General features: G+C 42.7%; 2 protein-coding genes and 1 long non-coding RNA gene across 15 annotated transcripts; 2 read left to right on the top strand and 1 right to left on the bottom strand.

Moving 5' to 3' along the window:
• Positions 1-6273: 6273 nt before the first annotated feature.
• On the top strand, positions 6274-67733 carry KIDINS220 (kinase D interacting substrate 220). 12 transcript variants are annotated; one of them, XM_083606957.1, is made up of 31 exons: positions 6348-6592; positions 17180-17316; positions 18743-18841; positions 19273-19371; positions 20009-20107; positions 22391-22492; positions 23955-24053; positions 24758-24955; positions 25323-25421; positions 27244-27342; positions 29088-29186; positions 29581-29758; positions 30756-30920; positions 31248-31427; positions 32125-32290; positions 33183-33334; positions 34110-34399; positions 34748-34888; positions 35797-36040; positions 36191-36279; positions 37084-37228; positions 38460-38622; positions 44861-45039; positions 48389-48615; positions 50417-50527; positions 52062-52118; positions 55311-55340; positions 58478-58606; positions 60753-60851; positions 62806-63051; positions 63976-66440. In XM_083606957.1, the coding sequence occupies exons 2-31, from the start codon at positions 17209-17211 to the stop codon at positions 65248-65250; spliced, it is 5367 nt and encodes a 1788-aa protein (XP_083463083.1). In that variant the 5' UTR covers positions 6348-6592; positions 17180-17208; the 3' UTR covers positions 65251-66440. The 12 variants fall into 12 exon arrangements, 11 of the variants coding, with proteins under 11 accessions (XP_083463080.1, XP_083463081.1, XP_083463086.1 ...); XM_083606953.1 differs by having other exon boundaries at positions 55308-55340; XM_083606956.1 differs by lacking the exon at positions 6348-6592 and adding an exon at positions 6699-6828 and having other exon boundaries at positions 55308-55340.
• Positions 67734-77947: 10214 nt separating this feature from the next.
• On the bottom strand, positions 77948-80694 carry ID2 (inhibitor of DNA binding 2). 2 transcript variants are annotated; one of them, XM_083607496.1, is made up of 3 exons: positions 80191-80694; positions 79225-79289; positions 77948-78591 (listed from the first exon to the last, which is right to left on the bottom strand). In XM_083607496.1, the coding sequence occupies exons 1-2, from the start codon at positions 80536-80538 to the stop codon at positions 79233-79235; spliced, it is 405 nt and encodes a 134-aa protein (XP_083463622.1). In that variant the 5' UTR covers positions 80539-80694; the 3' UTR covers positions 77948-78591; positions 79225-79232. The 2 variants fall into 2 exon arrangements, with proteins under 2 accessions (XP_083463622.1, XP_083463621.1); XM_083607495.1 differs by lacking the exon at positions 77948-78591 and having other exon boundaries at positions 79193-79289; positions 80191-80688.
• Positions 80695-80807: 113 nt separating this feature from the next.
• On the top strand, positions 80808-104005 carry LOC310759873. The gene is made up of 3 exons (XR_014546596.1): positions 80808-81169; positions 101715-101797; positions 103796-104005. It is a non-coding gene; the product is annotated as an uncharacterized lncRNA (long non-coding RNA).
• The last annotated feature ends 5121 nt before the right edge of the window (positions 104006-109126 follow it).

The raw sequence follows: 109126 nt of genomic DNA, 5'->3' as shown, positions 1-109126 counted from the left end.
CATTAAAACAAGCATTTCTGTTTGCCTGGAGGAATGATTCCCCTCTGCCTGCCATGTGGTTTTCTGGGGATTCTCCAGACCCTTCCCCACCCTGAGGAGAATCCAACTCACTTTCATGGGTGAGTGGAAACCAGACAGCACCCAATCAGAGGTGGAGCTAGCTGCTCTGGCACCCGGGGGCGGGGCCATGGGGTGGGGCGAGCGACCCAGGGGTGGGGCAAGCACCCAAGGGGGTGGAGCGAGCTGTCCATGTGCTGCTTCCTGGCCAGGGGCAGGGAGGAAGCCGCACCGCTTTGCCAGCAGCCTTCCTCCCTTCCCTCTTCCTTTCGACAACTTGGGGGAGGTTCCCGCCCCCAGGAAGCAGCCCGGGACCGGGGGGGGGGGGGCGCAATGGCGCGTCACCTGCCCCAAGCCTCTTCAAGCTGTCAAAATGAAGGGGTGAAGGGCGGCAGCAAGGTGGTGCAGCTCTGCCCCTTCCCCCGACGGCTTGGAGTAGGCTTGGGAGTCGCAGGCAGGCGGCGCGCCAAGTGTCACACCCCTCCGTAATGACACCCAGGGTGGGCCGCCCCCACCGGCTCCCCTTCCTCCGCTCCTGCACCCAATACTGGCCCAATGTGGCTGATATTGGGAGAGGTATTGTTTTAGGTGGGATGCGGGTGGCGCTGTGGGTTAAACCACAGAGCCCAGAGCTTGCCAATCAGAAGGTCAGCGGTTCGAATCCCCACGACGGGGTGAACTCCCGTTGCTCGGTCCCTGCTCCTGCCAACCTAGCAGTTTGAAAGCACGTCAAAGTGCAAGTAGATAAATAGGTACCGCTCCGGCGGGAAGGTAAACGGCGTTTCTGTGCACTGCTCTGGTTCGCCAGAAGCGGCTTAGTCATGCTGGCCACATGACCCGGAAGCTGTCTGCGGACAAATGCCGGCTCTCTTGGCCAGTAAAGCGAGATGAGCGCCGCAACCCCAGAGTCGGTCACGACTGGACCTAATGGTCAGGGGTCCCTTTACCTTTACCTACTGTTTTAGGTGCTATTCTATTTCCCAAGGTACTTAAAGTGTTATGAAAGTGTTGGGAGCCATCACCCTGGGATTTTTGTTATGGATTCCTCTCTTGCCACTAAACCTGATAAAAGAAAGAAAAAGTGTATACCTTTTAGATATATGAGCGATTTCTTTTAACATTCAAACTGGAACCTTCATCCGTTTCCTGCTCTTTAGTTCCATTCCTGACAAAGTAAGACTGCAGTCTGCAAAAACACTTGTTCTGAAAAACCAAGTTAGTGTTTTAAAGCACTGATAAAATCCAGTCTGTCTGTGTTAAACAAACAAGAGGCTAACCATAGCCCTGAACCTCTAATGAAAGGTGGGAAAGGAAAATTTGAAACAATGCAGCGTTTTCACAAAACACGGCACTCCAGAAATTTCACTGCAAAAGAAGCTGTCTTATATTAAGTCACACCACTAGCCCATCTAACTGATTGATACTGACAGGCAGCAGCCAGGGATTGAACCTGGAGCTTTGTGCCTGCAAAGCAGGTTACCCACTACGGAGCTACAGTCTTCCTCCCTAAGTCCCAACACATCTTCCTCGAGGTTTGTCAAACAGAACTACAAAACAAGAAACTAAGAACAAGGTCACATGTTACAAAATGAGACTGTAGTGCTTGCTTCTCAGTTGTCATAGAAACCTAGCAGTTCTCCCAGTAATTTGGGACTGAAAATGCTTGGAGAGTAGCAACTGGCCTACTTGGCTTTTTCGTATTAGGATTAGAGCAAATGGCAGAAAGTTTTAATAGCTGGCATGATTATTCTCTGAAGCCAGTGCTTTTGCCTTCACAAATTATGTACACGGAAGCAGCGTGATATCTGGAGGGAGTTCATTGGGCCAAGGAATACAGTATGAGGACCTCCTGGATTTTCAGTGGAAAACGAACCAGATGCTAATTCTGTGTGGTTCCAGCAGAGCTGTGTCAGACTCTGTTTGTAGTTTACTTTGCTTAGCTTAAACGAAGGATGAGGATTCTGTGGCCCTTGGGTAAACACTACAAGAAGAAGAAGAAGAAGAAGAGTTTGGATTTGATATCCCGCCTTTCACTCCCTTTAAGGAGTCTCAAAGCGGCTAACATTCTCCTTTCCCTTCCTCCCCCACAACAAACACTCTGTGAGGTGAGTGAGGCTGAGAGACTTCAAAGAAGTGTGACTGGCCCAAGGTCACCCAGCAGCTGCAGGTGGAGGAGCGGGGAATCGAACCTGGTTCCCCAGATTACGAGACTACCGCTCTTAACCACTACACCACACTGGCTCTCTACAACTGGACTACAACACTCATTATGCTTGACCACTGACAGCGTGGCCTGGGGCTGATTGGTGTTGTAGTCCAGCAATAGCTGGCGGGCCACAGGTTCCCCCACTTCTGGTGTATGGGGAGCTTGGAGCTACACATTAGTGATATTTACTTGTCCTTTGTCTTGTTGTGGACCAAAAGGAGGAAAAAAAGAGCTGTGTGAGCAATGCTGAGAGAAACTAGGCACAGAAGGGCTTAATGAAGGAAGTTATCCTTATTCTCTCTCCCCCCCCCCCATTTCTACTGCCAACAAAGCAACAAGTGCTCTGGACTGTTTATAAAAAGCACAAAATATAAAAACCCCATGACACACACAAAAGTAACACAAAAGAAAGGGAGAAACTAGGAAGAACCAACACTACAGCAGAAATAAAATGCTATGCTGAAAGGTTTTTTTTGCGGGGGGGAGTGTTATGGTGATGGAGCATCAGTGGTAAATAGGGAGACCAATGAATTGCTAGGGGCAGGGATTTCTGTACCATAGATTCCACACAGTGCTGGCTGGTGCTCATTGGGACTGGTAGGGCAGAAGACAGAAAGCCCACAGTAGGTAGAGGCAGAGCCCACTAAACCTTGTTTTGCCTCCTATCTTCTCTCTGCTGAGTTCTCCAACAGGCAACATGGAGAAGAAGAAAGAGGAAACTGACAGTCAATGACACTCCCTGAGCTGGATATGAGTAAGAAGCCAGGCAAGTCGGGGATGGCGGAAGGCAGACTGAAGTTGGTGGGATAGTGCCCCATTTACCCTACAGCCTCTGTTGGTGCCACAACCAAAATTACCTCTTGCTGTATCCCCACAAGCCAAACCTCAGGTGAGAAACATAATGAGGCATGAAGACCTCTTTAGATGACCTCATGAGGTATCTGTATGTCATTGTCTCAAAGGTTTATGGGAATCGTGATATACATGCACGGTCAGTTCAGCATCTTAAGGCATTTAAATATGCCTATAATAAGGCCTTGTCTGCATAAACTTGCTATCCTGACCTGATGGAAAGTTTAATCTGTCCTTGCCCCCACCACACCCCGCTGGTAACTCTATGTTCCTGTCATAGAAGGATCATGGTGCAAATCCCACACCCATTTTCCTTGGTATAAATCTCACTGGATTCAGTAGGATTTCCTTCTCGGTAGATATAGATGTCTATAGGAGTGGGTTGTTAACTGGCTGTAAGAATAATCCATCTCAGTCTAAACTTTCCTGCAACTGTAGGACCAAAAGGGGCGATGCTTGCAAGCCAATCCTTAGGAAGCCCAATTCAACACTGGATTGAGCCGTGACCAGTGCACTGCAAGGGTTAGGATGTGAAGAGCACTTGGCAGCTAGCTTGTGTTCATCAGTGAACCAAATGCCCCATGAATTCAGGTTCCTTAGGAGTTTAAGAAGTGCATCTCCAATTGTGAAATCTGAATGGCAGGCTTTAGAGAATATGTCAGGTTTCTAAGTTTTCTGCTGATCGCGTTAATCCTAATACATGAAAAGCCAAGCAAGCCAATTAGTCTTGAAGCATTTTCAGTCTATTCCTGGAAAAGAGCCGACAATATAGTTGCTAGGTTTCTATGACAATTTAACAATGCTTAGATTCAGGCTCATCTTGAAATGAGTGCTAGGAAAGTCACATGACCTTAATCAACACCCTCTTTTATATTTGGCTGTTTGCCAGGTTGGAAGTCTTCCATTTCATGACATTTCCAGAATTCCATGCTTAGTAAAACAGCGACAAAAACCTTCTTGACCAAACTGGGCATCTATGCAGATGTGTGTAAAATTATCCCAATGTTCCCTACCTTTTTTTGGGAGGGGGAGCCGTTTCCTTAAAGGATGCCCATTTATTCTTTTCCTCCCTTTAACCCACCCTTAAAGGCATTCTCTCCAGGGAGAGTTTAAAATAAACATCTGAAAATGCTTGCTACTATGCTGGAAAGGGAGAGTGCAGTTACAATTTCAAATTACTCACAGGAACTATTATTAGAGTTGTATATACCCTGCAGTCAGGCTCTTCCTACAACTTCTGATGGCAGCAATTAACTTTACTCTTCTCTTAACTTGTTCATAAACAGAGGACACTCCCTTCTGTAACTGTTTTATAATGTTTATGGGCTAGATTACTAGTTCCACAGGGCAGGGCAGGGTTAGTAAACCGTATTTTTAAAAATAGACTAACCCTAACCACATTTACTGGCAAACAAGTGCCCCAGTGCAGAGCATAGGATGGTTTGATTTCAAAAGGCTTAGGCATCCAAAGGTGTATGCCTCTCCTCGCTAAATTCTATACACATAGACTCCAGGTTTAATCACATTTACTCGAGAGCAAATCCCCCCATCAAACTTAAAGGGATTTCAGAATAAACCCGATGAACATGATTGCACTTCTAACCCCTTGTTGAGTGTGCCTACAGGAAGGGCCGTCCTTCCAGAGGGCCTTCTTGGTAGTGGCTCCAACCCTGTAGATGTCAAGAAGAGTAACTATATAACTTTTAGAAGACATCTGAAGGCAGCCCTGTATAGGGAAGCTTTTTAAGGTTTAATGTTTTATTGTGTTTTTTATATGTGCTGGAAGCTGCCCAGAGTGGGCTGGGGCAACCCAGTCAGTTGGAAGGGGTACAAATAATAAATTATTATTATTGTTATTATTCCATGAAGCGAAATGGGAATCAGCCCCTCCTGCCCCAACCACTTCCATGGGCGGAGTGCCCTGGATCTCGCCGAACTTAGCGGCAGCCAGGGTGGCACCTCAAAGCATCGCCGCTCGGCTTCTGTGTGTGCTGGAGAACCTCCGCCCAGTGCTGGATTAAACCCTGTGGAGGTCCCTAGGCATTCGAAATCTTGGGGGTCCCCCCACACCTCCCTGCAAATTATCTCCTAATACTTGGTTGCAATTTTCTTTCAAGACCAAATCAATATTATTTTGATCCATTGCCTCACAGAGTGGGACAGCACTGCATACAGTCATATGGCATAAATGTGTTATATGGGATATAGCTCTTAATGATAAATTAACATGTGCCATTAACGTAAGACGAGGAATATGCAGGAGAAATGATTTCGAGGAGATTTGGAAGGTGTTTGCAGAACTTAACACTGTTATAACAGGAAAGGGGTCAAACCATCGCATGAGGTGCTGAAATTTTGGGAGGTTGGCTAGTTACAATGGAATGGTCTCAGTCAGGGCCGGATTTAAGTTCAATGAAGCCCTAAGCTACTGAAGGTAATGGGGCCCTTTATATGTCCAGCTGTCCTTTGTCAACAAATTGTCGTGGTTTTTTGTGTTGAATATATGGTAATTTATGGACCTAATAGGTATCTAAAGCCATTTGCATGTAACAAAATATGTATTTTATCAAAGTAATTGTTGACCTTATCTTATATTTTGGAAATGTACATCCAGTTTCTCCCCCGTTTAAATTTTTTGGCAGCCCCCAAGAGAGTGGGGCCCTAAGCTATAGCTTGTTTAGCTTATATGTAAATCCGGCACTGGTCTCAGTGGTGGGGTGCACATTTTTTATTCTTATTTATTTATGATTATTACTTGGTCAAAATAAAATAATAAAAGAGGAGAAATAGATTTTGTTTCCTTTTTAACTCCCTCTTCACAACCAAGAGGTGTATAATATCAACGTGATAAAATTAAATAAGGAAGGAAGGTGCATAGCTGTCAACTTTTCCCTTTTCTTGCGAGGAATCCTATTTGGAATAAGGGAATTTCCATTAAAAAAAGGGAAACGTTGACAGCTATGGGGAGGTGCCACAGGGCTCTTTGTTGCACAGTAAACGGAGAGGTCGGGTCCCCCCCCCCCATTCTGTGGAGCTCTTGACATGGGCGTAGCCTGGATTTTCGTTGGGGGGTAGGCGACAGAAACTCAGATTTATATTGATTTGTATTGATTTACAGTGGGGGGGGGGGCTTGGCAACCCAGACCCAGCCAGTCAAGCAGACCCAACCCAGCAGCGCTCAACCCCGAGCAGAGCGCGCCTCCTGCGCCCCCCCCCCGGCGTTCAATCTCGCTGCTCTCAGGCTCGCCCGCCTCAGCCCGAGAAGGAGGAGGAGGAGGAGGCCAGCCGCGCCCACGTGACCGCGCCGAGAACGGAGCGAGGGGCGGAGAAGGCAAGATGGCTGCCGCCGCTACTTGCGGGGAGTGGTGAAGGAGGAGGAGAAGCTCCAGACCCTCGCCGGGCTCTGAGGCGGCCCTGACGCTGCCACGACGACCCCCTTCGCCCTCTTCCTTCATCCAGGGTGTCCCGTTCTTGCTGGTAAGGGGCGTTTGATGGGCGAGGGGTCTCCGGGGGAAGGTGGTCGTGTGAACCTGTCAAAACAAAGGGAAGTGGAGCCGGCACCGCCCAGCATCCTCTTCCTCCTTCCCCAAACCCCACCACCTCGCAGTCAGGCGGAGGAGCCATGGTGGAAGGCACAGAATAGCGGCGGTGGGGCTGGTTGTCTCTGCCCAGTTACTTTTGGAAGAGGACAGGTTGCTGCTTTAGCCTCTTCAGTGTGTATTTCTTCCGCCCTCCCCCCCTTCCTCGATGACTTCCCCGAACGTGTGAATGTTTTGGACGCGCGTCTGGGTGGGTTCTTCTCTTCAGTCCCCGCTTGTTTGCGGTGTCAGTCAAAACCCCGCGAGTTGGCGTTGTCTTGGGGGTGAGAAATTGTAGGACAAGGGGGTCGCTGTGTTAGGCTGAAATCCTACACTCGTTTACCTGTACTCAGTGGGGTTTATTTCTTTACCTTTTCACCCTTTTATTTCTTAGTAGATGGGCGTGTGGGTTGTGCTGTGTCACAGAAAACACACCCGTCTTTTGTGTGCCTGAAAGTCTAACCAGTGTATTTTGGTGTATAAATCTCCCCGTTTAGCCTTTAAGGAGCCACTGTTTTTTCCTAGTGGGAATGAGTAATTGGTTTTCCCCTAAGGAAACAAAACAGACAAGTAATCCCATCTACCATGGGATATCTTGTAAACCTGTGTAAAAGCAACAGTCTCAGATTTAACTCTGTGTGTGTGTGTGTGTGTGTGTGTGTGTGTGTCCTTGCATGCATACTCATAAGCAATACCTATTGACTTAAATGAGCCTTACTTCCAGGTAAGTTTATTTCATTGCTGCTTTATTGTAGCCTTGTCAGCCTTACAGATTTTGGTGCAGTACGTGAAGGACATATTGAAGCTTATTGTCAAAGGAGACGCTGTCTAAGCATGGTTGATGGCTGAATTTTCTTAGCATTGTTATCTTAACATTTTTTTAAAAATCAGAGAATAGAATTCATACTATTGGAGGTGTGCTAGGTGCTGTGCAAACACAGTGTCTAGTTGATTTGTAGTTTAAGAAATGCAAGAATGAAAGTGAATGAAGAAATGGCTGGAAGTCTTCCAGGTTTTATATGTGCCCTAAGAACAGAATGGCCTTTTTTTTAGAACATGAAAAAGTGGAATTTCAAAAACAGCACATGGTAAAGTATGAGCAATAATGGTTGCCAGCTCCAGTTAAGTATGTGGTGTCTGAATGGTATTACATTATTCGTGTGAGTGGGTGGAAGGATATATTGTGATCAAAAATATTATCACTGATTGTGATTATAGTAATTCCTTTATTTTTAACTTTTATTTTCATTCAGTTAGCTATTTATTTCATTTTCTTGTAACAGGAGAATAACTGGAGAATATTTACTGAATTACAGTTGTAGAGGAATTAATGTGTTGAGGGGTGGGGAATCCAAGAAAAGGGAAGCAACAGTGTTCTTTAAGAATTTGTGAAAACAAATGATTAAGAATGAAAAGAGTAGCATTAATTATTTTGAAAGCGGTGAACCTGCTTATTATTTCTATATTTGACTGGGGAATCATTGTATAGGGTTTTCTGAGATGAATACATCCAGTGTTTAAAAATCTAAATGTTCCTGAGGTTATTAATAATTATGCAGTGTTTTTGACTGTCTGGTGTTGGCCTCTGCATATTCACTTATTTATACAGTGGTACCTTGGGTTACATATGCTTCAGGTTACAGATTCCACTAACCCAGAAATAGTACCTCGGGTTAAGAACTTGCTTCAGGATGAGAACAGAAATCGCGTGGCGGGGGCGTGGCAGCAGCAGGAGGCCCCATTAGTTAAAGTGGTGCTTCAGGTTAAGAACAGTTTCAGGTTAAGAACAGTTTCAGGTTAAGAATGGACCTCCGGAACGAATTAAGTACGTAACCAGAGGTACCACTGTACATATTTGAAGAATTTTTATCCTTCTCTGACCAAAAAAGATCCCCAGAGTAGCTGTTCGCTAATGAGATGTGCCTGGTGCTAAAATTAATATTTTTTTGGCTTTAGGCGAAGACTTTTCTCTCCTCCTAGGCATTTGACACTTAACCTGCTGGGTGTTTAAATTGGTCTGGCTTCTGCTAGTTATGAGATGTTGCTTTTAGAGTTGTGTTGACAAAGTGGTTGGTTGTTGTTGCGTCTGTTTTTAATTCTTGTATATTGGGTTTTTTATATCAGGTGGCTATAAAATAGTATAAATGATAAATAATAATTAGAGATCAAAAGGGAGACAGTCCTTGTCCTCAGACTTACAGTCCAAAACGGGAGGGCTGGAGGGGAGGAGGAAAAAGTCAACCCAGGCCCTAGGTATTAGTTACAAACTCATAGAACGAACAGCTCGGATTGGAACTATTTTAGAGAGATGATGAGCCAAAGGTTCTGCGCTCTGAGTTGGGCTAATAGTGCCCCTGCTTTCACTCCCTCTCCTATAGTCCGATGAAATAGCTTTTGCCAGGTAACAATTCATGGAGGGAGGAATATAACTGAATGCATTACAAATGATTGTGTTGTACCTGTATAGTGTTCTTACTAATGGCACCTGTTGTGTGTCTGTGCTAGGTCTGTTTGTAGCCTTGCAGATCAGTGAGTGATTGTGTACATCATGGGTAGGCAAACTAAGGGCCGGGGGCCGGATCTAGCCCAATCACCTTCTAAATTCGACCCACGCACGGTCCAGGAATCAATGTGCATTTACATGAGTAGAATGTGTGCTTTTATTTAAAATGCATCTCTGGGTTATTTGTGGTATTTATTTTAAATATTTCTAAACCACCCAATAACAGTTTCTCCGGGCCAGTGGTGTCACTTAGTTAGTAGATAGTCAAGTAGTGTATAAATGAATTTCATGGAAGATGGAAATGGGCATGGCACATGCTGGCCCACCCCACCTCCTTGTGTAGATCAGATTTTTGAACATGGAGAGAAAAGGCTTAACCTCTCTCCCCACTCTTGCATATAGGGCCTGAATGTGGAAATACTCAAGTTATGGTAAGTGTGTGGCCTCTCCTGTGTTTCCTACAGTGTTTGACTAACTGCCCAGGTCATCTAAGGCAGTTTTAATATGTTCGTATTGGGTAGTCTGAATATACTACTGCTGGGTGAAGCTGCCATCGTGGTCTTGATATTGATATATCACCCAAGCCTAGTACTATATATCCTAATGAATAAAGAAATTAACACCTTAGAAATGTGTTTCATAGAGTGCATTTCCCCTTTTTGAGCTATGTACAAGTGTTGCTAACACAGGAGAAGAATTGAAATGGGGGGCAAATGAGTGTTCCAGCCATTACAGGTTTGGGATTTCTGTTGAGGGAGGCGCTGATTTAAGCTTTGGGTGTGAAAACTGTATCTGATGCTGCTCCAAACCATCCTAGATGGGACAAAATCAGATGATGCTTTGACCTATGGTAAGACTTTGTCATCAAGCAATGATAGGAAAATTATGAGCTTTCTCCTAGTCAGAAGCAGAAATCCTAAAATAGCACTTCCTTTTGAACTATCACACGCGCGCGCGCACACACACACACACACACACTGACCCATCATCCGGCAAATCCTAATGAAGAGCATGTTCTTTGTGAACCCCACTAAAACGTCCTTAGCATTCCTGAAGCTTCTTGGGTGGTGTGATGGCACTAATGGTTTGAAAATTGGAGATAAGTATCCATTCTGCATATTGCAGAGAGATGACTGCAGAATCTGCAGTTGGATCTGATAGATTGTAAATGGATCTGAACAGCAGGTATCACCCAGGCCTAACTGGTATTGTCTGCCTCTGTCCTAGACCTAGTTTTTAGTTGTGTTTCTGCAGGAACAGCTCTTTCTGTCTCATCCCTTGGCTGTGTCTGTAGTTGTTGGTATAACACTTATCCCTGTTTTCAGTCCATATATAGTTACTGGTTTCTAATATTTTTGTACTTGGACGTTTCAGTTGCTCTTTCAAAAAGTTTCTCTTAGTCTTTAAGGTGCAACAATACTGATTTTTGTTTTTGCTGCAATAGTTTAACATGGCTACCCTTCTCGAAATGGTTAGAAATGAGTTTGTGTGGCCATGGTAGATGTTCATGTGTAGCATATGACTTGCAGTAATTGACAGATGGAAACACAACAGACCATAGTGCAGAAACTTCCTTTGATGTGCAACAGTATGTAACTGTTTTAAGAGTTTTCTAGGAAGTTGCATAGTAGACTGTTTACATGGCAATTTTTAGAAACTGTTAATTATGAATAAGGCAAGCAGAATATGGCAATTACTTGGAATAGCATGGTTAAGAAGTAAGTGTTACTGTTGAGAGCTATTATCTTTCAAGCTTTTCCATCTGTCTTACGGCAAGTTAGATTACAGTGGTACCTCGGGTTACATACGCTTCAGGTTACATACGCTTCAGGTTACAGACTCTGCTAACCCAGAAATAGTGCTTCAGGTTAAGAACTTTGCTTCAGGATGAGAACAGAAATCGTGCTCTGGCGGCGCGGCAGCAGCTGGAGGCCCCATTAGCTAAAGTGGTGCTTCAGGTTAAGAACAGTTTCAGGTTAAGAATAGACCTCCGGAACGAATTAAGTACTTAACCCAAAGTATCACTGTACTGTGAAATTCTCCTGTAAAGGGAGTGCAGTATGTAGCTATGCCAAAATCTGTTCCATATTCTATTATTCCAAGCTTATAACAGACAGTATTAATATTTCACAGCTAATACTAAGAGTCATTGTAAATTTCAAAGGAAATCTAGAATAACTGAAAGTGCAATCCTGTGTATATCTACTTGGAAGTCAGTCCCATTCATTTTAGTGGGACTTGCTTCCAGCCAGATAAATGGGTATAGGACTGCAGTGTGAAACTATGACTTTCAAAAGCTTCCTCCATCTGTGTTATTGGAGGTGGGAAAATCCTGGTATTTAAGTTGGCTGATAAGTTTGGAAATATCTACAGTAGTACAAAAAACATTATAAAGTGCAGTATGGTCAAATCTGTATCCATATATGCATTCTTTTTATGTGAAAATGTGTCAAAAATACCGCCCCCCCCTGCAACAAGTCCATAAAAGTAAGAGTGTAAAATTAACTTACTTCACCATTGCATATAGGTGGCTGAGGGCAACATATGTTGATGACACTTCCTGGACTTATATGTGGGTTGCTTTTATGTGGAACTGTTTGCGCACAAATGCTGGCTCCCTTGGCCTATAAAGCAAGATGAGCGCCGCAACCCCAGAGTCGTCTGCAACTGGACTTAACTGTCAGGGATCCTTTACCTTTACCTTTTTAAGGCAACATAAACATGCTGTAAATAGTTTTTTCAAAAGCATTTTACTTCCCCCTTTTTATTTAAAGGAAATTGGTACAGTTCTCTTGATATTACATAGGTTCAGCCTGTCTTGCAATTTATATTGAATCTCAGGCAGTTGTGAATGTTGCCATTTCAAAACATACATGCTGTGTGATATCACATATGTGTGATTCTTTCAGGAATTTGTTTTTGGCTTCACTGATGTGTTTGTGTTTTAATGGTGATTGTTTGCTTCCAGTTGCTTAGAACATTAACTTCATCACCATTGCCTTGTTACATTTTGTTTATTCTAGCAAGCCCCCACTACCACGGTACAACATTTTTATTGCGTATAATAGTGACTGGCCGCATGCCTCAGTGTCTGCAGCTGGAGAGGAGAAAGGTGCTAAGAGTAGTTGCCAAGACTAAATTACATGGTATGGAAGTAGAGAAAGAAAGCATCCTTGAAAGTCATTAATTTACTGCATGTTTACTCACCTGTTTGTTTCTTGTTCACCTCTTCCGTCTGTTGATTTGGGCTGCCCCTTTCTCCATTCTGTCACTTTATTGGCTCTAGTCATTAGAACTAGCTTGGCTATCTCCTTGCTGCTGTTTGCAGAATCCCTGTTAGGGATAGGCACAGAAGGTATGATAATGGCATATGAGGGTTTGTTACATATCTCTGGTAACTGGGCCTATTCAAGTGGCTTTGCTTATCCTTAAAAGTCAGAAAGGGTTAGAGGGTGGATTTTGATCTAATTCTTGTACAGTTGGGTTGTACCTTGAAAGTCAAGCGGAATCTGTTCCAAAAGACTGTTTGACTTCCAAAACGTTTGGAAATGAAAGCATGGCTTCTGATTGGCTGCAGGAAGCTCCTGCAGCCAATCGGAAGCCACGGAAGCCCCACCAGACATTTGGCTTCCAAAAATAGTTCGTGAACCGGAACAGTCACTTCTGGGTTTGCAGTGTTCGGGAGCCAAAACGTTCAAGAACTAAGCTGTTCAAAAACCAAAGTACGACTGTATTATGAAAATAATTTATATTAATAATAATGTTTTGGAGAGCATCTGGGATAGCCTCACAGATGGTGGGGAGCAGAAAGATAGATGGCATGAGGAATGAGATGAGAGTTTGTTTTCCACTTTGAGTTACTGCTTGAGGTGTGCTACTGCTTGCCTTGGTCGACCAGGTGAGCAGCAAACTGCAGGGCTGATAAAGATATTATGTGCTCCACTGGTTCACTTCAGTTGACCATTTAACCACAGGTAGTAACAGGTCAAAGGTAATATTTTACCTTAACATGGCTAATTTACTGAGAATAGACTAGAGACCAAATATGACTACCTGAACATGCTAACACGCAATAGGTGGGTTGTTGTTTTTCCATTCCGTTTGAAGTTGGAGACCTATGGGGAGTGTTAAGAGCACACAAAGGCTCAAAGCTTTTATGACTGAAGAATCTGTTAAGGCCATCTCTAGGGCTCAGGCTTATCCCACAAAGCAGTGAGACTTCTCTGTCTTAGACAGGAAGTGCAAAGTTACAAACACCAGCTTACCTCAAATGCTGCCTCAGCAGCTGGACTTTCTGCCCTTCAGGCTTCTGTTTTCATTCACCTGTACCATGTTGCCTTTTAGGGTCAGCAATCCAAAGATTGGGTCACCTCTAATGCATCACCGAATGCTTTTACTCACATGTATAAAATCAGTTACAGATAGGTAGCCGTGTTGGTCTGCCATAGTCAAAACAAAAAAATTTTTTTCCTTCCAGTAGCACCTTAAAGACCAACTAAGTTAGTTCTTGGTATGAGCTTTCGTGTGCAGTGTATCTGAAGAAGTGTATCTGAAGAAGTGTGCATGCACACGAAAGCTCATACCAAGAACTAACTTAATTGGTCTTTAAGGTGCTACTGGAAGGAAAAATTTTTTATGTATAAAATCAGTAAGATGTGTTGTCAACCTTAGCTCCTTGTTTCTTTACAGATGGCAACATGTATGGCTGATAAAACCCCACAGGGTGCACACATCAGTCTCTTACATATGCACCACATTTGATGTGCCCTTAAGCGACTTTTTTTTTCCGGGGGGGGGGGGGGGAACGGGACTATCTATCCTAACAGACTGTTGAATGAAACATTATTTCCACATTACTGTAGCATCAGTCGCTTGCAGTTTATATTGAAGTCACAGAGTAAAGCAAGTGACATTAAAGAGAGTTCTTTGCCGACTCAGCAGCTAAGTTATCACAGGAGTTTGAAATGTGCAAAATGCATTTATAGCAAAGCAGCAATTGCGTCTTACTTTTAAGCACTGTATATGCTGGAAGCGTAGGTAGCAAGCTTCCAGAAACCACATTCAAATCAAGGCTTGGTAGTGTAATTAGGGGAAAGTTGACCCAGGTATCCAATCTGAACAGGAGTGCAAAATTGGTGAAATTACGTGATGTTTTCTGCTCTGTTTAGGATAGCTAGAAATGTTTTCAAAGCAGTAGGTAGCAGCTTTGTAAGAAGGAGCCAGTGCTTTTCAAGGGCTGTGAATCCAGTTTTTACTGACAATTTCAGATGAAATATATGATTTATCTCTCAAATTGTTGTGTAAAAATTTGTATGGTGCCTGGTTGTGCTTGGGTGTGGTAAAGGTAAAGGTACCCCTGCCCATACGGGCCAGTCGTGTCCGACTCTAGGGTTGTGTGCCCATCTCACTTAAGAGGCCGGGGGCCAGCGCTGTCCGGAGACACTTCCGGGTCACGTGGCCAGCGTGATGAAGCTGCTCTCGCGAGCCAGCACCAGCGCAGCACACGGAAACGCCGTTTACCTTCCCGCTAGAAAGCGGTACCTATTTATCTACTTGCACTTAGGGGTGCTTTCGAACTGCTAGGTGGGCAGGAGCTGGGACCGAACGATGGGAGCTCACCCCTCCGCGGGGATTCGAGCCGCCGACCATACGATTGGCAAGTCCTAGGCACTGAGGTTTTACCCACAGCGCCACCCGCGTCCCCTGCTTGGGTGTGGTAGGACACAGAATAGAGGGACCTGACCTAGTTGTGGAAGTTAGTTATTGCTGCTCATCTCAACTGTTATGTGCATACTGGATAACTGAGAATATATGACCCGATAGATGTCATGTAGGAAGATCCATTGTATTCTGGGGAAGGTGTGTTAATTTTTTTATAGTTGTTGTAAGTTACGTGCATGACAGAAATTGCAGATGGAATAAATTATTTTACAAACCAAGTTACTAATCAAAAATTTACCTCAAAATAATTTGTAATATAAATTATAGTTCTTTTCAGCAAATTTCCTACTTTTATGATTATGTCTCTAATGCACTGCCAATTTTATTAGACAAATTACCTCCATAGCTCCAAACGGCCATTCTCTCCTAGGTTTCTACTTTGCTTGCAAATGTGAGGCTTGCAACCATGAATAAATAAATACAGAACAGGCTCATATAAGTTTACAGCAATTAGTAATCTTAAACAGGTAAGATGGCAGGTCAGAGATCCTGGGTTTATATTAACTTCAGTCAGCAGTGGTTTTGATGCTGCTTTTAAAGTAGGAAAACTAAGAAAGTAACATACCTCTGTAATCTGTATGGTGTAATATGCATAGTTCAACATTGCCCTGAAAACTGGTTATTTCAGTTTGTTATAAAAATCAGTTTCTCCCCAAATTTGATCATCTGTGCTTTTCCTTCTGTAGTTGTAGAATGTTAGCAGAATTGTAGTCCATGTATTATTTTTTTTACTTTGCTAATAATGGTACAGTTGGAGACATTCATTTGATTTCAGGTAGCTCACTTAAGCTTGTCTTCTAGAATAGTTTATTTTAAATATCCCAGAGTAGCCAAGAGAGTAGTATAATGTTTCAGTGCAGTTCATTATTATACCCTTATTGCAGCCTTGTTGACAGTAGTTTACAGAAACTCTGCAGTGTGGTCCATAGTTAATATTGCCGATGATGTAGGGCTGAGACTGGTTTAGATTCCTGTTCATATGCACATGCCATGCATGAACACACACACTTCTCAGGTTGCAGTAAATTGCCCCCTGTGACCTCCTTCCAGGCTAAATCAAGCAACTCAGCTGCATGCGGAAAAGTTTGATTCCTTTAACTTGAATGCAGACCAGTTTCACTTTAAAATATTCAAAAAATGGGAGTGGGAAATATATATGAAGTAGGACCCAGGTAAGAGCAGAGATTGCTGCATTTGGTGCTAGCTTTTGTTTTTTCAGCCTCCTGAGCTACAACGGGAGGTTACTGATTCACGCCATGGATAGGCTGCATCATTGTTTTGCAGGTCCTCGCTTGGAACTCATTCTGGGTACTGATCCCAGTGTAGCTGAAACATGCAAAAGAGGGAGGTATTGGAAGGCTTGGGAGAACTACAGGATTATTTACAGGAATATAAAAGATATTGGTGGGAAAAGTGTAAGGTGGGGAACCATTGAGGACTCAGTGGGTACAGAATCCAGACTGAGCAGAAGGAGAGGGGGGAAAGGAAAACAGGGTGGGGAGGTGGCAAAGAGAGGATGTAGAGTCCAGGGAAACCTGAATAGGAATGTTTTGCACTGCAACATTTTATGGTAGGTCCCATTGACTAAGTTCCATTTTAAGGTGATTTCCCAATTTAAATCAGTACTGCCCTGGATAAGGTTTAAGCAGCCCAGCTCATCTGCCCTGATGGCAGTTGGAGCTCCCAGTGGTTGCTTTGAACTTGAAGTCTCTCGCATCAGATGTTCTTTGGCTCCTAGCTGTAAAGCTTGTACCAAATAGATGACTAAACATTTAGTAATTCAGTTAAACAACAGCTACCAATCTATTTTCTGTTGAAATCTTTCTGCATTAAAAATGCATTTTAAATGTTTTATTTCAAGCGGAATAAGTGCCAGACAGAACACCCAGAAGCCAACTCTACAATGGTAGGCTAATAATTAAGTATTAAGTTTAGCAAAGCTTTTCACAAACCACCACAGCCTCTGTTTTTCTGCTTTTTCATGGACAATCTTCTGTGCCACCCTTCTGCTCTCTATTAGTTCATGCCCATGTTTCTCCGTCTCTTCAGGATGACATGGCTACTCCTTACCACCCCATATGTACACAAAAACTTTAAAAATCTTCTGGGTGAGGACTGTATTGCCTCTGTTGTTTGGAGCACCCGGAACAATTTTGGCACAATAGAAATTGTTTATTGCAGTAGGTTTTCAGTCATTGTTTTGTTCCACTCAGTGCAGAAACCTCATGTGATACATTAAAATTGTTTTTCTTTTTAACATAGATAACTAGCATTGTGGAGTTTGGCTAAAGATGGCGAGTCTCGTGTCTCAGAGTTTGGTGACATATGTAGAAGAAGAAAATGTTCCTGCTTTGAAGGCACTTCTTGAGAAGTGCAAAGATGTGGATGAGAGGAATGAGGTAAGATAAATTTGTAATAAATATTTTAATAAATATTGTAGACATACATTTTTATAATCGATAAACATATGCTGCTTTGTCGTTCCACAATGTGGAGGTATGAATTGGGGGGGGGGGAGAGAAATAATTTTATTTGATAAAAATAAATTGATGTTTCTTTACTTTTTTCCTAGTTGTATAACTTGGAGAAAAGACATCTTTCCCCCCACTCTCTGATAGTTTCTGTGATGCATATGTATAGCTGCCTGCTAAGTCAGAAAGGAATTGCTTTCACTTGTTTTCCAGCATAGTAACTGTAGAGATCTGTTCTATAAAGAAATAATAATAAAAAAACTCTCTGTAATCTTATTTGAGAGAAACCACATCAAGCCCAGTGGACTTAACTTCTGAGTAGACCTGCAGAGGATTGGGTATTTTAATACGAGATATCCATGGTGAAATTGAAGCAGGGCTTTCATTATTCTGGATTAATTAATTAAGGACACCTTTTTGTTTCTGGCTTCCCCCATAATTGGCTCTGGTTTCACATAACTACCACCATGCAGCCCCTGGCAGATTATCCTTGGGGAAGTGTAGCCCTTGACAGGAAAAAAAAAGATTCCTGCCGTTGATGGGTTTTAGCCTTAGCCATTTCCCTCTCTTCAATGCTGTTCGCTTTAACAGCATAATTAGGGCTAAACACGCATCCATTTTATTTCCCATTCCATTTGTTTTCAGAAAGTACACTTTTGTACCAAAATTTATTTCCTGTAGGAAATTCAAAATCCATGTAGAATGGTTTTATTTATTTAAAGCAATCATGCTGCTCAATAGTCCATACTCTATAATCATCAACTGTGAGGACTTGGATATGCGAAACAAACATCACATAAATGCTACTTTTAAGTAGAGGTACTTCACAGTGTTCAGCTGATTGTCAGTGGGTGGAAAGATACCAAGTGATGCATATGAATTTGTCAATAATCCATCAGGTGCCCACATGGAAAAGTAGATTTAAAAACCTATCAGAACACCATAATTTCAAGGCGGGGTGGTGTTCTATTGCAGTATAGCAACAACAACGAAAATCCTTTATGAAAATGAATGTTTGATCAGAAATTCTTTTTGGATGAAACAGACATTTACAGTATAATATGGGGGGGGGACACACACAAGAAAATAATTAGTGCAGGATGCTTATTAAGCAGCAGTAAACAGTGCCCCTTCAGTTTGCTAAAACTTGTAACAATGGACCCATCTTTCTAATAATGTTTTCAGGAGTTGTTCTACAATTTCTGTTTGTTTCTTTAAAAATTACACTTTGTGTGCCATTGTGAAGCAACGTATAAAACATTACCAGCATTCTTGTATAAGAATCTACCTGTAAGACCACCTGTACAATTTATTAGTTTCTGACAATGTAATTGCATGTTTCGCTTAATTTCAGAATGGTCAGACTCCGTTAATGCTAGCGGCTGAGCAAGGCAACTTAGAAATTGTCCAAGAATTGATAAAGAAAGGTGCCAACTGCAACTTGGAAGATGCAGTAAGTATTGAATGGGTGATCTAATTCCTTGCTGTATTATTCTCTCCTCCTGCTGCATGTCCTATTTTGACCACACAATTCTCTTGTTAATCCCTCTCATGTGCTAGACTTGGGAGTCTTGTAAGCACGACAGGTCCAGACAAGAGTGTGTGTTTTATCACTTGCCGCACCCCACATGAATCGGGTACCCAAATGGTACCCTCCAGATGTTCCTGAACTATAGTTCCCATCAATCTCAGCCAGCATAGCCATGTTCTGAGATGATGGGAGTTGTAGTCTATATTACAACATCTCAAGGGCATCACATTGTCCTTCCCTGTCCTGGGATAAGAAGTCTATTGCTTCAAGGTATAGTCACTTCACTTCAACTGGCATAATCTCTGGTTTTAGTTGGCTATTGGACTGTTAATTTTTCCTTTTTCTCACTTTAGGATAACTGGACAGCTCTTATCTCAGCTGCTAAAGAGGGACATGCTGCCATTGTGTCAGAGCTACTTAATTGCAATGTGAACATGGAACATCGAGACATGGTATGGCATATGGGACCTTAGGGTGAAGGGCGTGTAATAAACAAATAACATTTTAGTCCTTCAAAATGGTGTAGACCCTTTTTTTTTATTAAGCTGCAGCACAGATAGATCTGTACTTCTAGTAGCCGACAGCATGCTGGGGTTGTGCCACTCGCCAGACCTCCCTCTGGCTGGTGTGGTGTAAACATGCCAACAAGTACAGCAGATTGGCATTTGCACTGTGCTGACCATGCTGCCAGCTCCCCCTCCCAATATGCAGAAGCAACTCATCCTGAGAGAGGTCAGGTGAGCAGCATAGCTCCATCCTACCAGGTGCTTCAGAGTTTGTTCTTTTGAAAATTTATCAAAATTCTGGTAACCTTTGAAATTCTTATGGATGATGGGAGTTGTAATCCAACAATGTCTGGAGTGCTGCTGAGAGTCTAGCCACATCTGGAGGGCCACCGTTTCCACACCCCTGAACTAGAGCAAATTTTCAGCTAAAAGTAGTTTAGATGGATTAATACTCCTTGATTTCATTGCTCAGTAGCAAGTTGTTTGCACCAGAGAACTGGGCTAACAACTGTGAAACATAGTCTTTTATGCAAATGCTGAAAATAGATTTTAAAATGGTCCATGTATTGATTTCCTGTGTTAGGGTGGATGGAACGCCCTTATGTGGGCATGCTACAAAGGCCGTACTGAAGCAGCTGAACTGCTTCTTGAAAGGGGAGCAAACCCCAACATCACTGGCCTGGTAAGTTTTTCCCATCTTTGTTTCTATTTGCAGTGGGGATAGTAGGGGAAGAATTCTGCGGTAGAGTAATTTGCCATTATTAGCTTGTGGTTTGGATGCATATTGAGCAAATAGAAGTTGAATTTAAAGTTCTCCTTTTAGTTTTTTGGCCTAGGACTACTCACTGATAATTTGTATAAACTTAACATTTTGCATGGAGCACCTTTAAACCACCTGAAATACTTTGAAAAAAATAAAACATTGACCCTGATTTATCTCTATTGATGTATGTATGCAACAAATGGCATGGGATGTACATAACAACTGTACCAAAATATGTATTCAGCTAGTTCTGTGGTGCCTTGATTTTTATCCTAATACAGATTAAGTACTGACTGCACAAGCAAAATCCCGTGTCTTATTTTAAAGCAGGATGCAGTAGTGTGTAAGGATCTTTTCAGAGTCCCAAGTCTATTCAGATTTTTTGGAGGAGACCTGCTGAGATTCTGAATCCTTTGGTAGATGCATTCTGAGTCTCTTCTCAATATACAGCCTCTTTTGAGGCTCAGTATTACAGTTTTAATTTCTACACTGTGTTTTACATACACATTTCTCTCCACTCAGAGACACTCAAGTGTCCAGGGCTATGCTGCTACTTTACATACATTCCTCCTTTTTATCAGTTTCTATATTAAGTCTGATAAAAACCAGATAAAAATCAGTTCCTATATTAAGTCTATGGAATGCGGGTGGCGCTGTGGGTTAAACCACAGAGCCTAGGGCTTGCCGATCAGAAGGTTGGCGGTTCGAATCCCCGCGACGGGGTGAGCTCCCGTTGCTCAGTCCCTGCTCCTGCCCACCTAGCAGTTCGAAAGCACGTCAGAGTGCAAGTAGATAAATAGGTACCGCTCCAGCGGGAAGGTAAATGGCGTTTCCATGCGCTGCTCTGGATTGCCAGAAGCAGCTTAGTCATGCTGGTCACATGACCCAGAAGCTGTCTGCAGACAAACGCCGGCTCCCTCGGCCAGTAAAGCGAGATGAACGCCACAACCCCAGAGTCATCCACGACTGGAGCTCATGGTCAGGGGTCCCTTTACCTTTATATTAAGTCTACCTTGCCTAAGCTTTCTCTGCTGCCTCTGAGGTTGGTGGTGCTAGTACTCAAAGCTCCTTTTGTTCCTGCCGCTGCCTGTCCTGCTATCTCTGCGGATGTTTCCTCCCCTGTCCCAGCTGTTGGATGCAGTAGGCAGGGGAGTCAGCACCTTCAGGCCAAGCCTCATCCTCTCTGGCATGGCTGGGTGTAAACACAGCTGTGTCAGAGCTAGTGGAGTGTGGGAATTGGAGCTGTTTCCAGCTGTTTCTCCACAGCCTGCTTCCATGCATCAGTCTCCTGGTTCAATCAAGGCTCTTGGGTATATATCACAGTCAGGCTTGAAATTGGTCTTACTGTTTGTCCTTCCAAAAGAAGAATAACTTTATTTTTTCAGTTGTTTTATCCGCCGAGTTATAATGCTATATGCTTTCTTGAGCTTTCACTATTAACATTTAGGTAGTACAGTGGTACCTCGGGTTAAGTACTTAATTCGTTCTGGAGGTCCGTTCTTAACCTGAAACTGTTCTTAACCTGAAGCACCACTTTAGCTAATGGGGCCTCCTGCTGCCGCCGTCGCACGATTTCTGTTCTCATCCTGAAGCAAAGTTCTTAACCCAAGGTACTATTTCTGGAGTCTGTAACCTGAAGCGTATGTAACCTGAGGTACCACTGTATTGCAGTATAGAATTTTTGTAATTCTTGTCAGAAGTTTGTACAGTGGTACCTCGAATTACAAACGCCTCAGGTTACAAATGCTTCAGGTTACAAACTCTGCTAACCTGGAAGAGTTACCTCAAGTTGAGAACTTTGCCCCAGGATGAGAACGGAAATCATGTGCTGGCGGCGCAACGGCAGCAAGAGGCCCCATTAGCGAAAGCACGCCTTTAGTTAAGAACAGTTTCAGGTTAAGAATGGGCCTCCAGAACAAATTAAATTTGTAACTAGAGGTACCACTCTATAGGAATCAGGTATCTGGGGTGAAATCCAGCTTTGCCTGAACATACTTCCATTCATACAGTGGGACTTCCCCTACCTCTCTCTTCACCCTCCCAATCTATTCTGAGAGGTCCTCCATCCCTCCATTGCAGATTGCAGGGAGCTGTGTTGGGTGTGGGGAGGAGAAGGGGAAGGAGAAGTCAAATTGGGCGCTGCTTGATGTTGCCCTTTAAATCTTGGGATTCTTACAACTTTCAAACCTTTTCTCCTCAAAGCAATACAGTGTCTATCCAATAATCTGGGCAGCAGGACGAGGCCACTCTCGTATAGTACAACTTTTACTGCATCATGGAGCCAAGGTCAACTGCTCTGACAAGGTAGGAGTTTTCTTTCTTTCCGGTAAAAGCTTACCTCGTTACCATAATAAGTTAAAATTGTTAAGAATGTTAAGACAGTATCCTAAGCTCTGTTTCACTTCATGGGATTTGAGAGGAATTTATGTTTAGACTTCATCTTAATTCACGAGGATGTTCTTAGTTAGAAGTTTTTTAAGTTAGTTAGTTAGTACCACACTTAGTTAGAAGTGTGGTACACTGGTTTGACATCAACTGATAGGAAGTGCCTACAGAGGGTGGTGAATACAGCACAAGATATTATGGGCTGTCCCCTGAATCCGCTGGATGAAATAGCGGAAGAACGTTGCCTCAGGAGAGTGAGGAAAATTCTCAGGGATGATTCACACCCTGGCCGGCACTTACTTGATCGCCTGCGCTCGGGCAGAAGATATAGAAGCATGATTAGTCGCACCAACAGGGTAAAGAGCAGCTTCTATCTGTGGGCTGTTAGGCTGCTGAATGAAAAGATAACAACAGGGCAACTGACTTTCGGGTTTGGTGGGTGTGCGTCAGTAAACGAGGGGAATTAAGACTAAGAGAGCTGCGTGGGGGGTGTTTGTGCAATCTCACTGTATACAAGTTGTACAAGTGACAATAAAGTATTTCAATTTCAATTAAACCGACTTTGCCAGAAGTCCTATGCATGCTTACCTATGCACATTTCCATTGGGGTGCTCTGAGCAATCATTCAACAGTATTCCAGCTCTAGTGCAGGCTTCTCCAGTCTGGTGCCCTCCATAGGTTTTAGGCTACAACTTGTCTTGTCCCTGACCATTGGTCATGGTGTCTGGGACTGATGAGAGTTGGAATCTAGTAAGAACTTGAAGGCACCAGGTTGGGGAATACTGTTCTAGTCACTAAAATGAAATAATTTTTCTAGTCACTAAAATGAAATAATTTTTAAGACTCTTTACAAGAGCTCACAGGCTGTATGTTGTCCAAACTCTGCCCAATGATAGTACGTAAACTGTTATTAGAGTGAGACAGTTGGTTATGGCCTCCTAAGGACTAGTAGATGCTGACCTCTAGGTGTACTATATAATCTTCATGATATTCCCACCATCTCTTTGACCACGTATGATTATTGAATTAGCTGTGATTTTACCTCACTCTTGAGTCCACAATATATGCCAATAGCACTTCTCAGCTCTACCATACCTATACTTTGCCTTTCCCCCCTTACCATTGATCTGTCTCCCTGCATCACTTTGGGAATGTTGCCAACTTAGTAACTCTTTTACCTTCCTTTTCACATTTCTGTATTAGCGAGGTCTTCTGTTATGTTCTGGCATTATCCTAAAATGTTATTTTCATGTCTTCCGCTTGAAATTCTACCTACTTACTTGACGCCTTTCTTCTCCTGCCCACTCACAAACTGAGGGAGTTGTTCTGCTTTCAAAACAAAGCTGGAATGTGTCTCATATGTTCAAAATATATTCTACAGTATGGTACTACTCCGCTGATCTGGGCTGCAAGAAAAGGTCATCTGGAATGTGTGAAGTATTTGCTGCATATGGGAGCGGATGTTGATCAAGAAGGAGCTGTGAGTACTTAAAAAAAAATGGGATCTGATTAGTCTAAATATTATTCTAATAATAAAGCAGTAGATAGTGTTTAAAGAAGATGGGATCATGGTGTTTGTTAGTCCAGATGGTTTAGTGCTGGAGTTGCCAGCCTGGAATCCGAACACACACATGTGCCCACTGAGGACTACCCTGATGACCATACCATCCTTCTCCTGCCCAACTGAGGGCTTTCTTCAGGCTTAATTGTGATGTGGAGACATTTTCCTCTACAGCTCTGACAATCACAGTAAATTCTCAAACCATACAGTTAGGATTTTAAAAAGACTTTCATTAGCTATTATTTTGCAATTTCAGGAAGGAGTCATAGTTGAGGAGAAAATAATTAACCATTATCTCCTGAGCTGTGTTGCCCATGCCAGAAACCCATTTGTTGTGCTGCTATTGGGCTTGAAAGAAACCTATTGTATTGGATTCTAAGGTCTGTGAATATAAAATCTGGGGTGCAGATTTTCTGGGGGATTTTCCCTTGTTGCTGTTACCTGAAAATGTAGAATTGCTTTTGGCGTAAAAGTAATAGTGGAATGTAATGGTGTGTTTGAAGTTAATGCTACTGAAATAAGATGAACTTCAGAAGCGGAGAAAAAAATCTCCTCCTGTATTGACCAGTTAGTCTCAACTGCCACTAATATATTGTGTGTTTTCTATCTCTTCCCCTCTCCAGAATTCCATGACTGCACTTATAGTAGCAGTAAAAGGTGGTTTCACAGATTCAGTAAAAGAAATCCTGAAAAGGAATCCAAATGTCAACTTAACAGATAAAGATGGAAACACAGCTTTGATGATTGCCGCAAAGGAGGGACATACTGAAATTGTGCAGGACCTCTTAGATGCAGGAACCTACGTGAATATTCCTGACAGGGTAAGTAAGGGTTTGATAATGTGTCTATATACATTCATTATGTTTTTTAATGCTTATAACAAAGTATAAAAAGCTAGTGTGGTGTAGTGGTTAAGAGCGGTAGTCTCGTAATCTGGGGAACCGGGTTCGGGTCTCCGCTCCTCCACATGCAGCTGCTGGGTGACCTTGGGCCAGTCACACTTCTTTGAAGTCTCTCAGCCCCACTCACCTCACAGAGTGTTTGTTGTGGGGGAGGAAGGGAAAGGAGAATGTTAGCCACTTTGAGACTCCTTAAAGGGAGTGAAAGGCAGGATATCAAATCCAAACTCCTCTTCTTCTATTTTGGAAGTGCTTTAAGACATTTGACTGTGTTCTGTCCTCATTGCAGAGTGGAGATACTGTGCTGATTGGGGCTGTCCGAGGTGGTCATGTTGAAATTGTGAGAGCCTTGCTTCATAAGTATGCAGATATAGACATTAGAGGGCAGGTAAGTAATTCTGTGTGAGTTCAGGATTTTGAAAATGCTCTTGTAATATATCATTTCCAAAAGCATTCCTCAGAGACAGAAAGCACATTTCTAGATGGCATCTTGAAAAACACTTGATTTCCTACTGTATTTGCAACTGGAAAGAACTGTGCACTTTAACACGACACATAAAGACAAACATTTTGTTCCTTGGCATTCTATACTTACTGTCTCTTAAGTTATGTATAAAGTAGGTATATTTGTTTTGATCATAAAGAACATCCATGCCCTATTCTGCTCCTTGGGAGCATTGCATCCAGCTTAGTTTTAGGCACTTAGAATCATAGAGTTGGAAGAGACCACAAGGGCCATCGAGTCCAACCCCCTGCCAAGCAGGAAACACCATCAGAGCACTCCTGACGTATGGTTGTCAAGCCTCTGCTTAAAGACCTCCAAAGAAGGAGACTCCACCACACTCCTTGGCAGCAAATTCCACTGTCGAACAGCTCTTACTGTCAGGAAGTTCTTCCTAATGTTTAGGTGGAATCTTCTTTCTTGTAGTTTGGAACCATTGCTCCGTGTCCGCTTCTCTGGAGCAGCAGAAAACAACCTTTCTCCCTCCTCTATGTGACATTCTTTTATATATTTGAACATGGCTATCATATCACCCCTTAACCTCCTCTTCTCCAGGCTAAACATGCCCAGCTCCCTTAGCCGTTCCTCATAAGGCATCGTTTCCAGGCCTTTGACCATTTTGGTTGCCCTCCTCTGGACACGTTCCAGTTTGTCAGTGTCCTTCTTGAACTGTGGTGCCCAGAACTGGACACAGTACTCCAGGTGAGGTCTGACCAGAGCAGAATACAGTGGCGCTATTACTTCCTTGATCTAGATGCTATACTCCTGTTGATGCAGCCCAGAATTGCATTGGCTTTTTTAGCTGCCGCATCACACTGTTGGCTCATGTCAAGTTTGTGGTCAACCAGGACTCCTAGATCCTTTTCACATGTACTGCTCTCAAGCCACTTGCTAGTGAGTCTAATTCAGTGAGTCACGAAGCACTTGCCTAGCATCTTTATATAAACAGGTTAACCAAAAATCTGCTGTTGCTTTTAGTCATGGAAAGGGGATCGAATCGAGAGCTCGGAAGCCTGCAAAATGACAGGTGCTCAGGACAGCTTCTGACAGTAGCTGCTATTTGTCGGTGGATCAGAACAGCAGCTGATGCTGAGTACATAATTAACTGTCAGGCTGGACTGTGAAATCAGAATATTTCAGCTTTTCACTATAGTAAAAGTATTTCTTAAGTATATCTGTTGCAAGGAGTTTCCTGAAGCTACAGTTCAGAGGTGATGCAGTACACATTGTAGTTGCTTTGTTGATATGATGACGCTGAGCTACTTTTTGAAAAAATAAATAAATACGGAAATCTCATGCAATTCATTATACATCCAGTACCATTCCTAAAAGCAAATACCAGCAGAAGATTCTTCTTCTTTCCAAGGCACACCCTAGATTTCTAGATTTGGTTGTAATATAGTGTTTAGAGAAGATTCTCCATCCCTTTCAATTAAATATATTGTGTATGCCAGCTTTTTGTGAAGTGGTTTCTGAATGCCATGTGTTGAAGAACTTTTTTGAAATACTATAATCCTAATTTTAGCCAAACACTGATATGTAACTTACATTACATTTTTTTAAAAAACACCCAATGTCAGTTTCCTTTTTCCATTCTGAATTTTATCACTTTGCTATATAGTGTTGAATATAACCTGCATAATACGTGGTTTGTGAAGTTAGTTTGACTGCATTTAAAGTGCTTTTCAAATATGTTGTTTATTTGTAGGATAATAAAACTGCTTTATACTGGGCTGTTGAAAAAGGAAATGCTACCATGGTTAGAGATATCTTGCAGTGCAACCCAGACACTGAAATATGTACAAAGGTAAATATATCATGTAATGACTTTGATCTTCGAGATATGGTTTATTTTGCAACAATGCTTTTTCGCTCTTCTCTGTGTTGCTGAATATGGCATTTTTGTTAAAAATGTTGTCTACACCAAATGTGAGGAGAGAATAGTTGAGTACAATTCTAGTTTGTTCATATTTGCTCTTCTGTGCTTTTAAAACTATATTCAGAAAGCCTGAGGAGCACATTAAAAAATATATCACCAGCATTTCCCATCGCCTTTAAAAAAATAGAAAATCAATATCTTAACTGAAATGCATTTTGAGTGGAGGCTATATGCACATACTTAAGCTAATTTTCCTTCTGAGATGCTTTCCTCCCATAAATAAGTTTAATGAGAAACGCTTTACTTTGTATTAATTAGCAATAACTACCATTGCAAATTAGAACGTCAACAAAGGAAATACATTGGTACCTCGGGTTACAGACGCTTCAGGTTACAGACGCTTCAGGTTACAGACTCTACTAACCCAGAAATAGTACCTCGGGTTAAGAACTTTGCTTCAGGATGAGAACAGAAATTGTGCAGCGGTGGCATGGCGGCAGTGGGAGGCCCCATTAGCTAAAGTGGTGCTTCAGGTTAAGAACGGACCTCCAGAATGAATTAAGTTCTTAACCCGAGGTACCACTGTAATTCATAGCATGGGGAAAATACCACACCAAATTTGTGTTCAAGGGAATGCTTAACAGCACAATCCAAATCCAATATCTGCTGGGATAAGATAGCTTGGAGTTAGAGGATCTTGGGCTTTCTTGGATCACCAGAGGCTCAGCCAGAGCTATGCTGGAATAAATCCCTCATCCCAGCTTGGCCAGGGCTCAGCCAGCAGAATTTAAGCCTGCATTACTTACACCAGCATAATCTCTCCCAAAAGGGGTGGGACTGGACCCAGCAAAGGAGAGACTTAAACCTATTCCAAGTTCTGTTCAGATTGGTCATGCAACTTAGGGCCCAGTCCTCACAACCTGGGGCCTAGACCCTTGCAGAGACTTCCAAACAGCATTTAGAATAGTTGTAATGTATGATGCGGGTGGCGCTGTGGGTTAAACCACAGAGCCTAGGGCTTGCCGATCAGAAGGTTGGCGGTTCGAATCCCCGCGACGGGGTGTGCTCCTGTTGCTCAGTCCCTGCTCCTGCCAACCTAGCAGTTCGAAAGCACGTCAAAGTGCAAGTAGATAAATAGGTACCGCTCCGGCGGGAAGGTAAAAGGCGTTTCCATGTTCTGCTCTGGTTCGCCAGAAGCGGCTTAGTCATGCTGGCCACGTGACCCTGAAGCTGTCTGCCAGCTCCCTTGGCCAATAAAGCGAGATGAGCGCCGCAACCCCAGAATCGGTCATGACTGGACCTAATGGTCAGGGGTCCCTTTACCTTTACCTTTATGCTGGTATAAGTTATGCCAAGCCAAGTTACACCAGTTTCCTCTAGTTAAGATTGCTCTGTAAATGTATTGAGGAATAACTGAACTTCATTATGTAATACTGAGTATCTGCCTTGAAAAACAACAACCTGGGCTACCAGTTTTGACTCCAAGGGCAAACAAAAAATTGTGTTACAGTTAAAATTACCTCAAACTTCTAGGCTGGAGGTGGGTACTTAATTTTTTTTTGCCATAAAATATGCAGGTGTTCCAGAATTCAAAATTCATTGCTGCCAGAAGGCCTGTTGTGCCTGTCTATTTTGAAGGCATTCACAAAATACCATTTTACTTTTGCTTTTAGGATGGAGAAACACCTCTTATAAAGGCCACCAAGATGAGAAATATTGAAATAGTTGAGCTTCTGCTTGACAAAGGAGCTAAAGTTTCTGCTGTAGACAAGGTAAACTCCAGTTGATAACCACTGTATTTATTTTAATTTATTGTCCTTAATGCTTTAACCAAACTGTTTAGGGCACATTGTCCTCTATTAAATGAAGGCAGTTGAAAATGATATTGAGGTAGATACCTGATTTTACACATGTTTGTAAAGAAGAAGGACCTGTCAGAATGATTCAGTAAAATAAACCCTAACCCTGGATTTTTCTTTTACAGAAACAAAATTTGCAAAGTGAAGAGACGGGTTATTTAGAGAGAGAGAAAACTAAGGGAAGGTCCTATTCTAGGGGGATAAGGGATGGCAGTGAAGGGAACTTGTCAGGGCAGCTTTTGAGTAAGTAGGTGATCTACTCCACAATAGCTACGTCTTCACCCATTCTCTTTTGCTATTCTTACAGAAAGGAGACACCCCACTTCATATTGCTATTCGTGGGAGAAGCCGTAGGCTTGCAGAACTGCTTTTAAGAAATCCTAAAGACGGTAGACTGCTTTACAGGCCCAATAAAGCTGGAGAGACGCCTTACAACATTGACTGTAGCCACCAGAAAAGCATTTTAACTCAGATATTTGGAGCTCGTAAGTATTGTGCATTTTCTTCTTAATCTGCCAGCTTCCAAGCTGCAAGGAGGTGACCAAGGCGTCAAGTGAGGACCGTTGCTCGCAAGCAGAGGGGGGTCTCTCTGACTCTACCCCTAACATAGCCGGCCTTCTCCACCCGTTCACCTATCCCTCCTCAGCACAGCCTCCCCTTTAGCTCCACAAGCCTATGAAGAGAAGACAGCTGCTCCTGGAGCAAAGAAGAAACCTTCCGCCCCCCCTCCGGTCACCTTTCCCGACCAAGCAACTTAATTCAGCCAACACTCAGGAGAGAGGGTAGCCTGGAATGAAGAAAATTAGAAGTTACATAAAGACAGGCCACACTGAAAAGATATTGAAGTTCTTTTCATGTTTGTCTAAGGGAGGCTTGTTTTGACTGTTGTTCTAGCAGCCTGCTTGCTCATTTTTTGGGGGGACCCTTCCCCTTATCTGTGGTACCTTGCAGTGGGTGCTCCCCTGTTCTCTCTCTCTCTCTCTCTCTCTCTGTGTTTTGTTTTCCTGGGACAATCTGTATGCAAATAGTGTGTCTTCCAGAACCACCGCTTCTTCCTTAATGTGTGTGTAGCTTGCTGTGGCAATCTTTTCTTATCGCACTGCTCCTCTCTTCTGTGTGCATGTGCATTTTCTGCAGTTATTTTGGCACACACACAGCAAAAGAGGGGTGTGATGTGTGTGCCTTTTTCTGTGACAATATACTCTTGTTTGACCGCTCTGCAACTTGTGTGTGTGTGTTTGGACATTCCTGCAGTGCTGCTCTCACTGCATCAAAATCATCTCTCAGGTAACAGCATGCAAAAAGAAAATAAATGTGTTAATTTTATGTGGGACTATGAAAAGAAGCGAGGGTTTCTTTTCAAGAGTGAGTGGTTTATTTTAAGTTGCTTTAAGCATGCTGGTCATGATTTGCCAATGTATGAAAAGCTAAATACTTACGTGCATAACTAATTTACTCTATGAAGCCTGTTTGGTTTTGCAGGACACTTATCTCCGACAGAATCTGATGGAGATATGCTGGGTTATGATCTTTATAGCAGTGCACTAGCCGACATTCTTAGTGAGCCAACTATGCAGCCTCCCATCTGTGTTGGGCTGTATGCCCAATGGGGGAGTGGGAAATCTTTTCTGCTCAAGAAACTTGAAGGTAAGAATTACTCCAGTTTATGCTTTTTTATACGAAAGATCTACACTGCGAAATTTGGAGAGGTTAGAATGGTTAAGGATGGCTATGTTTCAGTTATTGTCTTGTTGCAGGATGTGTATTGGGTAGGCTTGCCTCAAAGTGCAAACGGAATCTAATCCCCCCCATCCCTTCCTCTTAGTTACCCCTTCCTTATCATGCTTTCTAATGGAAAAGTAATTTATTTATTTAAAAATGGTAGATTGTTCTGCAAGGGAGCAATTGTAGCCATACAGAGAACCGCCTCTGGAATTACCTTTTGATTAATTATTTTCTTTTCTCTTTTTTTAGATGAAATGAAAACTTTTGCTGGGCAGCAGATTGAACCTTTGTTCCAATTTTCCTGGCTGATTGTTGTCCTTACACTTTTGTTGTGTGGTGGTGTTGGTTTACTGCTTTCATTCACTTTGGATGCAAAACTTGGAATAGCAGTGGCATTGAGCTTGCTGGCACTGCTATATGTATTTTTTAGTAAGTCTTAAATTGAATTACCGGTAATTACAACCTATTATGTGCCCAGAATTAAGCTGAAATTTAGTCCACGAAATGAAACTGTTTGGATGTTGAACTAAATTGTGAAACGTGGATTTTCAATATATGATGTATTCAAGTACACTATCACAAAAATAAGGGTAGCTAAATATTTACAATTCTCAGGTTTCAAATATTTGTTAAATTGAGAAGGAGGCCAGTACCTGTCTTTTGGCTCCAGAAATGCAATGTTCCATTAATTTTGAAGATTATTAATTACTGTTCCACGACGTTATCAATGACAATGATTTAAAGAAATATGCATGCACCAAAATTTGCATGTCCCAAATTTTCACCCCACCTGTGAAAAGTTGGGTGTTATTGCTTCTAGCTTTTAAATGGGAAATAACATTGGGGTCTGCAGCATCATATTCTTCAGAAGAAGCTCAGGAAAAAAAATGGGTGTTTACATAACTTAAGAATTAGGATTTTCTTATGACTGCTTTTGTCATGCTTTATCCAGAAATACGCTGTGGAACTAAATGAAAATAGTTGATAACTATCATATAAATAAAATATATAGCAATGACAAAAGTTAAAATGTGATTGGTGTCAAAAGGGTTTGTGGTTTGGTTTCCTGTTTAAAGCCCATAACTGCTATTAACATTGAGGGTATTTGTAAAACGTCTTCTTCTAGCTGTGATATACTTTGGGAGCCGAAGAGAAGGAGAGAACTGGAATTGGGCATGGGTGTTAAGTACAAGGTTGGCAAGACATATTGGCTACATGGAGTTGCTTCTTAAACTTATGTTTGTGAACCCACCTGAGCTGCCAGAGCAAACAACTAAAGCCTTACCTGTAAGGTTAGTATAATCTCACATCTTGTTCTTCTAGTTGTGAATCACATCAGAGAGCATCTGCTTTAAAAAAGACAAAAGTCTGATAGTCGAATGCTCATCTGAGACCAAGTTTCATGGAGATCAACTGAGCTGGGATCTTTAGCCGATACTCTAATTAGATTGACTGTGCAGCCACTTACCTGTGTAGGACTGTCCACACAGCATAGAAATAGGAAACATTCTCTTTTCAACATTCTATTGCGCTACAATCTCTTGGAACTGAATTTTGAATTTTCCTCAGGTGGCAACGCTGTGTAGATGTTGTCATCCTGTGTGTGTCTGCCTGCCTGTATTTGGATTTTTAAATGTCTAACTGGGTTGGTTCCTTGAGATCTTGTCTTGCAGCAACAGAGAGAAATATTGTTGGGATCACTGGCAAACTCGCCAGTAAAACTGCAGAATATTTTCCTATGCGTGCTAGGAAGCTCTTCATCAAAATACAGCTACTAACACTTTGTTGGGTTTTCTCTAAGGCTGCAATTCTGCATGGAGTGACATGCCTTTGTGACATATCTGGGGTTGCAGCCAGCAGTAGACCTACTCATTGTAAACCAATTTAATGTAATGAACATGACTAATCTAGGCCCATTAATTTTAGTGAGTCTACTCTAAACCCCGGAGTCCTGATTAAGCACTTGGTTGAAATAATTCCCGTATTACATTGTTAGAAGTGTGTAGGAGTTAAGAACTATCATTGCATGTTTTTTAAAAGCAGGGGAGGAGTGGCAAATAAAAATGCAGAAGTTTACTGTATTAAAAGCAGCCCAGCAGTTTAAAGATGTGTATCTTAATGACAGAAAAAAAGCTTATTCTATCAGCCAGTAGCAATCAAACTGTTTCATGTATTTGTGTTCAGATTTTTATTTACAGATTACAATAGGCTATCCAGTGTTGGCGGAGAAACTTCAATGGCTGAAATGATTGCCACACTCTCAGATGCCTGCGAGAGGGAATTTGGTTTCTTAGCAACACGTCTTTTCCGAGTATTCAAGACTGAAGATACTCAAGGTATTATTATTATTATTATTATTATTATTATTATTATTATTATACCAAATCACTGCTTTTCTCCATTTCTGTTGTAACAATGGAAAAATGCATCTGCTTTGCAAATATATTTTCCCTGAAACATTTAGGAAGCGTATAATAAATGGAAGAAGCTAGATATCCTCATGGTATAAAAATGTTTGAAACTTAGCAGTTGTGGAAAGAATAACACATAATGGGGAGCTCTCCAAAGATCTGTAAAATCCTGAGGATCTTCTTTGGATCTGTATTTTTTCTTGGGAGAGAGGTATTACTTTTGCTCTTTTATCCTGGCCTCATAACGATCCTCTGTGTGTAGTTTATATAACAGCTGAGATAGAAGTGTTGTTGGATGCTAGCTAGCTCCCACCAGCCCTAGCTAGCATGGCTAGTAGATCGGGACGATGGGAGGTGTTGGCCAAAAACATCTGGAGGGCCACAAGTTCTTCACCTGTGGACAAGGATTTCTGAAACTTGTGCACCTAACTCATTTTGAAGCCATGGGGGAAAGTAAAGGGACCTCATGTTAATATTTTTCAAGAATATCATGGAATCATAGAGTTGGGATCCTCGCCCTGCGATGCAGGAATCTCAACTAAAGCCTCGATGACAGGTTCTGCTTAAAAACCTCCTATAGCTGCTGTTCTTCTAATTTCATCTCAGTTTTAAAATATCAGACTGTTAAATTTTGGTGGTGGTACTTGAGTTTCCTGCTGAACGTAGAAAAGTGCTTAGCAGTTGTTGGTTTGTTTCATAGGTAAAAAGAAATGGAAGAAAACTTGTTGCCTCCCATCCTTCGTTATTTTCCTTTTCATTCTGAGCTGCATTGTTGCCGGGATCATTCTTCTAGCTTATTTTAAAGTGAATCCTGAAAACATGACAGTGAATGCTATTCTGATATCATTTCTATGTGTTGTGGGTTTGGGCTTCATCTTGAACTGTCGCACGTGGTGGCGAGTGATGGACTCAGTCTTGAACTCACAGAGAAAACGGCTTCATAGTGCTGCTTCAAAGCTACACAAGCTGAAAAGTGAGGGGTTTATGAAAGTAAGTATTATTATATTGTCATAAAAACTGTGGCAGGTGCTTTGAATTGTATGATGCTTGTTTAACTTGAAATTTAAAAGGTGGGGAGTCATGAGAATAAAGCACTTTATCAGTTATATCATTGAACATTTCTGTCTTTTTTATTCAATAGAATTTGTACACTACTTAATTGTAAATAAAACCTCTAAGCAGCCTTGATTTATATTTAATTCCCAGTGAACCTAAGGAATACATTTGTGCAAAAGGGGTTCACTGTTTTAAACAGTGAAAGCAAAATGTGTCATTTCAATGAGATTCGTGTTGGAGGATGGTAACACTGCCGTTTTAACACTACTTTTATTTTGATAGGTTCTTAAATGTGAAGTGGAACTGATGGCAAAGATGGCAAAAACCATTGATAGCTTTACTCAGAATCAAACCAGGCTTGCGGTAATTATTGATGGATTGGATGCATGCGAGCAGGACAAAGTTTTACAGATGCTTGACACAGTAAGTAACTACTATTTTACCTTTGAGTGCTCTTGGGCAATCAAACACTTTGAGTGTTCTGAAATCAGTCAAGTATATGAGAATAAGATTTCCTTTATATTTGGTTTCAATCCAGACTGAGTAGTTGTGACTAAATCTTACCAAAACCAGTGGAATAATTTAGCTGTTTTGAGTTGACTTGCTTTCAGTGGAACTCACAGCCCAAGCCTGTGTTCCACTTATATCGGGGGCTTGCTCCTAAGTTAAGATCTTTGCCTGAAGAGATTGTGTGAATTGTTTTGGAACTATAACATTGAAAAGTGATTTCATTCCCCCCGCCCTTTGTGAGCTAACCTGAAGAAACTACAGCAACAAGCTCCAGAGAATCCCTTGCATGAGTGGAAGGCACTGTTTCAACAGTCCCTCCTCTTGATTTCTGTCATTTCTACCCCCTTCAGCAGTTCCATTAGTCACATCCCAAAATATCCCGGAAGGCAACTTCTTGTAGAGTGTGAAGGGCTGAAGTGACAAGATGAAAGTGGGAGAGCCCTGTTGTGCAAGTACTTCTCTGGATCCAACCCAATCTGTGTTCCATAAACATAGCCTGTTGAACTTTGTGTCTCAGCAGAATCTTTTGCTTCCTGTGGTGGCAATATATGAGTGTGCTGTTCACAATCCACAGCCCAGTACATATTTGCAGCCCCCTTCCACATTTTACCTCCTGCTGAACTGGGAGTGGGCAGTACAGAAGAGATGGGCAGTGGCGGGGGGCGGGGTGAGCCTTAGCGGTCTTCCAACTTCTGTCTAGGAGTGTCATGAAAGCCTTGCTACCTGAGCCACTTGTGCCATCTTTGCCATCTGTGACTAGACCACCCGTGGGATACAGATTTTGAATGATTTCATTCATTTTTCTTTTCTTCTTTTCACAGGTTAGAGTCCTGTTTTCAAAAGGCCCATTTATTGCAATTTTTGCTAGTGACCCACACATCATCATAAAGGCAATTAATCAGAACCTGAACAGTGTGCTCCGTGACTCAAATATAAATGGGCATGATTACATGAGAAATATCGTACACTTACCTGTCTTTCTTAACAGCCGTGGACTCAGTAGTGCTAAAAAGATGATGGTAGCTGCAACCACAAATGGAGATGTCCCATACTCAGATGGTGCAGGTATAGTGTATTATAAATAATCAGGCATCAAATGCCAATAGTGGTGTTTTTTTAAAAAGATAGCATAAATATTTGAACGATTACCACTTAGTAAAAATCATCTGTTGTATGGTAAAATGAAAATGTGTTTTAATGAGAGACATTTCCTAGGATTCCATGAAGATGTTGATCGAAGGGTTTCACAGAATAGCCTGGGAGATGTGACCAAGTTTGGAAGCAAAACAGCTCTCAACAGGCGGGTAAGAAATGGCCAGTTGGAAATCTTTTACACATAATTTACACACGTAAATTATTGTTATGCATTTTAGCAAACAGCTGTTTAGGTCATGTATTCTGGGTTCATATTCATAAACTGGCTTCAGATGTAGCAGAAGTCTTTAAGCTCATTGGCTTTGTGGACCCTGGACTGGGTCCACAAACTGCTGCTAGAAAGTGGTGCTTGGCAAGATCAGATCAACCATGTTGATCATTTAATGTCCTGTCTTTAAGATAAACCCTCATAAGGCATCTTACAAAAATATATACATCAAAAGCAAACATAGTAAGAGTGGAACAAATCTAATAATAAAAATATCTGCATAGAAACCTTAAAATAGGACATATTTATTCAATATTATGTTTGGGAAGTTGTTTTTTGATACAGCTTTTACTAACAAGTAGGCTTAGTATGTTCAGAAGAAACATACAAGTACATTTCTGATTTGTTTCTTACATTGAGATCTTTAAGCTCCATAGGTGCACACTTTTGATAGCTACACGTCTCATAAGCATTTGAATCTATGATATAGAAATAGTATATTGTGGACAGCAACATCACTAACTTTGTTTAAAAGTGTCACTGAAATGAAAATTATTGCAAGAAATACCTACCTACTTTTTCTTGGTGAGACATTTTGAAGTACGTTAGTGACTCCTGGTCTTTGTCCAACTCTGTTCACCTCTAAATGCACTAGTATAACATCTTGCCTTTGGGGTAGATAGTAAAACATGAAAACAGTTCATACAAATAATACCTGCGTTCTCTCTCCACCCCCCAAAATTAGGACACTTACAGAAGAAGACAAATTCAGCGTACCATTACACGTCAAATGTCTTTTGATCTGACTAAACTTTTGGTTACAGAAGACTGGTTCAGTGATATTAGCCCGCAGACTATGAGGCGATTGCTAAATATTGTTTCTGTGACAGGTGTGTTTCCTTATTATAATTTACATATCAAAGTGAGGCATTTAAAACCTACAGTTTCCATGCTATGTGTACATGTCAGCCATGTATCATAGTCCATTAGGTGCCTTAGGAAAGAAAAACTGTTTACCTGTTCATGGAGGTCAAGTCCACAGTTCCTCCCTAGAGTGAGCCATGGAAATGAGACTTTGGGTGATGAGAAATCAAATAATTTACACCATATTCATTACACACTGTTTTCACGATAAACATGAAAACTGCGTAAAAGTCAAATTATCCAGAGAAAATTTGGGCAGTGTCAGGTGAGCCAAACTATGGCTGCTGGAGTTGCATGATTTTCTGTTTACGGTTGGTGATCAGCCTGTGGTGCAGGGGCGCCATCTATTTGGGGCTGTGAGGGCCAAGGCCTCAAATTTTCATTGAAGGGGCCGGGTCCACACAAAGTTCTGTGGTGGCCGCACACCCTGTGATGTGCAAAAGTGATGTCAGCATGGTGCAGGGCGTGCTGATGTCATGTGCGCACACCGCATTGATGTCATGCAGCCCCGGGCCTTCGAAGTTGGGGGGACAAGGCGTCATGCCTTCTGTGATATAATGGCTTTTGGGTTCAATCAAGAGCTTTTTATCACCCTTCAATAGTGAAGTTGGCTGAAAAATTACAGAACGATCAGGTTTTTCAACAAATTGCCTCTGATATGATCAGAGAAGCTAACTTGAGAAAAGCAAAGCATTGATAGTATAAAGTACATGGGGGCATATTTATCTGTGCATGAACAGAACGAGCTTCTACTCACGCAGTGGGGCTTCCATTTCTTCCCCTCCCTCCCATAGCCTTCCATGCACCCCCAGAATCAGATGTTGAGAGGCTGGTGGGGTGGGAAAGAAAGGGGAAACCTATTGCGGAAGAGAAATGAAATGTGGTTTCATATTATGAAGGCAAGGTTTATTCTTGATTTCCTAACTGGTTTGTTTTGGGGAAAACAAACCATGAGCGCTGGCCTAGATACAATGCTGAGTCAGTTGCTGTATGCTTTGTTGCCCCACTTGAAGGATTTATGCACAGTACGGCTAAACCAACTTGTGACTTCGCGTCACGTCCATATGTGGCCATTAAGTTCCTTCCTGTGAACTCAGAACTTGCTTGGTTGTTGGTGACATTTTGGTTGGTCCAAATAAAGGTATGGCTCAGCTGTGGATTTTGAAAATTACCTACACAGCGTTTCATATTTTAAAGGTCGTTTACTGAGAGCTAATCAGATCACTTTCAACTGGGATAGACTGGCTAGCTGGATCAACTTGACAGAACAGTGGCCATACAGGACCTCTTGGCTCATATTGTATCTGGAAGAAACAGAAGGTGTTCCAGATCAGCTAACATTAAAAACTATCTATGAGAGGTAGGCGTGATTTTGAAATTTCCATTTGTTGGTGGGTGTTCAAAAGTCAGGATTTAACTATCTTTGTTTCCTGGGTGAGAGAAAGTAAATGTCCACAGCAGATGGGAGTAAATTATTTTGGGGTTCGGGTACTTACAAATTACCATATGTCTGAATGCTTTGCTTTGTTGGGCAAATGCTTCAAACTCACAAAATAAGATGTGAGTATTTGTGATATGCTATTACTATTTTTGATTACTATAACTTGTGATTCTTAAGTACTATGCTAAAAGATACAGCCATGGCCAAACTTGGCCGTCCATCTGTTTGGGGACTACAACTCCCATCATCCCTAGCTAACAGGACCAGTGGTCAGGGATGATGGAATTGTAGGCCCCCATCAGATGAACGGCCAAGTTTGGCCATGCCTGAATTAGGCGCTATGATTCGTTAACAGAATGGGGTATAATTATATCTGTTAAATGAAGAGAGTAAGGCATTAATGGCTGTCGCTGTCTTCTAGTTTTTTCTTTTGTCCGTCATTGGAAAAGCAACAGGGACACAGTATAACATAATCTAATGGTCTATCCATCCAAATCTTCTTGGGAACATAAATGTAAGGAATAGTTGTAGTATAGTAACTAGTTGTTGTATAGTAACTCGTTTTAATCTCTACTCTGCCATGAACTGAATACGCTTTGGGCAGTTGTCCACCTCTGCCATGGGGTGTGGGATAATGACATTGATTCACCCCATAAAATAGATATAAGGATTATGACTAGGTAATGCACGTTAAGGTCTTCAAAAACTTGTTACGTGTTACACATCACACAAATACTAAGTACGGGATTAAACACATTTACCACCTTCTGTGTGTCCTTGTTCCCTTTTGGGATACTCCTTTGATACATTCGTTCATCATTTTATTTGTGTTCCACCTTTCCATAGTTGCAAGCCACCTTGAGCATGGTTTGGACATGAAGAAATCTACATAATTACACGCATAAGAAAATTAGCCATAAACAATAAATAAAACACATCAACAGGTTCACAGCCAAACCAAACAATTTCAACATAAATCATAGTATGATCTAAAAATAAAGATGCAAAAAAAAATAAATCCATAACAGCAGCAGCCCTTCCCCCAACAAAAAAACCTGAAATAGCACCCCCAGTGCAAGAGTCTGTTCAGCAAGCCTCAGCTTCTGGAGCTGGAGTCAGTCAGGGCCCTGCGTTCCCAGGCCAGGTGGAAAAAGGCCTGTAGATCTTCCAGGACTCACAGCCAAGATGGTATCAAGGAATTAGAAAACCTCAAATTGCCATGAGAGCAGGCTAATAGGTCCAGGAAAGAACAACAGTAGCCGGGGCTTCTGCCTGCTTGCTTGCTCCAGCAGGGTTGGCAGTACTTGGGCCAAGGTCGGATATGCCCGAGCTACAGAACTGTTAGTTATAGGGTCTCCATTTGGATTGAATAGCTTTGCCCTTCTAATGTAGTATGTCGTAACGGTAGGTTAACGTTCATTGTTAGTACCAGTTAGATAAACTGCCGGAAAATGTCTGCAGTACAATTCAGATGAAAGCCCTGTTGAGTTCGGTGGAACTTCCAGATAAATGTGTATAGAGTTGGAAAGCCTCTTTTTCATTAGTAACTGCCTTTAATCTTCCAGCAGATGGCACTAACATACCAATGATATTGGTGAAGAGGTCTGTCATTCAGCGTTTTAACATTAAATCTAGAATTCATATTTGTCTTCCTGCTTGTTTCCTGTTCGTTTCAGTAGCTTCTCTGTAACTTTTAAACACTGAAATAGGTGAGGGATACTCTGTGTGGCTTGCAGGTTATGCATAGCTACAAACACGAATTCATCTACCTGTAAATGAGCGTCTGTTCTTACAATTCCAAGGCCCAGTGCAGGTATATTGCTTGGTACTCAGCAAACCATGGTTTCCAAATAGAAGCCAAATTCTTGAATGTGAGCTCTTCTTCTGCTTTCCAAGTTTCACTCCACTTCCTGTTTTTTGCATATAATTACACATGCAGTGATGTAAATCCTTCTTGAAACTAACCAATTCCACTCCTGGTTTGCAAACTATGGCGTGCATAATCTTCAGACAGCAAGAATGTGAGAGAGGTTTTTAGTTGCTTCCCACTAGCTACCTCACTGAAGTCTAATCAGCAGGAACACTATAAAATACGTCTGAAAAAGCTTGGGGGGGGGTCTCAGGTGGGCTTGTGCTCCATGGAAGCTCTATTCTGACAGTGAAAATGTTCTCATGTGATATAGCCCTAAGTGCCCCTGGGGTATATATAGAGTGTCTTAAGTTCTGCAGATAAATGTGCATTGCTCAGTATTTTTACCAGTTCTAATGATAAAATTTGGTGTGTTCTATTAAACAGCATTTTTCTGGGGTAAATAATATAACTTCTGCGTTATAACTTTGCTTTTAGCAAATGGAACATATTTCTGTCTCTCTAGGTTGTTAGTAGGGTTTGAAAAAGTATTTACAGTGTGTTAATAGGAGAAGGCATAAATGATACATGTTTTATTAAAGAAATCTGAGCTGATAAAAAATCAGAATAAGAAATCTTTAGCACCAGTAGTAAAGTTTAAATCCCCCCTCCCATAAAAAGGCTCATTTATTTTTATAGCAATTTGATGACACATCTGCTTGCTTTATTCAGCTGGGAAAAAAATGTTGGTTCTTGATGTTTGGTAAAGTTGCTTTTGTTAAATTATTTTCCAAATCGTTCAACTTTTAACAAATGACATTTGATACTAACACTGGAAAGCAATTTCAGCTAATTAAGTAGATCCTTCTATAAACCATCAGAACATTAAGATGACAAACTGTTCATTCAGGATTATTTTAATTGGGACAATTATTGTAATTTTGTTGCAATTATGTGTTGAGCTAAAAGCCTTTGTCTAAATCATTTGAGATTTTTTTTTGTTAACATATACATAACTGAGAAAAGAGAAATGAAAACTCGAGCATTTTCTGTCTACTTTTCCAGTACCACATTTAGACAAATGATAATTACTCATTCTATAAACTGTATTTGAGATTTGTAGGGTGCTTTTTAAAAATGAGAACATTTGTACAAGGTAATTCTTTTTTTAAAAAAAGGTTTCTTCACCAGTAGGTGGTAGCGGGTTTCTATTTTAGGACAGTTTTAACCAGTTTTGTTTAAGGGAGAGAGGGAGAAATATATGAGGTTCTATTGAGTCTGTATGGAGGTGGTGCTTTTTGAAGTTGCACTTTCTTGTTAAAATTTATATAGCTGGCTTAGCATTGCATCCAAAAGCAGCCACTTTGATGCAGTCCTGACAAGAGTTAGGTACTTTGATTTCAATGGGAAATTTGGGTCTTCTTGCAAGGGCACTGCATTAGATACAACCTACGTGTTAGCGTGTGCTTACAATTACTTTTCTAATATGTAACATTTCCCCCTCCCATAGCTTATCCTGACATTTTCTTGCCCCACCTCCCAGTGGCTCATCCAGTCCAGCATCCTTTTCTCAAAGTGGGATGGCTATGGGAAGGTCCTGAGAGCAACAGCACTCTTCTCACTTGTGATTCCAAGCAGCTGGCATTCCCAGGCATACTGCCTGTAAAGTAGATCATAACCAACATGGCTAGTGGCCACTTACAGCCTCACCCTCCATTAGAGATCATAGAGGTCACAGAATTAATTTGTCTAATCCTCTTTTAAAGCCGTCTGAGTTGGTGGCCGTCGCTGGCTCGTGTGGGAGCGGATTTCAGAGTTTAGCTACGCGCATAAACATAACAGTTGGTGGGATAGACACTTTCTGCTGTTGATTGCACCCATCTGCCGAAGAGGAGTCTGCCTCCAAGGGTCCACATGGACAGAAACAGTGGTCAAAGCTTTAGAAAGGAGGACAGTCCATTGCTCCTTTTTTACCATTTGCCTAGCCAGCTGTACTTCCCACCCCATCCCATGGCCTGTTACCGTTAAAAAGGAAATAAACCAGCAGCACACATGATGTGCCATCTCCTCTGCAAAATTATATGCCGTGTCTATATTCTGGCACTACCCAGATATTGTTATTTGGATGTGCCTTGTTTTTGTTAGCAAATTCCTTCTTGTGTTCATTGCATTCTCCCCTTCAGCTTGCCTTAAAATATACCCAATTATCTAATTTCCCCTAATTACTTAGTTTGGCTGCCAGAAATGATATGCATATGTTTAGTACACCATTTTACTTTGTCCTTATTTTACATTCTTAGTGTTCTTATACATATCTCAGTGGTACGACAAGCCTGATATCAACTGTCTATTTCTGATTTTTTACTTGATTGCTAATTTGCCTCGTCTCTTTTTTAACAAGCTGTAATAGTTGAATTTGCAAATTTTGTTTCAAGATGAGCAGCCTACACTTCCAAACAACCCATAGCATGAACACACATAAACACACCCACACACACCAGTCCTCTTTATTGGAGAATACCCATACTCTCAGACTCTTTACCTTTCTCCCTGTCACTTTACACCCAGCCTCTCATACTGACCATCTCTTAACTAGCATTCTCAGTACAACCATGCATTTAATCCCTTTCTATTTATTATATTCCCATTATTTCCACCATCTGATTGATCTTTCTATTTTGACCATCTCAACTGTCTATGTAGTAGACAAAAGGTTCGTATTTATGGAAGGTCTTTCAAACCATCACTGAAGCCTTGTAATAGATGAACTTACATCCACCATTTGATACTATCTTTATTTATCCGCGCTTCTAAAAATATACACACGTGATTTTCTGATTCCGAAACATTCAGAAATTCCTGCTGTTTACTCTTACTCTTGCTAACTTCCTTGTAGCCTTAAAATTCAACTCCCTGAGTAACCTGTCTCCTTAATACAAGGCAAAGATTATTGATGCAAAAAAAAGAAAGAACGAACAAAACATTCTGTTAATTACCTTGTATAACTGATAAGTGTAGTTTGCTCTGCCTGGCTTCATCCTAATCTTGTGTTGAAGGAGCCGAGGTAGGGTGAATTGTAAAATTTGGAGATAAGAAGAGCAGAAGTTCAAAAGGCAACAATCCCCAGGAAAAAGTGAGTTGGAAAAAATGGAAATGAACAACCCAAATTTGTGTATGCATTGGAAACAAGTTCCACTTGTGTTCAGTGAGGCTTACTGTTGATAGAATTGCTACTGTTGATAAACAGAAGACAAATAAAAAGGAGTTTAGCAAGAAGCAATTCAGGCTTCCAAATTCTGTAGTGTGCATGTGAGTGCCTTACCTCACAGTGTTAATCCCTAACTGAAACAATCTTCATAGTGCATGAGAGTTTGAGCGGTCAACAAAACATAAAAGAGCACCAACAAACCATCGTTAACTCTGTGGCAACTTCCCATCTTCCTGTTCTCAGTTTTGGCACAAAATAATGTGCACATATTGGCCTGGTTGGGTCACTAAAGTTTGGCTTAGTGTGAACATGTGTTTCTGGAGAGCGAATCATGGTCACTTTGTTCCTCCATGGTCCTTTCTACTAATGCATTGAGAGAAACTAAGGTTTATTAGCAGCAGATGTTCCAAAACAAGAATACTGCTGCCTCCATCGCATAATGTGTAGTCTTTGAACTAACTTGGGTTTTAAGGGCATGTAACTTTGCAAAAATTTGTGGGTGAGCGTTTTCCTTTTTTTTAAGTTGAGAAGCACAGACACATAGATTTGTGGCCCTTCACCAAAAGATTATCATTTACATAAATATCTCTTTCAACATAATAGTTTAATGTATTGAGCTCAGAAGGTTAGAATAGAGATTTCAATCTATAAAACAGCAGTAGGCTATTAGCCTCTGAACAGGAGTATTGTTCATCATATGCAGAACACTGTTCACATTCAGACTTAAGCAGAGCTGGCATTAAAATTCAGCTAATTTGCTTCATGTGACTTCTCAGCTGTGGTTTTTCATCTAAGTCTTCAGCTCCTTTTCTTTCGGAATCTTGTTTTGAAAAAAATCCAAACCAAAAAACTTTAACTCTTTGTTCTCGTTCTTAACTTTGTTTTGCGGCAATCTCAACCATGAATGTGTGAAAAGCTACATTTGTTTACAAGTTGTTTGTGAATTATCTGAGGGAAGATTTGGATAGGAACATGTTTAAGTTAGTAATGATAGATCTGTTACTAGGTTTGTGATCCTTAGCTAGACAGAAATGCCTGATAAACCTTCTGTCTGAATTTACTCAGGACTTTATAATGTGGAGTTTCTTTGCTTTCTGTAGAATTTCAAAGAATATTCCAACAACTAAAGATGTCGAACCTCTGCTTGAAATTGATGGGGATATTCGCAACTTTGAAGTATTTTTGTCTTCACGAACTCCAGTCCTTACAGCACGTGATGTAAAAACCTTTCTTCCATGTACAGTGAACCTCGATCCAAAACTCCGAGAAATTATTGCAGGTAAACTGCCATTTGACTATCCAACAGGAAAGCTTTTAATACCAACATCAGTGTAATGAAATGAATAAATAAAATAAATTACTTTTCTAAGAAAGAGATATTTGTGTTATCAGAACGAATAACATACACAAGGACAGTAACAGAAACACGGCAGCACAAATCCCAAGTACATGATCACTATTCAGAATTGAGTATGTTTTACCCTTCTAGTAATGAATGAATAAAGGACTGGCAATTCTTTATAAAAAGCATTGCCCACCTTCTTTGGTCCATATGTAATGTGTCAATTTGACAAGAACTGCATATTATTATTGTAGTTAAATCTCCCATTGTTAGTGTTCAAACTACTAGTCTCTAGAATTTAGCATATAAAATCCTAGCAGTGCTTATAATGCAGAAGATACACTGTCACAGAGGAATTAAGAGATATTTTATGTAGGTATTTCCTGTTGAGAAAACCAGAATACACATATGTATTCTGTAGTGCTGAATATTGTTTCTGTAAGGGCTGCTTTACAAGCTCTCGTATGTTGTCCTTTCAGGCAGCTAGAGAAACAGACTGGAAATGGTTGGGTTTCCCCCTTCCAGTGTAACATAATTTTTGTATTTGAAACAAAATAAAAAAAATTCATTCCAGTAGCACCTTAGAGACCAACTAAGTTTGTTATTGGTATGAGCTTTCGTGTGCATGCACACTTCTTCAGATACGTGTGCATGCACACGAAAGCTCATACCAATAACAAACGTAGTTGGTCTCTAAGGTGCTACTGGAAGGAATCTTTTCATTTTGTTTCGACTACGGCAGACCAACATGGCTACCTACCTGTAACTATAATTTTTGTATGTTAGCATATAACACATGCATATGTACAGTGTTTTTTTCTGGGGGTACACAGGGATACGCATACCCATACACATTTTGTGAATCTTCGTAGTTTTGTCCATTTACTGTATTTATTTCCCCCGATTTGAACTATAAAATAGTGATTTTCTTGAGTCAAAATGAGAGTACCCCTAAACATATATTATTTTTTTAGAAAAAAGCATTGCATACATATACAGTATGTACATAATGTATAACATCTTGAAAGGCAGCTCTCCCTTTGGAGGCAGTGTATTCTGCATCAATATAAACCTTTCCTCTTGACCCAGATAGGCAAGAATAAACATGGAAGTCTGGAGAGAGGAGGCTCATTCCCAGTTTCTTTTGAGGGAGGTCTTTTGTGCCTCTCCTTCCAAAGCCACACTCACTTTTATTTCTCCAGGGCGTTGGGAATATTACTATTTTTTAAGTGAGAGCCAGGAGGACATCGGGTACTCTTATATCCTACTGGACTTGGGGATAGGACTACCATATAGGTGATTCCTGAAAAGGCCTGCTCTAACTCTGACTTGTTAACCCATGGCCTTGCAGAGCTGTTCTGATGAGAAGTGCTCTTTGAGAATGACTAGTATCTCCCGAGAGCCAGCGCAGGAAGCATGAAAGCAACTGTGTACTTAGCAGCCCAGCATGAATGGTTTTGTGTCCTTTTCTATTTGGTTGGAAGGGTTCTTCAAGAATAAGTTGGTTTTCTTTGTGACGAGACAGGAGACAAACCTGTGCCACAGTACCTCACTGTAGTGAGGTCAGTTTTTCTCCCTCTCTGCTCCACTGAAGGCCCAATTCTTTCCACTGAAGCATTTTTAATGTTCCCAGGATGAATTCCGCCTTTCACAAGCCTCAAGAATTCATTCGTCTCTTAATGCCTTCAACTTCCATGCTCTAAGTAGACAAAGTGACAAGCCTTAGATATGTGTAGGACCCTAAAGAATAGGACAGAATACAGTCATACCTTGGAAGCCGAACGCCTTTAAACTCGAACGTTTTGACTCCCAAACGATTGAAAACTGGAAGTGATTGTTATGTTTTTCGGAAGCCAAATGTCCGTCGCGGCTTCCGATTGGCTGCAGGAAGGTCCTGCAGCCAATTGGAAGCTGTGACTTGGTTCTCGAACCATTTTGGGTGTTGAGTCCCAGAACGGATTAAATTCGAGAAGCAAGATATGACTGTCCATCATGCAAAGCAATCCATCATGGGGTGGGAAGTGTTTGTTGCAATGGTCGTTTCCGTTCCAGCAATCTTTTCCTCTTAATGAGTCTGTGCACCAGAAGAAATTGAACCCATCTGGTGTGATGGGCAGCAGGTTTTGTGGACATCTTCCCATTGTTGTTAACATTCAGGAGTTTTTCAGGACATGGCAATTGGCACCGTGGTATGGTGGTCTTAATCAGTGTCTCCAACCAATTCATTTGCTGCATTTTCCAGTTTTTGTCTTCTGTCCCTTCAGAATATGAGGAAAAGAGGAAAAGGCTAGAAGGCTGTCACTTGCCTTTATATTTATAATATCATTTAAGAGCCTTGGCTGTGTGTGTGTGTGTGTGTGTGTGTGTGTGTGTGTGTGACAGACAGTAACAGACAGAAAGACAGAGAGAGAGGGAACTTGGAGTGGAGGTGGAATGAAGCCAAGCATCAGGAAAAAAACATCTCAGTGAGTGAGTCTATTTATTATTATTATTATTTATAATAGAGGACAATGCAGTGGGTGAAGGGAGCTGAGGGGAGGGGGTGCTTAGCATCACCAGCGTCTCCCCTTAGCATTTTCCCTTCTTCCATACGTTTGTTAGCTGCAGCAGCAAAAATAGGGAGCAAGAGGTAATATGAAACTGCCCCTTTAGTCTGCTTCCTGTTGGGACGGGGTGGGGGGATTTGACAAATGTCTTATCCACCCCCCCCTACTTTCCTTACTCTTTTTTGAGGTTTGGTTGCCCCTCTCCTTATAGAAGTAATGTGGAGACACACCACTTTCTTGAAGGTCCTTCATTCATAATTCTCGCAAGGTAATTTGAAAGGAGCAGAACCAGTAGAATGGGGCGTGTCTACCACTGCCTTTATCTACCATTTGCTGCCCTGTCTTCTGCCAGGACCAATAAGGACCAGCTGCCACTGATCCTTGCTGTTTTCATTGCTCTCCATAATGGAGCAGTACTCGTATATAACAGGGGTTTGAGGAAGCAGGGGTCAGCTCTTAAATTTATTTATTTTGAGATTCTGCGTTCTCAGTGTTGAACTAAGAGGTCTGGAGAAAGAAAGGAAAGCCCTTGTTCTGCCAAGACCTTCCAAGTTTTTGTTCTTCCTCTGGTTCTGGGAGAGAGAGACTGATCTTAATGCTGAATCCACTTCTGTCTCCAGAGAGAGAACAGAACGTGCAACAATTTGCCAGGAAGCTCTAATTGTGTCCTTTGTTTTGATTTTTAGATTATATGTTATTGGCAATGCTTGCTGATTACTTTTGCAAATTAAATATTTCAGATGTCCGTGCTGCAAGAGACCAAATTAACATTGGAGCAATCCCATATCCCACGTTACCTTTGCAAGAGGCAGCTCCTAGAGCATCGTCGGTGTTTAGCCAGCCTTCCTCAGCCTGCTCTTCGACACACTCCTTTAATGGGCCTTTTAATGCAGGAGTTGTATCTCCACAGCCTCACAGCAGCTACTACAGCGGCATGACCGGACCTCAGCATCCATTCTATAATAGAGTAAGAAAGAAAGCTGCTTTTGAAAATTGACGCATGATGATGATGATGATGATTTTCCTGGTGTAATAAATACTTTGTTTAAAATGCCACACTTCTTCAGCAGAAAACTGATGAAAACCATAGCATTTTTATTCATAAGTACACAGCAAATCTCAACCATGGGGCTAAGTTTGTGAAGAAATGCACTTTTGGTTCGAATGATGCAACAGTGATGAAATATTTTGGAATATGCTCAGAATTTTTTAAAAAAGATTTTGTCTCTTTTAGTGTGCTGGTTTTGAACATGCACGTTTGAGCAAGACTATCGGTAGCCATAAATCTTTACATAATTGCAGGAAGTAGACAAATGGAAGAAAGATTAGGCTCCATGGTTTTGGTAACTGCATAGAAGGAAGGTTGTTTATAGGGTCGCTCATAGGTTAAAGCGGCTTCCCCAACCTGGTGCCCTCCAGATGTTGTTGGACTCGCAACTCCCATCATCCCTGACCATGGGCCATACTGGTTTTGATTGGAATTGGATTCCAACAGCAGGTAAAGGGCGTAATGTTGGCTGCTTAGAATGTGCAAAGCCCACTTACAAGTATGGAGTTACGGCACGTGTTGAACTAGTCTTCTCAATGGTTTACCAGGTTGCCAAGTGCTACACAAACCAATCTCTGAAAAGTGTGTTCAACCAGGGTGCTGTTTTGCAATCTGGATGCATGTAGAATAGTTCATCAACCTAGTATGGGTGACCATATTTTGGCTTGAAATGAGATGCAAATGAGCCTTTTGCCTGCACACACAGCCTTTTTGTTCCTCTCAGACCATGAATCATGTAGCTCAAACCAGGAAACTGTGCTTGCTAGCTTAGCTTTGGAAAAAGCCATTATAGTAAACCAGCCTCAAACACTGGTGAATAGTCTGGGAACTTTGGCTAACTAGAGGGCACTTTTTTTAAAGAGTGAAAGGTTTGTATGTGCAAGCAAAATATTTGTTCTTATCTCTGCTTATTAAGGATGTGATCATCCAAAGATGGTGATTATGTGTAAACCCTGCAGAAACCTGTGTGTGTTGACTTCATCACACAAACTGGATTAAGACTGCAACCCTATAGCCAATTATCTCTGCAAGTAAGTCTCATTGAACTCATTGGGACTCACATATGTGTAGACATGTATATGATTGTTCTGTAAATGTTGGGCTTGGACCCTTCAGATGTAGACCCGGATACATACATAGTCATGAATTGGCCAGTCACTAAGTTTTTTAATATTAGAGGTCTCCATCACACAGTATTTTTCAAGTTACACCTGACAAGGTTTGAGAAGCAGTCTGAATTCTAAAATTGATGAAAATTGAATAACACAAATTGCCTCTTGAATTCACCCGTTTTACACTTCCTAGATACTTAAGCCATAGTCCTCAAGTCACATTTATTCCCGTGAGATTATTCTAGTATTAGAATGGAATTAAACTGTCTGATTTTAGCATTTGCTCTAAATGCTTCATTTAATTGCTTTTGGAAGGTGTATAGATGTTTTCATAATTCATTATAAAAATGTTCCATTGTCCTACTGTTTGTGTCTCGTTGAACTAAATTGGAAATCTCTCATTGGCTTCAAGTTGGGTATGTAACTACCTAATTATTTCACCTTTGATAATCAAAATAGGATTGTTAAAATTTCCTCAAGAAGTAAATTGTGTGTTTGTGTGTGTTTTACTTTTATGTTTTACATTCTTAAATAAGTTGTATTTGTTAAATTAAGTTTTCTTTTGATTTTTGTAATGGTCCCTTTTTGTTGCATGTTTTTTTCCATAGCCATTCTTTGCCCCATATGTTTACATGCCAAGGTATTATCCTGGCAGTTCTCATCTCATCTCACGTCCATCACTAAAAACGAGTATGTCCAGGGAACAGAGCAGTGGTCTAGTAAGTATCTCAAACAGTACGTGAACATGCTAACTTACAAAATAAGATTAGTCAATAATTCAGCAATAGATGTTTAATGTGAGCACATAAATGCACAAGCAATTTTTAAAAATATCTTTTATAAAAATTAAAGCCAAGGTTAACTAAGATTGAAAAATGTGTTGTTTTTTTTTCAAACTTTTTAACAAGTTTATATACATAGAAATTTTGGACTCTAGTATTAAGAGTAATACGTAAGAGTCTTACAGAATATTTTTATAGAGTGAAAATATAGAGGTTCTGTTTATAGTATGTAATAAGTGTAGTTAACTTATTGTGAATTTAGGTGTCGTTTGCTAGAATAAAATGATTAATGTTAAGCCATTTATAGACTACAGAAAGATAATGGTTGTACCCAACACTGCTGTTCTGCTTGCACAACAGAATTTTATTTCCCCTCCCTTCCCTCTGCAGCTGCCTACACACTCTCAGAATTTGCTCCAGAGGGTTGGGGGACCCCCAAAAGCAGATTTGGGGGAGAAGGAGAGGAAGGGGAAGTCATGTTCTGGGAGCAGGCCTCCTTTTGTACAGTGTTGGATACAACCTAAAGGTTCTTTTTTGTTTAGATTTAAGAAAATAGCAAACCATAATGACAAAGGGGAAGCTGTGGATTAAAAATGTGTATGTTAACATTCAGATATAAAACAAAATATGTTTTGTTTTTAGTTTGGGCAAGTTCTAGAATTTGAATTTTCCTTCCGCATATAAATTGAACTTTTAACCACATTTGTGAAATGGTGCCATAATTCCATAAATTAAAAACTTCTTAACAGGAAATCACATTGTACTATGTTCTTTAAATAGGAAGTATTAAGAAAACTATTAGGCTACTTCAGCTGTGGAATATAGGTGCCTTTCGGGTAAAGCTGTGCAGTATTTATAAAAATGTTATTGTAAACATCTTCAAAACCTAGTAGTAGGCAGTTATAGCCTGTGGACCACTATTGACCTGCAAAGACTTCTAATCTGAAAGGGCGTTTCTTCCCAGTTCCCGGGAATGACTGATCTACTGCAGAGTACAGGCACTCAGTTCGGATGTAATGCTTGGCCAGAACATGAATGAGCCTTGCGTTCACATGCCTCTTCCTCTTTTGCTTCATTTCAAGTTCTGATTTGTGGACAAACGATGCTCCACACAAGTCATTGTTTGCCTAGCAGTGATGTGTAATGGCAAACAATGGCTTCCTGCTAACCTGGAAGTAATGTAGGGAACTGAAGCATGCAAAGGGAAGAGAAGAGGGGTGCAAACTGTTCCTGATTGAGTGCTGGGAACCAACTCACAGTGGCCACGCACGGTTCTTTTTCACAGGTCCGGGGAAAAAAGCCTTGTCGAGCCACATCATGTTCTTGCAAGTCTTAACGTTCCTCACCCCTTAAAAACCGAAAACCCGTTCTTTTGCAGAATGATATATTCTTTTCATCCATTGTTCCTTCATACTTTTGTTGCATGCTTAACCGTTTTGTCCAAATCGTAATAATTTGTTGTTGTTGTTAGGATGTTATCAAGGAGGATGCTGCTGAGTGGCTTCCTTCACCCACAGACCCCTCAATGGTAAATGAGTAGTCATGTGGTGTGGATCCTTAGCATCTCATTGCTTCTTCAACAGTAATGAGTCTGCTTGAATGACCATGGCAGTTCACTAACACTGCATTGGTGGCTTGATGAGCAAATAGAATAGATGAAGACTAATGAACATAGTTTGTGAATGAGTACAAGAGTACGAGCTAATACTCTACTTATAATGCATATTGTATTTGTCTTTCCCTTGCTAGCCTTCTGTAGTCTGTGGAGTACAGTGTTTTCAGTAGAGTACAGTGTGTTCTCTCTTCATTAGCAGTATTGCCCTGGCTAGTAGAAGGGAATTAGGCTATTAGCTATTCACTTACATAAAAGTGACTGGTTGATGCCTTCTCTAAGTGTTTTAGCCGAATAATTCATACCTGCCCTTTCTTGGTTATGTCAGGGCATAAAGCTGCTGCAGTCGACAAGACATAAAGCTGGTCATAAGACAGTTGTCATGAGAATGGAAGGTGCCTGTCTTGAGCCTTAGGAATAGGCAGGCTTTGCATTGTGCATTCTATCATAGTTGTTCCTGCCATACAAATATCTCCATAGATTAGCATTAATCTCGGATCTTACTTCCAAAACCTCTAATTCTTAACTCTATTTTAAAGTTGTTGATTTGAACTTGGATGGTAACCCATCTCTCAATGGCTTTATCCTGTTTTTCTGCAACAGCTTTTGGTTGTATGATTTTAGTTTTCTGATCATAGTCTAAATACTCATGCAGGATAAACTCAGTCTCTCCCACCTTCTTCCAAATATTTTAGAGAATAAGAGGAGGATTCCATCAAAATTCACCCCTCACCCTGCATCACTTCCACCTTGTTTATAGCTTGTGGTAGTGCAGACTTAGTGTTTCTCAACCTTGGGTCTCCAGCTGTTTTTGGACTACAACTCCCATCATCCCTTGCTAGCAAGACCAGTGGTCAGGGATGATGGCAATTGTAGTCCAAAAATAGCTGGAGACCCAAGGTTGGGAAACACTGGTGTAGATGAATCACCTGCATAATGGGTATGGTCCAGCAAAATGACCTAGCCTGCCTCTTCTCCCTTCACAACTGTTGTTCAGTGACAGCAGACTCCTTCCTTCCCTTGTTGCCACCACATTGGCCATTACTGGTGCAAGTCTTGAGTGAGACAAGTCCATGGATAATTTAATAACAAAGATAAAAGCTGGAATGATTATGTTATGTTACGGATTTGGGAATCCAGCCTAACATATGTTTGAGTACAATGATAATTATTCACAGGGAAGGGTATATATAGAAGCATTCATATAAACAGATAGGAGAAACTTTTGAGTAGTTGCACAGAGCCTGTTTTTCTCCTGTTCAATCTGATATAAGATGGTTTACCCCCCATAGATAGTAGGTTCCCTTTTTATAACAGCTTTATGATACCGATAAAATATACTTTCTTTCCCTTGCTATCTTTCTTTTTATTCACAAGTGCATTTGAATTAATTAAAAGGTGCTTACCTGATTGTATAGTAAGATTTTAATTATTTCCTAGTGATTATTTGAGAAAGTATGAGTGACCTCAACCTCACAGTTTTCTGAAGTTTGAAGAAGGTGTCAGTTTTGCTCAAATGTTTTAAAATGTTTGTCTCATCAAAATTCTAAGTTCTTTTTTACATTCTCCCAGGCAGTCTCTACAATAAGTGTTATAAAAACTTGATAGATTACAAGGTGATTGTACCAGTAGAATGGACAAAATTGGTTTTATTAAACATAATACCTTTACATTTTGCTATTTAGAAAAGACCAAAACAAGGTAGAAGGAAAGCATTACCAAAAGAAGCTAGCATTAATAAATGATGTGAAAATGAGGGATTTAGTTTGCATTAAAAATTGAGCGTCGTACATGTTGAAGCATGGTACAGGCATGATTCTAGTATTTCACCCCAATGGCACTATGCATGTAATAATAATAAATCCTGCTATGGGTTCTGCAGAACTGTTTAACATAACGGGCTAAGTCACACTGAAGTAACTGCTTTCAGTGGGACTCTTGCTGGATTCCTCTCAGTGAAAGAGATTGGTACTATTCCCATGGCCCTGAACTGAGTATACAACTAGGTCTTGTTATCAGCAGTAAAAGCAAGGAACCTCCAGCACTGGCCATTGCAATAAGAGTAAAAACCTAGCTACACCTGGAGGAAACGTTTGCTGGATTACAATCCCTGTTTGCAATAAATCAGGTATTTTATTTGTATAAATATGAAGGGTGGAATTGAACTCACGTTTTGCTCAGAATAGACCTGTTGAAAACAATGGCCTTAACTTTGTGGTGTTTGTTAATCTAAGTGGGTTTACTCTTGAGTAAAACACAGTTGAACAAGGACAGTACTCACTTGTGCACAGTGGGTCTTCACCTTACTTTCCTTCTCTCTCCAAACCTCAGAATGCTCTCAAAATCTGTTCCAGAGAGCTGGGGTACCTTCCAGAGCAGATTTTTCAGGCACATGAAGGATGTAGAGGGGAGGAGGGGAAGGCGAGTCCTGCTGTGCGAACGGAAGTCTGCGCAGGCAGAATTGGATACCATTTTGAACTTGGAAGCCCTGAGTTTTCATGATATTTTTTACACAGACTTCTGTGCCTTAATAGCCCTCCGTAGCAGGGGTGGCAAAGCTGTGACCCTGCAGATGTTGTTGGTCTCCCATCTCCCGTCAGCCCCAGCCAGCAAGGAATGATGGGAGTTGGAGTCCAACAGCAATGGGAGAGCCAAAGTTTGGCTGCCCTTGCTTTGCAGGAATTTCACCGCAGATCAAGAGTGTAACGAGCTGCAGAGGTGCATAAAAAGTTCTCCAGTGCATACTGTGTTGTCAAACAATTGCTCTAAGTGTCTCTGAGGGCCTGAGACTGCACTGTGGGGTTATGATCAGTGATGCCATATCAGAAACTGATCTAGAAAGCCCAACATCGGTTTGCAATGCAACATGGAATTATTGGAGAAACACAGGCACAGAATCCCCTTGGATGTGTAGAACAGTTCTTTGGATCTTGTCTAGCATGTGTTAAGTATAAAAGTATTCCACTTTTAAAAGAAATCCCAGCTGTTTATCCTCCATCACTTTGACGAAGAAATCTTGGTAACCATACTAGGTCATTCTTTAATGGCATTTTTTTCATGTTTCATGTTAAGCTGTGTCACTTTTTTTTGTCCTTTTTCTTAAAGCAGTGTAAAACTGGGTTAAACAGACAGAGACAGGTACAGCAACTTTCTGCAAACTGTTCACTTATTTTTATATTCTCATTGTAGATTGTCCATACTAGCACTTCATGCTGGCTGTCTTATGCACTAATGCACTTTTCAAGTCTTGAGGATTGCTTTGACATCCTGCTTTTTGGATTTTGCATGGCAGATATTTAGTAGAATTAATGTTCTTTCCACATCTATAATGAAAGAGACTACCACTGGGGGGGGAAATATGTCGGTTTTAAGTACAGTTCCAATTCACTTATGGCAAATATCACTAAAAGCACCTGCACTGCTTATTATTTAAATACTGCTTTTTTAATAGGGAGCATTCCAGATTAAACTGAATCTCTGTCATATGATTCATGCATTGACATCAGTAATCTATGTATTTTTGTAAGAAAAGTCTTCCCTAAAATAGCTTACAATGCATGCTGAAATGACTATTTGCCACTGAAATACAGCATCAGTAATTACTACATTTTGCATTTTAGCAATTTTCTGCTTTCCTTCCTGCTTCATACATAGTTCAGATACTGAGTTTGGTAACTGGATAGTTGGAATCGTAACTGAATTCTAAACATGTTAGGAAAGCCCACTAAAACTGTATATAGAATTCATATAATACAGATAAAACTAATGCATTTAGGCATTATTTTTAATATGGTTTGAATTACTGAGTTGAGTAAGAAGTGATCTATAACATTCTGCTTCAGTTTTTATGGACTATTTCATTCATTATCTTTATGCCTTATTAAAATTGTGACTTCTGTTAAGAAAACGTTATCAGAGCCACTTGTCGAATGTGAATATGGGCTACACAATGAGACTTATGACTACCACTGCTACATATTGACCAAGGAAGATGGAAAGCCCTAGTTATCCATCTCCATGCAGCCATAGTCTTTGTGTATGTGTATGTATGTCTGTATATGTACACACACACACACACACACACACACACGCCTGTCCCATGCAATGCTGGGGTGGGTGGGAAGGGAGGAATTTCCCTGTTCAAGCAAACTTTTTTGTGTTGCGTGCACCCTGAAAACTGGCACACCGCCCCCCCATAATAGCAGGCACACACTCTTCCCCCTGCATCTGATCACAATAGAATAGATCCTAAGAAATGCATAGTCTTATTGACCATTTTGGGATCACTTAAAGAAAAATAATTACTACTTTGTCAATGTTATATTGATTAGTAATGTGTGTTAAGCTGTGAAGCCAGTCTTGTGAAGGAATATTTCAAAAAACTTGTACAGAGGATTTTTTTTCTTCCAAATTACATCCATCTCTTAGTGGCCACACTCATGTGTAATGATAACCTAAAGAACCTTGGTTTAATAAACCGCATAGTGCCTGGCGATGCCCACTTTGTTCTTCCCTTTGCATGAATGGATATACGAACCATAGAGAGGATTAGAATGGCATCCAAACATGGGACCATTGTTTTCTTTCTTTCTCCCTAGCAAGTCAGGATTTAGAAGCAGACAACCAACCTTGGTTTAAGACTGTCGATCAATCCTGGCACCAACATGCCGGTTGTGCACTGTGTGGTTTATTAAGCCAACGTCTTTGCTCATTTTAACATGCAACACAGCCACTGATCACTTTTTTTTTTACACCAACTGTCTTTTAAGATTACAGTTTTGGGCGGTATCCTGGTATAGAGGTTATACAGAAATGAGGCATAGATTTAGCATCTGAGAATTTTTGCTTTGTAGCACATTTTTTGTTAGTAGTGGGCCTGACTCAAGCACTCAAGGAAACCTTTTCAAGACTGCATTAAACAAACAGAAATAATAATAATAATAATAATAATAATAATAATAATAATATGCTTAATTTTATTTCCACCTTGCACCAGACAGGTTGCAGTCTGCTTTCCAGACATTTTCTGAATACTGTAATGTATCGGTTGTCACAGTTTGGCTTTCAGTTGCTTTGACAGGTCCTTAGTTGAATCTGCTACCTGTGAGCTGAGCTGAGTGCAAACACCCCACAATGGCATTAAAATACTTTTTTGCTGCCCTTCCTGAAGCAGCTTGTTGTTCTGGGGCTTTTAGTGCCAAAATACTTTGGAGAAGTTATGTTACTCAATTGCATCCTTTCTTGCAAATATGTTTATTTAGCACCTTGATTATGGTCCTTTAGACAGTGAGCTTTCCTGGCTTTTGAATGTGAAAAAAGAGAATTTATGAGTTTCTCAGAGCAGTGGAATGTTTCTGTGTCGATGAGGTAGCTCCTTATTATACAAGTTGAGTGAGGATTCTACAGTTCTTTAAAGAAGCCTTCATTTTTTTAAAAAAGACATGCTTCCATTAGCAGGGAACCTTAGTGGTTTTAAAGCACCAATTTTTCAAAATGTACATTTATTTCCCTTGCACGTAACACACACAAACACATAGAGGGCTATCGTGGCACAACTGCCTCTTGGATTCCTCCCTAAGACAAAATGTCTAAAACGGGGGACATACCTTTATGTCCCCCTCTTTATTGGCTCAGGCAATTCAAAAAGCATCGGGTTGCAGCCAGTGTTAGTCCTACTCAGAGTAGACCCATTGAAATAAATTGACCTAAATTAGTCAGGTTTATTAATTTCATTGGGTCTGCTCTGATTAGAACTAGCATTAGCTAAGATCTGGTTCAAGGACACTATGCTATTGTGCCAGGAATCCTTGGGACAGATTTATATAATGAGTGATATTTTGAGCGTCTTCCTTGGTTCTTAGACCTTGCTCTCATAAGAACCAAGCACTGAAAGTATATGTGAAGAATAAGTACACTGCAGAGGTCATCAAGTTTCCTTGGTCTTTATGTCAGAAGTTATTTAACTTTTAAATCCATGAACACCTTGAGCAAATTTCTAATGGGTCTCCTTGCTTATAATGACACAATGCAATTATTATTAATTTTTAAACACTTTTTAAAAACTGGAGTATTAATCTGGAAAGGACAGTGTCTCAACTTGGGTGGGGTGGGGGCACCAGACAGTATACCAATATTCCCAGTTCTTGGGGGGGGGGCGTTGCCTTTCCATTGTGACTCAGGTGCGTGTTACGTTTTGCTTCTGCAAAGAAAAGCAATGTGCAGTAGGCATAATGACCTCTGAACGTATTGCATGTATGTACTTCTCCCTTGCGCAGGGAACAGGCTCAGGAGCACCCCAAGTGCCTTTGAGCTCGATGACGGTTGACGCTGTGTGCGAGAAGCTGAAACAGATCGAAGGACTCGACCAGAATATGCTGGCTCAGTACTCTGCAACTATAAAGAAGGTGAGTCCCTTCGTTTAAAAATGGCACATCGTTTTTCATTTTAAAATGGCACCTTCATTTGGGCTCTACATTCTCCAGCAATCGTATATTGAGTGTCCCTTCCTTTTTCTGCAAAACTCATTGCCAATTGAATACCAGCATGTGATGCAGAAAGCACAGCAAACTAAAAGAAAGATGGTGAAAGAAGAGAACATAGTTTGTTTTGCTCTAAACAAACTGTGATAGGACAAGTTGCGTTCTTGGCTTACTGAGTACGGTTGGTGAGAGAGAGAGAGAGAGAGAGAGAGAGAGAGAGAGAGAGAGAGAGAGAGAAGCCACAGTCCTTGGTTCATAAGTAAGCTGAGGACTATGGTTTGTTTTCTGTTCATTTGCATGAAGGAACAAAGCAGCCTAGATAGGCACGTTCATGACAAACCATCACTATGAAGTTAATCTTGTTAGTAACTTCTTTTTTGTGTTGCTGTATATTTTAAGTGGTATTATCACTGTTAGGCACCTTGGGTGTTATTTGTAGAAAGGCAGTATATATATTGTAGTAATGATGATGATGATGATATCATCCATCAAGGGTGCTACCCTAAGAACACCTGGTTGTGGCACTGACTTCCCTTTCCCACCCTACATCTTTTAATCCCAGTCCTATTCAGTGTGATACAGCAACACTGATCCACTACATTGCATAGAGCTGAAATTAAGAGGTTTATAAAGTTTTTTTGGCTGCTAAAGAATCAGTGCACTGAATGTTCTCTTAGCACGCTGGATCTTTGTTTGCAATAATTCCCTAGTTGGCACAGGGTTAGCTCAGCCTGATGGAAATCTCCAAGGCTGTTAAGGCTCACTTCTGCTTTCGAAGAGGGAATTTATGTACCCCTGAGCTTGGCTTGAGAACTTAGCTGGCATCTCAACAGGAAACTGCTGGCAGAAAGCTGGACAAGGAGCCTCTAAAGCTCTGTTGTACCATGGATGTTCTGAACAGGTGTCTGAAAACTGGGATGGATGAGGGCAAACAGGTTGACACTTAATCTAGAAAAGATTGAATGGCTGCTAGTTGGGAAATTCTACTGATACGAACAAAGAAATGTAACCATCTTCCTCCATAATACCTATGTACTCATGTCTCACTTCCTCTGAAGGATCAAATTTGCAGCTGGGGGAATTTTCCTGGACCTAGCACTAACCTTAGAGGCTCAGATGGCATCAGCGTTTCAGATTATCTTTTTTCTATTTTGGCTGATTTTGCCAACTGTGTCCCTGTTTGAGGAAAACAGACCTGGTTTAAATTATTCATGTGCTGGTACATCCAGATTTTTGCAATGCTTTCTACATGAGGCTGCCATAAAAGACAGCTTGGAAACTTAATTGGTTGAAAATGTAGCCGCCAAAATACTGATATTAGCATGCTGGTTGGATCAGGCGATACCTATCCTACACCAGTTACACTGGTTTACTGATATATATTTTTTGGCTCAATTTAAGGTGCTGGTTTTGACTTTTAAAGCCCTCAGTGCCTTGGACTCCCAGGACTGCTTTTGCCAGTATGAACTTATCAGACATTTAAGATAGTCATCTCATGCTTGTTTTATGTGAACCAGAGATGGAGCCTTTTCTGCAGCACCACCTTGCTTGTGGGCTTCTGTCCCTGGGGAAATTTGCCCTCTTACACTTTTAAGCGCTTAATATTTTTTTTTAAGGCATTTTGTTTAAAGTTTCTAAATCTACATTTGCTGACTTGCTTTTTGAAATATTTTCAGATGGACTGTTTTTGTTATGTTGATTTATCCATTCTTTTTTGTTGTTGTTTGAATATATTTTCGTAAACTGCCTTGTGAGAAGGCTTTCTGAAAGGCCAGATTTAAATCCAGAAAATGCAAATTCCCTATACGTAATTAAGGAATATGATGCATTTGATTTGTTTTCTTGACATTACAAATTTACAATTTGTTTTATGCCATAGTGGAAATTATAAGTTTGCATATTTTATCAAAGTGTTTAATTTCTTCTTGCAAAAGGTACAGTTATTCTATCCCACTCGTATTAACCGTGTACTTTCACGTGAAATTCAATTTCAGGGGGGTTTTTAGCTTACGAAATATTTACAGATGGCAAGGGTGTGTTTATCTGTTTTGTGTTTTTAAAATTTGTTTAGGCCAATATAAACGGTCGCGTTTTAGCACAGTGCAACATTGATGAACTGAAGAGAGAGATGAACATGAATTTTGGCGACTGGCATCTCTTCAGAAGTGCAGTAAGAGCATTTTAAGTTTTATGTAAATACAAATGCCTTGTTGACGTGTGGCTAGATGCTAGTCATGTTAGCTTGGAAGTAACTCCCACTGTCCTTAGTAGGAGTTAGCACAGGGGCTGGGAATTGCTGGCTCACAGTCTGGATGCTCCCCACCCTGCCTGCACCATCAACTCCCAACCCCTTCACCTACCAGTACCACATTTAGGCTTCACAAAATCCTCTTATTGATCCCATTGGTGGGTTATTGAAGCCTAAATGTGGCACAGTGGGGCAGTGAAAAGCTAGCCTTTCCTCTCAGGCTGCAACCCCACCCTCTGCTTTAAAATCCTTCCTCTTGTCCAGGAAGATGGTTTTTTGGAGGAGCCTAAATATCGAGACTGAAAAGGTTATTTTGAGAGAGATTGCATGTGAGAGAGTGAATGGATGTGTTGCATGTGTGAGCAAGTTGCAAGGGGGAGATGTTCTTCCTTTGACCACATTCGTTTTGGGCTTGTGGTCCCCAGTCGGGCTGGGTGATATCTGGGTTTCAACATTGTGATATATCAGCAACTAAACATTGTAATATACCTATATATCACGATGTCTGAAGTAAGGATGGAGCTATGTCAGCTGGCTTCACATATTTTCCTGCATCGTGATTTTTGCTGGCTCCTGCTCTTGTGATTTGCTGCTCCCTCCAGGTGGCAGGGGAGAGTTGAGGCGGCAGAGTTAGCAGGGACTGCAGGAATCGAGAGAAGCGTTGGCTGGTTTCATGGTTTTTGCACATTGTGATTTTTGGGTAGCGCACACACAAACCATGATTCGTGATACATGGTCAGGTCAGAAATTATGAAACCCATATCATGATACCAGCTTCAAACCGGTTTTGCACAATATATCGCCCATCCCTGTTCCCCATAGGGTTTGCCATGAAACTTTGTAGATCTCAGCCAAAGAAAGGTTTCTCACTCTTGGTTTAGCACCAGGTACTATACATGGAAATGCAGCCTTTGCATGCTTTGATTTGTCTAACTCTAAGGCCTTGCTCCTGCAAAATAATGTCTGACATCGTATCTGGCATAGTGTTTTTATATAAAGTGGCAGCACTGTGCCAGGAATGTTTGCTTTTTACAAGGCTTTGCGGCCTTGAACAGTTGTCTGTTTCAGCCCTGTCAGTGCACTCATAGAAAGCCTGGGTGAGTATTTATAGGAGGCATTGGGGAAAGAAAGGAGTTATTTATTAAAGCAGGGTTGGCCAGCCTTTTTTCTGTTGAGGGCTGCATTCCTTTGGGGGTGATCTGTCAGAGCTGCATGCCGAGCTGATGGGCCGAAGCCTGTGATTGGGTGGGCAGAGCCAAAAGTGGCTTTTACTTACCCCTTTTACTTTTTCTCTTTTGCCTTCCCACCCCGCGGGCTGCCAGGAAAGGGATGGATCAGTCTTGCCGTAGGCTTGAACTGATCACTTGCAGAGAGCTTTTGGAATTAAGTGGAGTGCCACAGGTTGCCCAACCCCATACTAAAGTGATGCTCTTATCCCACTTACTAGAAACGGTCCATTGTTTCACACACAATTATATAAGATTGGTGTTTTGGAGCAAACATCTTGATACCGTGTACTTGCATAAATGTGTATGTCTTAGCTTGTTTGTGAAAAGTGTTCACAAACACAGTACAGGTTCCAAAGAGTCCTTTGTGCACATGTCTTCATATACACGCAGTGAGAGTTTTCAGGTTTCCCCTTCTCATTATGTTACAGTAGGACCTGCTCTGCTGGGTCTCCCAATTTTCCAGAATAGCTTTTCAGTGATTTCAAAGAACTTTTTCAAGGGTTTTCACAAATCCTGGTTTTCTCACAGAAGTGTGCTTCGCAGCTTTATACTCTTTGACTTGTTTATCCAGTGTATAATCACCTCAACCAGATTATCTTTTCAGAGCTTTTCATGCTGCATCCTAATTGCTGCATTTTCTGTGTTAGGTACTTGACTTGAGAAATGTTGAGAGTCAGGCTGCCCATGAAGATTCCCGGGCAGCAAATGAACACGCCAGTACCATACCTCATAATGATCTTGCTCGTCGTCCTGCACTGAACACTGAATTGCCTCATACTGAACTGACTGGTCTTCCGGGTCAAGCCCCCTACGCTCTCAACTTCAGCTTTGAAGAGTTGAACACCATTGGTTTAGAAGAAGCCCCTCCACGTCATAGTAACCTGAGTTGGCAGGTACTCTCTTCGACATAGACTTAATCTCAGCCCATTCTCTCTCTCTTAACATTAGCAATTTTACAGAGCAAATAGCTTCCTCCCTCACCCAAATCAGCAGGCAGTGGTGGCATGAAGAGGAAATGCCACATTTTATGTTCATTAAATGTATTTTCTGGAGTTACAAATATAAACCCCATTTCAGGTCCTGTTGTTGTTGTTGTTGTTGTTTCAGTTTAGTTCCTTGATATGCAAAGTGACTTACAAAACACCAGATGGAGACATAGAAATCTCCTATTTGGCACTGTTTCCCCCTTTCACTTCAATGGAGAGGCAACTCTGAATGCATAAATAGGGTGTGTGTGTGTGTGTGTGTGTGTGTGTGTGTGTGTGTGTATAAGACCAGCTTTCTGCAACAGACACCTTGCATGTGTGCACTTGCATAAATGCAGGTGTGTGTGTGTATATGCAAGATTTTTATGGTTGCCTCCTCCATTGAAGCGAACTTTTTCATGCAGCACTGTAGAAAGGGACAAAAATATGTTGCATTATAGATGTCTCTGTGTTCCTGTATACCTGGCAGGAATCATACATTCTCTCACCCTTTTATTCTAAGCATCAGGTAAATAAGATGCTTGAAATAAGAGATGCAGAAATGCATGCATCTCAAGTTGTCCGTAAAAATATTTATATAGTAAGTGAACATACTGCTCAAAGTTCTGTGCACAGGTAATAGTTGGTATGCCCACAACACTGAGTATTCCCACCGTATGCAAGGCGTACTCTATACCACTGAGCTGTTGGTACTCTTTGGTTATGAAGGAGCCAAGTGTTACGCTGCTCTGTTCACAACTGTGTTCTTGGGGTGAATGTCTTTTCTGTTTTGAAGGACTGGTGTCAACTCTGCTGACTTTGTATTAATGTGTTTTCTTTCTATTTGTACAGTCACAGGCCCGTCGGACGCCAAGTCTTTCAAGCCTGAATTCTCAAGATTCTAGTATTGAAATTTCAAAGCTTACCGATAAGGTACAGGCAGAATATAGAGATGCATATAGAGAATATATTGCTCAAATGTCACAATTAGAAGGGGGTGCCAGTTCTAGCACGGTGAGTGGTAGATCTTCCCCTCACAGTTCAGCAGCCTTCTATATGGGCCAGAGCACATCAACAGGCTCCCTTCATTCCAGTGTGGAACAAGATAAGGGAAAGGATGCTGAGCAAAAGCAAGATGATGGAAGGAAGTCCTTCTTGATTAAACGGAATGATGTTGTAGATTATAGTACATCAGGTGTGTCTACTAGCGATGCGTCTCCATTGGATCCCATCACGGAAGAAGATGAAAAATCAGATCAGTCTGGCTCCAAACTTCTCTCAGGGAAGAAATCTTCTGAAAGAACCAGCATCTTCCAAGCTGCAGACCTGAAGCTGAAGGGTGTAGCTCTGCGCTACCAGAAACTTCCAAGTGATGAAGATGAGTCTGGAACAGAAGAGTCTGATAACACTCCCCTCCTCAAGGAAGGTAAAGACAGAAAAGTCGAAGGGAAAGCAGAGAAGCAGCCCAAATCTCCAGAACATGGATCTGAGCCCATTCGAACCCTGATTAAAGCAAAAGAGTACTTGACGGATGCTCTTCTCGACAAAAAGGACTCCTCTGACTCTGGGGTAAGATCCAGTGAAAGTTCTCCAAACCACTCTCTCCACAACGATACAGATGACTCCCAGCTCGAAAAAGCAAATCTCATTGAGCTTGAAGACGATGGCCGCAGTGGGAAACGGGGAATCCCCCTCAGCTTGAGCGGCCTCCAAGACGCAACCATGGCACGTATGTCAATCTGCTCGGAAGACAAGAAAAGCCCTTCGGACAGCAGCTTAATAGCCAGCAGCCCTGAAGAGAACTGGCCAGCATGCCAGAAAGCCTACAACCTAAACCGAACACCCAGCACAGTCACGCTGAATAACAACAGCGCCAACCAGCCAACCAACCGAGCTAATCAGAATTTTGAGGAGATTGAGAGCATGAGAGAGCACTCTCAGATCATTTTGTGCCCCGGACCGAGTCCTAATTCTGTTCCGGTACAAAATGATAACATCAAAGGTGTGGCCCATAAGCGTAGCCAGCGCTCGAGTTATGCCAGGCTTTCGAAAGATTCTTCTGAGCTCCTTACTGTTACTGGCTCTGATGGTGCAGGCTTTGGAGAAGAGAGGGAAAGTATTCTTTAAAAGAGAGCCAAGCTAAAACATACGCTGCTTCAACACTTTTTAAACATGCTGCCTCTTGCTGGCTCTCGACCAGGCCTATAGATCTTCTCTTAACAAGGCTTGGTTCCCTGCCCTTTTTTCACCTGTGAATTTCCATAGCAAGTGAAGGACAGAATCCTGCTGAAGTTCAGCATGTTTGAGTCCCATAGATTTCAATGGGAGAGATTCAACCACTTGCTTAAAATTAGGCAAAATAAAACCAGCGTTTCCTTCTTAAATAAAAGCTTAACTTTTCCAGTGCAAGTACAAATTCCTTAGTCCACATGCTGAAAAGGGAAATGCCTTAAACATTTGGATGATCTCACAAAGGCAAAAAAGGATAGTTTATCTGTGTATCATAAGGTTCAGTACTACTTATTTGTTTAGAAATAGGAGGAAGGAATGTCTCACATTCAACGAAGCGGAAGGGTCAGACTGTTAAGAACCTGAAACTACGGAAACAACTGTTAATTTGCATTTTCCAATTCTGTTTGTGACACTTTTAAAAGTCTTGATGGTTTAAGTATTGATATAGAGTGGTCAAAGTACAACTGTTGTTTGTTCCTTCTAAGCAGTGCAGTCTTTGGGAATGTGCCATGTGTGTGACTGTAGTTTTAATGGATTACTGCATGTTGGACATGTTAGCTGTGGCTGAGATTTGGATGTAATTGATGAACAGCACAATCCTTCACATGTCTACTCAGAAGTAGGCCCCATTGATTTCAGTGGGACTTACTTCTAGGCAATTTTGTATAGGATTTCAGGCTGAATTCTCTGTTTGTTGTAGATGGTGCCCAGAGTAGTATTGAAGTAATTGAACAAAGTAGTCGTGGTCATGGTGTTAGGTGAAGCCAGTTTGGGTGTAGTCTTTGGAGCTATTATGAATATTTACAGTTTTCAGAAATCATGGCCTTTGATTAATAGGTTTGATCGGATTGTAGAAAGTCTGAGGAATGAGAAATTGTCATTACCTCAAGAGTAAGTAAAAAAAATAATCTAACATTTGGCAATGTGCAACAAAACGGTACATAATTTCCCCCCTTCTGTTTCTAGTATTGTGCCTGTAATGTCAGTAATTTGTTCTGCAGATGAAATATGCAGGAATTTGAATACGATCAGTGAACCATGTGTATTCCGCTAGCATTGAGAGGACAATAAAATAATAAGCATGATGCTCTTTGTGTCAGACTTTTTTTATTTGTGTCTTCAGGTGATTAGAAGCATTAAGGCGACTGGTTCTAAAAAAATATTATCTGGATAACGAGAGAATTGATGAAGAAAAATGTAGGTTATCCTTAGAAGTATGAAGCATCTGCATCTCCATTTATCCAGAGTTTGATAGATGTTAACTGTTGGGTGCTCTGTGAAGAGTTCTAATTCTCAACCATTTGTTTGACCCAACAGCCTGATTGAAAATTGCTTGGCTCCTTTCTGCATAGCAAGATGCAGGTGATTTGTTCAATGAGGAATGCCATTTGCTTGAACGATGAAAGATCTGTACATGCAACGACTGTGTTCAGAGGTCACAATAAACCCTGGTTTATCATGATGGAAACTAGCCTAACTTGCACCCTAATGCAGCATCAATGCCACAGGGCATTGATAAGAAGCTTTTGCTTTAAATATAAATTAATCTCAGTTGAATGTTAATGTCTGAATCCTAATCTGTGATTCATCTTAACTTTGGTTTATTTAAGCAAGCCAGTTCCATACAGATAGTTTGAAGTCGGCTTGTTTCAAACCAACAATAGTCAGCAACATATTATTGAGCTATAACAGCCTATCAAGCTGTGGTTGATGAAATACAGAAGCAAAAGCTTTGGAACTCCTTGCTTCTGTGTTGAAGAAAGAGCCCAGCAGAATATGAAACTTGTTCCTGTCATCATAAGCAATGGATTGTTGTGACATCCAGTGATGGAAGGAGAAAGGAAAGAGCTTTTCCTTTCTTAATGGGACACCATCTACTTTGGAGCTCTATGCATGTCAGAGCCTTTCTGCGATGTGGATTAGGGAACAGACATGGAAGGAAAATTCAATGATTTTAGTGGAACTTGTACATAAAAGGCACAATCAAAGAAATAATTGGGCATAAGTTAGGTCTCTTCGTTTAAATAGTTGGATTCACTTGGATATACACTGATTTGTAACTGTGATATATAAAAGCTGCTGCTGTGTTTTCAGAATGACTGAACTTTGAGTTGAGCACTGTACATCTTTATTGGTATTTACAGGACGAACATTTACAAAAATAGAGAGGGGTCGTTATCCCCATAATGAGGAAGGGGAAAACTAAGGAAGATAATGACTGAAGAGAGAAAGAGAGATTCTAAAAACACAGGAGAAAGGAAGCCAGGTCTGAGTTAGCACACAATTGATATTTAACATTGATGTTTTGCCAATGTTTGCTAAATGATTAATATAATATGTACAATATTTTGTAAAATACTAAAATATTACGTTTCCTATTCCTGGAATATTGTTGCTTTGAATCACCACTAGCTATATTATATGGCCCAGATTTTCAGTTCACAGAACAAATACTTCTTATGAAAGATTTTAGCCCTATGCCAAACTTTATTTCTTCCTTTATGAAAAGTTCATAATATAAAGATGGCTATATGGTCAGAACAGCATACTTGCCTCCCCAAATTGTGTTCCCTCCAGTATCATTGACAGGTATTGATTAAATTCAGAAAGGAACTAACATTTTTACAACGTGAGAACTTTAAGTAATGTTACTAGGGATCATAAACTGGCTGCCCAAACTTGGGTCTCCTGAGAAGTACCAGCTGCTTCCCCCCCCCCTCCAAATTAACAAGCCTGATGCAACTGAAGGTTGTGGAGGAGTGTGGCTGTTGCAACTTGCTAGCATCAGCTGTCCCGAATCCCATCTTCAAACCGGCCTTCCAAAAACTAGTTGCTGACATTGGATGTACAATGTACTTGGTGTATCGACAGTAGTTGGGGTTTTTTTACTCTCCTAGATGGATTCCATTTTATTTTGCCCTTCCTGCATACAAGGAACACAAATCCTCTGTAGCCTTTCCCCTAGAGTTATCCTTCCAACAGTCCTGTGAAGTAGGTTAAACTGAAAGATTTTATTTATTAATATTTCATTCGAAGAATTCAATTTATAAAAAGAGTGATAAAAAAGAGAAAGGAAAAAGCAAGTGAGAATGAAAACATTTGTCTTAGAGGTTTATAATTTAGAGGAGGAGGAGAATTGCTTAGAATTTGCAAGTATTTAAGACTTTAAGGACTAATATGAGCACAGCTTGTGTATTAATTCTGAGCAATATGTCCTTAGAACTGTAGGAAGGAACAAATCCCAATATCTGCTAGCCATGCGGAAGCTCCCTCCTTCCCAGAGGTTCCTGGTCTGACAATTCAGTCTGGTATTAAATATTTCCAGGTTGACGGCTATCTGTTCCTTTGCTGTATCCCTCAGTTAGGAAAGATGGAGTCTCAGGATTTTCCTGCAGCTGCTTCTCTTAACTAGTTGTGAAAAGGAATCCCAATTATTGTTCTGGCCCACTGTTCTTTCAGTACTACGTGCGCTCACAGTATTTATTCATGTTCAGTGGGACTCCTCAGAAGCATAAAAAACCAGGCAATAGGTTTTCCTTCCCCGGTTCTGAAGGTACCCATCTGCCCACGTTGAGCACGGAATGAAAGAGATTGGCTTTCCTGTACATAGCAGCTGTGACTAATCTCTTCCCAAGCAATGGGGGCGGGGGGGCAGAGGGCGGAAAGGGAATTCAGGTCAAATCATCCTGTCTTTCTTTTCCATCTTATTCATGGGCACCTGCTATCTCCGGGGGGGGGGGGAGGGGGGGATCTATGGACATAGGAAGTCATCTTGCTGATGATGGTGTAAGAGCCCCTTGTTGCTTATGTCTTTCAAACTTCTTCAACAAGAAAAGAATCGGTCTTTTGTCACATTCTGGGAGTGGAGTGGTGGAATGGACACAGGATATGATCCTCTGTGTGCAGTACTGGTCAAAGACTTGAAGATTGACATCAGCCTAACCTCAAGAAAGTTTTGGCAACCAGAGCCCTTTCTAAGTCCCAAATACGTTTTTCAAAAGAAGGTCACATTCCTAAAAACCCTGTTTTAGGTTGGGAGCATCATTAAAGCGAGATATCCTATTCTATATGCATACAGACATACGGTTGGGGTTATAGCTGATCCAGAGAATTGTCATCACTCTAGGTTCTCAGCTTTCCAAAATTACATTGGGATTTTTGCCCTGATAAATAACTGGTGAGGTCAGGCAACTTTTCTACACTGCTAGTCCAGAATGCTGCCTGAATCAGAGTACTGCATTGCATCTCTTCTGCCCCTCGTACACCCCCTGCCTCAGCCAGTGCTAGGGCTAGATGTTTTTAAACTGGCTTTATTGCCTTCATTCCACCACTATCTTCGTTTGTAGGACAGTGATTTCTATGGGGCAGGGTGTCTTAGGAGAAAGCACGTTCACTTTGCTGCCTGAAACAGCTCAGGCCATCTTCCATGGTCAGATTAACCCTGTTTTTCCTTCCACATGCAGTTGTGGAGGATCCAGATATCTTTGCCCAAAGAAGAGCTTTTGTTTCTGGGGTATTGCATTTCGCTGGCATCCTGACTGCCATATTTTGTCACTGAGAAAATGCAGTCTTTCCCCCAGTATAGCTTACCGAACATTCCAATTACAGGCAACTGAAATATACTAGAACGCACGAGAGAATTATGCTGGCACAAATTACAGTGCAATCCACATTTCAGGCATATACTGTGCTCGTCACACAGCTGCCCTTGGACGGCAGTCTGAAAGCTTTGACTTGTGCAGAGAGCGCAGGAGTACTTAACAGCGTTTCAGAGCCTGCGTTGACTTCCCAACATTGTACAGGATCAGTTCCAAGTTCTGCTTAGAACCTCTGGTGCTCCAGATAGTCTGCGCCCTGCACAACAAAGACACATTTCCTATTCCTTCGCCGCACTGTGTGGAATCTGAGAATGTTTGAACAATGGTCTCTTAAATTTTCTAGTATACCTCAAGATGGGGCTGCAAGAACAAGTAATGGAAGTGTTATTAGAGGCTGCTCCTCTGCTGTGAAATTAATTTTCCTTGGAAATCTGCTGAAGTACAAGTTCGGGTGCCTCTTCACTGTTAAAAAGAGATGGTCACATCCCCCACCCCCTTTATGAATCTGTCCGATTCAGAGTGCTTTGGCATTTAGCTGGAGGTTAGAGATGAAGGAGGAGGGCAGCTCTACCTTCTCTTGGGGCAACATCCAAGGATGTCCTGCCTGCCTGCACAATGAAAATCTGGTTTCTCTGTTCCCGTTTCCTGGGTGCCCCCAAAATACGGCCCAAAGGGCCCCAACCCTCTGAAACAGATTTTTGGGGTTCTGCGGAGGGAAGAGAGGAGGGGGAAGACCTGTTGCATGAGCAGATTCCCACTGGTGCCACTTTGCATCTCACCCATGGTCTCCTTTAATAAGAAAGGTGGTGTTTCCTTAGGGGCAGCCTTAAAATCATACATTTCTCTGCTGTTATGAAGACTCTAAATTAGTCAAAACCTTCGTCAAGTTGAACACAAGGCTCCTGATGTTGCACCTGTATAAGTCTCCCATACAAGATGAATCCCATCTGGTTTCAGGTAAGTGTGGCAAATGTCTCATTTGGTTATGACTCCAATCTTTTTAGTGAGCATCTAGAAGATTTTCTGTACAGTTGAAGGGGCGTATGTTGTGATATCTTGGAATTACTATAAGTTAATAATGCCCAGATATAGAATCTACATAGGGACGGAGTCTGTTGTAACAGCGTTTGTGCTTTATATGCCAGAGGTTCTTGAACGCAATAGATTAGAAGCCTCTGAATAGAATCACTGTGGGAGAAAATCTTGAAAAACAAAAAATAATGTAGTAAGGCTATGCTGCTGTATACGTGGGTCTGCGCTTTCACATATATTACATGCCAAACTAAACTTCTGGTCAGTCTTCCATTATTCCCAAAGTGATTTAGTGAATGTATGCCTCATTTATGATGAGCACCCATCTTAAAACATGGATCTTGAGAATTTTAGATCAGTGTCCATCCCCCCCCCAATAATTTTTGTCTTGCCTTTGTTTTGCTTGTAGCTGCCATGCAACATAAAGTGATACATTTAAAAATAAAAAGCTGAGCTAAGGAAAAAAGACCCATCTCGTAAAATATATGCCACAGCTAGTAACTATGCTAACCTGCCCAAAGGCTTGTCTAAATAGCTAGGTTGGGGTTATATGCCAGAAGCTGGGCTTTCCAGAGCTGAGGTGCAGTGACTGAAGAATCCCTAGTATCTACAGAATTTCAGGCCTCAGAGAGTAACTGAGCGTGGCTTCTGAAACATGAGTACACTCGTAAGTACATATGGGAGGAGGCATTAATCCTATGCCAGTTACATGCAAAAGAACAAGCCTTGGCGATGTTGCATCACATGGCCTCTGCAAAGAGAAGTTTTTCCCTTATCAACCTTTCAGAATTCTTTTGAGAGTGTCAACAAGCATATTGATGGTGTGATTCAATAGACAATTGGGCTTTTGACACCCAAGACTCCTGAGCAAACTTCGCCGTCACACAGGATATGAATCATGGGGCAGCAGCTGTAGCTGGTTAAAGAGCAGAAAGCTGCAGGAGTGGACCATTTTCACAATACAGGAGCTGTGTGGGGACTGTTTGCATTAACATTCAGAACTGATCTGAAGCCAGGGCGGAGTAGCAAGAGCAGAGGTTTTCAGAGGGCATCCAGTTAGTACAGTGAAGTTAAAAGCATACCATGAAGAGCTCTAGGAAGATCTCTCAAAATGAGTACCCTCTGCAGCAGAATGGCAAATGGGGCAAAAATGGTATCCAGTTGCTGAGTGGGGTCTCAATGACTGTGACTGTCCAGGAAAGAGATATTGAGTCAGTTTTTGCCTGTCCCCCCTCTTCCCTTCACCCTCAGCATCGCCAGAAATTCAGCTTCAGGGAACAACAGGAAAGGCAGAATCTGCCTCTTCCATTATCAGACACCTCTAGTGTGTCATTCTGCGGGTACAATGGCACCAATTTCAGTCCACTTGCTATGGTCAAAGACTGTATTCTGTATACTAATAAAGCATTCGTTCTCTGACAATCCTTATGTAGCAGAAATTGGGAAACTCCCAATATTTGCGGAAGTACTTTTAGAGAAACAACCTAAGGAGGAACCCCCAAACAGCAAAATGAGAACTCTGAATGCTCAGTGGCTGCAGAAAGCAGAGTGTTGTGTGAGGGGGAAAGATGGAAATTCTTCCGTCCTGAAAGATGGCGTGGCTGGCTGTAGCTGCTGCACGCTGTCATTTCACATTCTGACATTCTGTTGCTAGTCTCTGAATAGCAAGCACCTAAGTTGCTGAATACCAAATACTTTGTATTAGAAGGCTTTTGACTTCATTCCTGCCTCCTACCTTCCTGAAGGCATTCAGTTAGCCACCGAACCATGCCATTGGTTGTTTCATATATACAGTATAGTAGTTGCATCGTTGTTCTTCTGCTGACTGGAATGGCTGCTGTTGGAAATGCATTCTGGGAGAAATGGGATGCTGAATCCTCAAAAGACAGAGGTGTTCTGAGTTCTTGAGTCTGGGGGGAGGGGTGAGACTGCCTGTTCTGAACAGGACTGCACCCCCTAGGAAAAATCAGGTCCCTGTCCTGAACCCCTTGCCTGTCTGGCAACAAGTCAGTATGTCAAGTTCCCAGTCTGGGGTCAATCCACGTTTCCAAAGTCCAAACCGAAGCACTCAAGTTGAGAGCCATCAACGTGGTCAGGTGAGCAGACTCGGGACCTCTGCTCTGCTGATTGCAGCATCTGGGCTTGATGAGGCAGATGACCCTCACCTGTTCCAAACCTGCTGCTGCTGAGGAATCACACACTTCCTCCCAGAGCTAGCGAGCCCCACCTGGCCAGCTAGGGAGCTGGGCTGTGGGCTCTTGCCTGCCTCAGCCTCATGGAGCACCCTGCCCACTGCTCCCTAGGCCTCAGAGCCCGCTGCATTTGTGAAGACAGGGGCCACCCTGGTGATGGGCCCTGCTGCTCTGGTTCCTGTGCACTGACCCTCATCTTGTCATCCTCCGTCACCCTGTGAGTACTTTCAACACCAATCTTTCCTTCCCCAGCCCAAGCTTGCCCCAGTGTGTCCTAGTCCCAGCTACACCCCTCACAGGGATCCTTTCCCTCCTCTTCCTCCTGTTGTCCTGCCAGTTCATAGCTTAGGGGTGCTCCTGGATCTAGGCTGGGAGTGCCTTCATTTCTAGCTATGGCTCCTCATGGACAGAGACAATGTGGCCACTGTACTCCATGTTCAGGAAACTGCCATATTGGACTACTACAATGCGCTCTACATGGAGACTCCAGAAATCCAGCTGTTCCAAAATGCAACAGCCAGCTTACTGGCCGGGATTTCATTTAGAGCTCATATAAGCCCTGTTTTAAAAGCACTGGTTGCTGGTTGGTTTCCAGGCCCAGTTCAAGGTGTTCCTATTGGGGTGGAAAGCCCGAAACAACTTAGTGCCCAGATATCTGAAAAACTGCCTCCATCCCTACCAACCCTCTTGGGTGTTATGAGCAAAGAGGGCCCTTTTGATATTCTACCACCCTCAAGTACACTGGTCCAGAAAAGATCACAGAAGTGCCTCTAGCATATTCATTGTATAGCTTCCATGTCATGCTGAAGATGCACCCCCTTTTAGCCTACCCTTTGATGAGTTATGGTATTGTGGGACCCAACTTTTCTGTTTTGGTTAATTTATGCTCTGCTGTTTTTGCTTGAATTAGTTCTGCTTGGTTTTTTTGTATAAACAGCTGGACTTTCATTTGCTTTTTGTTGTATCAAAGTATTGCTACAGCCCGCCCTGGGACCTTGCAGTGGGCACTGGAAAAATCTTACAATTAAAGAAATAAATGAAAGGAGCCAGTCCCAGCCCGAATTGTGGTGTGGTGTGGGGGGTTTTTGTGTCTGATCTCTCAGGTGCAGTTGGATGGAATGCTAAGCAGGGCTACTTAAATGTTGTGGAGAACTTGAATTAGAATATCTTGTCCTATAGAATGCAATGGGCGTCCCATATTTCATTGGACTCTCTGGCCCTTTCTGACAGGAAAGAGTTTGTTTATTTGGCAGCCGAATTGAGTTATAACAGAATCACAAGCCAGCTTTTTGAGAAAATGCCCAAGGACATTTGTTTCCCTTGAATCATTAAAATGGGCTTATTTTGGAGGAAAGGTGGGATATAAACTTAATAAAGCAAATAAGTTCAGACTTCAAAATTTACTTCTATCAATATCTCTTTCAAATAGATAGTTTTGATCTATTTGTAAATACAGCAGGAAGCCTTTTTTTTTAAAAAAAGTGGAAGTTGTCATCTTTGTCTAGGCCGCAAGGTGGTGCTCACTGTCCACAGACAGAAACAGTAATGTTTGGCACGAATGGAATGCTTCTCAAAAATAGGAATATTCAATATTTGCATGCATTTCCTCACAGTTACATTTCAGAATGGCAGGCTTCTTTAGGTAAGAGAGAGAGAGAGAGGGGATTTGTAAAGCACTTTGGTAAATTCTTAGCAACCCAAAATTGTGATTGGACAGTTCCCTTAACTTTTTTTGACGTTCTTGTAATTTGAACTTGACAGTGATGCATCTTACAAGGCTGGCTTACACTGTGTGAATGTTGCCACATGGAATCATTTTTGTCAGCTATCCTTAGCTGACACACCTCTGACCATAGATTGTCCTGCTCTGTATTGACCACCTTTTTGCTCAGTGCTGTATCTGCAAATGTGCTATTTCAGTCCTGTTTTGCATTAGATTAGGCCCCCAAAGAGAGAACTATTGGCATACTGATGTTTGTTCCTTAGGAAACTTTTGCCAAACAGTTCAGTTAATCCTTACTGCATTTCTTTTTCTGCACAGCAGGACGAAATGCAGTATTTTTACCCCTCTTGCAAAAGGCTTTTAAATTACCATACTCTTGGTGAATTGAGTCAGATGTACATTACACACATTGGAATTGTTCACTAGTGAGTCAACAGGGTATTCTACCTTTTCATCAAGCTGTTTATATAAGCAGAAGTATGATCATATTGAATACAGTCATACCTCAGGTTACAGATGCTTCGGCTTGTGCAATTTTGGGTTGCGCACAGCGCCCTGAACCTGGAAGTACTGGAACGGGTTACTTCTGGGTTTTGGCACTTGCGCATGCACAGAAGCACTAAATCGTGCTTTGCGCATGTGAAGCGCCAAATCGCAACCCGTGCGTGTGCATATGCAGCGCTGTGGGTTGCGGGCGCTGTGGGTTGCAAACGTGCTTCCCGCATGGATCACGTTCGCAACGCGAGCGTCTACTGTATAGTGAAGAGCTTTTCAGAAGCTTGCTCTGGGAGTTGTTCTATATCAGTGACTGAGAGCAAGCCCCACAGATCAGTTAATCTGGAAAATAAAATATTGAGACTGGCTGTTCCCTCAAATTCACTTCCATCTAAATTGTATTTATGAACCATGTTAATGATAGATTATTCCTGATCCATTCTCACAATCTGATACAGGCTTGAGAGTATGTTGCCATCTTTATAACACTTGTACCTTCTTGTAAAGTGTTGGGTTTGTCACACTACAGTGGAATCCGTCTTAACAGCAAAACTAAATTTGATGTAAAATCTGTTGTTTCCGTTGAAATGCTGAGGAATTGTTTGACAGAATCATGCAACTAACGAAGCCCATAATACAAAAAGGGGTAGATACACAATTTGTGTGACAGTTATTGCAGTTTAAGGCAATTATTTGTCATTTAGGTTTAATTAATTCTCTACCGTTCCCTCATTTGTTACGTGCAAACACTAAAACTGACTGGTAGGGAGGAGGCAGCTATGGGTTTAGATTCTGTAGTGTCCGCTGATGCCCAAGCGTTCAAAATTGAAGTTGAAAGTAACTGTGGAAAGTTTTCAGTGTTGTTATGACTTTACTCCTGGGGAGGAGTCAAATACATTAGTGGCATGAATGACACATTGTTCTGCCTATGCCAAAGAGCCCGAATTTGAATATTAAGATGAAATGCCTTGAAAGAAAGAGGAAGTAGGATAGTGAGTCATATGGGTTGCTCTTGGGAGCAGCCAAAATACTCTACAGAATAAAACCCTCTGCAAATTAAATTCCAGTTTGCAGATATGCATCCCAGAGCACGTGGAAAGTTCAGATATGCGACTCTAAACTCCTAGCGTTCTGCTGTCGACAGAACTTTGCCTGTTTGGTGAAAGATAAAATCATATTTATCGTATATTTAAGGCTTGAGGCCCTCATTAATTTGACGGAAATAGTGACGGAACACAGGAGGCAGAGAAGATGAGCTCTCTTCCCGCTTAGATTGCTCTGATCCCTTTTGAGAAGGCTGGGCCGCTGATTGGTTGGGGCAGCTTCTGTACTAAACTGATCTGAGCTGGCTCCCCCCCCCCCGTCTCTGTGGATAGATTTGATGTCAAGGGCGAGGAAAGACAGCTGCGGCAGACTGTGCGGCGCCACCCACACACCTGTTCTCTTTGGTGAAAGTGTTACAGGCCCCAGGTGAGGCTTCTGCATTTCAGTGTAAGAGTCCCCAGAGCACAGAATACCCAGGCTCACGCCCAGGTGCCAAACAGAGGCATTCCTCACCAGGACTCTTTCCCCAAAACTTAGTGCAGTCTGCTGCAGATGCTTCTGCTGTGCAGCTTTGCCAAGAGTCAGAAATTAACGTAGTGCGCTGAGAACTGGCTGTTGCTGGTGGTAGAAACTGACCACATCCTATTAATTTCCAATAGGCAGGTATAGTATAGCTGCTACAAACGATTATTTCTGCACTAGAAAGTTGGGGTTGCATGCAGAACAGGAAAAAAGGTGCATAATTTTTTTGGGTGGGGGGAGCAGGAGAAACCTACACATATTTACGCCGCCTGAATTCCATGTGAATCACTGTATTGCAACATCCTAACTTTGTGCAGGATTGCAGCCTGCCTTAAGGCATTACTACAAATACAACTCAATTTCTTTTGCAGGGAGAGGGTGGTGCTTAGAGCAGCCAAAGTTTAATCAATAACATGAGGGGTGACTTTCATTTCTCAATAGCTTAGTCATATAGGGAAGCTGCTGCAACTGATTAACTAATACCCCTTTGCCTTGAAATATTGCATGGATTTAGGTAAAATTTTCAGTTTAGTGCTACACATCAGCTTCTCCGTTAAAATGTGTTGCAGAAGCTGGGTGGCTGGGGAAATGTAACAGCTCTCTGCTAATCTTAGTTAGGCATAATTATCCAAAAGGGCAAGTTTGCTTGGAGTTGAAGTAGTTCCTGTGCGAAGTTAGTGCAAGTCAATCAACCCAGGATGAAGAACAAACAGAGCAGAGGAATTTCTCTGGCTAAACTGAATTTGATTTTGCCAGAGCTTAACATCATTCTCTAGGTAATGAACAACTTAAGCAGTTTCTCCTACGGCGATTTCATAAGCTGATTATCAGACATCTACCATACCTCCTCCCCTCTTTTTTTAAGCAACTTAGGAACATACATTCATTTCAGGTACTTTTTTATTGTGTAGGTTTTACAAATACTCCCCCCCCAAATCACCCCCAGAAAACTGTTGGTCACTATGAATAAAGCAAGCAAACTACTGTTCAATAAACACACATTATTTATTTTGATTTTGTATAAAAAGGTTAAGTTTACAACTAAACTTTTATAAAAAGTTTAGCATGATTACGTACATCATTACACTTTTTGCAGAAATGCACATTTCTGCTACTATACAAGAAAACTCTAATTAAAGAGTTCAAAGTTTCATTCCCATATTTATATATAAATATATACATAGCATTCAGTCCTACGTTTGTGTCAAAAGAGGATAATTTTTGACAAAGACTTCACTGAAAAACTGAACACTAAATCCTTCTAGTACTCACGCTCCACCTTTGGAGGAAAAAAGGCAAAGTCTGCATTTAAAAGGGGCAATTCCTTATGAGTTTTTGTTTCATTTTTTACATTTCATTTTGCTCCCCGTTGTGGGGATATTATATAAATGAAGCCTTCCAACTAGAGAAAGGGCATTTTTAAAAGTCTCTTCATAAATAATTAAGATTAGTCCATGTTGCAGAAGAGGGGAGATGGGTGTCCACAATTTCGCTTAAAATGTCCATTTAACTGGATATGGATTCTCCCCCTCCAGATACAGCTGAAAATCAGATTCAGCAGCTCGCCCCAAAAAAAAGGGAAAAAAGAGGCTGTCTTCTTGTGCAAAAAAAAAAAAAAGTCAGCAAACACCTGCAAAAGATTGAAGAGAGGCATATTTAGAAGAATGCTAACAGGGCAGAGATCCGGACAGACTGGCGCCAGAGAGGAAGCCACAGTTTGAACATTTAACCAAACACTCAAAGATTGGGCAAACCCTGGCGTCCAGATGCAGCATGCGCACACAAACACACACTCTGATACAGACACCACATATGAAATTAAAAAATTGTCTGGGGTTTGAGTATGAAGAGACTCCTGGTAACACCCTCCCCCTCTGCCCCCAAATTCTCTATATAATAACTATTTGAATCTCTATTTGCGGTGGCAAGAGACACTAACCTACTTCTCTGAGCAATTATCTTTTCATTACAAGTTCTTTAACAAGGAACGATTCTGTATCTCCATGTTAAGTTTCACTGCCCCATTTGATTAGGCTTTCTGGAGGTTGTCCCTGAATTTACAGCATCCAACGTTTTGGGTACAGAATATGCAGAAGCCAACATGCATTTTATGACTTAAACTGCCACTTCATAGGATCCTCGGTTCTGTGTAATTTTAAGACAGTTCCAAGGGCAATTCTGAACACCCCCCCTCCCACATTTCTGATGGGCAACACTGTTAAATCATATACTTAAAAAACAGAAAGAAACCTGAACAACTTACCAATTCCTTTAGCCACAAAGTGCTTTGCTGTCATTTGACATTAACTCTGAGGGGAATTCAGCTGCCTGCAACGGGGGAGGGAAGGGGGAAGGCAGTGTGGTGTTAAGACGCTTAACAGTTCAAGAAAGCATATGAAGCACACTCCAGATTACAAAAGGCACTAACCGTGACGGGCAAGGATTCCGATTTGACCACAATGGGGGACATTAGAATGGACATTAGAATGGGGCCGCGGGCCCCTTTGCGCCAAGACGCGCGTCTTTGGGCGTCGCGGCGCAGCCTTCTCGGTCTCCCTCCCCGGCCCGGCTAGCCCCGACGCGGCTTCTTTCTGGCGCGGGGAGGGGGCTTCTTTCTGGCGCGGGGAGGGGGCGCCTCTGGGGCCAGTGCGTCGGCCGGCCTCTGGCTAGGGTGGGCGGGCCCCGTCGGGGCGGGTGGGCGGTCTTGGCGCGCAGGGACTAGAGCGCAGGTGGCTCCGGCTGGGCGCTTCGTTCGCCGCCGGTGGCGCGTTTGGCGGGCTGCGCGCGTCCAGATAGCGACCCGAGCCTGGGCGGCGTGGCGCTTGGTGCCGGAGCCTCCACCCGCAGCGCCCCGTCGGGAGACCCGGCCGGAAGGAGCCTCGAGCCGGCTGTAGGACGCGGCTGAAGCAGCCAGGGCGGCATGGCAGGCGGCGGCTCCTCGGCGACTCCACGCGGCCAGCCCAGCGCGCTGGCCGAGCCCCGCAGGCGAACGCTGCCCGTCGGTGAGGAGGGGCTGCCTGGCGTGCCCTCCGAGGCCCTGATGCGCGGGGACCGTGGCAAGCGCTGAGAGCCGCTGCCAGCTCGTCGGTTCGGCGAGACATGGGGCTCTGCTACAGCCTGCGCCCCAGGCTCTTCGGGGACTCCGGAGGCAGCGAGCGCGCCCCCCCCCAGAAGTTGCGCCCGGTGCGGCCGGCCCCCCCTGCACCCCCCACGCTACGCCACTGCTTACCTGTAATGACAGGATGCTGATATCTGTGTTTAAGGTGGTCAGCGGGGTCCTGGAGGAAGGGTTTTGTCCCGGTCTCTGGTGATGGAGGCTGACGATGCTGGGGTGCGTGTCCAGAGCGATCTGCAGGTCTAGAATATAGTCGATAACGTGCTGCAGGATTTCCATCTTGCTGACTTTCTTGTTCTGCGGGATGCTGGGCACCAGCTCTTTGAGCTTGGAGTAGCAGTCGTTCATGTTGTACAGCAAACTCATCGGGTCGTCCACCGGGGTTTTGCTCCTGGATATCCCCAAGCTGTGCTCCGAGAGGCTGTTTTTCCGCACGGACCGCACCGGACTGAATGCTTTCATGCTGGTGGAAAGAAGAGAGCCGGCTTTGCCTTTTTGGAGACGAAACGCAAAAACGCACGCGCCACGGGGAGGAAATGGCTCTCGCGTCTCTTCTCTCCGCGCCTAGCCTTCCTCCTCCGATTCCTGCTCTTTGCAGCTGCCTGATCCGCGCTCGGAATGAAGCTGAAGGCGCCTCGTTCCTGCTTTTATACCGCACGTCCAGCAGCTGACAAATCCAGGCTGGGCGCGCTGCGATTGGGCACCCTGGACACGTCCGTCAGGCGCGCAGGCACTTCTCACTGGTGCCAAGGCAGCCGAAGAGAAGGCTCGGGCCTTCCGCGTTCGCAGCCAATCCTGGCAGAGCGGGGCGGGCCCCCGAGCACAGCTGTGGGTAGTAAATACTGCACAGGCAAGAGCCGAGCCTGGAGTCAAACCGAGAGCATTCCGAGGGAGAGGAAGGCGCGGAAAGGGCTGCTCTTTGCAGCTTGGTTCCCAAGAGGCAGGCCTGAGAAAAGAACGCAAGAAGAGCCCTGCAGGATCAGGCCAACGAGATTCCATCCTGCTCTCACAGTGGCTGTGGCTACCTCACTCTTCCTGCGTGTCAACTGGACATAGGATGCATCATATACAGTTGTCACCATGAGTGTAACAAGTTAGTTTTCTTCCATGTATGGGCCACAGAGTTAGTATTATAATATATATTTTTAAAGAACCTGCAAGAGTGGTTTTTAGATGCAATGCTTACCAAAAAGGGAACATACAAGTTCTTTTTATAAGCAAACCAAACAGCAGTGATAGTAACTTCCAGTCTTCTCTGGCAGTCTGTTTCAAGCCTAATTGGCCCAAGACTTGCAATCACAGATTACTTATTTTGAAGCAGTTCCCTTGAGATATGTGAGTGTGTGTGTGTGTGTGTGATCTCACTCACGGTCAGATACTGTAATTATTTGGCTAAAACAACTGAATAGTTTATTTGTGGCTATTTTAGTGAAACGACATCATGGGATGTTGGAAGCCGAGGCACTGCAAGGGGGGGGGGGATAACTGTAACCTAGTCAAGCACATCTGTCAAACATGCGAGGCTTAAATGGAACTGTTCCCTCTCTGCCAGCGGTGCAGAAATCCAGAAGTTTTCGAGGCGATGGAGTTGTTTAGTTTCGCAAGTACGCTAGCTAAGCGACGCTATAAATTTCAGAGCGTTAGGCTAACGTGCATATGTAGTACCCATAGACATATATTGTTCATGTAAGACTCCTGCTTGTGCCCCTTTAATGTATACATGGCATTTAAATAGATATAAATGAATCATAGGACAAATATGAATGCCTTACTTTATTTGTATGCGTGAAGCTTTTCTTGAAGATAACTATGGCGGAAGCCTGCTCAAAACAAATCACTACACCATATAGATCATTATACTTAATTATGACATGGTGGGTTGTCACTGAAAATAAATATACCTCCAGTAAACATTAGATTCAGGGGTGCATGGGTGGTTTTGAGGTTATTTGCAATATCTATGCTGCCTATAATGCAGTGTGTGTGTGTGTGTGTGTGTGTATACACATACACAACTATATATACTGTACTTTGAAATTAGCTTTGAGGGAGATTACTTGCGCAGGTAAGATCAGACATTGGCACCTCTGCCTTTTGACCTCTCTGGGCTACTGGAAGGTCTTCAGGTTTTGCTATCCCTCATGTTCCTCTCTCCCACTTTTTTGCCTTTCGATCCAGCTCATAATTTGTGAGCAACTCTCTCCCATAATAAGTACAGGTAGTGCTCCTCCCCTGTATATATTTTTTGTTGTTGTTAAAAAAAAGATGTGGATTGTTAACATCCCAATGACATTTCCTCATGTGGCGTTATTGTTGGAAACGTTCTTTTCCCACCCTGCAAGGGAAATAAAATTGCACTCCACGCAAGTGGCTGTAATCACTGAGTGCCAGCTTACATGTTCTTGGAAAGGAACATAAGAGGCTGAAGGGCAGTAGCTGCTTCCACCAACCAACCAAGATATGACCCTGGACTTGTTCTCGCTCAACCCTTTCGCCACTTCTCCCTCCTCCCCAAGGTATGTGGCTTCTCTGCCACAAGACTACACTTACATTCCTAATCAGGCTACCTGGGTGCAGAGCATGGGCGTGGCCAGGGAGACAGGCTTTTTGTTGGGGGGGCAGAATTGAGTTATCTGCAACACAATTGGCCAATGATGAAGTATTTTTATTTATTTACTTGATTTAGGGGGCACCTGCCCCCCATCTATGCCCATAATGCCGAGTTATAGCACAGGTTCAGTGTTTAGCATCCCCATCCAAGGCTGAAAACCCTGGAGGATGGCTGCCAGTAGACAATGCAGGACTAGGTGGACAAAGGAACTGACCTGGTAGTGTTTCCTGTGTCCTTCGCCACTCATTTAATTGAAGCTTTACTATGCCTTATGCTAAACATTAATTGACCCTGTAATGCTTCACAGATAATATGGAAGTTCTACCGAAGAGTTCTCAGTAACGAAGCACAGGGCTGCACTTTAAAACTGCAATCCAGCTGTTAGGCTACTTAAATCCAGTGGAAGGCCATGATCCATGCAGCATGACCCCTAAGTATGCTTACCCAGAAGTAAATGAGCTCAGTGAGAGTTGCTACTTAACAAGATTGCTTTTCAGACTTCAGCCTTAAGCAACATGCAAGATCACAGCCGTATCTTTTAGCAACAAAATAATGTTCATGACAATTTTATTTCTTAAATACGTACGATGGCTAGTAAAAAAACAAACACACCAAAACACATGATTTTGCCCCCAAGGACTTAACCCCCACAATATTTCCTTATGATCAGCTGATTTCTTAGCCTGTGTTTGAGGTCTTCCGAGATACATTTTTCTGGCTATGTCAGACTTCATCACTTCATGTTTTTATTTCAGACAAGACTGTATGCAAATTGAACAGACATTTATCGCTGGTTTGTTACTGTATGCTCAAGGAAAAAAATAATAACCAAGAACATTCATAGGTAGGGAAAGATAAAAAAAACAACAGGTAGGCTGGCAGGATATACTGCAGTCACTTTGAAATACAGAGGAAAGCATCTTAAACAGAAGGCCAAAACCATTGTTAAAGCCAAACTAATTTGGCACATGACATTTATGATGCTTAAATCTCTTCCACTGATGCTTAAATCTCTTCCACTGAAATCAGTGCTAGAGAAGAACTTAATTGTGGATGGACACTCTTTGATAAAAATTACTTTAGTATACATTTACCACTTCCACTACCAAATGTACACAATTACTATTGTATTAACCTTTGTAAGCAATTCATTGCTATAAATACTTTTGAAGTGTTGCTGTGCTTGAGGCGAACCATGGGCTATGTTATCTTCTCGAGCATTTTCTTTTCTGTCGGAAGCCACTTTAATATCCAATTGTATTTTATTGAGAAACTGTGCACTAGTGTTCTCCAGAAACTAAGCTGTCACATGCATGCTTATTCAGAAGTCTTGCTGCATTCAGAGGGGTTTATTCTCATTGCAACCTAAATCTAAACTAGATTGTACAGCTCTGCAAGCCTATTTGCATTCCAGCGCTCCGGTTCAATGCTCGATTGTTTCTACCTCATCAAGCTAGGTTGGGTACAATCCTAGCCATAGGTCTGCTGGGATGAGTTAAGATGCAGTGGATATTTGGCTCAGCATACTAAATCCCAGCTCAGCTGGGCCATGCTGGCAGCAAGTCCCCAACCCCAACTCAGTTGGAGATATGCCAGCCTCAAGTCAACTGAGCTGAGACCAGTGAAACTTCTGCTGGAGTAAGCTCTGAAAAATGGCTGTTCCAGGAGAGTGGGATCGTGCCGGATTTTTTAAAGCTGTATCCTAACTCTGTTCAGCTTGGTCATGTGGCGTGGCAACCTGCCAGAATTTAGGAGCCTGGCAAAAAGTGTGGTGTAAGTCAAACTCTGTTAAAGGCTTGTTTTCCTCTGCCCGGCTTAGGCCAACTCAAATGGCAATAGCCCTGATCTGGATCAGATCCGGTGGTTTGCACTAGCTTAACATTTAAGCCAGAGTTATTCATGCTGGCTTCCCATACTCAGGAGACTGCTTCCTTATTTGCAAAATAAGGCACAACAGATGGAAAAAAGCACCCAAATCCTTGTGTGGTGTCCTGAAGACTAAAATCAGTGCATTCTGAGAACCTCCTCTTTAGGGCTCTGAAACGTATTGCAAGCTGGAATAAGAAGTCCTTTCTAAGAATGGCTTCAGAGTTAAATTGGTTGGGAATTCAAACAGTTTGTTTAGGGCCTGATGTAAAAGCCAACCTTTCCCCTCTCGGCTCTTCTTCTGTCGCAGAAAAGAGAACAGTGAGAGCATCCGCTTGAGGAAAAAGTGTTTGCACCACCTTTGTCGGCGAGGACGAGGCGTGGGAGCCGTCTATGTATGCAGTGGGTGCCCATCTTTCACCGGGGCGTGAGGAGAGTGAGACCATGACTCTTAACCTCGGGGTCGCGGGTTCACGCAGGCAAAGAGATCCCAGCCTAGCAGGGGCTTGGTACATAGCTGTCAACTTTTCCCTTTTCTTGCGAGGAATCCTATTCGGAATAAATCCTATTCCCTTTAAAAAAAGGGAAACGTTGACAGCTATGGTTCGGTATAGATGACTCTTGGGGTCCCTTCCAACTCAGATACCCGCCTCTGGTTCCTTTTGCGGGGAAGCGGCGGAGGGAGGTACACAATTGGAGCGGGGTGAGGTGAGAAAAAAGAGAGGCTGTTCCTCCTGTTTCTTGCAAGGGGGGGAGGGCTAAGTGTGCAAAGAACCTCGCTTAGGAGCTCCTGCGCCTCAAAAAAGGGGTGGCGGGGGAAAGCCCCTCAGTCCGGCCTCTCTCTTCACGACCCACTTCCTTTCACACCCCCCCCCCATAAGTGAGCAATAAAAAGGACGCCCCGCCCCCCGAGTCCATGCCTCCTGCACCTGGGCTGGCACGGGCAGCAAGCGGCGGCTGCAGAGGGGGCTTCCCCTGAGCGCCGCCGTGCGCGCCCCAGCCGAGCGCCTCCTTCCTCCTGCGGCTCCCTTCCCGCTCCTCCGGGCAGGCCTCCCACCGCCTGCCTGCCTTCCCTCCCTCCTTCCTTCCCACCCAGAGGCCGGGCCCGACTCGGCGGCGCCAGCCCCGTGACGTCGCTCCCCCGCTGCCTGCCCTCCCTCCCGGTCCAGGCCGGCGGCGCCTCTCAGGCGGCTGCCATGGAGACCGGGGCTCGGCCCGGGGCTGGGGGAGGCTGCAAAAGGCGGGGCCCGGCCCGGCCCAGGCTTGGCAGCAGCAGCGGCGCGCTTTTTTCTCACCCGCACCTGCAGTGCAGCTCGCGCTCTCCTCCCCCCCCCCCCGCCCCGCTTGCTTGTTCTTTGCAACGGTGTGTTGGTGCGCGCTTGCGCTTGAGGAAAGGAGCGAAGCGGGCCCGGGAGGCTTTCCTTCTGCGGACGCAGCGCGCAGAGAGAAACACCGCTCGCCGCCAGTTTGCGCCGCCGCGGAAGAACGGAAAGCGCCGCCGCAACACGGTTGCACCCCTAAACTGCTTCTGCGGCTGGGATATTTTCCTAGTCCCGTGATAATTTCTGGCACAGGTTACATAGGCATTTGCGTGTATCTGTGTGTCCAATATGATCATGGAAATTTATTTTTTTGTTGCGTGTGTGGGTGGGGAGTTGAATAATAGTGACTTTCGCGGATGTTTGAAAAGTTTCCTGTTCCCCAATCCATTTTGGGCGCACCCTCCAAAATCCTAAAGACACTCAAAAGAAAGGGGTTTTCTTTTGGGGGGGTATTAAAAGCAGGTCTATGTAATTAAGGTTATATAGAATAATAGAATTGTAGAGTCGGAAGGGAGGCTGAGGATCATCTTGCCCAGCCCCCCCTCCAACAACGCAGGCATTATCAGCACCACGCTGTTAACTACCTATATATTTAATTGCAAGGCTGTCACAAGTGGTTCTGGTTTCTTAGGAACATGTTACCTGGATGAATGATTAAGGTTGAAGTCGTTGCTTCGCCGGGTTCACAAACCTCTCACACACTCTAATGGGGAGTGGCTTTAATGTGGAAACAGCCGAATGACGGGGATGAAGCACTCAATTTTTTTAAAAAAAGCGGGGTGGGGGGTTGCAAACTCAAAACCAGTTCTTATAGTGCCGCAACAATGCAATGCAAGGGTGTTATTATTAGAACCTGCAGGATCCCAGCATTTTCTGGTTCTTGACAGAATCCCACATGCTTGTGTTTCGAGTCGCTACACAGTCCTACACGCGCTTACCTGGAGAAAGGTTTGCTTGCGCAAGCATACATGCCATAGAATTTGCACTGTAAATACAGTAGATCGAGAATTGCACAGGGCAGGGGTTGCGTGAACCCTGTCCGACTTACAACCAGGGCAGTGACTTGCAAACTGGTTTTGTTGTTTTGTTTACTGTTGTTTGCATCGCATTGCCCATCTGTTCAAAGAGAAAAGTTTTAGGAAACGAGGGGAGGACAGCTCATGGAGGCGCGCGCACTCTGGCTGGGGTAGGAGAGGAATGCCTGCGAAACATTGCTGCAGAAATCTGTGAAGTGCACTGATCTCGAACAGCATTCCCCCCCCCTTTTTTTTTTTCTTTTTCCTGCTTTCACAAAGGATTCTGCTGTTACTTTTGTTCCGGTCACAAAACTGGAGCGAGCGAAAGAAATTAACTAGGGAGAGATAAGGTCTGGAAAACAATCTGGAATTGCCAGTGTTGGTGGGAGCTCTGCAGGGCTGGCGTCAGGAAGTCTGCGCCGCCTTCTATTACTGTTGATCCAGCTTTGTGCAGCTGCACTCAGTACAATTAGCTTGTAGAAACAATCCTGCTGTAGGCAGCCTTTTCCCTTCAAAGCTCTTTTCTGTACTGACCTCTCCTCCTTCCCCCTCCCCGCCCCACTTCCCTCCTTCCATTTCCACACACTCACACAAACACACACATACATACACACAAACCAACCAGCCATCAGGATGCTGGAAATCGAGTCACAAGCCGATCACTGTTTGGGCAACATCATCTGTGGGAATTCATCAACCCCCCCGCGCCCTAGAGATGCAACAAGAGATTGTTTGTCCAGAACTTAAACTTGCAGCTTAATATTACGATGTAACCCATACAGAAAAAGAGAAAGGGGAAAGCCGGGCTGGGCTGCTTAACAAGAAACACATTGTGCTCTTTGCTGTTCGCCGCCGCCTCTTGTAACTGGGCGCAGCGTAGTGGGAAAGGGGCGCAAAGGCACCTTCGAAAACTTCGCCAATCGAAAACAATTCAGAGTTCTCACCATCAACTTAATTGCTTTTATTTTTATTTAAGGGGTGGTGGTAGGAATAATGCGTCGCTACCAAGCTACATGCACAAGCGGTATCTCTCCCCCCCCCCCCGCTTCACTTTGGTGATCTTAGATGCGCAAACTCGTTCACGCTCGTCCCCCTCGAAGTTTGCTGCTGACTCATTCCCTCTATTTTCCATTTCAATTTTTTATTTTATTATTTTGCACTGCGCACCCCTTTGCTTGCTATGCGCACGGCTGATTCCCCCCCCCCCCAACTTTCCGGCTCCCCTTTTGCCCCCGCACGGCAAAGTCTCTGCTCGAGCTTTCTGGACTCCTCCACGCCGCCTATCCCCGAGGTAACAAGCGCGCCAACCGCCCACCCCCACGTCACCCCCCCGGTTTCCCCGCCCTCTGTGTCTCCTCCCTCCGCCTCTGCGCCCGGTTTTGCGGAACACCAGGCGCCGCTGTTGCGAACTCTCCGCCACACGCCGGTCGCGTGCTGCTCTGCGTAAACTTTGCCGGTGGCTCCAGTTCCACGACGGGGAGGGGAGGCGGACCAGGCCGCGGCTTCCTCGGCGGGCAGCAGGCGCCTCCGTAGCCCGAGCGGATGCAAGGCTGACGGGCAGAGAAGAGCCAGATGTGTGTGCAGGGTGTGTGTGTAAATTTGCAAGAGAAACCCTGGGTTTCGTATTAAACCGCGGCGCTTTTCGTTTCTAAAGGTTTGGCTGCCCTGCAGAAAAAGAAGCAAGGTTCAGATGCAGAATATGTTGCTGTTTTGTTACTGCTATTTGCGGTAACTTGAGATCTCCAATGTTCCCCCCCCCCCCATCCCTGTGTATCATAGACAATCTTTATTCGAGGCAGAGCGAACCAATACTTTACCAGAACGCTTTAGAAAATGGATACCAAAACGAAAAACCTATCACAAGGGCCAAGGTCCCTTCACCTCCCCCCCAATAAAGCATCTGAGGGGGCCAGCCCCCCCCCCGTTGATGGGCATTGCCATTTAAATGGTACATTTCCGAGCACAGTTCAAAGTGTTGGGACTGACCTTTAAAGCCCTAAACGGCCTTGGTCCAGCATATCTGAAGGAGCGTCTCCACTCCCATCGTTCTGCCCGGACACTGAGGTCCAACGCGAGGGCCTTCTGGCGGTTCCCTCACTGCGAGAAGCCAAGTGACAGGGAACCAGGCAGAGGGCCTTCTCGGTAGTGGCGCCCGCCCTGTGGAACGCCCTCCCAGCAGATGTCAAAGAGAACAACTACCAGACTTTTAGAAGACATCTGAAGGCAGCCCTGTTTAGGGAAGCTTTTAATGTTTGATGTATTACAGTATTTTAATATTTTTTTGGAAGCAGCCCAGAGTGGCTGGGGAAGCCCAGCCAGATGGGCGGGGTATAAATAAATTATTATTATTATTATTATTATTATTATTATTATTATTATTATTATTAGTGTGCCACATCTTTGTTTGTGGCGGAGCTTACCTGGACTCCCCCCCTCAATATTTTATTCACGTTGGAACCCTTGCTTCCTATACTTTTGAAATGCTGTTTCTCATTTCTGTTCTGAGTTGGATCCTGGACATAAATTACACTTGAAGAGTAAACCCACTGAAATCTATGGGTCCTACATTAGTCATGGCCAGCTTGAGTCCCATTGATTTCAGTGGGTCTGCTCAAAGTATGATGATGTCCAGGTAGTCATTTAGGGACAAGGTGTCAGTAAGCTGATGATGCCCACCTCAATTTCTGCACACGTCTGGAAGTGATGTGTGCATGCAGTCATGGGCTGGTTGAAAGGTATTAAATGGTGACTGAAGTCTGACAAGATCTGGGCATTATGGACGCGCTGTTCCCTGGATCAGGAATTGGGCGGTGTACCAGCTCTGGAGGAGGGGGGGATACTCCATCTTATGGAGCAAGTGCCTAGTTTTCGGGTGCACTTAGATCCATCACTACAGGTCCACATGACCTCAGCGACTTGGAACAATTATTGATTTTGGTTGGTGCACCAAGTGCAACCATTCCTGGACACAGCATTGTGTCAGGGATTGGGCTGAAGAGGAACAGTGGAACCTTCCAGAGAAGAGGGAAGCAGTATTGATTTACAACAGTGGTTTGCAGAAGGGCACGGCTCAGAGGTAGAAGAGGGGCAAAGCTGGGAAATAACAGGGGAAGAGGAGGGGGGAGAAGCCGAGCAGGAGCAGCTGGCTGTCATGTCATCATTAGAAAGCTTTCCAGACCTCCCTTCTCCCAGAACCTGGCGAGCAGTGAAAGTGGGAGAGCAAAGAGCTAAGAGGCAATTGGCCTTAAGCTGCCCCCGTAAGGGGGCGGCGGCGCAGGGGACGAATGAGAAGGGAAGGGGGAGTGGAGATTACCCGGAGCAATGCCAGTACTCCAAGAGACAGCATTCGTAAGCCTCTCTCTGTGAATATTGAATAAAAGACTTGGTAAGAGCTTTCTTGTCTACTTAATCCCTGGCAGCCTGCCATGGGGGTGGGGAGAGGGGGATCGGATTCCCTGAGGCCTGACACATTGTGATGGTGATCTATATATTACATTACATGGTTTTTCTAAAGACAATATACACAAAAAGAAAAATGGACATTAACAACAAAATCATATGTATACAACACAATGAAATTTTGATGATAAAGTAAAAAGATTTTTTTAAAAAACAACAACAACCAGGAAGTAAATCAACTGGGTACAATTATGAAATTATAAAAGTATAAAATTATAAATAGGGTATAAAAACACAAATTACAATGAAGAAAATGGGGCAAAGAGGGAAGAAAGGTCTTGCCTGTTTACAGACACTGCCAAACTATCATATTTCGAAGGAATTTGCCAACTATGTCACTGCAGGTGTCATATATTTAATAAATAACTCCCAAAACAGGTGAAATCAGAAGGGTCAGCGTAACCCAGGCTTCCTCATACTCTGTCCTCCAGATGTTTTGGGACTACAATTCCCATCATCCCTGACCACTGGTCCTGTTAGCTAGGGATGATGGGAGTTGTAGTCCTTTTTTTAAAAAAAAAATATTTATTGAAGTTTTACAAAAACATAAATACAAAAACACATAATAAAAGAAAAAAGAAAAATAAAGATACAACTTACAAAAGCAAAGAAAAATTAAAAATTAAAAACAATTCCATTTTTCATAACTTAAAACTCATTTGCTTGTTTCTTTGACCTCCTCACACCTCCCCTTGTTGTAAGCAAGGGTAAGCAAATCCTTACCCTCTTTCATTTATCTTAACTCTATATCTTAACATTTTATAACTCTATATTTTCATCCATTATCAATTCATTTTTGCATATTCTTCTTAACTTTGTTGCTAATACCACTTGTTTCCAATCCAACATCATTTTAACATTCATTAATTTTACAATGTTTCTGCAAATAATCTTTAAATTTCTTCCAATCTTCTTCCACCAACTCTTCTCCCAGGTCTCGGATTCTGCCAGTCATTTCCGCCAATTCCATAAAGTCCATCACTTTCATCTGCCACTCTTCCAGGGTGGGGGAGTTGTAGTCCTAAAACATCTGGAGGGCCGAGTTTGAGGAAGCCTGGCCTGGCGTAACCCCTAGCAACACAAAGATTACATGTCAATGTCTGTGAAATAGCAGAGAGCATAACTTTCTTGAACCAGTTATCTAGGTATAACACAGCATCTTTCCAGCCCTGAGCGATTACTAAATGAGCAGCTGCCAGATATACAATTAACTGTTTACATATAAGATCCACATCGCCTTTACCAAAAACAGATAAAACACATACGAGTAGGGCCTAGAATCACATTGTGTACTGATCTCTGCAATAATTCGTTTCCAAAATTTATGGACTCCACCATGTGTCTCCACAGCCCCACCAGCACAAGGGAGATCCTGATCTTGCAATAAGAACCAAACACACTGGCGAAAAAATACCACCAATGGATGACTTTTAAAGAATTCTCCAAGATGCTGGCAGAGACCAGTCTAAAAGAGATGATGGACCAGATCTTTGTCCGTTGAGATGCATTAAATTTTTCCTTAAGATTGACCCACATACCAACTGTATGGCAAGAACTGTAACAGCAAAAGTAGGGAATTAGTGCAATATGCAGTTGCGAGGATAGAATCTCAGAATTCTAGAGTCATCAGTCTAGTCCAACCCCTTGCACTGCAGGAATATTTTTGCCTAATGTGTTTGCCCAAACCAGTGGTCCTGAGATTAAGAGTCTTGTGCTCTACCAACTGAGGATGCTGAGCTTTTACACATATTACATCGTACTGAGAAAAATCTGCATTGGCTGCCTTTTAGCTACTGACTCAATTCTGAGGTTTTGCTGCAGGCATTTAAAGCCATAAGTAACCTGGAACCAGGTACCTAGCAGCCTCCCCAGGGCAGATGAAGTTGATCTTTTAAGATCTTCAGAGGAGACTCTGCTAGTCCTTTGCAAGATTGTCGCTTGGAAGCAGGCCTTCTCAGTGATAGTACCCACCCTCCAGAACCCCCTCCTTTCACTAATTCATGAGGCAGAGGCAGCAGTGGCTTTTAAACATACCTTGTGTAGAGTGTTTTAATCTGGTTTGTGCCACACTCTCTGCAGCAAGAGGAGAAGTTGATCTGCATATTAAGAGTCCGACCCATACAATAGCGTATAAAGGGGCACAGGATCCTGAAAATGGCCTCTTAACAATTATAGTTGTTACAGGGCAGGGGAATTGTTGTTTAGTTGTTTAGTCGTGTCTGACTCTTCGTGACCCCATGGACCAGAGCACGCCAGGCACTTCTGTCTTCCACTGTCTCCCGCAGTTTGGTCAGACTCATGTTTGTAGCTTCGAGCACACTGTCCAACCATCTCGTCCTCTGTCGTCCCCTTCTCCTTGTGCCCTCAGTCTTTCCCAACATCAGGGTCTTTTCCAGGGAGTCTTCTCTTCTCATGAGGTGGCCAAAGTATTGGAGCCTCAGCTTCGCGATCTGTCCTTCCAGTGAGCACTCAGGGCTGATTTTCTTAAGAATGGAGAGGTTTGATCTTCTTGCAGTCCATGGGACTCTCAAGAGTCTCCTTCAGCACCATAATTCAAAAGTATCAATTCTTCGGCGATCAGCCTTCTTTATGGTCCAGCTCTCACTTCCATACATCACTACTGGGAAAACCATAGCTTTAACTATATGGACCTTTGTTGGCAAGGTGATGTCTCTGCTTTTTAGGCAGGGGAATAGTCTATTGGAAAATTGCTTGCAGATACCAGCTTGTGGAATTATAGGACCAACTAAATTGAAAATAATACCTCCCGATTCTTTCGAAAAGCGTCTTCCTATGCTGTTCACCACAGCCTCGGTGACAGATTTCAAGGGGCAGGACCCCAGTGAATGAGGATCATAGAATGCCGTTTCAATTTCGTCGGAGGGTTTTGGGGTGGCGGATGGGAAATTGGATTAGCAAGGAGATCTTGGAAATGTGTTCCAGGTGACTGTTTGAACGGGGAGCCAACCTTTCTTTCTTAGCAGCAGGGGTGGGGTTAAGACGGATTTGCATGAAGTGCCCTGCATTATTTATGTCGCTGTCATCATCATCATCATCATCATCATTACAGCTTAAAGTTTTAGGGGAAGTTTGAGATCTCCAGATTATATATATGAGCTAATTCTCAGTAAACTTGGAAGTTTGTTGTACTGGCATTGCTTGCTCCCCATTCTGACCCACCAAGTCAGGAATGGAGAGTAACATAAAACACATGCTTTCGGCGGGGTGACTTAACTGACACTGCTATTACTGGTATTAAGGGAATCTCCATGGTGCTTATTATCGGTCATTTTCGAATATGTAGCAGGACCCAGCTGTTGCCTGCAGGGTTCCCATATAATTTCAACAATCCTGGCTCATGGCAACATGCTTGCACAGCTCAGGGGTGCTCTGTAGGAAACAATTATTTCCAGGAGGTTTAAAACTCAGGCTTACAAATTCAAAACGATTCCTGTCTTAGATGTGGAATAACTGGATTATTTGCAGAAATGGAACAATGCAGTAGTCTACTTTTATTGTGTTGTTTTTTTCAGTTGATCCTTCCAGACTAGACCGATGGAAAGTTGAAGTTAATTCAGTATGTAGTCTGCTGGGAATGGCAGAGTTTTTGTTTTTTTAAATGTACAATAGTTGCAAAAGATCAATTAGGCTCTTTTTGTCAGTATCCAATCACCATTTTTTGATAGATGCATAAACATTTACATATATATATTCTTGGGGCGGGGAGGTTAAGGAGATTTGAAAGAGCTGCCACTACATTCCTAGTGTCTGGCCTACTTCTCTGGTAAACAAGGTTTTTTCTTCATTATTGGGGGGGGGGACGACTGCAAAACCTTCAGTCTCAGTAACTACAGTGGTACCTCGGGTTAAGTACTTAATTCGTTCCGGAGGTCCGTAATTAACCTGAAACTGTACTTAACCTGAAGCACCACTTTAGCTAATGGGCCTTCTGCTGCTGCCGCGCCGCGCCGCTGGAGCACCATTTCTGTTCTTATCCTGAAGCAAAGTTCTTAACCTGAAGCACTATTTCCGGGTTAGCGGAGTCTGTAACCTGAAGCGTATGTAACCTGAAGCGTATGTAACCCGAGGTACCACTGTACTTCAATGGGGGCAAGACCTACAGGAGAAGCGCTGAGGGCCTTCTGGCGGTTCCCTCCCGGCGAGAAGCCAAGTTACAGTGAACCAGGCAGAGGGCCTTCTTGGTAGTGGCACCTGCCCTGTGGAACGCCCTCCCACCAGATGTCAAAGAGAACAACAACTACCAGAATCTTTTAATGTTTGATGCATTACGATATTTTAATATTTTGTTGGAAGCCGCCCAGAGTCACTGGGGAAGCCCAGCCAGATGGGCGGGGTATAAATAATAAATTGTTGTTGTTGTTGTTAACTCCTATGCACATCCTTTGTGCCATGCTCCTGATGTTCCCTTCTTTAGGTGGCTTGCCAAAGTCCCAGAATCTTTCAGATGCAGAACAGGACCTTCTTTTTGTGCTTGTGTAAGCCAAGAAGACTAAGCACCACTGCAAATTAATTTGAGGCCACAGCCTCTCCATCTGGTCGCCGAGAGTTCCACAGAGCGATACAGAACAGTGGAAGAAAAGGCAGGAATTCCATGGGGAAGGTAGGTCTTAAATCCCCTTGGCAAAAAGTTTCCCTTCTCAGTGTGTGTCTACCACCGAATTGATATTGCCCAGCTATTAGATGAGGCATGCACAACGAAGCAAATGTGGCAAAAAGGACGGGATAGGGAAGAGCATCATTTTTCATGAGCTTTGTTTCTACACCTAAAAAAAATAAAAACCTCGAGACACTTTATTTCTCTTGAAAGAGAGAGATAATAGAATCATAGAACTGTTGAGTTGGAAGGGACCCCTCTGCCATGCAGTTGTCCCATAGGGGGATCGAACCTTCAACCTTGACGTGCTATGCTTCAGGAAGCCATGCCTTCCTGGGAAGGACTAGCTCAGCAGCAGAGCATCTCCCTTGCTTGGAAAAAGCCTATGCTCAATCCCCAACATCTCCAGGTCGGGCTGGGAGAGAACCATGCCTGAAAATCTGGAGAAGAAGAAGAAGAGTTTGGATTTGATATCCGCCTTTCACTCCCTTTAAGGAGTCTCAAAGCGGCTAACATTCTCCTTTCCCTTCCTCCCCCACAACAAACACTCTGTGAGGTGAGTGGGGCCGAGAGACTTCAGAGAAGTGTGACTGGCCCAAGGTCACCCAGCAGCTGCATGTGGAGGAGAGGAGACGCGAACCCGGTTCCCCAGATTACGAGACTACCGCTCTTAACCACTATACCACACTGGCTCTCAGTGCTGCTCTCAGTCAGTGTAGTCAGTACTGACCTAGATGAGCTTCCTTTGCCTTCAAAAAGCCAGCCAACACAGGTGAGATGCATGATGGAAGTGGATTCAACCAGCATCAATTTGTAGCAGAGAATCCGAACTCTCTTAACAACCAAGGCCGAAACCAAGTGATTATTTATGTTTGCGGTAGATGAAGACACACTGGTCTGTCTTCAGTGAGGTGGTGCAGCGAAGTGTGATAAGCAAACAAGGCCCGAGGCTGCGCGAGGAGAGGGCTAACCTTTTTCTTTGTCTCCGTGCTAATGCATCTTGAGTCTAGAATTAACAGATTAATAAGAATGTTATTCACACGGACATGTATAAGCAGCTTGGGAACTCTGTCAGATCCAACTCCTTTCCTGATCCTGGAGACTGTTCCATTTAATAACTCTCAAACATCCTTCCCTGTTAAGTCGATGTCTAGCATTTTAAAAAGATCTGCATGGGAGGTACTGCAGGGGTCGGCCATCAAGGAGACGAAGAATGCCGAAAGAAAACGGATGGAAAATGTACCCTAACTCAAAAAACAATGCAATAAATTAAGCAAAATTGGGGGAGGAGAAGCTTATATATATATTGCTTACGAATACTACCTTGTTTCCCTTTCTTTCAGCCTCTATTTGGGTTCTTTATGATCTAACCACTATCCCAGCTCTTGCTGTGCAATGTGCTTGGGCCAGTTGACTAACGTTGAGTATGACTGATGGCAGCTTTCAACAACAATAGGAGAATTACTCACCCTAATCCCTGGAAACTTGCAACACTCTATGAAAGAGCCGCCTTGCTGTTTATCAAAGGAGCCTGTAAAGTTTGATCCGAGTGTTTTTATATATTGACAAAAGCTACAAAAACTGGTGATAACACGGAAGATCCTGGTTTCTTCTCAAGGATGTGGGCAAGGACACAGGAACCTCATTCTCTCTTCCCACAGTTAACAGGAAACCAGCCATTGGGATGCCACGCTCCTGTTTCAAATCCACACTGTGTTCACCTCTTGTGATGTCTGAAGATCTCATACAATGCCATCTGCAACATGTTTCATGGGCAGTTGGCATAATGGAGACTCCTGCTTTTCCTCTCAGGAATTGGGTTATGGTAGAAATTTTCATCCTGAGGGCCACATTTCTTCCTGATCAGCCTTTCAGAGGCCACTTTGCATTAGTGGGTACAGCCAGAGGTAAAAGTTGGGGCACAGCAACAAAGGTCATTTGGTTGGTTCATGTTTAAAATATAGCTGCTGAAAGACGCTATGCTCCCAGAATATTGTACGGGACTTAAACAGTCTCTGATGCCCTCAGTTGGCTGATTCACTAATTCCAAATACGGCAGTGGCAATTATTATTTTTTAGCTATGTAAAGGCAGCATTATTAACACTAGAAAGAAATTTCAGCCAACATTGTACCGTAGGATATATATATATTTAAGCTCCTTAACAAACTATGGTTGAGAAGGTTTTTTCTTGCCTCACACACCAAGACTGCATGAAAGACTCTCCTGCTGTAGACCCAATATCTTTACTCGCCCTTCATCATTATTTTCTTGGCACCAAAGCCAGGAATGAGTATTCCGAAATTCAGTGCTAATGCGGTGCCTAACCCAATGAATGTCGAGTGCAAAGAGCAAATGCACTGTCGTATCTGAAATTATGGTGGTGGGGGAGACTCAGAAATGTGCCTCTCTTGGAATCATAGAGTTGGAAGGGACCCTGAAGACCATCTAGTCCAGAAATATGCAGCTACCCCATACAGGGATCGAACCTGCAACCTTGACGATGTCAGCACCACACTCTAACCAACTGAGCTAATGTGATGCTTATCTTAACTATTAGTTTTGTCATGGCCATCCCAACTAAACATAAGTGTTTGAGAAATGAGGGGCAGATTTACCAGAGCCTGCTATTCACATTTTTTAAAAAGTGAAACGCCCTTTATTGCAGACAACCTTTATAATGGTCCACACAAAAGTTTACAGAATTGTTTTGAATGTTTATGCAGGGTAAATCTATGTACTAGTATGCAACTGTTGTCTCTGATATGTAATCTCTCCCTCTCTCCTCTTCTCTTTTAATAAGGAAAACAGTATAATTCATTATATTTAAGACAGAGACCAGGTTCAGATGTCACATTAAACCAGAATTTATTTTAAATTATAGTGTAATGTGTGAGAGCAGTGTCCTGATTCGTTCCTTCCCTGCTCCCGCTTGTGCTATACCAGAAAGTAAGGTGGATGAGGAACAGAAACAGAGGCTGGCTTAGCATGGCGCATGACGCAGCATTTGTGATTTGTTTCTTTCAAGCAAACCACAGTTGGGGAAGCCAAGGCTGCTTTAGAGTAAACAGTGGTTTAACGTGACACAGCTCTTCTGTCCCTTGCTGTGTTTTTAAAGCAAAGTTCTTTTGAGTTTTCTATCCGGTTGTGCTTTAAACTTCAAAGAATTTGCAAGCGCAGGATCACATGGGACTGGCCAGTTCTGTGTGACTCAGCAGTTGTCATCTTAATGTTCAGGCAGTAGAATTACATCATGGGAAGTAAACTTTTCTGAGTAATCTACTATGCAAGATCCATCTGTCGACCACACCTGTGTGCATGTGTCTTTCCTTTCATGAATGCCAGAGCATTTCCTCCCAACCTTTCACTGACTTTGTAAAAGCAAAGAAAAAGAAGTTGGGGTGGAGAGAGACATGTCTGTGCTTATTAGCCCTTACTTGTGCAGCAGTAAGCAGTTGTCATAATTTGCAGCTGTCTGTAGGTTACATTTGCATTTTTGCAATTGTTGCATAGTATTTGGGCTCGGTTCAAAAGTGCTGGTGCTCACCTTTTAAAATCCCGAGTGCCTTAAGACCCAGGCATCTGCTCGACTCTTGGGAGAGAGCTACATGCACATAGTTTTGCACATGTGGCTTTTGCATTCGCTGCTACTAATCTAGCGGGTGATGGATAAGCAGAAATGTGCTTTCACAAGCTAATAATCACTATCTCTTGATCAGGGTCTGCCTGATCTGCAGATAGTGTACTACAAAAGCATGCATTTCCCTTGAATTCAAACTTTTTTTGCAACTTGATAAAAAGGCCATAGCTGTCAACTTTTCCCTTTTCTTGCGAGGAATCCTATTCGGAATAAGGGAATTTCCCTTTAAAAAAAGGGAAACGTTGACAGCTATGAGAAAGGCACTGGTTCATTAGCTATTAGAACGCCATTCAAACTATTTGTTCTTTAAACTATTTGGCAGCTTTATTTTTTTAACCCTCAGTGTGCTCCTTATCAAAGACAATGTTTATACGACTCACACCGAAGATCTCTGGTTACAGATCAAGTGCGAGGTTTAAATATGTTTTTGAGTGGAAATGAATCAAAAGGGGATGCAGTACATATTAGCAAGTGCCCCATACATTGGAATCTGTTGCGTTTTCCCAGGACCATGTAGGAGTCGTGTTAACCAGTGCTTAAAACATGTTGGTGTCATAAAACATATCGCTCACCCAACGGCCAGAACCCAGTTCACAGATGTTGGAACGGTTTGAGTCTATTTTGGGGACTGAATAGGGTGAAAAGGCTGGGTTTGTTGAAGAGTAGAATACCTATAGAGGCCTTTTCTGCAAGCAATACCATGACTTCATTACCATGTCAATTCTGGGAAAGGCCTCTGATTTAACACAGCAGTTGGCTGAATCCATATGGAGCTGATGAACCTCTGAATGAATAGTGAATGGAAAAACTGCTGGAATCTGCTTTCAGCTTTTTGTTCCCAGAATGACCAATGTAAAAGAGCTAAGGCCTATACAGCACAGATGGTATAAAGGAGTAAGAATCCTGCACGTTTTAAATTTGGTCTTTTATCCTGCATTGTTCGGGCGTCTGTAACTGAAGTATGAATACCAAGATTCCCATGTCTCTCTGCCCCCGCTCCCCCCACCAAAAAATAATAATTCTGTGTTGGTGCAGGCTACCATTCAAGCCCAACATTTTGTAAAATCTGTGAAAGAATTGTGGTCATCTGGGCTGATCGTCTGCTTGACTATTATTATTTATTGTGTTATGAATGAAAGCCAACTTGTGGGAAAAGAGGGGTTCAGAGCCAGACCGTTCAAGTGTCCCTATTTTCCAGGGACAGTCCTGGATTTTCAGAAGGCGTCCTGGTTTCTGATTTGATCCCAGAATGTCCCACTTTCCTCAGGACGCCCCTGTTTTCACTGGAGAAACGGTAGAGGGTATGGTAGGACATCCATATTTTCATCAGAGAAATGTAGGATGGTATGGCGAGCCAATGTGGTGTAGTGGTTAAGAGTGGTGGACTCGTAATCTGGGGAACCGGGTTCGCGTCTCTGCTCCTCCACATGCAGCTGCTGGGTGACCTTGCGCCAGTCACACTTCTCTGAAGTCTCTCAGCCCCACTCACTTCACAGAGTGTTTGTTGTGGGGGAGGAAGGGAAAGGAGAATGTTAGCCGCTTTGAGACTCCTTAGGGTAGTGACAAAGCGGGATATAAAATCCAAACTCCTCTTCTTCATCTTATGCAACCCCGCAAGCTAAGGAGATAAGTAACTATACAACATTTAGAAGACATCTGAATGCAGCCCTGTATAGAGAAGTTTTTTTAATGTTTAATGTTTTATTATGTTTTTATAAGCCATCCAGAGTGATTGGGGCAACCCAGTCAGATGGGCGGGGCATAATAATAATAATAATACAGTGGTACCTCGAGTTAAGTACTTAATTCGCTCCGGAGGTCTGTTCTTAATCTGAAACTGTTCTTAACCTGAAGCACCACTTTAGCTAATGGGGCCTCCTGCTGCTGCCGCGCCACCGGAGCATGATTTCTGTTCTCATCCTGAAGCAAAGTTCTTAACCTGAAGCACTATTTCTGGGTTAGCGGAGTCTGTAACCTGAAGCGTATGTAACCTGAGGTACCACTGTAATAATAATAATAATAATAATAATAATAATAATAATAATAATAATAATAAATGTCCCTATTTTCATTGGACAAATGTTGGAGGGTATGGAAACCACCACCAGCCTATACACAGCAAAAGTGGTGGTGGTGGTGTTTTAAAATGCATGTTGTCCAACAGCAGACCAAGCAAGAATGGAAATGTGAAGTGTGATAGTAAAAAAGCCGGGGAAGGGAGTTCTGGAATTCCTTCCGTTCACACTATGTGGTGGGAATATGCAGATGTTCCCATTGACACAGCCATGTACGTCCACTAGGGTTACATGCTTTAAGAGTTCGACACATTGCTGCAAGTGCCAATACAGTAAATCAAAAGGCTCTGTGGCATTATCTGGTTTCCTTTTTGGCTTGAGAAGTTAGAACAGATGTCACCAGAGAGGACAAAATGGATTTTACCCACGGAGAGGAGCTTTATTGCCGCTCTTTAGTAGGAAGTCCCTTGAAATGCTAATGGACACAGTTTGTGTTGCTGGGTTTGCATACAGAGGGTGGGAAACGGCTCTGATCCCTAAGAGGCGGAGGTGGGGGGGAGGCAGGGGGGGAGAAGAGAAAACCCTTTTGTTATTAATCAAGGATATCTGCTGCTTTAACAGCAAAGCACGTTAAATGGTGCAGAGACAGACCTCTTTCCAGCAATCTCCTGCAAACACACATACAAACTGCTGAACATTTTTTGACAAGATACGACGTACATGTATCATAGCTCCGTTGAATCTGCAAAGATGTTTTACCCCCTTCTTATTGTACAGAGGACACACATAGTGAAACAGCGCGGTGGGTTGCCCCCCGTCTCTCCTACTCAATATTCCAGTTCTTTGCAGTCTTGTTTCTTTCAGCAATCTGATAATTCAAGACTGGCTAAGCATCCTTTGCAGGCCAGGCTGTTCCGTATTTAAAGTCCTGGCAGATTGAGGAGGAGTCTGTTTGAATCCACGAAAATAACCCACCAGAGACCTCTCACTCGCTTAATATCGGTGATGCTGAGCTCCTGTTCAGCGCCTGTGTGCTCTCAGACATCAAAGCACAATGCTGACTGGCTTGAAAAACCACTCTCTGTTTTCTTACAGACTTCCCAGGGAACAAGTTTGGTTCCATTGTTCAATGTCTGAAATGAAGGACCGTGCATATTATTCCTCAGATTGTACAACAGGTAAATTTCAGTCAAAAATGTTTGCTGTGGCATAAATATTTCTAAAGTTACAGGGAAGTTATCGGGGAAAGTGAAATTAAGTACAATAAATTTCCCGCAAAAGTATTGTTACATGCCACCCCAATATCAACAACAGTGTGAGATTCCAGCGGTACCAGGCACGCCTACCATGGTCCATGTTTCTTTTTGGAAAGTGAGGCACAGCAGAGACTTATGTCTTAATGACATATGGTTTATTTACACATATATCATTACTGTGTGCTGATGGGTCATTACCTACAGGCAACCACCTACAAGGAAATTAATCTGTCTTGATCAGTTCTTAAGCCATGTTGATTCCCTAAGATTTAGAAGTGCCTAATACACAGTTTGGGACACGGGTGGTGCTGTGGGTTAAACCACAGAGCCTAGCACTTGCCAATCAGAAGGTCGGCAGTTCGAATCCCCGTGACGGGGTGAGCTCCTGTTGCTCGGCCCCTGCTCCTGCCAACCTAGCAGTTCGAAAGCACGTCAAAGTGCGAGTAGATAAATAGGTACCACCCCAGCGGGAAGGTAAACAGCATTTCCGTGTGCTGCTCTGGTTCGCCAGAAGCGGCTTAGTCATGCTGGCCACATGACCCGGAAGCTGTACGCCGGCTCCCTCGGCCAATAAAGTGAGATGAGCGCTGCAAGCCCAGAGTCGGTCACGACTGGTCAGGGGTCCCTTTACCTTTAATACACAGTTTGGTAAGTTAGCTTTCCACACATGCTAATTCTGGAGGGTTAAAAAGGCTTAACACACAGCCCAAATACACACAGGTCAAGCTATCATCTCACACAGGAGACTAGCCTCGCCCAATTAGCTTTTGACACCCAAGCCTTAATTGAATTCTAGCACCTATTGGTCCTAGGGATTTAGGAGAAGTCTAGCATCCACAAACCCATCACAGTATTTTAAAGGTGCACATGCTAAGCCTTCTTTAAGCACTGACTGTAGGCACACTGAACACACCTGAAGGAGCAGGATTGTGGCAGCAACCCTTGTTCTTGACCCCATGTCCACTTGGCTATTGGAACTGACCCTCCACAAACATACTGACTTTATGCACATGGCCACTGTCTGCCTGTGAACCTATCCAAAAGCCATTGCCATCCCTAGGATTGCTAGTAGAACAAGAAACTACCTGTGGCTATAATGCTGGATTTCATTTTATTTTTTACCTTCATGAAGTTCAGTAAATGATGGGCTGATATTGCAGCACCCATCCAAATAGTTTCTGGGACAAATTGCCTATTCTGTTGTTTGGGGTTCTGCTTTCACAGTGCCTAGATTAGCAGGCCATTCTCTCCAACATCAGTGTCACACAAAATAACTTCCAGCCATCTCAAAAGGGTCCTGGGGGATCCTCAGGCACTATGCTGATGTAGAAAATCCCATTGAACAATCTCAAGGTTCATGCCTGCCCAAGTCTCCACCACCGTACCACCACTGGTCATTGATCAGTGATAGCAGCTAATAACTTCATGGGCTCTTGTCTTCAGCAAGCATGCTGAGGGCTTAGCAAGAGCTCAGCGCTATAACGTTTGTTGGCTAAGAATGTGCCCACAGCATGAACTTCATGAAAAGTATTTCCATTGGATCCTTCTCCTTCACGCAGTTGCACCAAGTCACAGCGGTTTGCTAGACTAGTCTAGTAAATTTCAGAATGGAGGGAAGCCAGAGAATGAGGAAAACATTAATGCGGAGGCTAGATACTTTTTCCTTTCCTTTGATGGGGTCCCTACTTCAGGTTATCCGTTTAAATGGCAACACCGCTCTGCAAGATTGTCTCCATTTCTAATTAAAATCGAAAGGTTTCATTTCAGCTTTTGTTAAAGCTCCATTTGTCTTTCGAGTTGAATTTCTTCTATAAAAATCTATTTGGTGATTGTGAGCTGATCCTATCATGCTACGTACTTCTGCTTTTTGGTGGGTGTATATTTGTGTATATGTATGTGTGTGTATTTGGATCAACACAGCTGCCTGCATCTTTTGGACTCTCTTTGGGAACGTGGCTATGGGGGCGTCACGATGAGCTTCTGCACTTCAGAACTTACCGCTCCATCACTGTATTTAAAACCCCAGTTCAAGAAGCTTGATAGCACATGTGGTTACATTTTCTAAGAAGATGGTGCGGAGGTGTTTCAACAGAAGAGAGAGAGAATGGCTCCTTGCACATTCTTTATTAGGAAGTGGTAAGTATATTTGTCTCAGTGCAAACCAATACCTATTTCTGGAAACATTGGTTTAATACTTTTTCCTCTAGCAGAGAGGATGTTTCATTCTATAGACTGTTCTCAGATGCACTGACACTGTTTTCTTAAAAAGTCAGAAAGTTTGGTGTGTGTCCCCCTGCCCTGGAACAACTTTTGTCCTATCTCTGGAGACAGAGCAAACGACAAGACTTTTAACTTTGCGACCCAGCGAAAAATCAATTTGGGGCACATTTCCCCCGGAAGGTGCACCCTACTGCTCATCAAATATGGTGCAGTAGGGCCTCTGAGAACTTTGAGAGACTTTTGCCAATGCCCATTTAAACAACGGATTCCTTTCAAACATTTCTGAAGGGGTCCATGCACCAAATTTACAAATGCTAGGGTGTCCAGAGAAAGGTGGTCTGTGGTGGTCTTACATTTGTTAACTACTCCAACCAAGCCTTTGTGACAGCCCAAGGTATGCATTTAAAAATGGTGTTGCCAACTTTCTTATTATTATTTACTTGCTCTGCTCCTGCGCCTTCATAAACTACCCGATCGCATAGAAACAAAACAAGCCTCTTTAACTCCTTCTGCAGCTTCTTAACAAATAGTTGTTTAATTCATTTGGTCAATGTGAAATCCATTAACAGTTGAATTAACACCCCTTCCCAAACTCTGAGGTTTTCAGGGTCTCTGTTGGTGGGTCCCCTCCCCTCCCCACCCCCCAGTTCAGCTGCATGGCACTTGAAGCTGTACATTCGGTATAGTGGGCCCAAGCCTGTGGAACTCCCACCCACCTGAGATTAGACAGACACCCTCCTTGCTGAATCTCAGGTGCATGACAAAGACTTTATTTCAACAGGCATGTTAAGGTAGTTCAGTTTTGTTGGCGTGATGAATTTTAATTGTTCATATTCTCTGTATTAAACATTTATAAAAAGCTTTTTTGGGTGGGAGGGAGGAGTCCTTTAAATTGGACTGAAGGGAAGGGGACAGTTGGAGAAGGGGGGTCCTGGCATGAAAGGCAGGATAGAAAGGGTCTCCCAGCGAGAAGATGTAGGGTCCCAGGTGGGAGATGGGAGGGTCTACCTCTCTCTGTGTGGTTAAATGATAGGATATATATGATAAAAATATGATAAAGGGCCTTTATAAAGGGTTTTTTCTCTTTTTCGCTCTCTTTCTCCTCTTGCTTTTTCTATTCTTGTTCTGTAGACTCTGACTGTATTTTATGTCAAAATTCTCAATCAACATATTTCTTATAAAAAACGATTTTAGACACACTGCTTTGAAATTCTGAATATTAAGGTTTATACAAATACAGTGTGGTACCTTGGTTTTCGAACACAATCCGTTCCGGAAGACCGTTTGAGTTCTGAAACGTTCGAAAACCGAAAACTCAATATGGAATCCTCAGTACGGAAAACTCAATGCAGAAGTCGCGTGGCATGTTCGACTTCCGAGGCGTGTTCGAAAACCGAAGCATTTACTTCCGGGTTTACGGTGTTCAAAAACCGAAATGTTCGTCAACGGATACCACCGTTTCTGAAATAATAAATCAGAGGCCCTGCTTCAGTTGACCATTCATGGTTTCCTCAAAGAGTTGTATTTTAAAGCATGGCTTTGTTTGTATTGTCAAGGCAAAGTCTGGGTGAATAACTTCAAATTGGTTTTTAAATTATTTCCCCCACAGACTTTAAAACTTGTATTGTTCTCTTCCACTTCTTCTCCCCCCCACCCTTCAAAGTTCTGCTGTTAGGTAGCACCCTATAAATGTTGCTAAAACTCCAACACCTAAGATGGCCTCATAAACCCTGCGGACATTGAGCTCCTAGAGAACAGATTGGATGGGCAAAAATTAGTGTGTGTGTTCTCGCAGAACCTGAGAAAATAGCACCTTCACTTAGTTAAAAAAAAATCTGTTTGTGCCACTCTAATAATCACTTCATAACTGGTGGGATAGCAGAACATATGTCTCTGGAGTGGCAGAACAGAGAAGGCTCCTGTACCTCTGTTCCCTGAGAGAGGGAGAAATACCTTTTGCAGCGTTTCTCTTGCAAATTCTGTGCCAAAGGGCTCCTCTTCAGAAACTTCAACTGAAATGTAAATTGCTCATGAAAACTAAACGAAATGTTTGTTGTCGTTTTTAAGGGTGAGATGACGTGTATGTTGAAATGCTATTTGACATATGTCCCAACCGTCTTTATTTACCAAGAGCAGTCATTATCCCTGGTGCCTTCCACCGCTAAAATGCTGGTGAGGTGTTTTGGGAGGGTTTTCATTTTGCTTTTCTGGAGAGCTACTGAGGTTTCTTTCTTTAATGTTGTAAGCAAGCAAGCATATGTGCCAGAGATCGTCAGGTTTTCAGTTATGTCTCCTGAGTCTCGCATACCCTCCAACATTTCTCAGATGGAAATAAGGACATCCTATTCAATTATTATCATTGCTATTATTGTTATTACAACTACCACTGTTACTATTATTATAATATTTATAACCCGCCCATCTGACTGGGTTGCCCCAGCCACTCTGGGCAGCTTCCAGCATATATTAAAACTTAATAAAACATTAAACATTAAAAAAAAACCTTCCCTATACAGGGTTGCCTTCAATTGTCTTTTAAAGGTTGTAAAGTTACTTATCTCCTTGATTTGGGGTGTGTGTGTCGCACAACACAATGCCCTCCAACATTTCTCTGATGAAAATAGGGACTTCCTAAGGACTTCCCAGTAGTGATGTATGGAAGTGAGAGCTGGACCATAAAGAAGGCTGATCGCCAAAGAATTGATGCTTTTGAATTATGGTGCTGGAGGAGACTCTTGAGACTGCAAGAAGATCAAACCTATCCATTCTGAAGGAAATCAGCCCTGAGTGCTCACTGGAAGAACAGATCGTGAAGCTGAGGCTCCAATTCTTTGGCCACCTCATGAGAAGAGAAGACTTCCTGGAAAAGACCCTCATGTTGGGAAAGACTGAGGGCACAAGGAGAAGGGGACGACAGAGGATGAGATGGCTGGACAGTGTTCTCGAAGCTACCAGCATGAGTTTGACCAAGCTGCGGGAGGCAGTGGAAGACAGGAGTGCGTGGCATGCTCTGGTCCATGGGGTCACGAAGAGTCGGACACAACTAAATGACTAAACAACAACAAAGGGATGATATCAGAAACTGATATCAGAAACTGGGACAGCTTCTGTAAATCGGAGACTGTCACTGGCAAATAGGGACACTTGACAGCTCATAGAACAATATATCTGAGAAGACTGAATGACTGTTAACTCATGCATTGGGCTGAAGTCGTTGTCTTGGACTTTGTCCAGCATTGACAGTTGTTTGTGTATGTGGAGAAGGGGTGGTAATTCTTACAATTTTCAGAGGCAGATTGCGTTTTTTTTAAAGTAATGACTGGCATCTTGAGGATGGCGGCATCATTTAGATGGTGCAAAAAACTCAAGTCCATGAGTGACACCCATTAATTCCACAATCATCCTCTTATGTGGAAGGGCCCTAACATGGCTACTTTCCTGGAAATGAGTAAAGGCTACTCGTAATAGGAAGACTGGCATTCTTGGGTGACACCAGACAAGGGCTCGGCTGACACTTTTCAAAAGCCATATAAATGGGAACTCTGCAAATGGTTCAAGGATTGTTTTGAAGTTGCTAGTAAATGCAGAGCTGAGCTGGAATGCAAGGACTGTCTGCAAGGCCATGGTGGGTAGCTTTTGCGGCGACAGCAGAAGTATCTTGCTTGTTTACTATTACAAAATTGCCTCGGTGAAAATGTTTAAAAGAACATTCCCATTCGCCTTTTGGGCTCTGCACTGAAATAGTACATATGAAGGAGCTGAGAATAATTTAGAGCAGGGCGTAGCTGAGGAGAGGAAAGCTGTTCCAAGTAGAAACCGAGGGTGATTCAATGGCTTGTAAACAACCATAAAAACGTATGTGGACTGGCCTTGGGTGCCGCACTGCAGGAGGAACTGAAAACAGTTGATGTGGGCTGAAGGCAGGGCAATAATCTACACCCACCCACATGTCACACTCAAGAGTAGACCCATTAAAACTGATGAACCGAAAGCTCTCGATATTTAAAAACTTGTAAGATCTTGGGTTAAAGTCCAAAGGCGTTGTTGCAGGCTAATAAACAGATTGCAAACTAAACAGTTTAAGTGTTTAGGATTGCAGCCTTCAGGCGACGTGACTTCCCATGTGAATTATCTTTTACCACGAAACTTACGTGCTCCTCCTTATATCATCAGACCAAAGGTCAATGCTTCCAGCTCATGAGGCAGGTTTGTTTTAAGGTAGACAGTTTCTACGACTTTGTAGCAGAACACCAGGCAGTATACTGAGGCTCACCATGTGAAGTCGCCTTTTGATTTCCTAATCCCAGTGGATTAAGCATCCGTTTACAGCTGGGTGGACAAGCAAGGGCTACTCAACAGTGAGATCAAGGAAAAGCTGAAGCCCAGCCTTCAATGCAGGGTTTATTCTCTCTTGTCCCTCTCTTATTGCACAAGCAGTTTGCCCCTCACCTGCCCCTGGACGTTCAGAAACCAAGAGAAAACAGGAACAGGTACGCAGGGAAATAACAGAGAAGGAACGAAAGAAAAAGACAGGAATGTTGGGAACATGAGTGAAAATCAGAGGGAACAAGGCGGGAGGGAATGAAATGCATTGGAAAAAATGTGGGGGGCAGCCCCCGCACACTATCATTTAGGGATGAGGTTGTCTCTCTTCCCTAACCTATAGTTGCTCTGCGTGATGCCCTAGACTTCTTGTGGAGGAAGGGCAGGGTATATATCGAATAAATAAGAATAATAATGTTTGTTGCCTGTAATAAGCAATTCATGTATCATTCACAACACGTCAGGAATAAGGCCCAGGGCACAAAACAATATCAATACATCTAGCTGGCCTTCCCTTTGTGTCTCTCTGAGGATGGATCAGCCTACAACATTTTGTAAGTTAATTTAATGTTTTAGTGTGATGCAGCTAGAATTGTGCACTTTAAAGTCCCACTAATAAAAAAAGGAAGAGCTAAACAAGCCTGGATAGCTCAGCTGGTTAGAGCATGGTGCTGATAACGCCACGGTTGCAGGTTCGATCCCTGTATG

The sequence above is a fragment of the Podarcis filfolensis genome, assembly GCF_964270895.1.
Source record: "Podarcis filfolensis genome assembly, chromosome: 3".
NCBI lineage: Eukaryota > Metazoa > Chordata > Lepidosauria > Squamata > Lacertidae > Podarcis > Podarcis filfolensis.
The sequence above is the reverse complement of the archived record's forward strand: the minus strand, read 5'-3'. Positions and strand labels throughout refer to the sequence as shown.

Bases quoted from the DNA above. Each gene is read 5' to 3' on its own strand.
- KIDINS220 (XM_083606953.1), top strand. From the start codon at position 17,209: ATGGCGAGTCTCGTGTCTCAGAGTTTGGTGACATATGTAGAAGAAGAA. The intron at 30,921-31,247 runs GTAAGAATTACT...CTCTTTTTTTAG, and splicing joins TCTGCTCAAGAAACTTGAAG to ATGAAATGAAAACTTTTGCT. The intron at 34,889-35,796 runs GTAAGTAACTAC...TTCTTTTCACAG, and splicing joins TTTTACAGATGCTTGACACA to GTTAGAGTCCTGTTTTCAAA.
- ID2 (XM_083607496.1), bottom strand. From the start codon at position 80,538: ATGAAAGCATTCAGTCCGGTGCGGTCCGTGCGGAAAAACAGCCTCTCG. The intron at 79,290-80,190 runs GTAAGCAGTGGC...CCCCCGTTGCAG, and splicing joins TCAGCATCCTGTCATTACAG to GCAGCTGAATTCCCCTCAGA.